Here is a 137,488-nt window from a genome sequence, read left to right as displayed (position 1 = left end):
CCGTTTTCCCCACCAGGTGAAAGCAGAGACCCAACATTTTTTCTTTATTTTTGAATTTAAGTCAAGGTAGCTGCATTTCTTTGGTTGGTGATATGCTCCCATTTGGGTCTCGTGAATCTCATTTGAATAATTACTCTAAACCAAAGTAATTAAACTGATCTCGACATGTAGGAAAAGGTAGCAATCAAGAGTCATGTAATCAAGATTCATGCTATTTGCGACTATAATTAATTATAATTATTTTTTTCCGTGGTGTAAGTGGGGTCAGCATTTAATAATCAGCATACACCCTACTGTAATTATTTTTTTTCTTCAACTAGAGTGTTATGAAGAGTAATTGTTCCCATTTTGACTAAGCAGGTGTTGTAAAGGTGAAGTTTAAAAAAGCGAGAGATTTCAACATTTCCAAAATTCAAATATAAAGACTTGACATTTTTTAAATTTCTGAGAGGTTTTAAAAAGGCAGAAGATAACGCCGAACATGTCAGGTAAAACTTCTTTGAAAACAACAATTGATCCTGCTTCTTGATTACCTCCTGTACGCAGGAGTCCAGGCTCACCTGGGAGAAAAAAAAGACAAAGGTAAGTGAAAATGAGCAGGCCTTTAAATTTGTCACCTCAAGTCCACACTCGCAGGGGATCTATATACCTTTTCCAAAGTGTAAGAGGCCTCGCGGGTTGTGAACTTTGATGCACAGTACAGTATGTTGTCTAATCATGCCACCCCACATAAAAGAGAGCTTCAAGTAAATGAATTCATTATCATTGTAGCTGCTTGACAGTTCATATTCTCAGATTTCTTTGGCCCTCCATGAACAGACTTATTTGTCATTGTCGAGTCAAAATAAGACATTTACCAACACTGTTTTCATTTTGGAAAACAGTGATTAACTTATTTTGCCTACTAGGCAAATTATGGACCAAAAAAGTCACTTTATAATGAAAAAAAAAAACGTCATTGCGATTTTGGCAGTCATTCTTAAATAAGGGATGCAAACGAAAACATTTTCTTAAACATCCAATTCCTCACTTAATCTACTTGGCAGATGAATCGATTCTTAAAATCGTTCATTGCAGTCCTCGATCATTAATCAAATATTTTAAATCAATAGGTGTCATCATTCAGAAATGGATAAATGCAATCACCAATCATACAGAATCTAGTGTGTATGGTATGGCTCACGTGTATTTTATGTTTGATGCTGCTATCTTTGCTGTCAATAATCACTTGTTTGTGCATTTGCCATTCACATCTCCTGAGAAATCTCCTTCTTTCAGTGATCTCAGAGAAATGTATACAACAATTTTAGTTGATGTTTTTGTGTTTTCTTGCTCTAAGTAAAGAGACGAATGCACCTACATGCACACCCACACACGCACACACGCACACACAATTATTAATGCACATCTGAACGCTGGGCTCTAATCATGTGTGTGTGCTTTTCATCAGGTGCAAGTACGCAGTGCTGACGAACATACGACCACTTTTCTAACGTGTATCACTGTGGCAACCTGCTGGGAGCTATACATGTAACATAGCGGGTCATATTGATGTTGCCCATTGTGACGAGTGAGATCTTAACTTGGCTGTAGAAAATACCATGACTTAAAAAATATATTTTTTTAACAAACAATCATACTCAATGAAAAAAGAAAATCCATATAAAAAGATGATAATAATACAATGTACACCAGTACTGAGGAACCTCTGTTTAAGAGAGCCCCTGTTTATGAACAAATTCGTTGTGCTTTCTCTTGCACAGCAAAAAATATTTAGATCGTATTATTGTTGCTTTTGTTTTGGGTGGGAGGTGGGGAGTAAAATAGTTTCCAAATATTTGACACACTTACTGTGATCCTTTACAATTCAGGTGAAGTATACATGAATATGAAAAATTATGTTGGAGTTAATCAGGGGGCATCGTAAATGTTAAAATTCAGAAGCGGAGTGGGGGGCACTGCCACCCCTTGAATTTGCTTGGACCACCCAGGTGCCATGACGTGTCACGGCAACGACACAGCACACATCGATTAGATTGCGGTCCTCTGGCACATACAGCAGAAATATATGTTAGCACCCTCCACTTTTGATAGCTCATAGAACAGTTTACAAAAGATTCTTTCCACAATGTATCAACTTGCTGTCAAGAATAATGAACAATTAACATGAATAATATAATTAGCTGAAAGTTACAATATATTTTCTCTCACATAATTTTCAAAGGAATTATTAACATTGACTTTTCAAATTTGAATGATCATATCTTCCAAATGATTACTAAAAAAGTGTTGCAAATGTTAGTTTGATACATAAAAAAAATCAAAAGAACTGGGCCAAAGCACCAATGAAATTAATAACATTTAAATCAATAATGGCTTCAGTATTTGCACATGCAATATTTGCACACACGTCCACATGAAGTGCGAAGCCCCATGAGTGACACTTTTAACCAACATTGCGTGAGAATAAAAAAAATAGTTGAAAATTTAAACTCCATTCAACGATTGAGAATGTTGTTAATAATTACTGTCACAGTGTTGTGATGCTTCATTCGTCAGATTGCAATCGCCAAGAAGGTTAGCTGTACTTAACTCTGGGAATGTGACCATTTTCTTTCAATCATTCGCACTCTTTTGAAAAGATTAGGGGTGCTTGAATTTGGCACAGATTTAAAGTCATCCCGCGGAGATAAAAAGTCGGCGCGGTGAGAATTCAAGTCATCACGCCGCGCTAAAAAGTCACTGCACCAACATTTTAAAGGAGTCGTGCACTTGCATCATTACTTTGCAGTCATTGCTATTTCCGTTCTTCAGAAACCACCATCGATGAGTGAGACACTGAATTATTGCTTCAGTAAATTGCAGTTTTGTTACTTAAGCTTATTCTGGATGCACATATGAGAATGGATATGTGCTGCTGTATCATTAAATAAGTACAGTACACACATGTTACCGGTCCAGCGGGGTGGGCCACAGCAACAATTACATTTTTACCTGTTTAGGCAGGAGTGACGGATAAAGGAGGACAACGTGAGCTGCATCCTTCCCAGATTTCGTCTGAGCGTTTATTAAACGCAACACACACACAAAACTTTACTTATAAACATTTCTGTCTTTTCATTGACATCAGTCAGTCCTTCTTTCGGTAAATTCGTATCAATCAATGACCATTTCCCTTTTACAAACTTCTTCTTTCACAATATCCAGTAATTTGTACATTTACATATTAACTACTAACATTACTCAATGCTACTCAAGCAGATGAATTGGCCGCGCTAATCAAAGCGTGTGAAATTTTTGAAAGCAAAGATGTTACAATATGGACAGACAGCGAGTATGGCATGTGTTTTATCAACTTTGGGCTAACCGCGGCTTCCAAACCACAACAAGAAAAGAAATGACCAAATTGCAGCAGGAAACCGATTAGGCAAACAAAGCAGCCAAAGAAACAGTCATAGGTGTGCCCACAGTTGCCGAAGCACAAGACAGCCGCGTTGACACACTACATGATGAACAAGACACACAGACCATCTTGATATCAAGGAAAACATCAGCTCCTAAACTGGAGCAGCAAAAATGGCTAAATAAAGGAGCATAACAAGATGTTGAAGAAAAAAGTAGATTGGCGGTTAGAAAACCATGGTTACTAAAATTTTGATTTGAATGAGCAGCAAAGTTGACACATGAGCTTTGCCATGTTTCAACAGGGTGGAATATGCATGATCAGTTGCATATGGGTTCACTTTTTATACTCAAAAATGTTTTGTTTTTTGTAAATGTTGTGATATCTGTTTTTGCAATAATGCGCAAGTTTATTTGTGACCACATAGAGGCAAATTTCCAGAACCACCCGAAGCATTTCATATGATATATATGGATGACATTGAATCAAATAAGGCATTAGGAAAGCAATATTGTTTCGTCATATTAGATGCATTCTTAAAGTGGGTTGATTTATTCCCAACAGCGCATTGTGATGCAAAAACAGTTGTCAAAGCATTGTGTGATCGAATCATACTGACATTTGGCAGTCTGAGAGTAATTAGAAGTGACAATTGATTGCATTTTGTGAAAAAGCTGTTACTAAAGTTGGAGAACTGTTGAATATCAGAAGGGCTTGTTGAAAGAACAAATGGGACAGTCAAGGCCATACGCATAAAAACAATGCAAGTGATAAAGAGACAGCGACCAGATTGCATTCTTATTGTGGCCACAGAAATGAGATTTGTTCCGCTGAAGGAAAAACTTTATCACCATTTGAAATAGTATATGGAGGACCATACGGACTAGCAGACTTAACCCATGACCAGCCACCTAGTGGATGTTCTTTTCCAGTTCACCTGAAAAGACTGTTTGGCACAAGGGAGATGCATAAGCACAATGACTGGCCAGTGTGTTCTATCCCACAGAAAACCCGGGTCCAGATCGGAGACCAGGTGTTCCTCAAGGTGCTGGCGACCTCGTTGGGACAGTGAACGCTGGGATGGCCCGTTCCAGATGATCGCAGCGACACCAACTGCGGTGAAAGTTGAAGGACGCGACGGGTGGATCCACCAGTCGCGGTGCAAGATCCTTCGACCCCCTGTTGACGGGCCTAGCGACGCCAGTCCCTTGAAGTGAGGATCAGCACCCCCGAGTGCACGGACGGTGCACCAACGAAAGGCCACAGTGGAAGAAAGGGTTTTTGTGGTAAACACACCCCTCTCAGGAGAATGGCCTGTCCGCCAGCACTCCTCCGAGCAGCATGCTGCTTGATGCTGGGCGGCGCCCTTGTGTCCGGACGACCAACAACGCCTACCTCAGACAGACAGCGTTTGCCCACCAGCGTCATGGGCAACCTCCAGCTCCAGACGGACATCACAGGAACAGCGATAAACGCTACGTTTGTTTCAGTGTTGAGAACTCCACCCATTGGTCCAAATGCAACACTGACAAACCACCAGTCCCAATCACCAGACAAACTTCCGTCTATTTTTGATGCGATTGGCATGCCTTGGAGCATTCCTGACAAAGACAAATTGATTGACAAAGCAAATGCAGCGGGTTCGCATTTGCCATATTTGGTGCTCTATTTCCAGTGACTGTGTACAAACACACCGATTTTTTTCAATGATGTCAATCATAAAGTATACTCGTCGACTGATATCGCGGACGCACCTTCTACACACACAGCTTCACAACTACATGCTACTTCACTTATGACTATTCAAAACAGACAGGCACTCGACATGACTGGCAGAAAAGGGTGGCGTGTGCAAGCTTTTGCCATCAGGTGAATGTTGCGCATTTATTCCTTTACACACTTTGTCTAATGGCTCGTTGTCTGAGACACTGACACTGCTCAGGGAGTGCAGACTGAGGACTCTAAGTACAGTATAGAGGGAGTTGAAGCTCAACCCCTTCCTGCATTGGTTGCAGGACTTCTTTGGCAATTGGAAGGGCGTGGCTGTAGCCATTGCTTCTGTCATCATCTGCATTCTCTTGCTGTCATGTCTCTGCATAACCTGCGGTGTGCCCTGTGTAAGATCTGTGCCACCAAAATCATGGATGCTGTTGGGGTTAGCAGCGCAAGTGACCGTGACCATGACTGACTATCAACCTGTTGACTCTGACCCCGACTCTGACGACGATTCAACAACTGTCAGAACCATTCAAGATGCACCCACGGAAAAGATTTTAGACATAGGATGTTGATATGGTTTGTGATGTGTATATACATGTATTGGACCAAAAGGAAATTTAGCTTTTGCTTTTTCTTTTTTCCTTGTAACAAGCTCTTGCTTGGGAAGGGTTTCTACCTTTTTCCCACTGGGTTTTTGGGAAGTTTTCTTCCCACTCAAGCAATAGCTTTCGACATCGTTTGATGTGTTTTAATAATGATAATCAGGGGGGATATGTGAAGGGAATCATATATTAGGTTGTTATCATTATGCGCTTAGTTCATTGTTACCCATTTATGCAATCCTAGTTCATCGTGACCCTGTCCTTAGATAGAGCTGTTGACGCACGAAAGTGTGAGCCGGGACCTTGGCCCAGCTGCCGGTGGCGCCCGGCTGGCTCTTTTGTTGTGTCTTGTAATCTGCTATGCTTTTGCTCAATAAAAGCCAGGGGGGGACGGCTGGACAGGGAAAACTAGCGTTGGAAGACCCACGAGTTACATTTGCCCAAGCTTTTTTCCCTATGCCCGGCATAGAAAAGTCAATCTTGGCTGGTCTGAGTTACTCTTTTTGCTGTTTAAGCAGCTAGGCTTGTCCTAGTCTTCTTTTCTGAGATTTCTCTGACACCTGACCACCCGAGCAGTACACCTTGATCTCATTCGAAGTATGGACGCTGACGCTTTCTTGATGGCGTTGAGGTGATTCATTGCCAGAAGAGGAACCCCTTTTGAGCTGTGGTCAGACCATGGGACCAATTTCAAAGGAGGAGCGAGAGAGCTGCAGGAAGCCTTTAATAGTATGGGACTAACCCTACAGAGCCAACTTGCCAAACAGAAAATCAAATTCAACTACAACCCTCCGGCAGCTCCACGCTTTGGTGGAGTGTGGGAGCGAGAAGTCAGAGCAGTTAAATCTGCCCTACGCACCTGTATAGGGACCGAGCCTATCCATGAGGATGTCCTCTCTATAGTTCTATTGGAGGTGGAGGCCATTCTTAACTCAAAACCCTTAGGCTATGTTTCCGCGGATGCGGCCGATTTCGACCCGTTACTCCTAATAGCCTTTTACTGGGACGGCCTGATGGATCACTCCCCCAAATTGTGTACCCAGAGACTGAGTGCCTGAGCCGCAGGCGCTGGCGCCACTCACAGGTCCTTGCCGACCAGTTTTGGTCGAGATTCATCAGAGAGTACCTCCCCGGACTGCAAACAAGGCAGAAGTGGAACACATCCCCTCCTGAACTCCTAGAGAAAGCAGTCGTCATGATCGCCGACCCAACAGTTGCCCCGTGCTATGTGGCCAATCGGTCATGTGAAGAAGATTCATCGTAGTGACGATGGATATATAAGATCAGCTGAGGTGGACATCAAGGGACAGATGTATACCTGTCCTGTCGCTCGGTTGCTGCTGTTACCAGACCTCCCATCGGAAGACTACCACAAAGGCTGACATGCCTTTTATTTGAAGCAAATGTGCCTGGCACATTGGCGGGGCGGCTGTATAAAAGGCCCCAAATATTTGTGTCTGCTAGATTCTCAAGTGTGGTTTATTGTTGCATAGTTACGTGGACCGTTTGATTGCAGTACCTTCCGGGTCACATGACTGCATGCTTTTGTATGCGGAAGTCTGTGATGTCCTGTTCACCATGCGGTCGTGCGCTCGTACAGTCGTCCAAGTTGCGCATTTAAGTTTAAGTACAGAGTTCATGACAAAAAAATTCTGCATCTGCCGATAAATCCTCACTTCTGTATGTTTATCTCCATTATCATCATTTCACCATTCCACCTGTTCGAGTAAAGATCCTTTGAACGAACTTTTCTTCCTGTATCCTTACCGATACACCGCCCTGTACCCGGTAGACACCTTAAAAGAGCCAGCAACCCAAATCCTCCCCAACAGTACCTGTCGGCTATGAAATGGTCGGCGAGGAGACGTGTAGACGGCGCTGGACAAGGACTCGGAGGAGCTGCGCGAGTTGCCGTGAAGGAGCGTCTTGTAGATGCTGGAGGAGAGGAATCGCGGGTAGGAGTCCCTGTGCATGAGTGTGTAGATCTGCAGCTGGGCGTCCTCAAAAGTGTGAGGTGTGGGCTCCTGCATTTTTTTGTTGATCACCTCCCGTACGAGAGAGTCCAAGCTCACCTGGGAGAAAAAAACAACGAGGTAGGTGAGGATGAACACGCCCTCAAATTGGACACCTCAAGTCCACACTCGCACGGAATCAATATATCTTTTCCAAAGTGTGAGAGGCCTCGCGGGTAGGGAGCTTTGATGTACAGTATGTTGTACAATCATGCCACCCCACATAAAAGAGAGCTTCAAAGACATGAATTCATTATAGAGACCTGAAATGATTCAAATCCTTCAAATTTCAGCCGCTTGACAGTTTCTATTTTCACAACTGTTTAGTCCTTCATGAACGGACTCGTTATCACAGTGTTTAATCCAAATGAGACATTTACAAATATCTTTTTTTTGTGGAGTACAATGATCAACATTTTTTGCTTATTTTTCACATTATGGATCAAACAAGTCACTAAAACCTTGATAAGCATGTTACTGCGTTTTCCGCATTGTTTGGGGTAATTTTATTCTTATTTTGAATAAAGAGATGGAAATGAAAAAATCTTTTTTTAAAACATCAAATTAATCGATTCATCACCAAACTTCTTTGACTAACTAATTATTGAAGACATTATTGCCCTCATTCCTTTGTTTGAATCAGGGGTAGCCAAGTCCGGTCCTCGAGAGCCCCAATGCAGCCTGTTTTCAATGTTTCCCTTCGACCAACACACCCGCCTCAAATCAGGGTCGTTATCAGAATTCGTACGTGAAGCAGGCCGATGAGGTCATTATATGAAGGGTCTTTTGGTTGCAGGGAAAGATCGAAAACAGGCTGACTTGGCCACCCCATTTCTCAACGATGATTTATATATCGGGCACCACTTGTGTCTCATATGAATTAAACTCATGAACCCAACTTGCAATGTCTTGGAAGGCTAAGCAGTTCATGGACGAATGAATGGTGGGAATACAGTAATAAAAATCACCGTTTTCCCCACCAGGTGAAAGCAGAGTCCTAACATTTTTTCTTTATTTTTGAATTTAAGTCAAGGTAGCTGCATTTCTTTGGTTGGCGATATGCCCCCGTTTGGGTCTTGTGAATCTCATTTAAATAATTACTTTAAACCAAAGTAATTAAACTGATCTCGACATGTAGGAAAAGGTAGCAATCAAGAGTCATGTAATCAAGATTCATGCTATTTGCGACTATTGTTGAATGTGAATGACAGATGTGTCCACAGTTTTATTTATGTTTGTATTACTGACTAAGAGTTGTGCCATAGGAGGGCGCTGTATTTATTTGGGTTACTTCTGGGCTACCGTATCTGGAACTTCCTTCCTGTGCGCTCGTAGTGTGTTTTTTTTTTTTTGAGCTGCAGTTGTACGGAGCCTGACGTGTGGCCAGCAGCGGTATTGAATAAACTATGCCCTGAAGGCTAAAGATTATATATCTCTCTCAATCGTCATCTTTTCCTCCCGAATACAACGTGCTGCTTGATAGCTAAAAACGCAACAGGTTATGGGCCCAGGAGTTGTTCGGGAGAAAAGTTTGCCGACTTCCACCGTGTAGAGAAAACACGAGAAGTGTGCCGACGGGCTAGCGTAGCAGGAGCAGGCTAGCATCATGGATCACCGAGGGACAAGCAGGTTGCCTCGACTGGCATTTGACGGAGATGAGAGAAAATATGAGCTGTGGGAGACCAAGATGTTGGGACACTTCCACCTACTAGGGCTGAAGGACACGGTCCTGAGAGAACCGGCTGGAGATGAACAAAGAGCAGCCGACGAGAAGAAAAATGCAGACGCATATGCCGAGATGATACTACTCTTGGATGATAAGAGTCTCTCACTGATTATGAGGGATGCACCCAACGACGGAAGAAAGGCTCTAAAAATATTGAGAGAGTATTATGCCGGGAAGGGAAAACCCCGCATAATCAACCTATACACCACGCTAACGTCGCTTCAAAAGGCCGACAACGAGAGTGTTATGGACTATATTATTAGAGCTGAAACCGCCATAACAGCACTGCGGAATGCAGGTGAGACATTGGGAGATGGTCTGCTTGTGGCTATGATACTGAAAGGACTGCCTGAGAATTATAAGCCATTCGCCATACATGTAGCGCACACAGATGATAATATAACGTTTGCAGATTTCAAAACTAAGCTAAGAAGTTTTGAGGAAACTGAAAATATACGCGCTGAGTCAAGTGACAGTGTAATGAAGACTCAGGGTAGAAGTGTGAGGCGGCCCACCAAAACAAATGGACGTGACCGGCAGAAAGACGACACAGACATGGTGTGCTTCAAGTGCGGCATAAAGGGCCATCGAGCTAAAGATTGTCGACAGAAGACATGGTGTAGTCGCTGCCGTAGTGACACACACAAAGACGCCACATGCAGGCGCAAGGACAAGGACAGTAAAGAGCGACAGGATGGAGCATGTAAAGCCTCGGGAGGAGATGGTGACGAGGACTTCGCGTTCAAGACGAGGGACGTCGACATCAGCACCCAACAGCAGCCAGAAGGCGGCATCCAGGAGAGAGGACTGATGGTGGACACCGGAGCCACGTCCCACATCATCACCGACGTGACCAGGTTTAAAAACTTTGACAACACATTCAGACCGGAAAAGCACAGCGTTGAGTTGGCAGACGGCACCCGTTGCAGCGGGGTCGCACAGAAGAGAGGGCTTGCTGAGGTTTGCCTGATAGACAATAAAGGACAGCGACAAAAGGCGACGCTGAGAGACGCTTTATTCATACCATCATACCCACAAGATATCTTTTCAGTGAAGGCAGGCACTGCGAGAGGAGCCACGGTCGTTTTCAAGGAAGGCAGGGATGCACTGATAACAAAGAACGGTACCAGGTTTGATATACATGTGTATAACAAGTTGTATTATTTGCATACTGGGGGTGAGTCTACTGTTGACAACTGTAATGCATGTCATGACATTCAAACATGGCACGAGATATTAGGCCACTGCAACTACGATGATGTTCTAAAGCTGCAAAATGTGGTTGATGGCATGAAAATCAAAGGTAAGGCATGTAGGCCTGAACAAGAGTGCGAAGTATGTATACAGGGAAAGTTTGTACAAACGAGAAACAGAGATCCTGATACTAGAGCAAAGGCACCCTTACAGTTAGTCCACACAGACCTTGCAGGTCCTGTGACCACAGAGTCAATTGATGGTTACAGATATGTGCAGTCATTCACTGATGACTACTCAGGTGCAGTGTTTGTATATTTTCTGAAAAGGAAAAGTGACACCGTGTTAGCTACTGAGAAGTTTCTAGCAGACGTATCCCCTTGGGGGAAGGTGTTATGTCTCAGGAGCGATAACGGATGTGAGTATACATGCAATGATTTTCAAACACTGATGACAAAGAATAAAATCAGGCATGAGACGTCAGCTCCGTACTCACCTCACCAGAACGGGACTGCAGAGCGGGGTTGGCGCACTTTATTTGAGATGGGTCGGTGCATGTTAGTGGAGAGTAAGCTACCAAAACCACTATGGCACTATGCAATACAAACAGCAGCGGTTGTACGCAACAGGTGTTTTAACCGGCGTACAGGGCAGACTCCTTACCAGCTGCTGACAGGCAAAAAGGCTAACCTATCTAAAATGCAAAGATTTGGCTCGGTATGTTACACATATAAACAAGACAAGGGAAAACTGGATTCCAGGTGTGACCAGGGACGTTTTGTAGGATACGACAAAAACAGCCCGGCGTACTTCGTTTATCACCCAGACATAAACAGAGTGCTTAAACATAGGCTGGTGAAGTTTGTAAGCAGAACAGTGGTAGAGAAACAGACACAAACATGCGAGACAAATCCAAATGACGAATATGACAGGGTGAGACAGCCTAGAGGTAAGGAAACCACACAGGAGGTTAAGAAAAGCGCAGAGGAGGCTCACGAGCCAAGTGTAAAAAATATGGATGCACCTAGCGGTAATCTAGCACAACAGAGTGTAACAGTTGTTGAACCTGAGAACAAAAGGTATCCGACCAGAGAGAGGAGGAAACCAAGTCACTTAAATGACTATGTATCTGAAGACAGTGATAATGATGTGGTTCACACTACAGTAGATTACTGTTACAGGGCTGTATGTGGTGTTCCACAAACCTTTAGGGAAGCTATGAGATCGGCTAACTCTAAAGAATGGAGGAAAGCAATGGATGAGGAGGTCCAGTCGTTAAACGACAACAACACATTTACTGTGACAACCCTACCAGTAGGCAAGAAAACAGTGGGGGGTAAATGGGTTTACTCCATCAAGAGTGATGTAAATGGAGAAGACAAATACAAAGCAAGATTTGTGGCTAAGGGATACAACCAGGTGATGGGAATAGATTATGGGGAAACGTTTTCACCCACAGCAAACATTACGAGTGTCAGGGTGCTGTTACAAAAAGCGGTCCAGGAGAATCTACTAACACACCAGATGGATGTAAAAACAGCTTATTTGCACGCGCCCATAGACTATGAAATCTACATGAATCCACCAGAGGGTTATGAAGAGAAAGATGATGGTCTAGTCTATAAGCTTGAAAAGTCACTTTATGGCCTTAAACAATCTGGGCGTAACTGGAACAGAGTGTTACATGACTGTCTAATTGAGGACGGGTTCACACAAAATCCAGCCGACCACTGTGTTTATAAAAAAGAGTCAAAAGACGAAAAGGTGATCATAATCATATGGGTCGATGACTTGATCATTGCAGCCAACAATGAGATGGTTCTAAGAGAAGTGAAAGAGGTGCTCGCAGGAAAGTTTAAGATGAAAGATCTGGGTTGCCTTAAACATTTTCTGGGTATCGATTTCTGTCAGTCAAATGGATGTGTAAAAATGTCACAAGAAAGGTACATTAACAAGGTGTTACAGCGTTTTAACATGCAAAACTGTAGAACTAGAGAAACACCCTGTGATCAGAAGCTTGAATATTCTGTGGATGCTGTAAAGATGGATGATTTCAGACTGTACCGGGAGGCTGTAGGCAGCCTGATATACCTATCCACTTGTACCAGACCAGACTTGAGCTTTGTAGTGAGCAGACTATCACAGTATTTTGCTGAGCCTACAGAGGAGCAGTGGGTTACTGTTAAACATGTTCTAAGGTATCTCAAAGGCACTGCTGATAAAGGTCTATGTTTCAGAAGAAACGACAATGAGAAACTAGGCATACAAGCCTATAGTGATGCTGACTGGGCATCTGATACCAGCGACAGGCGCAGTACCACGGGATACTGTATATATCTCAATAAAACCAGCTCACCAGTGTCATGGAAATCTAAGAAACAACCTACGGTTGCCCTTTCAACATGTGAGGCAGAATACATGGCACTGGCTTCTACCATACAAGAGTGTTTATACCTAGAGCAGTTGCTAGAGGGTATTGACAGTTACAAGTATACACAGCCAATTGTACACGAGGACAACCAAGGAACAATCGCTCTTGCTAAAAACCCTGTAAACAGACAGAGGGCTAAACATGTGGATATAAAATACCATTTTATCAGGTCCACTGTAAGTGAGGGGAGAGTAACGTTGGTTTACTGTCCTACGGATGATATGATGGCTGACATTATGACCAAACCTGTAATCAAGATGAAACTGCAGAAGTTTGAATCTGTTATTTTTGGAGTTTGAAATGAGACACAGAGCCCACGTTGATTTTGTTTTTGTTTATTGGTAGCAGAAAGTTCATTTGTTTTGTTTCATATTGAATTCAAGAACCTGTGAACAAGTGGGGGTGTTGAATGTGAATGACAGATGTGTCCACAGTTTTATTTATGTTTGTATTACTGACTAAGAGTTGTGCCATAGGAGGGCGCTGTATTTATTTGGGTTACTTCTGGGCTACCGTATCTGGAACTTCCTTCCTGTGCGCTCGTAGTGTGTTTTTTTTTTTTTGAGCTGCAGTTGTACGGAGCCTGACGTGTGGCCAGCAGCGGTATTGAATAAACTATGCCCTGAAGGCTAAAGATTATATATCTCTCTCAATCGTCATCTTTTCCTCCCGAATACAACGTGCTGCTTGATAGCTAAAAACGCAACAACTATAATTAATTATAATTATTTTTTTCCGTGGTGTAAGTGGGGTCAGCATTTAATAATCAGCATACACCCTACTGTAATTATTTTTTTTTTCAACTAGGGTGTTATTAAGAGTAATTGTTCCCATTTTGACTAAGCAGGCGTTGTAAAGGTGAAGTTTAAAAAAGCACCCCCTTAACCCCATCTAAAATGGGGCCGGATCGGCAAATATGTTAATCCACTTGTGCTGAACCATGAACGTGTGGAGCTCAACTAGACCACAGTGAAAGCAATCGTGTCTTTGCTAATTTTAGTATATTCTGCAGGATGTCAACAAAATGGCTGATGAACCACAAAGTCTTTCGCACTGTGGAGTTTGTACAACCCTAGACAAATCTGACAGTAATTTACATTTATTTATTCTTTTGTCTTTCAGTTCTTCTGAGGGATGCTGCTGTATTTTGCCCTGGGGACCCCCCCCCAAACATAGAAAGATTTATAATGTATAAGAGTATTGCTAGATTGTTTGACGAAAAATCAACTACAAATTGGTCTGTTATTTTTTTTGCTTTTCTTTTTTTTAGTGAGGAAGCACGATGTACATAAAAATTCTACCCGTTGTTGAGCTGTAAGGGCTTCATGGACTCTCAATGTGTTTTTTTTTTTTTTATGTGCACAAATGTAACTGATGTAGTGCCCAATAAAGTTGCTCATTAATTGCTGCAAATTATGTGTGTAGTGGTTCATCAATCGGTCCTCAATTCATTCATATCTTGCATATTTGGTATTTGTTTCAAATATAATCATAAATGTACCATGTTTCATCTGCCTCTTAGCGCTACACATTTTTTTCATAAAAAAACAAAACAAAAACCATATTGCGGAAACACGCGTTGTGAAGGTTTCCCTCCATGTCAGAGATGAGTTGACTGTCCTCCCCGTGAGCTTATTGACCGATTGTCTCACCAGTCTTGTCCGCACTGTTGAGTAATTCCAGCAGCAATGTCCAAGTGAACCTTAAGCTAACATCTGCCTCTGAGTCAAGTGAGAGCCTCTACCCCTCTGTTAGGTCGGAAAATACTCCCAAGATATTTTCTTAAATGCTGCATACAGGTGAACAGACAACCCCAATTCTCTTCCCTTTTATTTATGATTGGAATAGGAAGCCCCCCCCCCCCCCCCTTTTTTTTTAACGCCAAACATATCAGATAAAACTTCTTGAAAACAAGAGTTGATCCTGCTTCTTGATTAGGCGTCCAGGCTCACCTGGGCGAAAAAAAGACAGAGGTAAGTGAGAATGGGCATGCCTTTAAATTGGTCACCCCAAGTCCACACTTGCATGGGATCTACACTACATACCTTTTCCAAAGTGTAAGAGGCAGTATGTTGTCTAATCATGCCACCCCACATAAAAGAGAGCTTCAAGTAAATGAATTCATTATCATTGTAGCTGCTTGACAGTTCATATTCTCAGATTTCTTTGGCCCTCCATGAACAGACTTATTTGTCATTGTCGAGTCAAAATAAGACATTTACCAACACTGTTTTCATTTTGGAAAACAGTGATTAACTTATTTTGCCTACTAGGCAAATTATGGACCAAAAAAGTCACTTTATAATGAAAAAAAAAAACGTCATTGCGATTTTGGCAGTCATTCTTAAATAAGGGATGCAAACGAAAACATTTTCTTAAACATCCAATTCCTCACTTAATCTACTTGGCAGATGAATCGATTCTTAAAATCGTTCATTGCAGTCCTCGATCATTAATCAAATATTTTAAATCAATAGGTGTCATCATTCAGAAATGGATAAATGCAATCACCAATCATACAGAATCTAGTGTGTATGGTATGGCTCACGTGTATTTTATGTTTGATGCTGCTATCTTTGCTGTCAATAATCACTTGTTTGTGCATTTGCCATTCACATCTCCTGAGAAATCTCCTTCTTTCAGTGATCTCAGAGAAATGTATACAACAATTTTAGTTGATGTTTTTGTGTTTTCTTGCTCTAAGTAAAGAGACGAATGCACCTACATGCACACCCACACACGCACACACGCACACACAATTATTAATGCACATCTGAACGCTGGGCTCTAATCATGTGTGTGTGCTTTTCATCAGGTGCAAGTACGCAGTGCTGACGAACATACGACCACTTTTCTAACGTGTATCACTGTGGCAACCTGCTGGGAGCTATACATGTAACATAGCGGGTCATATTGATGTTGCCCATTGTGACGAGTGAGATCTTAACTTGGCTGTAGAAAATACCATGACTTAAAAAATATATTTTTTTAACAAACAATCATACTCAATGAAAAAAGAAAATCCATATAAAAAGATGATAATAATACAATGTACACCAGTACTGAGGAACCTCTGTTTAAGAGAGCCCCTGTTTATGAACAAATTCGTTGTGCTTTCTCTTGCACAGCAAAAAATATTTAGATCGTATTATTGTTGCTTTTGTTTTGGGTGGGAGGTGGGGAGTAAAATAGTTTCCAAATATTTGACACACTTACTGTGATCCTTTACAATTCAGGTGAAGTATACATGAATATGAAAAATTATGTTGGAGTTAATCAGGGGGCATCGTAAATGTTAAAATTCAGAAGCGGAGTGGGGGGCACTGCCACCCCTTGAATTTGCTTGGACCACCCAGGTGCCATGACGTGTCACGGCAACGACACAGCACACATCGATTAGATTGCGGTCCTCTGGCACATACAGCAGAAATATATGTTAGCACCCTCCACTTTTGATAGCTCATAGAACAGTTTACAAAAGATTCTTTCCACAATGTATCAACTTGCTGTCAAGAATAATGAACAATTAACATGAATAATATAATTAGCTGAAAGTTACAATATATTTTCTCTCACATAATTTTCAAAGGAATTATTAACATTGACTTTTCAAATTTGAATGATCATATCTTCCAAATGATTACTAAAAAAGTGTTGCAAATGTTAGTTTGATACATAAAAAAAATCAAAAGAACTGGGCCAAAGCACCAATGAAATTAATAACATTTAAATCAATAATGGCTTCAGTATTTGCACATGCAATATTTGCACACACGTCCACATGAAGTGCGAAGCCCCATGAGTGACACTTTTAACCAACATTGCGTGAGAATAAAAAAAATAGTTGAAAATTTAAACTCCATTCAACGATTGAGAATGTTGTTAATAATTACTGTCACAGTGTTGTGATGCTTCATTCGTCAGATTGCAATCGCCAAGAAGGTTAGCTGTACTTAACTCTGGGAATGTGACCATTTTCTTTCAATCATTCGCACTCTTTTGAAAAGATTAGGGGTGCTTGAATTTGGCACAGATTTAAAGTCATCCCGCGGAGATAAAAAGTCGGCGCGGTGAGAATTCAAGTCATCACGCCGCGCTAAAAAGTCACTGCACCAACATTTTAAAGGAGTCGTGCACTTGCATCATTACTTTGCAGTCATTGCTATTTCCGTTCTTCAGAAACCACCATCGATGAGTGAGACACTGAATTATTGCTTCAGTAAATTGCAGTTTTGTTATTTAAGCTTATTCTGGATGCACATATGAGAATGGATATGTGCTGCTGTATCATTAAATAAGTACAGTACACACATGTTACCGGTCCAGCGGGGTGGGCCACAGCAACAATTACATTTTTACCTGTTTAGGCAGGAGTGACGGATAAAGGAGGACAACGTGAGCGGCTTCCTTCCCAGATTTCGTCTGAGCGTTTATTAAGCGCAACACATACACAAAACTTTACTTATAAACATTTCTGTCTTCGTATCAATCAATGACCATTTCCCTTTTACAAACTTCTTCTTTCACAATATCCAGTAAAATATATATATATATATATATATATATATATATATATATATATATATATATACACACACACACACACACACACACACACATTGATATGGTCATTTAATAAATAACATTTAATGAAACATTGATTTAATTAATGAAACATTTAATGAATGGCACATTTAAGTAATTAAACCTTTATTCAACATTAATGCGACATGTATTGATTCAATTTTGGCACTTTCAATCCTCCATACTCCATAGGGGTAATGTCTGCATGAAACATCAACATTATTGTTACTGTAAATATAGAAACTGCGTATGGGAACGGAGACTTCAGTCTGAAATACTCAGCATTTTCTGTACATATTTTTTCTTCAACCACATGTGCTAAATAAACACTTACAAATATTTACATGAGGTGAATATCCATCCATCCGTTTTTTACCTCTGTATTCCGGGGTCGGGTCGCAGGGGCAGCAGCTTGAGCAGGGAAGCCCCCACTTCCCTCTCCCCCGCCATTTCGTCCAGCTCCTCCGGGAGGAGGCCTGGCGTTCCCAGGCCAGCCAAGAGACATAGTCTCTCCAGGGTGTCCTGGGTCGCTGTACACATTTCTTGTGCACTGAGGGGGTGAGAGCCATGAGCGATCGTGCACATGTGTAGTTACAAACTGGGTTTGAGGGGAAATTACTGTATACCCAGCTGTTGTTAATGATCAAATTGCCACGCTGTGTTACAATTATTGTTATTGATGCAGTTGTAATGCATTAAGTCACATTTCTGGCTTGGTATTTTTTGGTATATGCTGGACAGTGTTTGTTTCACAGTCCATTCAAGAGAAACAACTGAAAGCGTCACAAAACCAAGTCTAAGTACCCCCTCCCCCCAAAAAGGCAGCTTGCTGGATGTTCAAGGCTCTCCGTTTATATATGTACAATTAAAATCACAGTTTTTAACAAAATATGAAATAAATAACATAAATATTACCAAGTTAAATGTATTTAGTGACCACGTTTGTTCAAAATAAAGCCCCCCCACCTACCTCCATATTTCCCGCTATTGACTGATGCCACTAAATTTTCCACAAAGCACTCACTAACCAGCCATAACATTTTGACCAATGGTGCAATATGACCAAATCTGATCCATGTGAGGTCGTACAAATTGTCAGTTACAAAAATTATAATGTTCACAGAGCGCAATGTCTCAATGAGGAAATAGAAGTAATGCACAAAGCTGTAATGGTGATGTAATATTCCATTAATGCAGTGCTTCTGAATTATATTTTGCCAAGACCGCCCCAGGAAAGAGAAAACTTTTTGCGCCCCCACCCCCCCCCACTTCATAAATAAGATTATTATATCTATAAAATTTATATAAGCATACCTAAACCTGTATTTTTTTTAACAATGACAAATGAAAAAAGCAATGCAAATCAGCTTTCAACAACTTCTATATTTACAGCGTTTATACGAGTTACAGCTTAGTCTAAAACTGAAAAAAAAACAATCAAGTGCATCAATGTGCCTGAAATTAAACAAAAAAAAAAAGACAAAAAAAAAAAAAAACCAAAAAAACCAAGCCTTTTCCCTGGGGTCATCAGCACGCCCGCTGGCATCACCCACGGGGGCTCGCCCCACGGTTTGAGAAGCACTGCCCTCATGAAAACTACTAACACAAAAATGAACGTTACTTTAATGAGGGCCAGATATTTGATACAGATATTGTATAGGATCCCATATTATGCAAATGTGCAGAATGCTGTGGCTGGTTTTACACTTGGAAATGTTCCAAATTCTCCTTCCAGAATCGACCAACCGCAGTTGAGTCCAGAGGCCGCCGGCTGCCAATCAGGTGCCGGTGGCAAAAACAGTGGTGAGGTCAAAGGTGAGAAGTCACAGAAGCAGGGGTGAGCAGCAGCAACCAGGTAGGCCACCCTGGTGTGTACGTGTGCATTTGCGTCACTATTCTAAGAAAAATGTAACAAATTCAACACTATTTTGCCTTTGGGCTGCTGAGAAATGTTTTTGTGGTCACTTATGACATTTCAAGATTCTTCTCAACATGTTGTAACAGTGAAACATTGGTAGGCTTAAACATATCGTTACTGCAGAAATTCTAGTCCGACATCCAAGACGTGGCACAATTCCAGAATCTCATCGATTTTTTTTTTTTTTTTTTTAACACTTCAAAGGTCAAACAGGTACAACTGCACATATTTAAGTAATGCCAACTCAATGAACACCCTTTGATGAGCATCAGATGTTCGTTAGGCTTTTCCTTTGCTCGGACACAGAAGCGTTCTAAAGAAGTGTTAAGTGAAAAAATTACAAGAGGAAAAGAAATGTACACCGAAGGTGATGTCAAGTACCGGTCAGACTCCAGTGTCACAATGCATTCAGATAGAGTGGTTGTTTTTCCAAAGTTAAGGCAGATCTCGTTTTTACGTTGTTCTGTTAGTATTTACAAGTAGGCATGTGGAGGTTAACATTAAAAAGAGAAGCGACATACATTTATGATGCTTTTGTTATCTGTTGTACCCTTTTTGCATTTGAATAAAGTGGTGCCTTGAAATAGGAGTGACTTGACGTGCGAGTTCTCAGAATTCCAAGCTTGAATTCAGGCTGTCTTGTTTTGTCTTGCGAGCACAAATTTCAGATCCGAGTGCTGATACTAAACCAGCCATTTGACAAATAGTTACGAATTTGTCAAACATAGACCGCTCAGCGGCGCTTCCAGTACAAGCTAATGGTCCGACTAAACAATGACAATTATGTATTCAAAATGAAGTAACCTTTAAATGTCTTGCTAGCTCCAGGATAAGATCATTACAAACACCATTGATATGCTAGCGCCAAGCATTGGTAGCCGTGGTTTTTGTAAAAGTTGTGTAAAACTTAAGTAAAAGCCTTGCAAATCCTTTTCAACGTATATTCAAAAGAATACACTAGAAAAAGAAATCAACGTGCACTTGATTAGAATTGGGGTTGTAGGAAGCATCAGATCTTAACACAAACTGCAAACATGCAGACAGATTATGTAAAAATACTCTCTGTCCTCCACAAAGAATGACAATTTTGAGTCGTACATATTTGAGTGATTTATAGTACTGTAGTAGAAGTACTATTTTTCATTTGTCTGCATGACGTTACTATACCACCTCTCAGTGGCCAAAGGGGGCACTTCAGAAGGAGCAGCACAACGCATTGCATTGTAACACTAAGACACGACGCACAAACTGTTGAAGTCTTTACGCTCGGCTTAATTGTTTTTGTTTAATGGATCCTGTTATTTAGGCTTTGAGGGGGCTGGAACACTTTCATTTAGTTAATTGGAAGAAGACAATTTGAGAAATGATCGTTTTGAATTCGGAGCAGAGTCATAGAATGATTTAAGATCATATCTCAAGGCACCGCTCTATTAAAAAGTGGTTAGCATGTTGTTACACGTGTGTGATGGTTGGGCGTATCACAATGTCAACTAAAGCAGTCTGTATTCTTCACACTTTATGAACGTTTTACAGATAATGGTTGTCATAAGTGGTTCCAGTGTACTTTTAAATAAATAAATATATTCAAGTCCACTCTTGTAAAGAATGGTGATATACAGAACGTGTATTAGAAAAAAATCATTTTGCACATGAGCTGTTAAGAAAGTTTTGAATTTGAATGAAACATGTTCCGTTCCAAACTTGCCATAGAATAAAACAATTCTGAAGTATGGTGGTGTAAGTACTGAGTGTGTGCTGTGTGTGTAGAGTCCAGTTTTTATTGCAGCGCAAGTATGTTGCATCATGTGTTGGATCAGTTCAGTCCTCTTTTTGCATTCGGGAAAAAAATACCACCAAGGAATACAAATTCAAACGAATGAACGCAGTTCAAGAGCCGTTGTTATTAAACTCTGGTTTGAGTTTGTAAATCAGCAGTCAGCATCCATCATGAGTCTATCACAGCAGCTGAGAAGAAATGGTTTGGTCCTGTGCTTTCCAGTTGGCCAAGAGGAAGATAGAAAAGTCCTGATAGATGGTAAACGAGGCATGGAGGTGGGTGGAGGCAAGTCAATATAAGTGGAGGCAAGTGGCTCTTAAAAGGTGATTGGCTGGTTGACTCGCTCTGGGATTTGAACATCATCGGTATTCAGGCCACCTAAAATATCAGTTAGGAGGGAGCCCAGGTGATTGATGAACAAGTTGGACAAAGACAAGGGGGTACTGAGAATGATAAAGAATTCATAAATAATGTTTTCTTGGTTTTAAATAAAACTCTATGGTGCTGCCCATTATACATTTACATATCATACTACTAACATTATTCAATGCTTTCCGGTGGTCTTTAAGCCCCTTTGTAGTACACCGTAAGGACATTCGTTTTTAGCCTCTGCCACCTAGCACCGGTGGGCCAACCTTTGTAATACAACTTAATTCCCCTGGTTGGCGACAGTGAGTCAGTGCAAGGAAGGAAAAGTCATGCAGGTTTTCACATTCAATTCAACAAAGTTAGCATCGCCTTCATTGCGACGAGCTATCCTCTATTGATTTAGAGGCAAATATAAAGCGCAAATTTATCTAGATTGTCTAAATACGTTCTCTTCAAAAATGTGTCAGACACCGTGTCATCACGACCGAGCAGTGGGCACTTCCAGTTAAAAATAAATAAATCATCAGCTTGGATGAGCAATAAAGCATAGGCTAAGCTATGTTAGATAAGATTTGCGTATTTAGAGGATGAAAAAAACGGAAGGTGGAAAAAAAAGGAGGTGGTACACAAGCGGCAGGCAGTTGGGACAAAAGTGGACTGGAGGTGACTTGGCCGCTGTCTAGTCTTGGCATAGATTGGGGTACCTGTCGGCTATGAAATGGTCGGCGAGGAGACGTGTAGACGGCGCTGGACTAGGACTCGGAGGAGCTGCGCGAGTTGCCGTGAAGGAGCGTCTTGTAGATGCTGGAGGAGAGGAATCGCGGGTAGGAGTCCCTGTGCATGAGTGTGTAGATCTGCAGCTGGGCGTCCTCAAAAGTGTGAGGTGTGGGCTCCTGTATTTTCTTGTTGATCACCTCCCGTACGCTAGAGTCCAAGCTCACCTAGAGAAGAAAAAACAACGAGGTAGGTGAGGATGAACACGCCCTCAAATTGGACACTTCAAGTCCACACTCGCACGGAATCAATATATCTTTTCCAAAGTGTGAGAGGCCTCGCGGGTAGGGAGCTTTGATGTACAGTATGTTGTACAATCATGCCACCCCACATAAAAGAGAGCTTCAAAGACATGAATTCATTATAGAGACCTGAAATGATTCAAATCCTTCAAATTTCAGCCGCTTGACAGTTTCTATTTTCACAACTGTTTAGTCCTTCATGAACGGACTCGTTATCACAGTGTTTAATCAAAATGAGACATTTAAAAATGTCTTTTTTTTGTGGAGTACAAGGATCAACATTTTTTGCTTATTTTTCACATTATGAACCAAACAAGTCACTAAAACCTTGATAAGCATGTTACTGCGTTTTCCGCATTGTTTGGGGTAATTTTATTCTTATTTTGAATAAAGAGATGGAAATGAAAAAATCTTTTTTTAAAACATCAAATTAATCGATGCATCACCAAACTTCTTTGACTAACTAATTATTGAAGACATTATTGCCCTCATTCCTTTGTTTAAATCAGGGGTAGCCAAGTCCGGTCCTCGAGAGCCCCAATGCAGCCCGTTTTCAATGTTTCCCTTCGACCAACACACCCGCCTCAAATCAGGGTCGTTATCAGAATTCGTACGTGAAGCAGGCCGATGAGGTCATTATATGAATCAGGTCTTTTGGTTGCAGGGAAAGATCGAAAACAGGCTGGATTGTGGCTCTCGAGGACAGGACTTGGCCACCCCCGATTTAAAGCAAATATTTAAAATTAACAGGTATCATCATTGAGAAATGAATAGTACCAGCTACAGCTCAGCTTAGAAACTTTAAATGAAATCAACAAACACAGCAAATAGAAGCATCTCCCTGCAACATCATAGCACACAGATGACAGAATAAAGTCGGTATGACACATCTATTCATGTTTGATGCTGATACTTTGCCATCAATAATCTCTTATCTGTACATGAATGCATCCATTTACCATTCACGTTGTCAGAGACATCTCCTTCCAGTGATCTCAGAGACATTCATGCTGCAATCTTCATTTTCACCCAGTCAATAAACCAGGGTAAGGTGTGCAGACAAAAAAACAAGAAGACATCTACACAGGCTACTGTGTGAATGTGTTTATAAAAAGATTCTAATGCCGGAGGGCCATGACAGTTTCTATTGCATTTACTGGTTCCTCTGCCCGTACACACACACGGGCAGTTGAAAAAAAAAACAACCAAACTAATCTTTGAGTGAAAATATAAAGAATATTCAGTCATACATGAAGGCTGCCAAAAAAATATTCCTTTGTTCGTCAATTAATCACCTACAGTAGTCACATTGAGTCGACTAAATCGGATCATATGTTTATCATATATAACAGTCATTAACGTATAGTACAGTATGTATTTTGGTTTGTACAATTGCTCATATACCAGATTATAATAAAGACAATTATGATGATTAATGATGGATAAAAAAAAATAATGCTTCACTTTTATGTAGCACTTTTCTGGACATTCAAAGGCGCTTACAATGGATACATTATTCATGCACTCACACATTCATACACCAGTGGTGGTAAACTATGTTGTGTAGCAACAGCTGCCCTTGGGCAGGCGGATGGAAGCGTGACTGCCATTTTGCACCTACGGCCTCTCCGACCAACCACTGGAGGCAAGGAGGGTAAAGTGTCTTGCCCAAGGACACAACAACACATGACTTGGACAGAGAGGGATTCAAACAGCCAATCCTTTCTACATGCAAATTTGATTAAACTTTGCAGCTTGTATCAGCATTTCTTCAAATCTTTATAAATGACGGAAAAACTTTCATTGAAGACGATACCATGGCCTTCGTTTATTTATTTATTTTTTTGGACTGTAAATGTTTAGTGCATTGGAACAAAATCGACAACTCTTCACTGTGTAGTCACAATAATTTAATGAAACGATCGATAAATGTATAAAGAAATACTTGGAAACATGTCTCACTCTTCTTTAGCACCAAACCCCTTCATAAATGCGGTAGCTGAATAAGGTGAGTAAAATTCGGAAACTACACCATGTTAAAAGAGAACAAAAATTGTAATTGCAATTGTATCAAGTTTAAATTTAATTTTTATTTGAATGTCATTTTTATTCAAAGTTTTGTTTTCCTTGACTTGGCAAAAACATTTGCGAAGATGAGAGTAACATTTTTTTAACATTATGGACAATATAAGTTTTGTGTGTTTGTTACGCTATGTTTTGAGGGCTTATGGAAAATATGTTTGTTTTCTTACAGTCACTACTCTGATTTCCCTGTTCATAAACACAGCACTGTGCTTTTCAGTGACTATTCTCGCTTCAATGTTAGTCACGGTTCAGCATGTGTCGCAGACACCCTGACCAAATGCCTTGCCACAATATTTCCATGGCTTACTGGTGGCAATGAATTTATCAATAAGGAGTGATTAGATTCCAAATTTAAGTGTTGGTGATATTGTTTGTCCATAATCAGTTAAGAATCCTGACCTGTCACCCAGCTCAATTTGGGTGAGCTGGATATAAGCTTTGCCACCCCAATTCAACCTCCTGTCACCTCTTTTCCAACTCACGGAAGACTTCTGGATAAGCTACTGTATAGAAAGAAGTTGGAGTGGTGTGAACCTACAAAACAACGAAAGGTCCAATCCTCGATATATTTGATCAATCAGACTTCAAGGATACAAATAGGTGCCGTACTCAAAATTCATCAACTTTCTTACCTCTTTTGGCGACAGTATAGAAATGTAGTCCTCATAGATGGAGCGTGCCTTCTCCTCAATGGTTTTCTTGTTCATTTCTTGTTTGAGGTCTTCACAGGCCAGCCAAAACAACATGTTCTCCTCACTGTACTCCGTACGCAAAAACTCCCGGAAAACATTGCGTCCTGCCGGGTTCTTCATCAACTTGTCAAAGGACTTAGACCAGAGCTGCATTTCCTCCACAGACGGTTTGGTGCTAGCGGGGAAGAGCCAGGAAAACCACCTAGTTATCTACTTTTTGAACAATGACCATTTAAAACTACATTTCATGGCTACTTGAGTTATATGTGTCTGATAAATGCTTTCTTGACATTTGTTTGATGACCGTAAACTACAGTGTGTGTACCTATCTCTCTCTCTCTCTCTCTAATATATATATATATATATATATATATATATATATATATATATATATATATATATATATATATATATATATATATATATATATATAGTGTGTGTACATACATACATACATACATATATATATATATATACACACACACATACATACATATATACATATACATATATATACAGTGTGTGTATGTATATATATATATATATATATATATATATATATATATATGTGTGTGTGTGTGTGTGTGTGTGTGTGTGTGTACACACACCAATATGAGTGTATTTGTATGTAAATAGATTTTCTTGGCACACCTTTAGTGTGAACTCACCAAGCTTCACAGTTTGGTATTGTTTCCATCTTGTTGTCCTGTGAGATCCTCTTCCTTCTACGCCTGTTCCTCACATCTTCATTCCTGATGGTAAGACTGACATGATAAGACGGCTTTCAGACAGGAAACACACACGCACAAACACACACACACACGCAATCATGTACATACACACACGCACGCACACTAATGACGAAACTTTTCAGACACACAATCACAAATACGGGCGTTACTACACTGACAACACCCACCGCACTTTTGTGAACAGCACGGTATGTGTGAGAGAAATTTAAGTAAAAGCAACACAAAACACAGGTGCATACTTTTTTATTCATAATTTTGAATAAGATAACTATTACACTGGCTAGGCAACTCCCTAATATGCTTTTTAGAAAGCCACTCTTTGGTTTTCCTAGCTGTGTGCTTTGCATCGTTATCATGTTGGAAGACATGGCCACATTTTATCTTCAATTCTCTGACCAAAGAAAGAGCTTTTATCCCAAACTATCACAATATATGGCTCCAATTATCTTGCAGTAGAGACGGACAGGCCTTTCTGTCCTCTTTGCAGAATAGGATCCCTGAAGCATGATGCTGATGATGTTATATACAGCGGAATGGCACTTGGGTTGCCCACAAGTCAACCAATAAAAACATGTCTGTTAAATACCCATGAAGTCGGCTCATCATTTATATTTGATCGGTTGATCCAAAAATTGTGCGGACATATTTTGTGTCCTACCATGAACAGCTGCAACAGCAGCACCAGCAGAAGCAGCAGGCGCTCGGCTGCTGGGAATCCTGAGTCGAGTTCAGGTCTTGCCCCGCTGGTTCGCTCAGCGGCGAGGTTTCGCTGCGACCCACCCCCATAGTCAGCTCCCCCTCCTGCTCGGCCGGGATTGGACCTGTATACTAGAGAAAAAAAAAAAAAAAAAGTTGTCATTTATTTGGACTTTTTAGGAAAATCCAGATTATCACGGTGAATGATGTTCATCTCTTTTACAGTAAAGACTTTATGTACTTATGTGTCATGTCCTTAATGCTTTTTTTTGTTCTACTGACTTATCTAAGACATATTAACAGTAAAAGTTAAGAAGAAATGATGAGGAAGAAAGAGACACACTGAAAAGAGGAAATGAAAGAGTGTGATGCATCATGTGATTGTGTTGTGATCACACTCGTGTGAAGACGTGCACTCAAATACAGGCATGCACACACACACACACACACACACACACACACACACGCACGCACGCACACACACGAAGGTTTTTCTGCTTTTTCTTGACTCGTATATGTGTGAGCGTGTGCGAGGGTTTGTGGTTAGCAGTCAGTTTTGGGCACTACGATGAGAAAGTGGACTTAAGATCCATTTCCTCTCCACGGTTTGTGGTGTGACCACATATGTGTGTGTGCGCGTAACAGGATTGGTTGTATGAGTTTATCCGTAAGTATGATTACTTTAGAAGGACTTGGTCATCAGACACGTTCAAGCACAGAGACATGCAGAAAAAAAAATGTCAGTCCAACTCTATCACTGTCTGTGTTCTATTTGTTTGAAGCATATTGGCACATCTAACTTCAACTCCATCACTGTCAATATTGATTCATTGAGTTTACGCCATGGGTGCCAATTTGTCCCAATTTTTGGGGCCTTTGATCTTGATATATCAGACATGGCATTCATGGAAAAACACCAGAAGGCTAAAAACATGCTATGGAATGTCAAAACTGTTAGGGTCAAAATTAATTTCTAAATATCTTTGCGAATGGGATGTCAGGTTTTACACCACGGTCCTGTACAACCATCGACACTCGCGAGTTAAGCATAATGACACATCTGAGTTACAGGTACAGTTTGTGATAGCTTTTATATTATAGCTTCACAATCACCTCTCATAATTGAACTTGACGTTATTCGCGTTTAGATGTGACAAATAATAGAACTTGCTGAGCGCCACAGCAGGGAACAGATTCAGCAATGGCGTCACCAACCTTTTTTAAACTGACGTTCTGATTAGTTTATAGTTTTAAATCTTAATACTAACACCTGTTTACTTTTTTTGCATTCATATGACAGTAAAGATGCAAAATGTGATTTGAAGTCCTATTTTAATATTTTCATGATGGCATTGAAAGGGTTTATTTCTATTTTAGTTATTTGCCGGGAAGTGAATTTATATCCCTGTGTGTTCAACACACATTTTTTCACGATATACTAATTATCTAATGCCACATATTCAGTTGTGTTTTCGGAAGTCACCTTTAACTGGTTGCTCATTTGTGCTCCGATTGACTGGCATCCAATCCACGCTTTATTTCTGGGCAAAGGTCCGCGAGGATAAACTCGAGCACACTTACGGCTCTATTGTGGATAAATGGTGGAGCAAATGAATAGAGGGGTAGATGCTCATTTGGCATTTGCGGTCAATGAAGTTATTGATAAGTTCTAAAATTCTTTCAATGTTTTTTTTCTTCTCTCTTCTCACATCTTAATATGCACCAAAATGCACATCCGTACACACATGGCCATACAGAAAAAAAACACATGCAAAAAAGATCTTAATTATTAATTTTAAATATTCATCTGATAATATTCAGATAGATAGGTGGTGTTTAATCTTAACATTTGACTGCCAACAAGCATCTTTGGACAAGTGTATGATAGTCTCTAGGAATGGAAGGAACGGAAGATGTCACATGACAAAACAAGACAAAACAGGAAGGAAACAGATGTAGGCCATATTTCATTACCATTATGTACGTCAGTGGATTTAAGTGACATCAACATGTTGCAAGAAAAAATTCTCAAAGTTGTTAATCTTAAGCAACAACTCCATTTATCACTAAATCATCAGCCACAGAATGTTGAAGGGGACTCATATTTCAGACCCAAATGTGAAACTGTCCAACATTTTAGTGACTGACAATCATTCAAAGCAAAAAAAACAACAACAAATAATAATGACTGAAATGCAAGTACTGTACCTAATTGAAGAAGGCCTTCACTCATGCTATTCTACATACCATAATTAAATATTTTGTATTCTTCACACTTTTTTGACGGGCTACTTCCACTTTCCAGGTACATCATCCCATGTCATTCAAAAGCATTCAACATACAGTAATTGATCATTTTTCAAATTATTCCCCAGTTTTAAATTTAGCCTCTCAGCCTTCAGGTACAATTTCTGTGGAAATTGCATTGTATAGTTCAGGGGTGTCCGAACCCTGTCTTCAATAGCTGCGATTATGCATGTTTTTAATATTTCTGTCCTCCACCACACCTGATTCAAATGATCAACTCATTAGCAAGCTCAGTGGAATCCTGACAGCGATCCTGATGATTTGAATCGGCTGTGTTGGAAGACGGAAATACCTTTTTAATGTTTTTCTTGTCTCACGCTAGAATCCTCCACAGGTAACCCCCAGTGGTTCAGACCCAAGGTTTAGCGGAAGAACCTATGCAAAACCCTGCCCAAACATGTTGAATGCTGCTCTACCTGCACCTCAAATCCATTTTCTCTCTTTAAAAGTTTTGTTTACACAACACACGCACGCACGCACACACACATACACACACACAGTAACACAGTTCGAAGTTGTATGACAGCCTAGTAGTTGCCGATGTCAGCTAAACAAACACAACGCACACCAACCGCTGACAATACAGTCTGTTTTCATTTACAGTATATGGGTGTTCTTGGGAACTCTCTTGAAATGTATGCTTCAGCAGCCATAATGTCTTGTATAAACATCCCTTTTAATTCTGCAGGCCACCACCTGTGGCATCTAGCCTAGCCCAACCTAGCCTTTGCGTGCAGAGCACCAGTTAGCCCCCAAAATGTTGCTGCTTTGTTTTGATTACTGAAAATACGCAAAATAAAGAACAAAGCAAAACCAAAATCGGACATCTTTGCAAAGTTTGGACAAATGTGTTGAGAGAAATGTTTAGAATTGAATATCACACTTTGGCTAGCACTTAAAGATTAAGGGGAAAAATAGACAGCTAAGGCTTTCAACAATCTCTGTAGTGCACCTGTGTCAGCATACAGTAAGTGATCCTTCCTTCAAATCAGGAATTAAGACCGACCAAAGGCAGAATTTAAAGCTCCACAAATGTACAAATAATGAACAGGAGAGCTCACCAAATAGAAGACGAGTCAATGTGGACAATAGAACCAAAAAAGGATCTTCGCCGTTGTTGCCAAACTACAAAGACTTCCAACAGTCAACATGTCTTCATTGAACGAAGGAGGAAGGGAGGAAGTCAAAAGTGTTGAGAGATGGCAGACAGGAAACAGATTTTGGGGGTGGGAGGTGTACAAATGATGGCGTTGATTGTGACACTTCTTGCTTGGGCTGTGAAACTTGATGAATCAGACAAGACATCTGCAACCCGACGATCTGCTTCCAGTCTCGACTTGTTCTCGCTATTTTGAAACATCTCATAGATATTTGAGACAAAGTCACACCGCAGGTGTTGTGATGTGGGGTACAAAAGACGAAGGCGAGAGCACTTTAACAGGAAGGCCACAGATACAAGTTCTGGCAAGTATTCACAATGGATTGAATACTGGTAGACTACAACCCCACAATTTGAAGGGGAATGGAAGCGACCAATTTATGCTCCCACTACATGTTAACAAATTAATACATCAAAATATATACCACAGGTTATGATGCCAAAACACTTTCACATAATTTCATACTTACCTTACAATATTTCCCTCGCAAATGGAAGGAATGCAGATTTGAGTTAAAAAAAAATGCACCAAAATTGAAAATGTACATGCACATCAAGCAAAGGCTCTCCATAACTTCCAATAGCAACCCTGACTACACGTAACTCTTCCCTGTCATATAAATATGTTAACAGATTTTTTTCATGCTTCCTCAACTCTGCAGACGTTTTAAAAGAATCTTAAAAGAGTTTTAAAAAAGCATCCCTTTAGCACACAGATTAAGAGAGTTCTACAGACAATGAGTGAATAGGTGATTAAGAACAGCAAACCGTGAATTGGCCTGGGGTTTTGAGAACTTTTTTTTTACTGTGACCATAAAATATATTAATTTTATCTTATAGTTTTTTTCATTGGTTTGGCTAATTTCTTGAAACGAAAATGACTCTCTTATAACGACAAGACCCTTTGCCCAAACAGTTTCAAAGTTTGCAACTTCAGCTCATCAGCAAAAGCTCATATCTCTCTGTAAACGTTCACACATGCTTCAAACTCTATCATGTACTGAGTACCACCAGTTTGGCCTCATTTGCATTCAATCGATGCTTTTTCCATTTATTACCTGGATCGTTTCGCAGCATATAAAACAGAGGGGGGAAAGTATACATGTCGCTGTCAAAATGTCGTGTGCGCGTTTGACAATTTGTATGAATACGACTCTAAATTGTGTTGGGTTTACGAATTGAAAACTTGTGCAAGTAATTTGAATCGTTAAACACACGTCTTTTGGAAAGCGATTTTACTCCATAGTACAGGGCTTCCCTGCCTTAACAAATAAAACGCAACATAGACCAAAGTGCTTTTGTTGTGTTTTCGTGCAGACAGACGTTGCCAGGGAAATAGTCAAGATTCAAACAACCTAACCTTCAACAACAATGAAATGAGCCAAAGCCACCCAGTAAGATAGCTTGTGTTACCTTGTGACAAGCTGGTCTTTCTGTCATCAGCAGCTATCAGTAAGAGAACAACAGTGTGATGGTCTTTCTAGGTGGCCTTGGCTCAGTAGGTAAAGCGGGTTGCTCCGTGATCGAATGCTTGGTTGTCCCAAATTTGGTTGTCTGGCTTTTGCTGCTACTGTTGTCTTGTTTGTTGCGGTGACACTAATAACACTGCGGCACTGTACTGACAATCTTTAGAGTGCTAATGATTGCTAACGTTAGCCTAAAATAATTTTGCTGGCCGACAAAAATCATATGTTTTGACTATAATAAATAATGACTAGTTATATCCAGGGGCGGCACGGTGGAAGACTGGTTAGCACCAGACAATATTAGTACTGTCTACCGTCGCGAGTACAGATACCTTGAATTAAGGCCAGGTGTCAGCCCGATTCGTTACTTGGTATCAGTACTCACCATATGTGTAAAATACAAGGGAAACTGTTACCATTAAAAAAAAAAAAAACAAAAAAAAGCAAATCAACCCAATGGAAAAAGAGAGAACATATTTACCAACATGTCCGTCATGTCGAGAGGGTGGCCGTTGGGACAGCGTGCGAGTTGTCAGCGATGTTAGCAGGCCGGGCACAGGCATGTCATCCCCTCTTAGGTCTCGAACCTCTTCTTTATAAATCCACATGCACACACACCAGAAAAAAAAAAAGTGTCTAAAGACATACAGTATAATGGTGAAAACTGTCATAGAAGTGTAAAATTGAATAGAAAATAGAAGTTTATTAGCTGACGAATATGGCACCTAGAGCGCATCCTTAAAGTATTCACAGTGCTTCACACATGTCCCATGTTTGTACAAGATATGTTGTAGTGTCTTTTTTTGTTGGCACGTGCGGGGTTTTTTTTTCTTTTTTTTTTTTTTTTTTAATCAGACTTCAGCCATGCCTTTCATTTGGGGCATGGCTTTTTTTTCTCTCTCTCTCCTTCCTTTTTCTTCCGTAACATGGTTTCCAGCTGTTAGCGGAGTGCCCTCTCGTGGCGAATACCGTCGGGCCTTGTTGTCATGTCTTCCCCTGTCAGTAAATTGTGACGATTGTCTTTTGGACGGTTCAAGCTCATTAAGTTAAAATTTCATTGCCTTGTACTTGCAGGTTTAATGTATGGCTTTGCTGCATAGCTGCTCCAATAAATGGCATTTCTATTTTAAATAAATTCACACAAAAAAAAAAAACATGTTATTTACATTTGACTCTAAAATGACTATATTTGATTCCAGCTCATACAGAGTTAATTTCATACTTGGATTTACTTTTAATAAATTTGAATTTTAAATATTCCTCATACTGGGACAAAATACTGTTTAGTCTTTTTAGTCAAAATGTACTCTAGAAATGTACAGTGCTGCAACTTTCCAAATGGTAGCCTCAGTTGTTGCTGCTGCAAAAAATAAACAATAAATAAATTAAAAAAATACAAACGCACAGAAAGACTGAGTAGGACAGACACACGGAATACAAAAGTGAAGTGGAAAAAGGCAGAGACATATGTTGCAAGAAAGGAAGGAAAGGACAATGACAACTTGAGAAGAAAAAAAAGGGAAGCAGTGAGTGATGGGCACAATGAAGAAAGATTCAGGAAGTGTGTACCGAAATGAAGCAGGAAAACACCAACACAACAAGTCTGAGTGGTGATCCCAGTTTTAGTTAATAGGTGGTGACGGATCTGAATCATATATCAGATTAATTGGATTAACCAATAGTTCGCAGTTTAGGTGCATTTTTTTGATAGGCTGTAAATCTTGCTGACTGATCAATGTCTGTAGAATAAAACACTAGAGCTACAAAGTGATTGTCTCTACTTGTCAGTATGTGTAGTAACTGTTTTAATAGGTGTCATTGTAATACAGAACGATGCTTTGCTGCTTTAGATAATTGAAAATGTAAACAGAAGCATTTACTTTGTGTTACCAGCATGAACTTGAAAACACATACTGTATTCTTCAAGCCCAACTCTTTTATGAAATAATGCAGGCCAGACAAAATTCCAATACAGCCCATGAACGTTGAATATAAAGCTGAGAATTCCGGATATTTACGGTATTTAGGGTATGATATTTACAATCATTTAGATACAGCATTTACCATATTTTTGGACTACAAGCCGTGACTTTTTCCTTGTGATTTGAGCGCTGCAGCTTATGGTCCAGTGCGGCTTATCGGTTTTGTTTTGGGTTTTTTTTTTTGCTAGCCACCGGCATGTGTATCTGTTCGAGGTTTCAATTTATGGAACAACTATGAAACAGAACTGAAAAGAGTGCTCAATAGAGTGCTTACAGATCGCTGTGGTTTATAGTCCGGAAAATACGGTAGATACTTGTAGAGACTCTGGAGAGCAAGAAATTTGTTTGAAGTTGAATGTTGCAGAGTGAATATGGTTATATCAATCAAACAATTGATTTAAAATGGAAAACCGCCATGTTGCATGGTCTCAATACACTTCACAACATAATACAGTAAAGTTAAAACACTTAATATAAGAATCAAATTTAGAGAAATAAAACAGGTAAGTGGCTAAAAAACATAAGAAAAAAATCATGATAAAACAGTTACAGGCTATTCTGGGTTAAAATACTGACTAAAAGATATGTTTTAGGATGAGATTTTAAAAATTGCAATGGAGGAAAGTTCCCTAATATTCGATGGAATACCATTCCATAAAAAGGGCATGATGGCAGAATGCCCCATGACCAATTGACTTTTTATTTGCTGAAGAGATAGTGAGAAGACGAAAGTTTGAAGACCAAATGGAATGTGGCGGAATATAGAGAGTAGCTCGAACAAATATGCTGGTGCAAGACCATTTAATGCCTTAAAAGTTAGAAGAAGAACCTTAAAATTGGCGCTGGCCTGAATAAGCAGCCAGTAAAGGGATGCCAATGGGGGCTATGTGGCAATATCTCCCATATTTTTTTCATATTTTTGTTTATTTTATTTATTTATTTTAGTAACGGTTAAGGTAAAGGCTTCTTATGGTTTCATAAGGAGTAGAGATATTCCCTCAATTTTTTATGTAACTTTTTAAGACATGCTAATGACCCCGGGCGCTGCACGAACTTTTTGGTAGAATTTTAAATCACTGTTTTCAATGTTGCATATTAATAAAAAAATGATAGGATAAGTGAGTGGATCAAAACCAGGAATTTTCTATTTAACCGCGTATCGTAACCACCAACAGTTTGGCGATATGGTATGGTAAAAACGTTAGCAAAACAGAAGAAATCTCATTTTTTTATTTTTTAAATATTTATTTTTTATTTTATTTATATTAATGGTCAAAAATCGGAATGTGCAACAAAGTTGAGTAACATTAACAATGCTTTTCCATCACGGGCACAAACGGTTCATGAACTGTTTCATGATCAAACGTCACGATCAGAGTCCACACTCATCTGGTTCAACCCTTCTGTGTCATCCGTTTGTCATTAAACAATGCCTCATGACAACTGTATTTACACATGTGACTTAATCGCCAACGTGGTACAATGTCAACTTTATGGTTGCCTCCATTACCGTAATAGTTGTTTTGGTTATTTTTATGCTTTTAAAAAGAGAAATGCAAATCTATACATCATAACTCAGCTCATGTGGCTGACGGATACAGCCTTCCTTGAATATCATCAATCTTTTTTTTTTTTTTTATATAATCTTTAAGTTACCGTATAGTATGCACCCACTTTTTTGTTTTTCATAATTGGGTTTAAATGTGCGTCGCATACATGGGGAGATACGGTATGTGCACATTTAACAATTAAGATATGATCACTTCAATTCAATTGCAGCCAATGTGGTATTAGACTTTTTGTTTCTTTTCCTAGTTTGATCATAAGGATCAAACTCCAGTCCTCAAGGGCCGGTATCCAGCAGGTTTTGGATGCTTCTCTCGCAAACACACCTAAGAGATTTGGATCATTTTCAAGATCCTGCAGATCTTGCTGATGAGCTAATCATTTTAATCAGGTGTGTTGGTGAAGAAACATGTAAAAAATGCAGGATATGAGCCTTGGAGGCCTGGAGTTTGACAGCTATGCTGTAAAGCAAACTGCCAGATGGCCTGTTTTGCTGATTTGTTGTTGATGTTTTGGCAACACACCTTTTTTTACATTTCCAGCTCAAAATTGGTTTGGATCCACGTAATTGAAGCAGTCCAATGGCAAATGTTTCTTACTAAGAACAAGACCGTCACAAAGGCCATGTTGCATTTGTTTTTACATACAAAAAGAAGGCCACAGCTGTCGGCTTCAGTGTCAGTTTATACATAAACATGCCATCAACCACACTCAAGGTTACTATAAAGTCACAAACTTCAGTTAAAAGTGCCATTTATTAAATACTCTTGTTTTTGTTTGCGAGTCACACACCAGAGTAGTGATGCCCCAAAAATATTTTTAAAGCACTTTCCCTTTTATACTCATGTGCTTTTTGCTCTGGTGTTTGTGATTCATAAATTAACTTGACATAATTGGAAAATAAGTGGCTGTTTTGTTTTCTGGTCTGTTCAAGGTTTTTACCCACCCACAAGAAGCAGTTTTACTAATAGAGAAGCAAATGTAAATTTTATGAGACGTTAGTTTCTCAGATGACATTAACTTGTATTGAATCCTAAGTACCGTATTTCTCCGTGTACAAGTCGACCTCATGCCACAGACGACCCCCCGCTTTTTTACTTCAGTTTGGGTGAATTTCACAAAAATGCGTGTAAAGGTCTATCCCTGGCTTATATTGTGGCTGTCCAATTAAAGCACATGGTGTGTGTTGATAAAATGACAAAATGATGGTACTTTTAGATGCATTTCTTCATCGTATATTGAATAACATGCAGGGGAGGGGAGGGGGTGGGGCGGAAACGAGACAAGTGCGAGGCAATGTACGCGCGCGTAGACGCAAATGCCGAAACAAATTTCGCAACAATAAAACGAGTTGAAGTTTCAATGCTTTATTTTTTTTGACAGCTGAATATCAATTTGTCAAAAAGCCCTAAAAGTCATCATCACTATCTGACACCTCAAATAGCTCCTCCTATTTATTTAAATCCCGGACGTCTCTCCCACGGTTAGTCATCTTGCGACCGGTTCAGTTTATTTAAAATGGAGGTCTCCAGAAATGCTTTGCTGAAGCCTTCTTTACCCAAGTGATGACCGTCAATCGGTTGCTCCTTGCTGGAGAAAACACAGACGGAGAAACACAGTAGTTTATTATTTTCACTTTTTCTCTGCTACTTGGGTGAACAAAGGTAATGACTGTAAGTAGTAAGTATATTTAGGCATGTTGGGCATCGTCGCTTATTTTTAATGGTGGCTGTTTTCACCACCTAGTTTTCCGTGCCACAGATTCAAATCCGTCTTCAACCAATGGATGGCCTTAAAAGTATTTACACTATGTTTTGTGACCGGGCTACTTTTTTGGAACCGCAATGCAACAGGGTTAGGGTTAAGAAAAAGTTGATAGGTTAGAGTGGGCCTGGGCAATATATTGATTTTTTTTTTTCCAAATTCATTCTAATTTATTATTACAGACCATTAAAAAAAGTTGTCGATATTTTCCTCCCCTTTTTGTTGCTGTGTGCTTTGCCCTCATGCGCTTCCGTAGCTTCTGCATTCTTCTCGGTCCCTTCACACGCACGCCAATAATGGATTCATTGGCTCAGCGTAATTTGAATGGTTGTTAATTTGTATAACGATTTATTTGCGCTTATATACAGACTGACAGTTTGTTTTAGATTCATTCCCCTATATTTCCACACAGTATGGTAACAAAAGTGAACAATACGATCATGATTTTGTTTTCTAATTCAAGAGATTCTTAGTTTTATGAAGAAAATCTAGTTTTAGAAATCTTTCTGTTAACAATATACAGGTAGTTTTTTAGCTATTACAACACCAAGTAACTTTATGTTGTTTACTCTTTTTATTTCAATGGAGTCAACTGGATTTTGAATTTGCGTTTGGTTTGTCTGGTGCCAAATATCATACTTTACTTTTCATTTAAATTCAAATATAGTTTGTGTCAAACCCATTATTTGCATATTTAAATATTTTTTCTACAGTATTCAGACGCTGCTCAAGTCCAATGTAATGTAAGGTTGTGTCATCAACAAGTAGAACTTGATTAAAAACAAAACAAAAAAAATACAGATACAGCAGAAATCATTGATATGCAATATAAATAACTAGCAACCGAGCAGACCCTTGACCCTTTGACAGGTTGGTGGCTGTAAATGTGTTTTGTTAAAAGATTTAATGCAACTAGCGTTGCGAACCACTGGAAGCTGTCTCTGGCTATGTAGAAATCCTTTTTTTCTTTCGTTCCTTTTTTTTTTAACAAGAACAACTTCAGTTGAAGTTTGCATCGTATGTCAAATGATCTAAGGTATCGCTAAAAGTTCTAAACGGCACTATGTTGCACAAACACTAGCACTAACATCTGCAAAAAAAAAAAAAAATAAAAAATCAAGGCATCTAATTATTCGTTTTATTATGCATTTTCTAGTTATACCGTACTTGTTGCGAATCGTGACCCCAAAACCGATGTACCAACGGTGACCCGTTACACACTTACCACAGAGTAATGATTTTGTGTATTGGGTCGTCTTATCTCTCTCTTATCTCTGTGCATATCTTGGAAACCAACAGGTTGTTATTTTTTTCCGTTGTTTGTTTATTTTCCTCTTTTATTTTTATTTTTTTTACCTCTATCACCACTGAAACCACATACACTATTATGAGCTCCTGTTGTTTTCTCACTCTTTGCTCTGTGTTTTCATTCTTCTGACTGACCCGCTTAACCACATCCATTGACATTCCAAATAAATCCAAACAGTTCAACAAGACGAGTATGCCAGACTGGTCTGGCATACGACGTAACTGTTCACAATAAGACGTTCAGCCCACCTGTACTGCACCAGCAAGTTGCCGAGCAAACAAGCACAGCTAAAAACAACCTATTACCCGACAAAAATGGTAATTTGTTTTGGAATTTTAGAAAATGGGTTCCAAGTTGTTAATTTTGTAAGAAAAAAAAAAACGACATTCAAAAACATATTAGTGAGGTAGGAGAAAATAGGTGTCTGAATGTCACAAGTTTTTAATTAGTTCATTAATTTAATTTGAGTCCATTGCGGTGGTGGATTTTTATTTATCTACTTTTTTTTTTTTTTAACTGGCTGACATAGTTCAAAGCACATCTTATCTTATGTGCACAAATTATACCACAGCAACATGGCTATGAACAGAGAGAAACAAGGTTACAAGAGCAAATTGTGTTTCACGTAGTTACCAAGCCCTCAGGTTACTAATTTTCAAAAGAAAAAAAAATTGCAACTTTAATTCCCATTAACAATAGATGACAATTTTACTTTTTGTTGTTACAGGAAAGGAACCCAGTAGAGGGTAGTCCCAGTGGGCATTTATGTTTCTCTCAGCCGCAAACATTTTTCGAAGGGTGCTTTGCCTCACTTTGACATCCCCACTTGAGAAAAGAGCATTAGAGCACTGCTGACCATATGATTACTTTTAGTTAACCATGTAGTATAAGGGGTCATCTTATTGCGTGAAATTGTTGGACAGTCACAATTTCAACTTGTTAAAGATCTTGTTTAAAGGGACAGTGTGTAAGATTTAAACCATTTTTCATTAAAAAGGAATACATTAAATGATTGTGCATTTCAAAAACTTGCAAATGAATGTGTTCTTATTGACCAACAGTATGTTTTAAATATAATCATAGGTCTAGTTATCATTAAAATTATATTACGCGGAGGGGGCCAGCTGTCCGTTGTGAAAAACGGTCTGAATCTCACACACTGTCTCTTTAAGTGTCTTGAAGTGTTTTTTTTTTTGGAGAATTTGTTTGCAAAAAAATATATTTATTCGGATTATTTTTTTAGCGTATTTTCCAGGTTAAAAGAATTATGTGAACAAGTACTTCAAAATGCGTGGAGCCGGTGGCGATAAAGCAACTCCATATACCATTGTCATTCGCTTTTTCTAAAAAAAAACATCATACTCAGTTGGATTTGTTTTTTGTTAGAAGATTGATATACAGTATAGTAAAGGGCTTTATGTTAATTTACAGTGCAGCAACAGTCTTGCATAAAATCTTGCACTTCTTGATTTTCATGCCAGTGCAAGCCTTGTTTAGCATGTTAGGAAATTTGGCAGACAGCTCTGCCGGGCCATGCTGGGCATTCCAGCAGAGCAAAGGCATGTACTTTTACACGCCCTCGGCGTGACTGACAATTTGGCGGCTGAAGGTTGTCTACACTTCACGCCTGCTGCCACCAGGTTTAAGATTTGTCACCGAGCTAAACGCCTAGTGGTACAGAAACAAGACTCTTCCTGGCCAGGGCCTTCCATCACTGACAGCAGGGAACATCTGTTGCTAACCCTGCCAAGCTAAAAGGCAAAGAAAAAAAAGAAAACCCACCAATCAGGCAGGGATAAGGCTTTGTGTCACCGGCAGCGAGCGACTTTGAGCTGCTATAATGTTCATTGACTTCTTCTCTGCAGGGTTTGGAGCTTCTGGTGACCGCCAGCAACGCTGCTAATGCTCACCCTGACAGTTTTTTTTTCCTTTTGTCGATAATTTTGTCACTCTCTTATAGCAAGCGACCGTGCAGAGGGTTATTGCTTTGATATTTTCAAAAGTTCAAGTGGGTATAAATTAGTGGTGTAATCCAGATTGCTGATGGAAAAGGGGCATTTCAAGATTAGATTTTTCCAAGAAAGATGAATGAAACTGAAAACAGAGAGAGAGAGAGAGAGAGAGAGAGAGAGAGCGAAAGAAGACTGGATTGATTTAATGAGGGGAAAAAAACAATCTGGCACAGTGGTCCTTTTCATGGTGTTAGGGTTGTGGTGTAAAAAAGTTTAACAACAGCTACACCAGTACCCACTATACACGTCTCCCAGACTCAGTTGCCACCATGACCAGCAACGACGTCACGGGCTCCAAATAAAGTTTAGTGCAATACATGTACAGTATTGAGAAATCCTGTTCGCTAGTTTTATTGGAACATGTCCAGAAGCGTGACCTAAACCGCCACTTAACACGAGTCACGGGCTTCTCTTATGCGTGCCCTCAGTCCGGGCAACATCAACATAATCAATCAATGACAACACCTGGAGGAGGACAAAATAAAGTCCGCAAAGGATTGCTTGGGCCGCCATTGCACCCGCCTTACTCGAAAGAAATCAAGGAAGCAAATGTGGGCGCGGAATCACTTGAACGCGACCTATTCGTCAACGCGCTGCACACCGCAGCCTGCCTGATTAGACTAAACCGCCGCCTACCCCCGGCCGGCCGGCAGCCCGTCACGGACCCTACCGCTCGCTCCCAGGCTGCCCTCCCCGCACCGTTCGCTTGCCCCTCAGCCGATCACATACTTACAATCTTGGCATTAAGGAGGTCCGGAGGGCGGCATCCGCGGCGCGTTCGGAGGCACATCCGCCTTTTCTTCTATTCCGCAGCACGACTGGAGTTGTACCTTTTGCCTAATATCTTTCTGTCTGTGTCTCAGTGTCGGAACAGGAGGAAGGTGTCCTCCTTTTCCTCGCTACCGGTTCCCTTGCTCGGGTTTTTCCCAGTCAGAGAATGAAGACAGCGTGTGCATATATGCGTGCGCGTGCACGCGAGAGCGAGTGAGAGCGAGAGAGCCCGCGAGAGAGAAACCAAGTGAGAGAGAGAAAAAAAACTGAAAAAAAGGCGCATGCGCAAACGGCCGGTCTCAGAAGTGCCCCTTAAATGCGCTTAAAACAGGGGTGTCCAAACTTTTTGCAAAGTGGGCCAGATTTGGTGTGGTAAAAATGTAGGAGGGCCAACCTTGGCAGATATTCTTTACATATAGCAGCAATTCATTTAAATACATTTCAGCGAGCCGTTCTGTGTTTAACATTTGCTTTTTTATTTCCATTTCATCTATCTTAAGCATGTGTTTTGTTTAATTTGAAACGTGCATATCAAAATTGAATTGACATTCAATCTTGAAATTTAATATTCACTTAAACACTAATTAACTTTTTTTGTAACAGTTGAACAGAAGTATTTGTACTCTTGGGTGCAAGTTACATTTGAAACAAACAAACAAAAACAAATCTCACCAGGGGAGTTTAATATCGATAGAATTTTTAAACACGATAACAGAGAAATGAACAAGTAATAGTCATATCAACAAGTGCAGGGCTCATTTAAAATATGACATTACTAATTATAAATGTTGATTGGATTGTAAATGGTTATTATTCTGGAGTGAAAAGTTTAAAAAAAAAAAGGTTTTCAGACTGATCGTAAATGAAAAATGACTCGTCCGCATGAGTGTGATGGGTGAAACTGAGATCTGGAGTGCAGGACAAAGGCCAGGTGTGGCTGTATGGCAGTAGTATGAATGCGCAATGTCTTTTAAGTGAGAGTCCGGCAGCTGTGTCCTCACACGGCTCTTGTTTAAGATAATAACCGAGAATGTCTTCTCACACAAATACGTTGTCCCGAACAATCTTAGCATTTACTTACCAAATGCTCGAATCTCTCGGAAACTTGTCCTTATCCAGCTGTCAGTAAAAGTTGGCGATATAAAGCTGCTGGTGCTGACCGCAGCTCACTGCGTCACACTGCAGCTTAACTTTAGTCCTTTTGTTGATTGTCGCAATTTTAGAAAATTCGGGGCTCATACAGTCAATTACTCATATACTAATTTGCTGTTCCTAATTGAGCCTATGGATAGCAGCATTTAACACGCAGGTAACAGAGCTGCTGCCCAATGTATTCTTTCTCTATGCGGGCCAGACGTTATTGATTTTATGACGGAGGCTGCGGGCCGGATGGAAATTGACCACGGGCCGCATTTGGCCCCCGGGCCAGACTTTGGACATGGCTGGCTTAAACGTTTCACGCAAGGTATTTCATTCATCAATACGTCTATGTTAGACTTAGAGCAAGAATGAACGTTATGAACTTCATCCACAAAGCTATATTGTGGGATCACTGGTAAAGTAACAACCTTTGGTTATTATTATTATAATTATTATCATTATTATCATTATTATTATTTTCCATTTTCTGTAGCTGCTTATCCTCACTAGATTGCTGTTTCCTATCCCAACCGTCTTTTCACTATCTATCTATCTATCTATCTATCTATCTATCTATCTATCTATCTATCTATCTATCTATCTATCTATCTATCTATCTATCTATCTATCTATCTATCTATCTATCTATCTATCTATCTATCTATCTATCATGTCGTATTATATTTTACAAATATTATATTATTCACGTTTTGGAAATTAGTTTTACGAGACTCATGACATGCGATATTCCAATGAGTGACATTCAAGTTGACCGTTTAATAACTGCCATATCAATTCACGACTTGTGTAGTACGAAGGGCGATATATTACTGAACTCCGTGTGTGTTTCTACCCATCATAATAACCTTACGAATAAAAAATTCACCACAGAGATACTATGGCGTTATATTTGTGCCACAATTACGAGCGCGCGAAAAAAAAAATGTGAGCGGAGAAAATCAAACTGAGCGAGCGAAAACAGATTTTGAGAGCAAGAGAGAAAAAAACCATTAGCCACAAGCGCGTATTGATAAGAGTTTGAGCGCGCGCCGATGGAGTTTGAACACAGAAAAAGAAATTGCTCGCTTTTTGCTCGCTCGGAATAGCCCTCTCTCGCTCAACATCTCGCTCCCGCTCACGATACTCCTCCCTCATTCGCTCAACATCGCGTTTGCTCAACATTGAGCTCTCGCTCGCTCGAGTCGTCCTCTGCGCTCGCTCAGTTCTGCTCACGCGTTACGTTTGTGCCACAAAACCAGCCAATCAGAGCTTGTAAAAGCACTTTGATTGACAGCTTGGTTACCAATGAAATTGCTTGTACGCTATCCGTTGACGCACTCTCGTGTGCCCTGTGTTCACCTGAAAAGGGCAAACGAGAGTGCGTCAACAGGGACTTGGGCTGGAGATTTACTTTTAATATTATTATTATTACTGTATTGTATCATTTGACAGGAATAACTTGTTAGTTTTTGTACTTTAATAATATAAGCCCACCCCTCCCGCCCACGTCGATGTGACGCACTCTCGTTTGCTCGTTCCGGGTGAACACAACAAGCAATCTCATTGGATACCAAGCTGTCAATCAATGTGCTTTTACAAGTTCTGATTGGCTGGTTTTGTGGCACAAACGTAATGCGTGAGCAGAACTGAGCAAGCGAGAGCTCGATGTTGAGCAAACGCGATGTTGCGCGAGGGAGGGAGGAGTATCGCAAACGAGAGCGAGATGTTGAGCGCGAGAATGCTATTGCGAACAAGCAAAAACGAATTTTGAGCGAGAAACTTCTTTTCAAGAACTTTTTTCTGCGCTCAAAATCTGTTTTCGCTCGCTCAGTTTTATTTTCAACGCTCAAACTTTTTTTCTGTGCGCGCGTAATTGTGGCACAAATATAACGCCATAAGATCCCCCCCCCCCCCCCCCCCCCCCACACACACACACACACACACACACGCACGCACACGCACATCATTAGCACTTTAGTCAAGTGCGTTTCCGTTTCCATTAGAACTAATGGAGAGATATTGATAGGCCCTGAATAGGGAGCTCTAAGTCTAACCAATATATTTAGGAATGGATGGCAAATAACGACAACATTTAAATGTTGGTCTTTTTTGACACAGCAGCACAAGAAAATGCAAAAAATGACACGGGAAGTATCATAAACCAGGTAGGCTGATTTAAATGTAGGCAAACTAAGCCTTTACGGAAATGAATCACATCTTTGCGTGCGTGTTGCGTGTGAGTTTGTGTGCGTGTGTGCGTGCGAGTGAGGGATTGTGAGTGAGAGAGAGAGAGAGAGAGAGAGAGAGAGAGAGAGAGAGAGAGACGAGAGAGAGAGCGAGAGAGAGAGTGAGAGAGAGCGAGAGAGCGAGTGAGCGAGAGAGAGAGAGAGAGAGAGAGAGAGAGCGAGAGCGTGAGGGGGCGCCAAGGAAAGACGGAAGTGGGGGTGCGGCATAATTAGAAACAAAAAGCTTCATTTCGTTTTCGTTCACATGACTTCCCCAAGCACAAATGCTTCTTTTTGCATCTCACTTTAGCGCCTCTAGCATAAAACCAAACTCAGTCAGCGCTTGTTGCTGTGCTATGCAAGGGTTTTTTCTCACGTAATGTTGCAAATCCACCGATCGCCGCTTGGTGACGCAAAAGGTACATCAGGTTCTTTAGATAGCAGTAGTCTGCGTTGAGTGTGATATTTCCCCTGCGCTGTACCATGTTCATCAGGTTGTTAACGTCACTTACTTCGCAATGAAATACAAAGCAACATATTAAAATAAATATACAAGGGTAAAAATAAGGTAGCCTTTTAATAGAACATTATGTCAGTAAAACAATCTTATTTCCACGTGACAACCCATGCAGTGACATTGAACTCTTGCTTGAAATGTCTGTCTCCATGTTTCCATGAAGCATTCGTCCCCTCTCTAATCGGGGGACACTATTTGAGAAGCTCTGGTGTACACTAACATCTGTTGCGCTTTTCTTCATGACGGCGCCTTGAGAATTGTGAGAAAAAATGACACAGAAGCCAATATAAAATGTAAAAAATAAGCTTAGCCCAGTGAAGATGTAACATCAACAAGTGATTAGCTTGTATCCCTTTTTACGAGCTTGAACATGAATGAAAAAAACCCCACCACATTCAAACTGCAATAATTATTAACACCCCCATGTACGTTCCATCTGATTGCGCTAATACTAGTACCAAAATTAGTACCGGTACTCTAAATCAAAACAAAATCCTGCCACCCCCCCAAAAAAACACAGATCTTTTGAAATGAAGACCTACTCATTCAAATATGTAATGTTCAATATTTTAATGACATTTTTTCATTCTTATCATTTTTAATTTCTCGTTCGTGATCATAAAACTGCTTCCAGGAGAGCAGCCACAGTATCGGCCTCCAACATGAGTGCTGATACCTTCAAATAAGGCCAGCTATTGGCCTGATACTTGTTTTTTGTACTCTCCTTTCTCTACTTTTGTTACAGTGAAAGTGAAATGGAAGTGTGGTACTGGAAGTGTACGACAACTCACCTACAGACATGTTTTTCAGAGATTGGGAGACCAACAACAAACAATACAAAGTTGGTTTTCGATAGTTGAAAAAAAAAACCACCAACCTCGAAACAAATCTCAAGTGTAGTGGTAATTCAAACCCACCCATCTCTCACCCTTCTGTTTTTTTCAATGAATTAGGGCTACCCCCTGTGAAATATCTTTTCAGTTAAGTACCCGCCCTCACCAGCAAAAAGCATTAAAATAGATGAAAACAAGGCCAATCCAATGCTGTGTCATCTGTGTCTGATTGTTTAAACAATGGAATTACATTTGTACTTGTATCTCTTGGATATTTTATTCAGCAATCGCAAAAGATAGCTCATGTATCATCAACTGTTTTTTTTCTGGCTCATTTGTGACAATGGAGTGACTACGTGCATCCGTATGAAACGTACCAAAAAAGGCGTACAATATTTGACAAAGGACTCACTATAACACATTTTAACACGCGTTTTATTCATGTTCCAATTGATGAGCTTTTAATTTGAAAAGAAAATTGTCGTGTTTCCAAGGAAACAATACCGTTCATTTGAAATTGATACCTCCAGAAACCCTGTTAAAATCTCACAATATCCCAGAAGTGCTTTCATGTAACCTCAGGGGTACATGTACCCTTATTTGAGAACTGCTGTTTCATACCAGTTATCCCCAGTAGGTTCACAGGTGTGTTGTAACCTATGTACTCAAGTGATGGATGAGCACTTCAAAAAAACAGACAGAACTGACAAAATCATTCTGTCTTGTTAGGAGTGCAGCCTCTTCCTCTGTGGGCATGCACAGTTTATGTGTGCGCAGGATGTGTTTTGCAAAACGGATCCAGAAAGGATTAACTTACAGCTGAGGGGGGAAAAATGGCCAGAAGACCAATGGAGAAGCAAATCTGCTCTAAATAAAGACAAGTCATCAAATACCACCCCAGGGTGAGCAATATATTTCGTGGTCAACAATGTGGAGGTGATGTGCTTCTTTGAGGTGATGCAAAATGGTCTTGAAGCAAAATGGCCAATGCACAAAAAAAATAAAAAGACAGGCCCAAAATGTTAAGGAGTGTCTCATGCATTCTATTACACAGATTAGGTAAAAGAAGGTAAATAAGGACACCACAAAATAGGAGCAAAAAATGTCCTTCAAAAGAAACCTCATTCACAGAAACATATCTTTTTGAGTTTAGCCAAATTTGTTCTAGGAAACAAAAACTAATGAGATATATGATGATATCTGATTCAAGGAGATACAGATAAAAGTGACAGTGTTTTACTATTTTGTTTTACTTCAACAAACACACATCATAGCAGAGTCTGTCACAAGTGACAAATTAACGCCCCATGCACCTGCGTGTCCTATTGATCAATTTGTCAATGTAATGGCAGACATTTCTGAATGAGCGGAAATTGTTTTAATTAAGGCTAAACATTTTGTTGTGCTGTCATGATGTTGTGTTGAAATGAACTAGAATAGTTACTCCACTGGTCATAAAGACTCGTAGAGCGGTTGATGCACACCATGAAATAGGAAATGGGAGTTGTATGTGACTATAAATTCTGTGCTCACAAAGATAATCTTGTTCACTGAAAGAGGTGCTACTTGCACGAATGTTGACCTAAGCACTGTGTTTTAAAACAAAAACGAAACCGTAGAAATACTAGAAATGGAAATAATCTGTTAAACAGTCAATTAAAAGTACAAGCAATGGATTGAGCAATGTTTTAATATTATGAACCGTCATCTAATGTGAAACTAAATTTACCCTTGAACACTGTCACAATCAAATTTACAATGTATTGACTGCAAAAAACTAACCAATCAATTTTTAACCTGACATAGCAAAGTTATGGCTTCGCCTAAAATGATCCAAAATACACCAAAAGGATAACAACAGCTTTTGTACTGGTGCCACAAAGTTAACTTGCCTTCGACCACGTCAAAGTTGCCCTTAAAATGATTTTACATTTACCAGTTAGCCGTAAATGTACTTTCTTTCTTTCTTTTCATGGGGTTGCGTCCCCAAATGTATGAATGGGTCATTTCAGAACTGGTGAAAATTAGGGCTTCAAAATTCTTGAAAACGAAACCTTCACTTTAATGATTTTCTGCCACATATTTATAAAAAAACAAAAAACAAAAAAAACAATCAAAAACTCGATTATTGCAGCTTACAAGTCAATGGCACAATTTTTATGACACAATTTAATACTTGATGCGACCCTTGCAAGCAACACGGTTGCAAAACGTCTACTTTTCTCTCAGGAGCTACTGCCAACCAAGGCGACAAACTCACGTATGTAAAAGAGTAAAGAAAAAAAAATCAGTCTGGTAACGTGCATGATAGGGTCGCATGGGGTAAAGTCAGACTTTTAATCAAAGATAACTCTCATAAAATATGAAAAGTAAGATAGCGATGTGAAGTCCAGCGTATTATGTGACTCACTGCTTTCTTTTTCTGCCATGCTAAAACCTTCACGATAACACACAATGCTTGAATAATGTTTGTTAATGTTTCCTTGAACTGCTGTTGCTACAGTAATGAAATGAAAGAGACAGCAATGAAATGAAAAATACCACAAAAATGACATTTACATTTTATTTGGGTCATCAGGGGTATGGGGCAAGTGAAAATGGCCTTTTAGGGGGTACTCAAGGTTTATATGCTATTTTAAAAACTATATTTAACCATTCTTTACTCTGGTTTTCTTTTGGTGGGGTCTCAGGAAAACTACATTTACTCCAGAGCTCCATGTTTCACTAAAGTGTGTGCGGATTATTTAGAATTTAATAGATTCACATAAAATGTCCTCCAATTCTGGAATGATCTCGTATAGCAATGAGATTTATAGATTCATATTTGCTCTTTGCAAAGAATGAGACGTGGTGTCTGGCAACCTCGGTGAAAATGACCTTGCTGCAGCATGACGCAGGCTGAATTTAAACATGGCCATGACATTAGCTCGCCCGTGCAAGCCTTATCCTCATCAAGGATGTGACACCAAATTGTTGGAAATACATCAGCTTTCTCTGATTGACTCTGTAGGGTCTGGTCAATAAGATGGGTAATTACATTCTGATTGTGCAAACTGGTTCGTTATCTTTGGGTAATAATAAACAGAGCAGAGTTTCTGACAAAAGGATGAGCAGCTCAACATGTAACCATTGATAGATGGAGGGGAACGATGAAGAGACGGAAGTGATCGCTGTGCCCTAACATACAAAGCAGGTTCCATGAAGTCATGCCTTCATGTGTTCAACGTGAAAGAATTAGTTGATCAAAAATCACTGAGATGAATGACAGAACAGAATGGAGCAGAGCCAGTTTTCTTCTGTGGTTATTTGTGTATTTCTTTATCATTCCCGTATTCTCCTACTGACACCGACACAGATAGAAGTGACAAAAACATTGAATCTTTAGCTTAGGTGTTTTAACAAATTCCAGGCTTCAGATGGCCTACAACAGTGAATCTTTGCCTTTCATAAATGAGTGCATGTCATTTCTTGTCATTATACGCCGCGCGGGACAGGCAAGCTTTTTCCTGTTCAGTGCATGCAAAACATATATATATATATATATATATATATATATATATATATATATATATATATATATATATATATATATATATATATATATATATATATACATACATATATATATATATACATACATATATATATTTATATATATATATATATATATATATATATATATATATATATATATATATATATATATATATATATACATACATATATATATATATACATACATATATATATTTATATATATATATATATATATATATATATATATACATATATATATATATATACATATATATATATACATATATATATATATATATATACATATATATATATATATATATATATATATATATATATATATATATATATATATATATATATACACATACCAATATATATATATATATATATATATATATATATATATATATATATATATATATATATATATATATATATATATATATATATACACATACCAAGTGATTCCATATTTATGCTGTTGAGCTTGATAAGTAAGCAAAAGTGACCTGGATTCTTTGCGAAATTGAGCATGTGGCGGTCCTTGCCTAAAAAGTGCAACAATAGAGGTCTTAATTGTGTCTGAAGGCTCCGCAGGGGAAGTTCTATAATTGCGTTTTTTGGCCAAGTTGAGAGTTCCCTGCGGAGGTCCACATGTTGAATTCAATGTGTACTCACATTTGGCTGCCTGGGTTTCTCCCTTCCACATTTGAAGAAAACATGCATGTCAATCTGGTTCACAATGAAGCACAAATACTTGTGAACGTAACACATTTGTGGTTTTAATCAGGGTTTGTAAAAGGTTGCAGAGATAAATGTTTTTACTCCTCTCCAAGAAACTTCCATTCAAACTTTACGACTGCTTAACGTTACTTTACGTTGACTTTCCAATTGCTCGTCATGTGTTTTTGACCTCTCATTTTCCAATCGGCCAATACAGGGGGCTTTCAATTCACCGTCTGACACAGACTGTTACGTTCAGGGGAGCATAAAATGTCTGGCCAACAGGGTGGTGCTGTTGACAATAGCAGCCGAACAGAAGATGAATTCTCCGGAGGGCAAAAAAGGATCAGCACTTCTGGTGTATGCTCATCAATGAATACGTCACTCCATCCTGAAAGAACGCACGAGTGTGACTCTTGTTCCCGCACAGCTGGCCTCCTCTTCAGCTGCAGCTTTCCACTTGGCTACCTCAAAATCGACAACGAGACGAGTGCTAATGATGGCCTGTCACTCTGAGTTGCTGAAAAGATGCTTCTTCTATCAGGAGAGCAAACACACTCATCCAGTCTCTACTTTCTTCACGTAAAAATCAGGGGGAGCAAATCTTTGTGCCCAATGGTCACATTTGATTTCTAAAACGGACAGTGCATTTTAAGCAAATTAATGACAAGCATACATGTATAATTGTTTTGCTGATTTATATTCCGGGGATATTCAGTTTTATTATAAACAGCCCTGCATTTAAAAGAAATGAGGTGCTGCTTTGGCAGTGAAAAAAAGTCACTTGTGGTCATGAACACAATGGCAACCTAACAGTTTTAAAACTGCTACGCTGCAGTTGCTTGCATTGATTTGCAAAAATACCAAAGCTGAGTCTAGCCTGCCCCCACGCAGACTTAAACAATGACTAATACCGTATTTGCACTAGGTATGGAAACAGGAGGCCGGCGTGTTCCGTTTAACAGCCAATAAGGTGAAGAGTAAACAGTGTTTCCCAAACTAATTTGGAGGATGCCAGGTAGGATACATTGTGGTCACCATGCATTTCCTGTCCTAACCAACACCAGGGTTCAAACATACCTAATGAATAGATGAAATGCATTTGTTCCCTAATCACAAAGTATTGGTTGGATAATCCTGCTGCTTGGCGGTATGTGAGCTGATTATTTTTGTGCCATTACTTTGTCGCAAATAAGAGGTTGCCTTCTTTTTTAATGCCATTCAAAATTTGGATTTATTCTGTGAAATAAAATCGAAACAACAAAGTTTCACCGCAATCTCTCCCTCCGCATGTGTTTTATGCAAACTCGAAGGAAGAGCAAGAGACAAAACACTGCCGTCATAGCAGCATATGATTTTAAAACTACAGCCAATGCCATGGAAAATTCTGGATGTGATGTGATGGGCATGCGTTGCCCAAAATGGGGGTAGACCAGCAGGTTTATTTCAGCCATACGGTGCCCCCTCAGCCAGCAGTAGTAGACACCTGAAAAGTAAACATTTTCGCAATTACCAATTTTAAAGTAAACACAAATCCATCCATCTCGTTCAACCTATCCAAGATGACTTTTGGTAAGCAGTTCTGTTTGGTAGACATATAGACAAGCAAGCATTCACAAGCACATTCAGACGCATGGACAATTTATAATCTTTGTTTAACCTAACAAACATGTTTTTGGGCACGTTCAGTCCCTGCAACACCAATGTCAAAATTTGGTCCGCATCGCCAGCTATAAGTCAAATTTTTTCCAGTGAGGGTTGGCAGAGTCCAACATTTTTTAACTGTTGTAAGGGAGTGGGGGGGAATATGAATGGGACCAGGGAAGGTTTGGGAGTCATTTTCAGGACGGGATAGGATTTTTATGATTTATGTAATTTTCTACTACGGTCCGGGACGGCACGGGAAGGGAGTGGATCACCTGTAATGCAAACTCCACATATGTAGGACATTCAAACAATGAATCTCAGACCTATGTGTAAAAAAAATAATAACAAAGTGTTAGTTCGCCCAAATATATTCCATACCCGAATCCTGTATTTCAGCAGGTGTGAAGACCAGATGATGTCCAGCATCAATATGAATCCTTTGATATGTGAGGCCTGCATCCCGATCAACTAAATTCTGTGACCGATATATGGGCTTGGATCCTATGTCCCACGCCACCGCCATGTATGGCCGGGCATCCGGACAGCCAAGTGTCAGGATTTGGCCAGCTGGGTGGTTTATGTAAGAAACCTGCATCTCCTGTGTCTTCCCGGACTCAGAACTGCAACACAGAGGGTGAACAAACTGCAATAATAATAGACTATATGAAGAAATTCCTGTAACAATGCGTGATATTTGGTGGTTTTATTCAACAGTTGTGAAATGGATACTGTATGCACAACAAGTACTGGGTCTCTCAGTCTATATACATATACATGTATGCATACATATACATGTATGCATATGCATGCTTACATATACACGTATGCACACATATATACATATAAAAAATACTACTGATACTTAATGATAATAATAAATCAACTCCAAATTAGAAACTCGTTGATGTCAATGATACATTAAAAAAAGCGCTTTAAAAATAACTAGCTGCAATGACATTTCACTAAAAATACCCTCCAAATGACAGGGTTTCTGTTCAAACTAACTCACAGCCCGGCAAAAATAAACAAATAAAACCCTGCTTTGTTGACTCAGGTATGCTTACCTGGAACCCGCAAAAGTCATTTTTGCCCCTTTGGAAGTGGAAGGTGCAACCGTTGGACAAGTCACATGACATTCTCTGACCTCCAGTCTGGCTCCAGTTCTGCCTTGCTTCAGGTGGCTCAATTGCGGCGGTACCGCTCCTGAGCCACATGACGCCACACTCTTGGTGAAGTCTGTGTAGCGCACGTGCAGTAAACGGGAACGGATGTAACACAGCCCCACACGTACTTGTTCACCCTTAACGCCGCAGCGATCGCACTGTGACCATGGACGGAAAGTGGTGAAGACTTGGAAGAGCAGATGATCGGATCTTTGTCCTCTTATGTCTTTTGTTGTGTTGGTCTTACTTTCATTACTCAGCCTGGAACCAATAAAAAAAAAGAAGCAGACTCTCAAAGGGTGTATTTTTTGCATCAACAAACAAGTTGTTTTGATACCCTGACAATGACAACATCTCCAGCATGACCCCTAACCTTGATGTGAAGGTGAACTCCTGCACCTCTTGAATGTCAAGATCGTAGGCATAGAAGTAGTCTCCCTGGGCCGACCCACAGATGTAAACACCTGAATCGTCCACAGTCGTTCGAAAGATCAGCAGGCTGAAGAGATGAATTGAGAAGCGACTCCGCAGGTCGTCACTGTGGGAAATTCGTTTGGAGTCGACCAGCTTGTTCCCGTTGTCATCAGTCAAGGCTTTGGTCTCCTCTGAGTCGGACTGGTGCTTCCTGAAGAACCAAACTACTGACTGGATCTGAAACGCAAGCAATGCTCCAATCATATGGCAGTAAAGAATGGCAAGACACCACATACTGCACATTATTGTACACCTTGATCAATTAATTACAGTATGCTGAGTTTTATTCTAAAACATCTGATTTCAATTCCATCAGCTATGAAAGTACAACACACATTTGAACAGTTGATAGCACTCAAGCTTGACATTCCTTTTGTACTAAAAGTGTTCACTTACTCACCAAACGATTGTTAATAAATTGTGAATGAACTCACCTCTTCAGGTTTGCAGTGGCAGGGCAGCTCAACCGTCGCTCCCGCCTGGTAGGCGGTGTTGAAGAACATCAGGAACGCTGGGCAGGCTTTTTTTGCAAACACATCCTGCTTGACCTTGGGAGCCTCGTAGCTCCACGCCTCAGTGAGGAGGAGGAGGAGTAGGATGAAAACGGGAGACATGCACAGCCTCTCTTGGAGAGGGTATGGCTTCTTTGTAAGGAACCAAGACCTTTAAGTATGAGTGGTGCCTCTAACTGAACAGTCTAGGCAGAACGACTCATCCTCTGGACTATTTGTTGTTGATACCATAGTCATAATAGGAATTTAAGAATAGTTGAAACCATTTTTGTGTTTGTCACAGGTGCCCTCTTATTTTACTGTGCCCATTTCTACATTCCACAACGAGGGAGTCAAAAATTTCTGATCTATTAGAAAAATTCGCTTGAACGCAATTTGATGACAGCCCTTTTCGGAGATGCATTTCAAGGCTATATGTTGCCCAGCTGTTTTTAGAGGTTGCACATGATATTGTCAATTAACACTACCTAACTGCACGAGCTCTCGCATTGATTTGAAGACACAGTAAATCAAGTTAGTGGGTAGCATGTAATTGAGGTAGTCATCAAGTACATTTAGAGCTGTTATTATTCACATAGACACGCATTATCTTTACAAGCTACTAGCTAACGTTTTGAGATCGTAATGTCAAAGTGGCATGTTAAAGACTTTAGGGCAGTCCCAGACGAAGCATATTAATAATCCAAGCGTGTGAGTAGCAATTCGTCTGAGAGGGTGTAGGCTTCATTCTTCATAAGAACTGCCGCAAAGGAATCGCTTGCTCTCCTCTTCCGTTTCTTGGACATCACTCAACGTTATCGCTCAGCCCTTCGGTGCCCATTTGCCTTAAAAACGGTAATAACTGTGTCAAAGTGTTGAGGGTTAAAGTTCCATATTACTCATCCAAGTAAGGCATTCCTAGTTCTTTCATTGACGCGACGGACTGACAGAATAATGGATTCAAAAGTAACACTGACATGTTCTCTGATTCGTTCAACGAGCCCTCTTGAGTTTGTTGTGGATGTCATACTTTGTTGCTATCGTGACGCTATCGTGCGAAGAAATGACGTCACAGATTTCACTTCCTTCGTATCATCCGTCAACGTTAATTTGAAATGTAAAAGAATTTTATGCGACAGTAAAAAATAAAATAAAATAAAAAAATCCCTCAACATTATTCCACCTGGCGTGTGTATTGTGAATTAACTTCTGTACATTATTTATATTTGTGTTCTAGATGTATGCTACACTAAGCTGTTAAAATAAAATTAGAAAAAACAACCGACATTTCCTACTGTTGATACGGTATATGATAACAAGAGTCCCAAAAGTGTTTCATAATTATTACTATCCATTCCATCCATCCATTTTCTCGAGAGGCTCATCCTCACAAGGTTTGCAGGCTTGCTGGTGCCTATCTCAGCTGGCTTCGGGCAGTAGGTGGGGGACTGCCAGCCAATTGCAGAGCACACAGAGACAAACAGCCAGTCACACACCCAACCACACCAAGGGACACTTTAGTATGTTCGATACACCTGCCATGCATGTTTTTGGAAGATGGGAGAACGCCGGAGTGCCTGGAGAGAACACACGCAGGCCTGGGGAGAACATGCAAACCCCGCACAGGAAGGCCGGAGCCAGGTGGATTTGAACTGGGTCCTTTGAACTGTGAGGCGGACGTGCTATTCACTGTGCCACATATTATTATTATTATTATTATTATTATTATTATTATTATTATTAGTAGTAGTAGTAGTAGTAGTAGTAGTAGTATTATTATTAGTATTATTTTGAATCAGCCTTTATTTCTTCTTCTGAATCAAGACGACTTTAGACTTTATAAATTCTGGCTTTGATTGAAATATGGATGTATAGGTGTTTCTTTGGAAAAGTAGATTTCTCTGACAGCATGTCAGCAATGTTTTTTATTTAGCTTGTTTATTTTCTTGTTTGTTTTAAGATAACAAAAAACTGTCACTTTTTTAATTGATCAGTGTATATCAGTGTACTTTGGAGCCCTTTACTTTCAGCTCTAATGTTTAAAGGGGAAGTCAAAGCAATTTTTTTTCTTGACAATATGGGGTCTATGTGTTCCGACTGGTCTAAGTAAGACATTCATGTTAATTTCATTTGTGCAGGGCCAGCCCAAAGTCCATGGGGCGCTAAGAAATAAAAATATTCTGGGGCCTCCTCATCACCGCCAAAAATACTAATTATTGATGAGTTAAACGTATTTTTTCACAATCCAAAACCACTTGTAGTTTTACAGTATGTTATATGTAAGGATTGCTGTTGTTTACATTGCAATCCACAGTGATTCTAATATGAAAAAATACACCTTGTAGTTTATTCATGTCTTTTATTTCTGTTTTAGTTGAGGAGCAGAGATTTGCTCCGAATTGTCCAAGTTAACAGCAAAGTTGTATTTACTAGTTGCAAAGTTTTACTTGTTTTACTTAGTGGTGAAATGTATGTTTGGGAACACACAGCCAGACAGTCAATGTCATTCAACTTTTGTTATGAATACTGGGTTCCAATTAATGCTAGGAAAAAAAAAGAATGAATGAATGAATGAATGAATGAATGAATGAATGAATGAATGAATGAATGAATGAACTGCTTGCAAAGAAAAAAAAAAGCTTTTTTTTTTCGTCTCAAACTTTGCCATAAGAAGGCCCGCATGAACTGGCCTGCTTGGGCTCAAATGCAGACAGGTGCAACTTCACTTGTGATTCACAAAGTTTGCAGAATGACCTGATATGCATAATATTTTACTATATATGTTGTAAACTTTCACCCACATTCATATACACATAGAAGTACACTGGGTTACCCGGATGTACTTTTACCCCCTTTTAAGGCCGGGACCTTCATGTATTTAGGGACCTCTGAATCAAATAAAAAGAGAGGTTTCGGAGAGGCTGTTTTCGAGCGCAGTAGAATTGCACTTGTGAGGTCCTTCTCCTTATAAACAAACATTGTATATGACTACCATTAAAGTATCATGTTGCACAAACGTTTCACTTTTTCATTTTGTAAAAATTACACAATAGTGTCTTACTTTTTTATGGCGCTTTGCCTAAATGTCAAATGTAAATGCGAAATGGTTTTATTCAGCAGATGTTACCACACTGAACTGTGTCTAATGACTTGAATCACTGACCCATTTGAAGACAACTGTCTCAAATTGATGCCGTGTGTCAGGAAGCAGTGCCATGACTCAATACAGAGTTGATGAACTGCTTCCCGATACGGACCCATTTAAACACAATTGCTTGATACCGATTCAGTGGATCAAATGCTTAAATTCCTCCAGTACTACCTCAGAGGCAGGGAGTAAGTGAAGAAAGACATATTTCAATGAAACAAAAAAAGGTAACTAATACACGAAAAAAACAGGACAACAGGAACTATCGACAAGCAGGTGAGTAGACGTGACAATGATATGAGAAGAACTAAAAAAGAAACAGGAAACTAAATACACTAAACTGACGAGATAACAAGAACCAGCTGGGCAAGACACAATTGAAACAGGGAGCTGATTAGCAAAAAGGGGAGCATGTTAACAAGGACTGGTGGACACAATCAAACAAAGAGGACACTGACATATGGGCAACAGAATCATGAATTAAAAACCATGAGCAAAACCCCACCAATAAACCCAGAACAGAAAAGAACAAAAAAAAACTTCGACATCAACCAAAAACACAACACCAGTCAGAACATAACATATACTGTATATAAACTATGAAGTGCAATAATTTGATCAGAAGTTATGTATGACTATTGTTATCCACATTTTCAAGAATGAGGAAACATTAGAAACTTGCTGAAGCGTGCTTGAAACAAAAAAAAACTTGGGAGGGTGGGGTTTACCATGTGTATAAAAGGAAAATGTGCATGGAAACTGGTTTTGCAAATGAAGAATGTCAGGACCAGATATCAAATTGCACGTTTTGACTATCACTGAAGCATATGTTTTCTTTGTCACAAAAGTTATGGCTGAAGATAAAATTAAGTCCGCTTGAGTGTACAAAGAAATGGAAATATTTGTGGAATTGATTAAAAAAAAAAAAAAAAAAAAGTTAAAATTATCACGGGAATGCGCTTTTGCTCCCAAACAGTGGGAGAAGGATGTGGAGCAGTCCTTATCTTTAGACCTTTACACGAATGCTTGGTTTGTGGTGAATGTTGGCACAATTATGACCAGAGTTCTTTTAAACCCCGACAGCTGTGTTCATAATAACTTTTTCGACAGTTAGCGGAGTGTGTTGTGGCAGATATGCCCTGTGATGCAGCCGTGCAGTCTTTTCTCTAAGTCTTCGCAGTATAATGAAAGAGAAAGTAGCATGTTTGTTTGTTTTTTATCCACCTGAGAAAACAGCCATTTTGCCACATTCTGTGGCCTGAAAATGACATCACAGTTGCTCAGGTAACAGCCAAGCACTGCTCATTTTGCCTCTTGCTCCAAGTCCACTGGGATAGGCTTCATGTCACAGTCCCTGTGAGGATAATCGATGAAGAAAATTAATGGATGGACACCAATCACATTGTTTGTTTAAACCAACCAAAAACAAACAAACAAACAAACAAAAACACTATTTTGCATTGCATTATGGAATGAAATTCTACAATGAGTAAAACATGATTACTGTTGGATTTCTAAGTTTTGTATTGACTGGTAGGCCAGCATCTTGTAGAAATCCTCGCCAATATCCCTCATCAGAATAAACAAGAGGGCTGTTGTGAAAAAAAAACAAAAACATTGAACAGCCTCAGTAATGAGTGTCTAAGGGCAACGTATTTCATAAAATCATACCGCGTCTTCCCACGTGGGCATGTTGCTCTGCTTACATGTCTAGCACACAAATGGCTATCTAATTGGGTTTCGAGGTAACTGTGGTGACCTTCAGTGGCAGCATTGATTTAAAGAAGCACAACCAACTGCAGAGCATAGGCACTCTTTTTATTTTTTTTACCCTTTTGTGTTCACAGGAGTAGATGTCAAGCAGGTCCTGCAACTTGGCTTTTTTTTTTTTTCAACAGGATTAAGGAAAGGGTATTTCATTCATGTTATGTGTGCATGCAGAGACTCAAACAATTAAATCCAGTCATCAAACAGGTTAGGCTCTGGACAAAAGTGACTAAGGACACACTGCAGAACTGCTTTGCTACAACAGACCGGGATGCGTTCAAAGTCGCAGCCACTCAAGAGGGCTCTTTTGTCAGTGTACAAGACTTTGCAGGTTATCTCAGCACCTGTGTGAAGAACACTGTGCCCTCCATACAAGACAGTTAAGTTTACTAACCAGAAGCCGTGGATCAACAGTCAGGTATGCTGTATGCTACCTGATCGCTTCACTGCGTTTAAATCTGGCAGCGAGACAAAGAGTACAAAGCTGCAAAGTATGGACTGAAAAAGGCTAACACAAGCGCTAAGAAGCAGTACAAAGACAAAATAGACGGCTTCAATTGCACTGCTGACCGAGGGTGCATATGGCAGTCCTTACAGCATATCAAGGACTACAGGACCAAGACCAGTACCATCGGTGCCACAAACAGCCCGTTTGATGAACTCAACACCTTTTACATACAGTTTGATACTTCAAGCCCCTCAGAGAGGAGGCCGCCAAGCACTTTGGCCACAACATCCCCCTCCCCCACACCAGTCATCTCATCAGCCCATGCAAGTCAACAAAGCTTCAAAAAGAATCAACCCATGCAGAGCCGCGGGACCAGATAATATCCCTGGAAGCGCCCTCAGGGCTCGTACCAATGAACTGACAGACCTTCTCACCTCCATTTTGTCAGCCAGAGAGAACTGCCCCTTCCTCCTTCAAGAACACTACCATGGTTCCAACCCAAAGAAGAGCCCCGGTACCTGCCCGAATGACTACCGGCCAGCAGCACTCATTCCAATCATTATGAAGTGTTTCGAGAGAGTGGTGCTGGTTGGTATGCCTACCGACCCAACCGGTTCACCACAGATGCTATCGCCTCTGCCCTGCACATCTACCTTACGCACCTGGAGAATAAAGACTCAGACATCAGGATACTCTTAATTGACTGCAGCTCTGCGTTCAATACGGTCATCCCACACAGACTCACAGAAAAACTGCTCTCCACTGCAGTGCATCCCACCCTCTGCGACTTGCTGCAGAACTTTCTTACTGGCAGGCCTCAGTCTGTCAGGATAGGGACTTCAGCCAGAATCATCAACAACACCCCAGGGGTCGTCCACAGTCGCATGCTCTACACCCTGTACACCCACGAATGTGTGGCCTTCCACAAGGACAACGTCATCTTGAAGTTCACGGGTGACACTGCTCTGATAGGACATATCGCTGGTGGTGATGAAGCAGCTTATAGAATAGAGGTGGCCAGACTGGTGGCATGGTGTGAGGACAACAGCTACATGCTCAACATAGACAAGACCAAAGAGATGATAGTGGACATGAGGAAGGAGAGAAGGACTCATCAGCTTACTGCTCACCGAAGGTCAGGAAGTGGAGAGGGTGAGTATTTAAGTAACTGGGCATCCATATCAGGGAGGACCTCACCTGTACACTAAACATCACACAGCCGGTAAAGAAGGCTCAGCGGTGCCTGTACTTTCTGCGGAGGCGGAGAAGGTTTGATATGTCATCAAGGGTCCACAGCAACTTCTTCAGCTTCAATGTTGAATCCATTCCAACCACCTGGATCACTGCAGGCGTGTGCTGAGATTGGTCAAGGGGGCGTCCAAGATCGCCAGAACTCCACTGCCCTCCCTGCAGAGCATCTAGCAGCTCAGAGTCCACGGGAGAGCTTTCTCCATCAACTGGGACCCCACCCATGCTCAACACGGACTGTTCACTCTCCTCCCGTCAGGCTGGAGGTACAGAACTATATAATGCAGAAATCCCATCAGACTCTTCAACAGCCACTTGTAGCACAATACAGCTAATATTATCCCTCTTATTCATCTCATATAGCTGTGACCTTATTTCTGATTTTTTGTTTTGTTTTTTGCTCTATGTATGCTGATCCTTCCTTAGCACACGACTTGTAAATAGTTGTAGTTAAACCTACAGTGCTCACACACATGCACTTTATTTTAGTCACTATGCAAAACTGCACATTATTGTAGCTATCTGTACATAACCTACCCACTTCTGGTTCATACATGTGCTCCCCTACTTATGTGTTGTACCTTGTTTTCATCTTAACGTGGTGCTTATTATTTATTTTATTACATCCGCGTGGACAGCAAAGTAAAAATATCATTGTTCGGAGAAACTTGTTTCTGCACTATGCGCATGACAATAAACACTTTGAATCTGAATTGTTGATACTGTAATTAAGATACATTAATACATTATAACACTGCATTGCCATTACATATAAAAGGGTTTATTGTAGGTAAGAAAGTCCAAAATTTTGCTAATAATGTGCATCGCTCAAGACTGTACCTTACAGTGATTTGTTCGAGAGAATGAAGGGCTAATGTTTGTGATTTTTGCTTTCGTAGCACATAATAGTCTCATCATAAAAAAAATGTTCTAATATCCACAGCTGATGTTCTTCTTTTGGTAATGGAGGTCACACAAGTTCACTGTGCAGCTGTAGAGATTTGTTGAGTGGGGGCATTGAGATTGTTCAAAGACCCTGTTGCTATTAGTGTTGTTGATGTCCTTCCCAGGTGGAACAAATGGAAAACAGCAAGAACAGTCAGTACGGTCTTTTTTTTTTTTAATTCATGTCAGTTAAGCATGGCTTCTCATCCACAGAATGTTTTGTCATACAGTACGTATACTGTAAGTACAAAAATAAACATTGTGGCATGAATGCATGTCTGAAAGATGTCAATTTTTGTTTTTCTAATCTATTTTTCTTTACAATGAGCAAACATCTATTCACGGGGAACTCTTATGCTGCTCTTTCTCTGTTTATTCGTTGTAAATCATGCACTCAATCACATTTGCGGAATGACATGTTTAACATTTCTTACTCAAAAGATGGCGATAATAATTATCGGGCTGATGAAAGCACAGTTTATTGTGACAGGTAAAGAGACTCGTTGCAATTAGAGGCGCTACTATTCTTCCAGGAAGTATTTGTTCAAGACATTGGGGTGGAATGTTCTCTGTGCAATTTACAACTTACAGCGAATTAATTTCTAATATTTCTAATAATAATTCAGAGGGATTTTTCCCCATTGTTCTTATAGTATGTAGGAGACCACTTTTGACTGTTCCTCACTTACCCCTCCCCCTCCAGTAGTTGTGCCGGGCTGTCATACACAAAGTGATTTTTGAAATCATAACGGGCACAATTAATTTAATTGGTTTATACAAAATTATACATTAATGTTGAATACAAAAAAAACATTGAAGGTCTGTGATATACGACCAGTATTTGACATGAGAAAAAACATTCAATGCTCAGTGTGATCCAGTGTGAGTGTTTTCGGCATAGTGGTGTTCACATTTCTCTGGCATGCTACATTAAGCTATTGTCAACAGGGAAAAATAAGATGACATTTAACCTGAATGGAAACACCGCCAAATGGAATGTCTTGTGTTCATAACATTATACGCTTCACACCTAAGGACAATTTATGTCCAATTCACCTGCCAAACATGTTTTTGGAGTGTGCGAGGAAGCAGGAGTGCCCAGAGAGAATCCGCGTTGGCTCGGGGCGCACATGCAAACTCCACACAGGAAGGCTGGAGCGAGCTGAAATTGAACTTGGGACTCTGAATTGTGAGGCGGACGTGCTAATGACTTGAGTTAGTATTGTGGAATCCATGAGTTGTTCTTCTTCACAATTGGAGCTCCGGGGTTGGCGCTGGTTCTGAGCAGTGTCATACAGAAATGGTATTACAATATATTTTACAATATATCAGTTGCGCAGTAAAATTTTACTTTTTTTTCCCAAACCACTCTGATTGAGGCCCACAGGCTGCCAGTTTCCCATACTCGGACTAAACACAGCGAGTGCAAGATGAATCAAGTGAATCCTATCTTGTTTTTGATTGTTGCAAGTAGTGTTACACCTGACTCGTCCCACAACTGTCCCGTGTCCCTAGTTTGTTCCAAATTTGTTTGATAGGCTTGCGTTCCAACGTTTAATGTATCCAAGCTGGCATTTATGCAAATTGTTTGTGCATCAGGTGGGTAATAATAGAGGAACTGAAAATGGACTTTTACAGAATTGTTCCCACAAGCATACAATTGACCAATTATTGTCCATTATTCCATCATTCCATTCTCATTCCACAGTGCTAAAAGGCCAACAACTGGTCTGCTTGTTTCTTTCCATTTTTGGTCCCAGTTCCAAATCAGCTCCTGAATGTAGTAAGCTTCTATTTCCGGCTCACAACAAGTGAATACCCGTGAGGTACAGTATGATAGGGATGATAATGACGACGATGATGCATATTCATACTGGCTTGAATGTGGATGACTGAGTGACCCTCGTCTACTAGCGTCTTCTCATTTTGACTGCCCGGAAATGACTCAGGATACAGTAATCATATTTGTGTAATTGGTGGCGCCGACTCAGCGTTTCGTGATTGTTTCTCAACTGGTGACAGTTGACATCACGAAGAAACCATTCTTTGTTTTCACGTCATTAAATTACATATTGTGTTGAACAGATTCAGACTCCCATGCATTGACAATCCAATAAGACGTATCAGAGACATTCATTGTCCAAGTTGATTCATTGTGAAAGCTTGAAAATTGTCAGTTTATCATCATACAAAATAAAAACCAATATAGATTTAAAGGCACGAAACGACTGTTAACATAAAGAATTGGCGAGATTCGGATTAAATGTGCAATTATGACTATATTGTCGTCATGAAGGTGAAAAATGGTGCCACCAATATATGAGGTGATGGCAAGCAAGAAATGACATGCTGTGCATTATTACTATCCATTTATCCATTGGTTCTCTTGGTCTTTTGTAGTGAGAGTTAAAAAAAAAATGGTGACCTCCTGGGTGTTTATGAGATGCTGAGGTGGGCACCATGCTTCCTTGCTTCTCTGTCTGCATTACTAAATTTCTTATGGCTTTGCACCTTGCTCTGTTTTTTTAACAGCAACTCACACTGGACTTAATGAGTTCCGTCTCTTGAGTCTAAAAAAAAAACAAGTACTGAGATATTGGGCATCATTTAATAGGGCACCTCTTATAGTGGGTACAAAAATGGTGACTTCACAGAAGTTCATTGTGTTGACCTTCTGAGGTGTAACCTTTTGAGAATCTCATTTTCCTTGAAAGTTGACACCTGGAGCTTTCAGAAAAAGGCCAGCCATTTTTATTGTTTAACTTTAGAATTGAAAGCCTCAGTTATTTAGCCTTCCCAAATTTCCATGGTATTCCAAGTTTTAGCCCTGTGTCAGCAGTTTCATTCACACTGATGCCAAGTCTTGGTATACTTCACTAATGGTACTTCATATATATATATATATATATATATATATATATATATATATATATATATATATATATATATATATATATATATATATATATATATATATATATATATATATACTTTTTATATGTATCATTTTTAATTCTTTTAATCCTAAAGCAAAACCCTAGTTTAGTTTGAAATCATGATCCTAATTTAAACTCTAACCTTAGTTTCAACCCATAATGTGAAACAACCGTAATAAATAGTGACTTTACTTTAAAATCCCAGTTGATTGAAATTTATTTGATACCCTAATGTTAGTTTCTTTGAAATCCTAACCCTAATCTGAAACCCTACTTTGAAATGCTGATCCTAGTTTGTAGTTCTAGTTTCAAACCATAATAATTCCTTTGAAACCCTAACCCCATTGAAACCTTAATTTGTAACTCTAACCCTGTTTTGAAACACTTCATTGTAAACCTCACCCTGCTTTAATCCTGATTTTAAAACATTCAGGGGCTAAAATCTAGTCCGAAATTCTGGTTCTGTTTTGGAGCTAACTACGTAGTCCATGTTTTAGCACCCCTAATTTGGGAGATTGGGGTGAGGGGTTCAAATTATTTTGGGGGATAAATTCACAAACCTGAATTTTTTAACATGCTGCTTGGAAGCCAAACCCTAATTTACCCTAATCTACTCTGAAACCCTAACACTAGTTTGAAACCCTAATCCTAGTTTAAGCACCTATTTGAAAGCCTAACCCTTTTTAAAACACCACTTTGAAATTGTAATCTTGGTTACTATTTGTGTATGTATTGTGTATGTATTGATGTTTACTTTTTCCCTTCAGTTTATAAAAACACTCTCACAAAGACTCACATTCATCAACATCAATCTCTTTATTAATGCCATGTGCAATATATATATATATGTATATATATATATATATATATATATATATATATATATATATATATATATATATATATATATATATATATATATATATACACACAGTTTAAATGTAAGCTTCAGCAAAAAAATTCTGGCACATGACCACATTTGAAGCACAAGTCACTTTGTACCTATTAAAAATGTGGTCTCACCAAGTAATAGCTTTTAATGCATAAGGTCTAAGAACTATTTTGATGTCATTGCTTCTACTAGCTGACATACAAAGATATAAGGTCTTCTGCACAAAAAAAAAAACAGAAAAGCAACACAACATTTTCATCTCAGTTATCAAATACAGTAGTAACATCCACAATATACTTTGTTTTTCTTCTTACACTTGGATTTTCAACAGTTATTGGCTCGACATTCATGTGGTCTGCAAAATGTAAACGGATGAGAGGAATCAGGTGCACTTCAATGCCGCTTCCTGCTTGGAGAGGTGCACTTATTTTTTTTTTCGAACTACACACTGAGAACACGAGGAATGAGAGATCAGAGGTAAATGATAGTCAGAGCTGTGTTTATACATTCATACACAGCAGGTACAATATATATCTACAAGGATTTAACAGGCAGTAAATGGCAGCATGTGTGTCAATGTCCTCTTTAGCTTTTTATTTGCGCAGAAATAACAACAACAAACAACAAAAAGAACAAAGGTTACGGAACAATGACCTTGAAGGACAAATAACACTTTCAATGAGTGCGGTGATGCCTTTGAATTGAGTTAAAATGGCACACCACTACTGTAATGTTTGTGTTATGCGATAAACTTCAAGTGTATAATCAGGTGTATGTCTGGAGTTGGTTTTATAGTCATCCACTTTACACAGTGCTGCCATGGTTACCTGTAGTTTCGTACAAAAGGTTGATGCAGCTAAGCAATGCACCGGCTTTAACTCGATGTTTGTGTCTTTTTTATTTCTCATATTAATATTTTTTTCCTCTCTTTTTTGATGAAAGCTAAGCACACTATTGTATCCACTGTCGTGACTGTTGCCATGGAGACACCGATGGATGTTGTTAATCCATGCAGGCCTGTGGGATTCCTCCATTGGCTTGCGTGTCGCAATTGGACAAAGACAAAAACTCCTCCCATTAGTGGCCATAAATTCAATACGCACAGCTCAGTCATGATGCAGGAATTCACAAAAACATGTTGTTTTTTCTTTTAACAACCAACCATTAAAGTTCGACTCCAGGAAATGGTTGTTAGTAAAAATGACATGTTATTTTTCTCTGCTGTCCTATTGATTCTTTAGCCTAAAGGAAAATTCAATCTAGCAGCATTAAAACAACATTTTCAGTCTTCCAATAATTAAGGCAAGTGTACATTCCTCTCCAAACTAAGTCCAAAAAAACTCAATGCACCAAACACAACAATGGGAACTAATAGGATTTGGAGGTGAAGTTAACCTTGAAACAGACTTTTGCTGCCTTTACAAATTCAAAATCTTATTACACGTTTGCATTTGGATTTTGCAATTTGTCATGTAAATTGCACAAATACTACTAAGAGTGAAAAAAAATTGAAACCTGCTTCAATTGGATTGTGTCCAATTGTGTCTATTTTGATGTTGAACAGATGTGACCAGTCTATCCCATGAGCTGGATTTAAACTACAAATGAGACACAATTTGCATTTTTTTTTTTTTTTTTTTTTTTGATCCCGAGGTTTGGATGACAGCATGACAGGATCTGGATGAAATGTAATTCATGTCAGCACTATTTAAAAAAAAAAAAAGAAATCCTCAGACTGTAATCAGAACTTGAACGAATATATACAAAGCTGATACATTTTGACAAGGCGAGTGCTGTGTGAACTATAACTGGCTCAATGAGGATTACAGCAGAGGATTACAACGGTTTCTGCGAAAACACAAAAACAGATCTACAAAACAAATCTAATGCTTAAGCAACTGAGGTTTGCCCATCAATCAGCAGAATAATTAATAATGGTAGGGCTTGGTGTGACTATCATTTGCATAACCTAATATTTTGATTTCTGAATGATTTGATTTGATTAAATGGATATTTATATCCATGCTGTAGCTCTCCATGGTTGACATTTGTGAGGCTATGTCAGTGCGATGGGCATCTGAGCATGTGAGTTGTTTCATGAATATGACTTAAATGTATGTGCGGATAAATACTGTAGCTTAAAAAAAAATTGAAGAAGGCATTAAATTAGAATTGGTCCAGTGGACATGTGGTATAAATCCAGACCATGATTCAATATAACCGGTCCAGAACATTTTCTTACATGACATCTATCAATTAATGTCAAGCATATGGGCGAGGGAGGGCATTAGGTGGCTAAAAGCTATCATAGTGATTAATAGCGGTGATTATACATTAATACTGCACATGCTTCTGTTGAAGGTGCAGCTGACCTCTTTTTCTAAAGAACAAGATACGTAATATTTAAAATAAAAGGCAGAATGGAGGATTGATGTAAATATCGGTAAATGGTGGTAAATGACGTGCAGCATCATGACGACACCTTGTGGTTTCTATTTCGAGGTTAATATTTGCTTTATGACATTAACAGTGAGAGTGAGCCCTATATGATTTGGGGTGGTGTCTAAACTCGGTGAGCCCCTTTTCCTACGTTGCTCTCCAATAAGACCCCCGGCCTAACCCTCAAAACGTCATCCTTGACCCAGCAAATTGCAACAAGTGCCCTCCGTGCAGCATTCACAAAGCAATTGCCAAGGAGCTGGCCTTGTATCAGTCATACTGCTTGCGCCAAAAAAAAGCAACCAGCAATTGGAATCCCCATGTTTGAACGGGATGATGCTGCATTCCAGAAAACATTGACGAATGATCTTGAAGTATTTGAGAAAAGGTTCCATGTAAAGCAAATACAAACAAAGGACAACAATGGCGAGCGCGTTATTGAGTAACAAATATTTGTACTGTATGTATTCACTGTATACGAACCAACTAACTGCATGCATAAAAAATACCATAACATATCTGATCACCAAAGCAAACTCCATGCAGAACAGGTTGCTTTTAAGGACAATATCAAGTAAAAGCAATTGATTCAAACAAAGAAAGCCTATATATCTTTTTACATTTGCAGCATTTGTTATGGAAAAGCACTGCATCACAATCAATTCCCGTACTTTAGCCTTCCATCTTCATTCCATTGCACTTTTCATAATGGGAGGTATCAAACCTTGGAATCCCCGGTTTCTGGAATGCAGCATTTTAATGACTAATTCAGTGAACACTTAAGTCACATTCACACCACCCGAATCTTGTCATGTATATTGAGTACACACGTACAGTAGCATACAGTATGTTCACAACTCATCTAAAATCTCCATTTAAGGCTTGATCACATGAATCGGGCGGACCCATTAGTGATTAGAGAAAGGGAATCTATACATCCCAATAGCCTGAAAAATTGAGCAGGAAAGACACAACATACCAACACATTTATCCTTCCTTTCACAAGCCCAAAGTGATTCTGTCTTTCAATACGACTCTCAACATATAATCTTCTTAAAAGCACCAAATTAGCGGTTTGAACGTCTTCTCCGTACAGGTCCGTCTTTGTGTCGATGACGAGACACGTAATCAGTGGGTCTTATTAGCAAGAGAATCGTTTTTAAAAATAAACCCTAAATAGGGTTTGTCTACGGACATGCGGTAATCTTGCTAAATTTGTGGAACATTCCAAGAAGCAGGACGCAGCCACTTTCAAATGATGCACCAGCTACGATTTAAATGTCCGCCATACCATCGATTCTATTTTTGTTCTCATCATGCTGTCTCTTTCAGCCATACGGTCTTCCCATCTCAACCTGTTCTCAGATTCTTTTCCCTTCCGCACCCTGGTCTCCATCAGACTCCCCCCCACCCCAGGCCACTCGTATAGTTGTGGGGCGAGGGGGCTCGTGCCGCTAGAGGGCTGTAATCTGAGTCAGTTCTGTGTTGGAGTTCCCTGTCCCGGGTGTCTCTCCCCTCTGCGGGGGATCTACACCCATCAGGGGCAGCTCCACGCCTAGTCACGCTGGATTGGGGGTCCCTCCGCCGGGCCCGCCGCCATCCGCCTTGCAGCTGTAGGCGGCCGCTACCTCCCGGGCGATGCTCCTCATCCGGCCTGACTGCTGGGTGTCAAGACGGAACGGCGAAGGTTGGCAGAACTCCCGGAAGCAGCGCTTGAAGTTCTCATCCAGGAAGGCGTAGAGAACCGGGTTGAGGCTACTGTTCACATAGCCCAGAGCAATACAGAAGTGCATGAGGACCAAGGTAGACAAGCTGCTCAGGTTGAAGCCCAACGACTGGGCCAGGACCATTATCTGGATGGGGGTCCAGCACACCACAAACACCGCCACCACCACCAGAACCATCCTGGTGATACGCCGCAGGTTGCGGTCCTTCTCCTTTGAGCCTGACAGGATGCGAACGCTACGTAGGCGCTTGACCATCTGGCTGTAGCAGATGCTGATGATGGCTACGGGGATGAGGAAGGAGAAGAGGAACACGCACGTGCCAAAGACGGGGTCCCAGTGACTTCGTGGTTCGGGGAGGACAACGATGCACTCCACGTCTCAATTCACCGAAGAATGACAAAAAACATGGAAATATTCAGTAAGGTTTAGAACAGAAAATAATACCATTATTGTCAATAAATATTTACTGACAATACATAGAATAAACATTTTACAATAAAAGTCACGGCTTGACAGACTGCAATTGTTATTTTTAGTGTGTTCTCGTTTGGTTGCTACTGAGCGCAGTAAAAGCTGTTTGAAAAATAATTGTGCGTGGGTTTATTTTATAGTTTTTGGATGTAGTTAAAAAGAGCTATGCACCACTGTACTGTGTGTGCCTGTCTGTGCCTAAAATATTCAATATGAAAAAAAATCTCAAACTGATGAAAGATCAACAGCCTGTTAGAGATTTTAGTGACAGAAATACTCACTTCTTTACATTTGTTGTGATAGCAGTTGCTTTGCTGTATGTCACCTGTGTCAAAATGGTCATGTATTTATTAGCACTATTGAAACTATTGTCAATATCATGTATTTCTCACCTTTGTCAAAAAGAATCTTGTATTTGCTGCTGTGATCAGGTTGTTCATCGACATATCAGTTGCCATTCGTTGCTATGCTCCCATGCCTTAGCAATACTTTGTTTCACTTGTTGTGTATGTGACAGATGAGGTTTAGACAAATTTAGACAAATGTTAATGAAACCGTCTTCTATAGTGGTAGGGTAGGCAGTTATGAATGAGAACCGACAGCCACCATTTGAGTCATGTAGAGCACGATAATGTCATCCAGTGGACATGACTGCTAATTGCATTCTTGTCCCTTGTGTTAAACATGATGGTAAATTATTGCCTCAGGGTTAACCCCCTTAGCTGGCTTCATTTTCAGGCTACGCATTACTGTGTTGTTTTTCAAGCGCAGTGTAATCGTAGGACCACTGTCATGGTTTTAACATTAAGTGTAAGTACTAAAACAGAAAAAAGAAGGAAGGTTGGGCAGAAATACACCAACGGGCTGACGGACCGACGATTACAATGTCGTATGGTTTGAAAAAGATGACGGAAAAGGGGCGGGGCTCTGACAAATGTCGGACCAGCAAAAATGTAGGTTGACCACCTCTCTTGAAAACATTGTCTGGTGTTACATGTAAATATTATTCAGTGCCATTTTCTTGATTAAAACAACTTTATATCAATTGAGAATATTGATTTGATACACAAGTATATTAAATTTACAGTTTGATCACAGAATGAAAACTGTATCACTGTACTGTAATTAGAATGTGTAGTTCTGCTTGAATGACCTTACTGTTTCATATTAGTCACCAAATGCTTTATGGCCTCAATGCCTTTGAATGGAGTCAGACATGAAGACAGTTTCAAGCTACTTTATGAGAGGGCAAACATGTCACGTGTTAGCCTTGACTGGCTTGATCATGAGTTCAATATCGTCTCATAAACGCAATCAAAACCTTCTTTGTCATGCACAAAATGTAGTTTAGCGTAGCATACATTAAGCGCACGTGAAAAATGCTAATAACAAAGACGATTATGCAGCAATGGTAATATTAGAAGGCGGAAAGAAAGGAGAGGAATATATGCATGTGTAATGGGACTTGATAGCAGAGGGACAAAAAGACGACGCGTGCGTCAAGAGACCATGACAGAAGACGAGCCGCCCGCTTTATTGCTTTTAATTAGGGGCTGCAGTCTGAGACTAATGTGTCTGAGGCTACAGACTGATAAGGAGAAAGAGGAGAGTGACATGCGAACAGAGCAGACCTTAACCAAGGCATTTGTCACCTGTGAAATCACTAATTGCGTAACAAACCATCTATCCTATAAGATCTCAAATGCTAAAAGGAGGTCAACTAAAGCGAGACTTCTTTGTGATCAAAGTGTTTTGATCTATCATCTTTGATTTCCATGTAATATTATTATTTATGATGACTGACAACATATTGATACAGTGGTGTCAATCAATTGCAACAACAAGCAAATGCTCAAGAGGAAAAATTCGTTTTTAAATGAATTACTGCACCACTTAACGGTAGTTCAACATGTAATACAGTGGGAAATTCAAATATAGAACAATCAGCAAGCACGTTCGGCGAGTCTCGTTAATGAGTTGATACTCTATTTTCTATAGCTTTTTGTTTTTTGCTGATTTTTTCGACAGAATAAAAATGTAATTTTTAAGTATACCGCGATCCATTCATCCATCCGTTTTCTGGAGCCGCTTATCCTCACTAGGGTCACTGGCTTGCTGGTGCCTATCCCAGCTGTCATCAGGCAGTAGGCTGAACTGGTTTCTAGCCAATTGCAAGGCGCACTGGGACACACAACCATTTTCACAGCCAATCACACCTAAGGACAACTTAGTGTGTGGGCCCCGATGGAATCCGCGCAGCAAACATGCAGACCAAACACCAACTGAAGCAGATTTACCTTTTATTGATCGGGATCAGGAACCGCTAGTTTGTGTATTCTTTTCAAAGCTTTTCGTCGTAAAGAACATGCCGAAAAGCATGTTCTCAAAATGCTCGCTTTTGTGTTTTGTGGCATGAAAATTAAAAAGAATACACGGACTGAGCAACAACTGCAACGGGGTTCTTCTCAGTGGCTGCATTTTTTTTCCAGGCTTCCTTTCATAAAGTACTCGGTAAAAGTAAGAAAATGCGACTCTGCTTTGTCAGTGGTTTGCAAATCTCTGATAAAGTACATCAATTTATTAGTATCAAGCTAACAGTTGGATACAAATAAAGAAAAAGTTAATTTGGCTTCATTCTCATCCAGCGTGTCGCAACAAATGACAATGCTTTTTTCGTTCATCATCCTGCTTACTTGTGATTCAGCTTTTTAGTTAACATTTCTTGTTGTACTGGAGTGGTAGTGCAGTTTTTTCCTCTTTTTTTCCCCTGGTTCACGTCATCAGTCCGATTTGAAGATTGATTTGACCCTCATTATCCCAACATTGAAGCGTTAGGGGATGTTGTTCCTTGCCATTGCCGCCATTGCCGTTCTCTTCTTGACGCATGTGGGGGTGGAGGACTCGCAACTTGATTGCTCTCCCTTTGAACTGCTGGTGATGTCATCCAATTTGCAAATTGTGCTTGGTACTCAAAGGAGGTAATTCAGAGAAGAGATTTTTACCCACAGGCAAAAATCTACATGGGAGGTTCAGGCACAAACGCGAGGTTATGCGTAGTGAAGCGTTGTCGTCGCAGAAGAGTTTTATTGAAAAGACTTTGCATTCACAAGGTTTAGATTGTAGTCAAAAGAACAAATATTCAAATCTACACAGTTTATACACAATTTAGACTCATCCTCACAAGCTATAATTATTGCGGGTATGAATGGTTAATCACACATACACCTTTTTGATATTTCTCCATAGAACCCCTGCTACCATGAACTCAGAGTTCTGTGACTTCTGATCTGAAAAAGGCTAAACTGGTGTGACAATACATGCTGCCTCGTGTTTTTTGAAAAACTCACAAAAGACGTTTTTGACACCATGTAATGTAATTTGTGGAAAGACTTTTTCTACTAGTCAAATGTGACCCACTAAGATAGATAGATAGATAGATACTTTATTCATCCCCATAGGGAAATTCACGTCCGTTTGAAGTCTCATGCCTAGTATTCCTCTTGTTTTTGGATGCAAGAAACCTAACAACTCTGTGGAGGTTTTTCTGAACTACTCTGGGAATTTTATGCCCATATTTAAGGCTTTTTGCGCCTGCTGCTCACTGATGCACACACATATGTCTTCTCTTCCCACATGTCTGCTCATTTTCAGTTTACTTCCTTCATTTTGGACTCAGGAGGTGGTGTTCCACATCACTAGTGTTTTTTTTTTTTTGGGGGGGGGGGCTGCCTGTACACTTCATAAAGTGTACAAGTTTAGTGATGGCGGCAGTTAAGCTGTGAAAGAGATTGCATATATTAAGGGCACGATTGGGGGCACATTACTGCTTTTTTTTTTTTTTTTTTAACTTATTTAAGTCTTTATTTTGAAGTCAACCGTGTTAGCTTCAAGCCTGCTTGCAGAAAGTTCAACCCAGGATGTTAAAATACCAGCAGAAGAAAAGGTCATTCACATGATAGATTTTAGTGGCAATCATTCTTTCGGAATGTCTCACCTTCCCAAATGTTAATTGTCCCTTTCCAATCTATCTCTTCCGCCAATCGAAGTGTTAGTGTGAATTGCCATTGTTCCAGTGATACATTTTGAGCCTGAAATGGCATTCATTAACTCAAGGCTCAAAGTCACAGGGTTTTATTTGAGGCAGAGTGATGAGGCGGCAAGCAGACACATGCACAAATGGTAAATATTTTAGATAGAAAGAAAAACAAATATTTAACTATAATTATTGGAATATTACTGTATATCATATGCATGTGTATGCAGGAATAAAGATCCGCGTTTGCTTTGGGTGTTTGCATGCTAACCTCATTATTGTACTTTTTCAGATGAGGTACATAGGTAAAGCAAACAAGGTGACACTGCCAGCACTTTTTTTTTTTTTTTTAATGAATTGGTACAAGCTTCTATTAGAGACACTATTGAGAGCTCATCACCACCTTCCTGCCAAAGTGTCCTCGAGCATGGCTCTTTCATCCCAATTACTGCATATCGCCTCCTGTCAAATCTTTAGATAAGATGCCCTGCCATCTTACCAGGAAACACTCCTGATTTAAAGTGTTTTTCATTTTTGTTTTAATTTTCTTATTTTGCTTTGTTGCAATGCTACTCTTTAAATCTGGGTGTGTGACGATTAGTTGAATAATCACTGTTAAATTTTATATTGTAGAAATCCTCAGACTAACTATCTTCAAACTGTTTTTGTTTGTCTGTCGGAAAATCGTGTCCTTTTCCCCACTCAAGGCAAGCCCATCGCACCTGATAATTCATGTCCAGCCTGGACTTAGCATCAAAGCGCAAAAGCTACCATACAAACATACAATTAAAATGAACTGATAGCCAGATGCGCCTTAAAGGGACACTGTGTAAGATTTAGACTGTTTTTCATTCAAAAGGAAGACATGGAATGATTACAAATTGCTATTAAATGTGTTCTTAACGACCAACAGTATGTTTTAAATATAATTGTAGGTCTAGTTATCATTAAATCATATTACATGGGGGGGTGGCACTTCTCGGAGAGTGCCATGATTGTTATAGCTACGGAAAATGGTAAATGCAGCACCCCCTGGTGTCTGTAATGAAAAACAGTCTAAATCTTACAATGCGTCCCTTTAAGTAAGAAAATGTGTTAAAATAAATCCTTCGCTGATATTGCACCAATAATAGGGTGCACCTGATGGTCTAAAAAATATGCTGATGATTATAATTCATGCTGAATCCACACCCAAACTTGAATTGTCTCTTCAATGTGTTTATGCCACAACCATTTTCAGTTATGTGGTTCTCTGCATAATCCTACGGACTAAATCAATGGAAATTAATTTTCCCAGCAACAAATTTAAACGCTTAAAGGCAATCGATTTGATAACCAACTAGGGTGTATGATGTCCATGAAAAACACCTTTTCAAAATGCAATCGAATGAAATTTTTGTAACATACATTCACAAATGAAACTAAAATACAATATGCTCTATGACAGAGAGCAGTATGATTTTTTAAGTTACCCGAGCAGTAGTTGCTGTGGTAACAGCCACTGCACGGTGATGCAACAGGATCCTGACTGTGCTCATTATTTGCTTGACTTGCTATAAGTAAAATTTGTATCTTGTATGGGAAAACTGCAATGAAATGGTTTGCTACTTCCTAACTCAGAAGGCATGCAAAAGGTTTTTTTTCTTTTTCTTTTTCGTTTTGCACACGTTTCCCTAAGTGCATCAATTTGCAGCACAGGAACCTGACTTGTATGAGTGAAAATTGCTATATAATCACTGGTTTAAATTAACTCAGAGAGAAATCAATCAATGCATAGGAGCAAACACTGAGATAGATAGATAGATAGATAGATAGATAGATAGATAGATAGATAGATAGATAGATAGATAGATAGATAGATAGATAGATAGATAGATAGATAGATAGATAGATAGATAGATAGATAGATAGATAGATAGATAGATAGATAGATAGATAGATAGATAGATAGATAGATAGATAGATAGATAGATAGATAGAGTTAATTATGCGGAGTGATGTTGAATGACTCATTCAAAAAGACCAGAGAGCCTGGCAGGTGGCGTGATGACAAAATTAGAGGCGACCCACCATTTTGTCAGCAGGCCAGCTGGCAAAACATGACCTCCTCTGGAGAAACTATTGGGCCTCATGCAGTGCAGCATAGTGCCACCAACCCCACCATGTGTACACACAGCACATTCATGCTCAATCTAAGTTGAATGCACATAGAAAACCTTTTTAAATACACTTTAATGCATCACTGAGGCCTCTGTGGGTGGACACTGTTTGGCAATATGGCTTGTGGTTTTTCAACCACAGGTTTAATTCCCTTTACTGAAAAAAAAACAATCCTGGATTAAGCTGGGAGAAGCTACCTGCATTGCTAATAACATAAACTAAGTATGCAACCCAAGTGAGAATGAGCAGAACCGAAGATGGTCAGGTGGATCGATTGTAATTTGACGTGTACAGCTTAAAGCCTCTGTCCAGCTAACTTGGATGAATTTGCTATTTTATGTCACACCACAGCATTATACTGGACTGCCAGAAATGTTAAAAAAATAGCTTGATCTCTGTGCTACTACTATAACTACTACTCTACTACTATTAATTCGAAAATAATATTATTTGAACAGAGGAGCATGCACACTGAGGCTTTTTTTGTATGTTTTTTATTTTTTTTTATCTTCAGGCCTGTCAGGATCTCAATTTATGAATGCTTCTCTTCATACCGTTAACAGTTAAATTGATGAGCCCCCCTTAACGCAGTTGTGTACCATAAGAGCAGAGTTGTGCAAGTAGATGAGTTAAAGCATAAAACCTAACTGGAATCTGTAAATACGTTTGTACAGTATTAAAAATAATGTTGTGCTAGTCCAGCTTTATTACTCTGAAATGATTCAGTTTCACGTCTTACTATTCAAGTAGTGACAGGAAGAACAAATAATTGCACTTTCTCTCGATGGGAGTTAATTCAATTGACTGGTGTAGCCCGTCTGTTATTTACACTTTTTTGTGATCATTTTGTTTGTGTAATTTGAAATTTAGCCAATGTGAAATGTGCCCAGGCTTAGTAAAATCTGTGTCTCACTATCCCATGTGGAGACGTCAAGAATGTTTACATTTGTGTACTTTTTTTTTTGCTCCAAACAATTATTTTAAGTCCTACCGTCTAACGGAAGTCGCCTTTAACAATTGTTTCTCCCGAAATAGGACAGTGTTTAGTAATTCATCAGCTTTATAGAGGATGTGAAAACGCTTTCGCTTTCATGTAGAATGTTTGAAACCCAAGTCACAGCTGAGAAGAATATCCATGAAGTGACAAAAGGAAAACAAATATTTGCAGAAAGGAAGCAAACATTTCCCTCTGATGATCATTTGAGCATCTCACAGTTGTAGTGGAAGAGGAGCGGCAGTAAAGTTTAACTGGAGTGGAGTGATTGTGCGGTGGGCTAATAGACATCTCATTAAATGAAATGGAGTTCACCAGACCATCAAGCGGGGTGCGGCACTAAAACCGTTGCGGGTGACATGATTAAACTGTACAAGTGCTTTTAGAGGCAATCAAAGAACAGATAAACTGACTCGAGATTAAAGTGTCACATGCGGAAACTTATTACATGAGTGTTTAGGAGGCAAAATGATGAGTCATCAATAGTGTTCATTTGAGTGTTTTCATAGGACTGCATGCTTGTTTACTACAACTCTTCTCTGCTTCGTGGGCTGCATTTTCATTGCAGGTGTAGAGCCTACATCTGTTTTTTAATGATACATAGCCAATAATGCTGCACTTCAATTTTTGGGAGACCTGCAACAACTTGCATGCACATGACAGCAGATGATTGTGTTCACACTTAACCAAACACCAAATTTACACAAAATTACACAAACAAAATGATCACAAAAAAGTGTAAATAACATGGGAGCAAATCCTTTCCATCCCCACTGAATGCCTGTGCCCGTGACCAGGAGGGACGGATGTGAATCCATGTACATCACTTTGAGTTATACTTATCAGGTTTAAGACCATGAACTTTTCTGTGAAAGCAGTACTTGTCAAGAAGGTATGTACAGAATCAACTGTCACAATGTTAAAACTTACTAGAAGTAGGGAAGAGTTTTTTCCTTCCCCACCTGCATTGCATTATTAAACTAAGACTAAAACACAATTGCTTATGTTGAGCATTTATGCATTCAATTCTATGTGAAATAATCAATGGACATTCTCTACGTGTATCTAACTCCACTTTTACCCAAGCCTCTGTAAAAAACAAAGGCACTCTCTCATACACATCTTGCTTCACAATAACACCTGGCACACATGGAAACTAAGTAAATATATGCCATCCGATGCTTAACTGCACCCTGACTCCCAATTTATATATAAAATATAAAAGTCAGTGGTTCTCAGCTTTTTTTCAATGATGTAGCCCCTGTAAAATATCTTTTCAGTTAAGTACCCCTTAACCAATGCAAAACATTTTTTTAAAGAAGACTTAAAACATGCCGAGTGTCTGATTTATTCAAATTTAGACCCTTTAAAACATTCATTTGTATTGGTCCACAAAAAAAACAAATGAACCTAATGTGTCCTCTTTTGGATCATAGGGGAATCTGTTATCAAAAAGAAATTACTCAAAAAAAAAGAAATTACTCAAAAAACAAAATATTTATTACATTTTTCCCACAAGAAAATAATCAATATAAACTGTCAGTCATGTTCTAAAAAAGTGTATATATATATATATATATATATATATATATATATATATATATATATATATATATATATATATATATATATATATATATATATGTACAGAAAAATATTAAACTTAAAGCGTCCTGTTTTGGGGTTACAGTTCTCAAAAAGAAATAATTACAAATAAATATTTGATCACAAAAAATACAATACATAAAGCCTCCCTTTTGGGGATTACAGTAGAGATCTCTTAACAAAAATAAACCATCAACTGAATTTTTATTGAATATTTGTCCGCCAAAAATAATCAACATTGTCAGTCCTGTTCCCAAAAAAACAATTATTAAGAATAAATATTTGTCCACAGAATATTCAACAAATATTCAACTTAGAGTATCCTCGATTGGCAACATAGTAGAGAGAAATAAATCATTGTCTTACTAAAGGTACTAACTAACTATAGGTAACAAGAGGTGGCACATGACAAGTTCGAGGTCGAACCATTCTAGTATGGGGGAGAATTTGAGTTTTTATAATGATAAATTTAATCATCTACTGAACATAGTTTTATGAACTTCTATTTTCCTGAAACAATTAACTAATTCAATAAATATTTTTTGGGGATTTTTGCATGTTTGTTTGTTTGTTTTATCTAAAATCTCCAGTACCCCCTGAAGTTCCTTCAAGTACCCCCAGGAGTACTACTACCCCCATTTGAGAACCATTGTTATAAGAGATACAAATGCTCCATGATGGAAGATGCTTTTTAAAAGCCGCAAAGGGAGAATTCATAACATCAACTGTGATGTGTCACTTTGCTGGCAAATAATTTGATTGATCATAAATCGCATGTGTTAAACCCATTAGTGGGACGCTGTGCCATAAAAGCTGTAAAATGCGAGAGCAGGCACATTTAGAAATAAGTTCATGCATACCGCAGCTCCACAGGGAAAGATAGCTTTGAGTCTTTGTGTTCCCGTGAACCCTCTTCAGAAATGGATAATGAAAAATAAATGCTGGGTGGCAGTGTTTTGCCACTGTGTATTGTTTTTGCATATTAATCAGAGATGAATATCATACTAGCTCACTCGTACAGTGCATATGGAAACGACAGAATACATGTACTGTAAATACAACAAGCTAGTTACTTACTGTTATGTTCCTGCTCCTCTTCAACATTTCCCATCACCATGGCCGGAACTCCAAAGGCTGAGGCCAACACCCACACACAGATATTCACCACCTGAAGAAAAATGACAAGTAATTAGTTTATAGGCAGCTAGGCCAGGGGCTTAATTATAATTGCCCCATAAGCCGATGCGAGCCACCCTGGCGAGGTTGTCTGAACGAGGCTGATGGTGTTGTGCCCCTAGAGAGAGCGCTGACAGGACCAGGAAGTCAGAAAGTCACACTCGGGTAATGACTAAAAATTTCACAACACCATAAATGTATCGGAGGTTTTTGTAATATTCTCGTGTTGAATGATCGGTCCCTCCTCCAAATAAAACTAATATGAAAAAAGAAAAACAAAGCCTTTGTTTATTGCGTTATGCTTACCAGCACCAGTGACCCAGAAGAGGACAAATGGTGGAAAGCAAGGTTATTTTTCATTCATGAAAATTAATAATGAAAAGAAAAATTGTAAATGCTGTAAAAAAGCTTTTAAGGAAATAGAACAACAATTCCATCCACCCACCCATTTTATATAACTGCTTATCCTCACTAAAATCTATGATCATAAAAGTAATTAAAACAAACATTTTATACATATGAACTTTCAGAATTCATTTCAAATGTATTTCATTTTTGTATTGCTGTTAGTCCATAACTACGGAAAGGGAAGAGCAGTTGTTCATCAATTGTAGTTTACTTTGCTACACAACATTTTTTTTTTTTATATCACCCTTGACAAACTCTCAGTGTAGATAATACAAAGACAAACGTCCTAAGGAATTTTTGATTAATTTTAAATTAAATTATAAATATAAAGCTCAAATCATAACACAAAAGTTCATAACTATGATGCAAAATCCAAACAACATAAAACTAGTTCAAAATAAAAACCAAACTAAAACTAATAATTTTCGACACAAAAAGACACTCCCTAAAAACTGATTAAAACAAACAGTTTTAAAAAGGTTGCACAGCAGCAGACTGGATGGAAGAATTCAAATAATAAAAGTTGAAAGAAAACCTACAATATCTCTATTGAAGAGTCCCCAAATATTTTAACCCTGCTTCCATCTCACATAAACATCACCCTTCATATTCTGATGTATTGGTATGCTAAGAACACGTTTTACCTTGGCCTTGTGCGGTGTCCTCATGTCCAGCGCTTTGACAGGATGGCAGACAGCCACATACCTGTCCATGCTCATCACTGTCAGCGTGAAGGTGCTGGTGAACATGTTGTAGTAGTCGATGGATACTACTGCCTTGCACAAGGCGTTTCCAAACGGCCAGAAGCCCAGGAACACGTCAGTGCCCTAAAAACATTCCCAAATTCAAACAGTGAGATTGTGGAGCACCCATCAGCACTCGAGCGCTTCCATGGAGAGTTCATGATTGCGTCAAGTGGAGCGTGAAACCGCTTCACCTTTCTCTTGCGTCGTAATTGATCCTTATGCAAATAAGAAATCATTTGCACATTAATTAAACATCCAAATAATCATTTAGCCTTGGTGACTTCAGAAAAGTCACTGAATGTTTGTCATTGTTAGCGCGGCTGCATATACAACTAGATGGATGAATTGGTGAATCAAGGAAGGGGACAAAACTGTTTGTTTTGGTTTTTTTTGTAAAATGATGGAAATATGTTGGATTACTATTGTAATAATATGTAAATCAATTGTTTGAATGCTAAATGACATGTAGCGCTTGTGCTAGTTGTTGGGCGCATTTCATTTTTTAACAAGATAAAATCAAGAAAAGAATAAAGCCAGTAATTTATTCTGTACAGATGAGCAGTGCTTTAATGGGAAATAAATATGTGACAGTACTCCCCCTATTAGACTGTTGCCAGGAAAATGTGGCAGTGGGTAACAGCAGATCATTAATGTAAATTGATTAAGAAACACCTTCATAATAGATACCAATACACACACATACACACTCTTTTTGTGGACAATGTTTAGCATGTGTGTGTGTGTTATATTTCCCTCTATTGCTGTTTTTGTCCCCCAAAATTTTGAATCGTTCAAACGTAGGAAATGATCAAGCGCTCACCTGGAATGGTAAAGTGGCGAGGAATAAAGAGTCAGCCAAAGCCAGATTGAAAATATAGATGTTGGTGGCCGTCTTCATCTTAGTGTATCTATAGACATGCAAGCGCGCGCACACACACACACACACACACACACACACACACACACACACACACACACACACACACACACACACACACACACACACACACGCACAAACACTTTCAGTTAGTCCGCATGACATATAGACAAAGAAGGCGGCGGTGCTGTATTAAAATTCACAAAGGCATGCTGTCTGCTGTTTGTAGTGGTGTGAGTTGGAGGGGTGGGGTTTAATCAGAACTTGCAGCTTTGGAATTCGTTTAAAGCGTCACTGTGCCAGCCGCTCTTGGTATCACTGGACTGGCTTGGACTTTTTATTCATGCATTATTCATGTGAGTGACAGAACAAGCTGCACTCAAGTTCAAACAGTGACCACAAGAACAGTTTTGTTATATCCTCAAACTGAACACTGGCACGAACACACTAGCCGGTGTGAGTTCGTTATATTGTACCTCTTTCCAGGGAGAAATTAAACCCAATACATTTGTCTTTCAACAGTGTCAAGGAGGATTTTACGCCGATGTAGAAGTCCTCCAATTTCCTTAACTGTTTCGCCACAGAAGTTTCATGTTAAAAGATGTCATGATTGTAATTTTCTGTGAATGCACGAGTGAGACCAGTGAACTGATGCAAGCCACAAATTGGCATAGTACAGTGCTGGTAGACCAGATGAGCCAGAAGGTAAGATGTGTTCAGAAAATTAACCCTGCAATTTGCAACTCTGTTGCATCAAATATGACCGCAATTTCAAATGCAATCCACAAAACAGAAAAAAAAAAAAAGACAAAGAAAATCAACAAGTACAGTTAAGCGAGAACAGGAGGGGGTTTGAAGGGAACAAATCTCATTCCATGCATTTCCTCATGAAGACCCCTTCTAAAAGCAAATTTAGGAGTTATTGAATTGTTTATCTAGTTCTGTGATTGAGTGTGTAATCACTGACTAATGAACCAACCAACAGATTAGATTGTGACTCAATTCCCTGTTTGTATTTGGCACAGGACATCAGCAATCACCAACGGCAAATTTTAGCTGAGGAGAGCTTGTGAGGACTGCCTCTGATATACAGTACTGTAGACACCCCGGCACCCATATTTCTCGCCAAACTGTGACCCAGGATTAGAGAACGTAATCTTTGTGCGGCCAGACGATTCTCAATAAAATGTTGATATCACTATTTCACATGTTTGTGACTCGAAAATGGTTAGAGACAAAAGCATACTTAGGTTTTAATGTTGCTTAGTGAAAATTTGCTACTGACCATAAATTAAAAGGGTTAGGACAGAAAATGCGCTAAACAACCTTCAAAACTATACAACCACACATACTTAAATCCCTTTCATAGAGTGGTATTAACTCTTTCAGCACCAGTCATTTTCCACCCTCCTATGGCCTATGCCCTAATTCTTGATGTGCAAATAGATAAGTAAATATATACCTGGGATTGAATCTTTAGACTTGACAGATACCTAAGGATACATCTTTGGGAGTGAGTGAGTTAAGAACACGAGGAATAACATTAGGACACACGACAACAATCAAATAAAAGATCAAAATTGCACAGTCGGTGAAAGCGTTTCACTTAAATCTTAGCTTTGAGCTCTTCTTTTTAGAGACTCTGTAATAATAATATGTAATAATATGATGGCTCAAAGTATAATATGCGCAAACCTGCCTGTAAGCAAAACACAAATATGTCCCAAAGTAAAAGGCCTGGAATAAATTCTTAATTCCCCTCCTATGGCGGTGACCTAACATGAATTTGGAAAAATGAACAACAACTCTGAACCTGCTTTTGGTCTAATAAACTAACTACAACTAACGGGCGTGACGGCATGTTCTCAAACCATTGTGCAAACTAGCTCATGTTGGTATTGTCAGTTGTCCTACCAGTCTGTGACCTAAACCACCATTTGAGAATCACCGGTTTAACATATTTAATGCAAATAACAAAAAAAGGCGTATTCAACCAAATAAATAAAAATCAAACTTTTTCCATTCACCTTTAGTGTTGAACTCTGTGCTGTGCAGTACAACTATACAAGTGCAACAGGCAGATAACTTTTGCTTTCATTCCCTGAAGTTTGCTTGCTTTGCAAATGATGTTGCACTCCTAAGTTCACGACACCATGACTTGTCCAACTAGTATGTAAAGTTTCTGCAATCACAAGTTCCTCAGTCACACCTTTCCGTGAAGAACTTCTAGCGGACTCCATCTTTTCCTCTTCTCTCCATTAAAGATGGAGGGAGGAACCAGGATGAAAGGAGCATGCAATCTGATGACTCTTTCATCCGGCGTGCTGTTCTATTTCAAATATTAATCATCTCTTTGAATTATTCACATTCGGCAGCCAGCGCTGCCTTCTCTAGTCACTGCATGAGCAGAAAATATACTGTTCAGAAGATTTATTAACTTTTCTGGCTTTTTATTGAAAACTTATTGAAAACACCCCATGAGCATATCTAAAAATAATTGGTTTGTTTTGATTTTCACAGAACATTCTCATACCTTATAAATGCAAAGATACATTCTTTAGCCACTTCCCGCTTACTAATAATTACAGACACCATCTTTCTACAGTGACGACAAAGCTTTACTCGTCCAGCCCTTTCATATTATCTCCCCTTGACGACGACCACAAAGTCAATTCGGTGAACCCCCGCTGCCTGCGCAGTTATCGCAATCCTCCTTGATGTCATCACATCAACCCTTTCCATCAAGATTCTCAATAAGCCATTCTCTGTACAGATGGAGGGCTTATCGGCCATACTGAAGCCATGTTGCTGGGAGTCTAACAAAGGATTCATCTTATTTTTGAGAAGGATTAGACACATAGTAGAAGCACACAGCAGTTTAACACATGCCAGCTAAGATCACCATCATAATCTTTGTTTGTGTTTATTTTTTGTCAGGGGGCCTTTGTACCTCGTGCCGAGTTGACTATTGTAATGATTTTCAGTATATTTGCTTATTTGGAGGACTTTATCCACAATGTTTACAAAGACGTTACTTTTGAAGGTTAAAACAAAGCTGCCAAACAATTGTCAGTTTTGAAAATGTCACAGAACACAAACATAAAGGCATCCGATCAGATGGAAACTGCACTATACAGCAAAAAAAAAAAAAATGGAGGTGACATCTGTTGGACGAGATATGAAGCAGCTCCTCTTAAAGTGTGACACCGTTCATTTGACCTTGATGAAATTTATTGTGAAGATGCAATGGTCTGATATGGCGGTTTGATGATGGGTATAAAAACTTTGCACTTTGTTGAAGGCAGGATGACCCACAGGCAACTCCAAGCAGTAGATTTATCTCTGAATTTAAACAAGAACAAGATTTGAAGCTGGAGCACCGAGGAACCAGGAGTAGACTTAGGACGTAAACACAGATAGCAAATGAGCCAAAACCAACTGACAGGAATGAAGTTGCCCTTGGCGAGCCGTGACACGTACATAAAACCTGGTGGGTTACGAGGACCTATCCGAAGCTTTTCCAGGCAAAGTTGAAAAGTTGTGAAAAAAGTGTGGCTGACAACCATGTCAATGTATCCCTTGACCGAATATTAATTCTGACTGTTCTGAATTGTAGTACTAATTGTAATAGAAAGCATGGCCGTGTGTACGTAAGAGTGCCCAACCAAGCACCGGTGCCATCAGTGGAAAAGTTAGAGAAGAACCCTAATCTAACGATCATACTTATTAAGGAAATAATCTTGCGCATACTCATTTGCACGTGACTTTGCACATTTTGTAAATCCTCCCTTGTTTGCGTTAGTCAAACATGTCATTGCGCTGCTGAAAAAAATCCGAGATGAAACACAGCACTTGACAATTCGGTAGCCTTAAGTCGAACGGCAAGCGGCAGGTCTAATTTGTGGGGCAGGTGATTTAAGTATGTTTCATTGGATGAGAGGGAAGTTGGCAATGTCGCCTGCCACAACAACGCAATAGCCACATTATTAGCTGCACCTTTTCATAAAAATACCCAAAGAAACTCCACCCATGCACACAAATAGACTGCCTTGGGCACGGAAATAGTACCTTTTCATCGTGGAACATGTCTAGCTGTGTCAAAGTGACGTTGCTAGACGGTATTGTCAGCTATTTAATTTGTTGTTTCAAAAAACATTTGAGCTACTGTTTTTACGCAAACATCTGTTTGAAAAGGAACAGTATTACAAAAAAAGACGTTCATAACCCCCTGAAAAAAGCCACCACTTCAGTGCAGTGGGAACCGAATGACGAGATGGAATCTAATTTGTCGCACCTTGTTTTCTGAACCAGGCTTTTTTTTTCTTCTCATCATTATGAAGCATGCAAATGAGCTACGCATGGCTGATAAGTTTCCAAATGCAACTGAACGGTTTTGTGCTGAGAGTCTACAGCCATCATTAGCCGACGCTCACGGTTGCCAGAAGATGAAGAGGACCAAGAGGATGAAAGAGTAAAATTCAGATAATAGGGGAAAGAAGAAAGACAAGAAGAAAGGCTTACTTGCAGTATTCAAGTTCTGCTTTCTATTCTCCTAGTGCTTCAAGGACCGCCTAAAAACTGAATACAATTTCATAATGTCTGGCAGACAAAATGCAACAAGTAAAACAGCTACATTTTAATTGCGATATAATCTCTGATGTTGCAATGATATACTGATGACTGAATCTGCTACAAGGAACGCTAGCAGCTACCAGGAATGGTTTTCATCAATGGTATTTAGCACACTTGTAAACCAGGCTACTTCATCCATCCATTTTCTAGGCCGGTCATCCTCGCAAGCCTCTCAGGCTTGCTGGTGCCTATCCCTTGGAGCAGTAGGCAAGGGACACTCTCAACTGGTTGCCAGCCATTTGCAGGGCACACAGAGACGAACAACCATTCACGCACCCAATCACACAAAAGGACAATTTAGTACTGTATGTCCAATGCACCTGCTATGCATGTTTTTGGAGTGTGGGAGGAAATCGGATTGCCTGGAGAGAACATGCAAACTCCACACAGGAAGGCCGGAGTGAGGTGGATTTGAACTCGGGTCCCTAAACCGTGAGACAGCCGTGCTAACCACTGCGTCACCGAGACTACTCGAGAACAAGAAATAGAACTTTGGCAACCTCCAACCTGCAGAACCTCAAAAGTCCAGGCAGAGTCTAACCACTAGATCCACCTTACTGTCTTGAAACACACGTTGCCGCCTTAAAGCATCACCTATACAATTTTAATGTTTTCTTTGGTCTTGACAGGATCTCCAAAAGGATGAAGAGGTCTGATGAAGTTCCAACGTATTTTTTAGATACGACATGTGTGGGTTGTTATGGAAACAGGCAGGAGTCCTTGAAGGCTGCTCCTAGTGGTTTCAGCTTGAGTTTGGGCCCTAGGCCAGCTCACTGCTCATTTCACTTTGATTATGTTCATCCCTGAGGTGCAATACCTTTTGTGAAGGGTACAAAAAAAAAGATTCATCTATGAGTACCTGATTGTAGCCCTTAATGTTGTTGTTGTGAGCTGGAAAGCATAAGATTCCAACGTGCTTTTTCCATCATGCTTTTTCTTATTTGCCAGCTGAGAGACACAAACTCCTTGCAGCAGTCACAAGAAAAAAAGCACTATAATGTCACCGTGATATGCATTACACATGGCAGAAGCATGCTCTTAGGTTTCTTCTTCAATTTTATCGCTCTTGCTGAGAAAATGCAATAAAATACCATGGTTAGCAGGACTGCAACCAAGATTATTTGAAACGCGTGTTTTTGTTCAAACATTTTTCCAAGTTATTAAAATCAACAGCCTGTGGAATCAACTAACAGTCACTTTTAGAGTGATGCTTGATAACTAGCTTGATTTTACACATCTGTATTATATATAAATAGATTTTTTTGTATTGAATCTTATATTGAAGGTATATTTTGCCATCCATTATCCAAGGTACTTATCCTCACGAGAGTCACAGGTATGCTGTAGAAGGTATGCTGCCCAGTTGCCAACCATTTGGATGCACAAACACACCAAAAGGCAATTCAGAATATCCAATTTTCCTAACATGCATGTTTCGGAAAGTGGGACAAAACCCCTGTTGGCACAGGGAGAACTTGCAAATTCCACACAGGAAGGCCAAGGACCAAAGTAATTGTGAGGCGCACATGCTAACCAGTTTGTGCCCAAAGTATACTATTAATATACGTTGATAGAATAGAGCTTTCGTGTTTTTGCATTTTTAGACTGGACTGTTCACTGCCGTTAGCTTCAGCTAATTTCAGGACATTTTGGTGGTTTTATTTTTCTCAAGCAAACACCATTCACTGTAAGTAATCACGAATGAGCTTTACACTGTCCACAGCACCATCACTGGTCAAATTTACAGCAATGATCTGAGAAATGACCGGTCAGCTATCAATGTCCTTGTGTGAAAAGGGAGCAAGAATCTTTTGAAACCTATTCACGGACTTGTACTACGCACATTTTGGTGACGTATAGGTTTTCCGTACCTAGAGCCAATAACCTCAGGAATCATTAAATACAGGCTACAACTAATTACCCAGGACACTGTGACAATTACACAATGCCGGTATTGTCACGGGCGTTTGCGGTTGGTATGTCGGCAGGCGTGGTAGCGGAGGTGGAGGACCTAAAAGCAGGGAGGCTTCGATGCAGGGGCTTCATGTAATCCATATTTATTGGAATGGGCAACAGGAACAAAAGTGATGAAAACGAGATGGCAAAAACTCTAACTAAGGGCGCAGGCAGGCTGGCAAAACAGAAAACAAACACTACGGCAGGCTGGCAGGAAAACACGGGGCTGACGGACGACGAGAGAGACACGACTATACGATAATATGACAATGCAACAACATGACAATGATCTGACACGGGCTGTAACGAAAACTAGGTTTAAATACATTCACACGATAATCAGATAAACACAAGGCAGCTGGGCAGGGACAATAGGCAAAGGGGGCGGATTGGAGGACACGAGGGCCAAGTAACGCGGACAGGTGGACTAAATCAAAACTAACGCAGGGAGACACGAGAGGAGCAGAAGCGGGAACCATACTGTATATGTAAACAGAAAGGGACAGAACCCCTCAAAATGAACCCACAACCCAAAATCCAACAAACCATGACAGGTATAAAGCGAATCCAAGGCAAGATGACTCCTTTAAGTCCCTTTGTATAAATGAATAAGAATAATGATTAAAAAAAAGCTGAAGAGATTCTAATTTCCCAATGAACACATCAATTTGCCCAAAAATGTCGAAAAACAAAGATAAAGCAAAATATACTCATAGAATGATTCCCTAAAGTCTCACAATATTTGATGACAACTCGCATGACATTCACTCTACATTTTTACTTTTGATTTCTCCTGTCCAATGAATATACATTTTCACAGTTTACTATTCAAGAACTGTTTTCTTTCTTTTTTTTTTTTTTTTTAAACTCGACTAACAGCCGTGTCCACTCGCAAACTGTCCTATCTGCACTTTTAGCAACACCACAAGATGGTGCCAAAATGAGTTACTCTATCTAAGGTTTGGGAAGGTTGAACCTGATCGTAGTATTTGTGCCTGTGCTTAGTCGCGGAGAGAGTTTACTGGAGACACATTCTTTTCCTTGTTCTGTTTCACTTTAATCCACGATCCACATAAGGTCATTGATAAGAACATCTGATGAATTCAAGAGCAGAATCATCAATTTATATCATACCTAATTGCATGTTGCAAAGCAGGACCCATCTGACAATGGAAACAAAGTCACCTTAATGAACACAAGTTTTGATTTGGGTTGACAAGAATGAATGACATTTTGGAACAATTTGAAAAACCCTTTCAATACTGTAATGCCTCCTTATGGTGTGTGATTGCCCCACATACAAATGTGAATTTCTTGGATTTATCATTGCATGACATCATCTCTGTTGGCATTCCAACCCTTGTCTGGGTGCTTCTATGAGAATGAATCACCCTTTCACTTTTTTCCTGCCGCCCACTGTTGCCGCCTTCCCGATCACAGCCGAGTCATGGTGACACGCCTCCAAGTGTCTTTGGTCACCATCTTCAACATCTCGTACGGCTAAAACAAGATACATTCTAAGGATGTGAGCAAAACAGTTTTCATTTGGGAATTTAAGGTAAAAAAAAAAAAAAGGTTTGGATCATTTTGTGACATTGCACATCTGCCATTGAACATCACAGCTTTTGATACACATGCAATCTAATTAGAAAAACTGTAAGAATAATGAAGACCGCACTTCTAGCAATAGACAGATTTCACAAATTTGAAAGTGCTATTTTTAAGCATACTACCAGATTGTTTCATTGCAGTTTCCAGTCTCACGGTAGTCATGACAACCTCTCACCTTGAGCTTGATTTACTATGATACCAAACAGCAGGCGCTTAATTGTTTTGCTCACTCTACCAAATTGAACAGGTATAAAAATGTTGACCACTGTATTTGAAAGATGTTTATGCACGTTTGCGTAGTGTTGCTGGGTTTCATAATGTTACAATTGAAACACTACTCGCAGGTGCAAAATGAAGTTTGACGTGAAGACGTTGGAACTATTAACTGGAAGACAAAAACAAAATGTTTCCATTCTTATTCTGCCCACTTTTCTCCTCAAATTCTTGCTTGTTTGAAAACAGCTAGCCTCTCGCGGCATTGCAACGGCTAAGCTCAGCCCGTTCATCAGGATAATGCCCTGTACAGCACAAAAATATAGTACATTTTTGTGGAATAACGTCTAACGTGTAAATTAACCCAAAATGTTTTTTCTTTATAAAATTTTATTCATGTTATTTTCATTATTTATTTTGTTTTTCATACAAATTAAAAAAGTCACAAGATTAAAAGCAAAACAAAATAATATATACCATACCCCTCAAAATCTCTCTTGCGCGCACACACACACACAAAGCACAGTGACAGAGTGGTTAGCACGTCCGCCTGCATGTTCTCCCCTGTGTCTGAGTGGGTTTTCTCCAGTTACTGTATTTTGGTTTCCTCCCACATTCCTAAAACATTCTTGATACCCAAAAGTGTCCTCAGGTGAGTTGGTGAGTGCAAATGGTAATTTGTTTTTCTATGCAATGCGATTGACTGGCAAACAGTTTACGGTGTACCATGTCTGCTGCCCGAAGACAGCTGGGATATGCTCCAGCACACCTGCGACCTTTGCGAAGACAAGCGGTCAAGATAATGGATAGACCAAAAAAAAAACAATACGTTACTCATTTGGCCCTCTGAATGACAGTGGAGCATAGAAAAAATGTTATATGATGGAGATGATCCATTTCCCAGTAGCAAAGCGGCTGCAGGAAACATGATCAAATTGCTTGTAGGCAGGTTTGGATGCATGAGACCAATGTATTGTTTTTAACAGGCCACTTTCCACTCACCATCGCTATAGCAACAGTGATCTTAGCATTTCAGGATGTGTTTAATTTAAACCACCGGTGTACAGCAGATGTTTCTGTGTTATACAACTTTGGACACTGACGGCAACAGTTTGTTCAATAAAGAGTTCTTCTTACCTTATAATGACATACATGACCAGGAAGTTCCCTACAAGGCCGATTACGCAAACGATCATGTAGACCACCACAATGGTGACCCTCACGCCGGTCGGGAGCAGGTCGTCGGTCTCATTGTAGGCGCTGCTGAAGTTGTTCTGGAAGAGCGAGTCATTGTAGAGCTGCAGGTGACTCAGCTCGGCCAACAGAAGCTCATCAGGGAAGTCCATGTTGAGCCAAGGTCACAGGATGAGCAGATATGTTAATCAAGCTGACCTAAAACTGACACAAAGATACATCATTGTAGGTTTTCATTTGAGGTTGATTAAAACAAACAAACAAACAAACAAACAAAGAGCCAGATGAAATCCCATGTAATCCACAAGTTCATTAACTATACAATAATAACCATATATGTACTTAGTTAATTCACTCATGCATTGTAGTTTGTTAGTTACTGTAGTTTTACTGTTGGGAGATAAAAAAGATGATCCACAAACCTTCCTACTTTTTATAGCTAGTGAGCGAGGTCCAATTAGTTGCTAGGATCAAGAGTCGAATGTCAGAAACGCTTACCACCCCTGTGCTAACGTCATATTAAATATTAACTGATTCATTTTCGTCAGTTGGTTGTGAGGGAACAGACGCAATTTTTAGTTATGAAGTGATTCCTTTCCGGCATCAGCTGCTGCAACAACACCTCAATTTGCCGCCGCAAAAACGACTTCAGCGCGCTGCTTTTCTTCCATCATGAATATTCATGGAACAGTAACTGCGGCTGCAGCATCCCCACAGTTACTGCTCTATATGTGTTAAATTCCCCCACCCTTCTAGCATCTCGCCATACTGATATGCAGCCAGCATCCAGACACCGCCACACAGAAAATCAAAGTGCATTACTGCAACGCGTCGTGTTCATTTTATGATGACGGGTGCTCATTTCAGTTCTTGCATAAGAGGTGTCACATTTCAAATGAATACGTTTGCCGTCCCACAAATTTACTCGCATTTCCTCTGATAAATGTACTCGCATTTCAATCTTTTCTGTGGAATTTTTAATGAGAAGTTGATCTTATCTTCAACACAATACTAATCAGTCTTAAGTCTATAAAGAGATCTGAGAATATTTCCTGATTCTCTGTGCGTCACTGATTATTGATGGATGTTTCTTCATTCAATAGTCTATATTTGTGACTCCCCTGTGCTGGCCACACCCATTCACTATCAAATAATGACATATCCCCTGTCATGCTTGACTGAAAGCAAGGCAAACATTTGTCTGTGAACCTCACCTGGTTACCAACCCACACGTTTGACACTGTTTGAACTAAATGAGCTCATTTTGGTCTCATCAGACCACATTTGTGTTGGCAATATCATAGCCTTTTTTTGAGGAGCATTTTTTTTCAGATCTTCAGAATGTTCTTTACCATCTTCTCCGAATCAATCAAATCTCAGTATAACTGTACACTCCTACTCTTCCTCATTGCACCATTATTTCTCCTGATCTATTTTCCTTCCAGATTACACACCAAATACTCTCCCACCTGTCTCTCTGATCACATTAGCTGTAGCTGTCCAGTCAATTGTAAGTAACTCTGGGCCATTCAGAGCCTATCTCAATTCTTTCCCAAAGGTCAGATTTGCTTTTTTTTAGCTTTCTCCATGTTGTCCTCTTCTCTGTCTTTGCCATCTTCAGGTTCTTCACCATCACCCGATGTTCATGCCGCTTCTGGAAGAATGTATTCACTGCAGCCATTTTCACCCTTTTTGCAAAGTCAACCACTATCTGACCTTCTGCATTCCTCAAATCTGCCCATCATATCTTCATCGCTATCCACACCATAGTAGAATATCTTGAACCCTGGTTTCCTGGACACACAGTATATCTGCCTTCCTTCTCTGCATCATGTCAACCAAGTCTCTACATTTTCTTGTCATAGTTCCCAGATTCAAGGTCCCGACTTTCAACGCTAAGCTCTTCGTGTTCCTCTTCTGTCTCTTCCTGAGGTCACAACTTACTATTTTCCACATACAGTAGCCGACTCTCCACCGACACCTTGAAGGGGAACAGCACAAGGGGCGGTCGTTGTTAACCCAGGCCTCGACCGAGCCGGCATGGAAGTCATAGTTTTATTCGCACATTTGATTTGGTAGAGGTTTTACGTGGAATGACCTTCCTGACACCACCTTCTGTCATTTTCCCGGCATGGGACCAGCACAAAAAGGCACTTGCTTGTAACCCCTTGCGGCTACATTCTCAGAATGTTCTTTACCATGAGGTAACATAATAAACGCCCCGGGACCACTATGAAAGTGACAACAATGATACAAAATATAACACTGCTCCTTTTACACCTCAGCCCTTCTATAAGTAACAAGTAACATGATGCACAGGAAGAGAAAACGAGCCAAACAAGAGTAAACTATAGAAAAGAAATGTCTGCTTGTCCTGTATATTTAAAACAGACCAAGACAAACAGCGAGCTAATCAGAAGGGGAAATCAAAAAGCCTCTTTTATTAACTCAGACAGGAAGTATTTAGACACTTTTGGCATTTTCAGGAGTTCCTTTTAGTCAAAATGCTTCCGGACTGGCAAGGACTGTGTAAACCATATTGTGTCGCCACATGGAAGGTTTTCAAGTAGCCCTGATCATGTTCTAAATCCTCAGTGTTTGCGTTACTGTGGCCACACAGTTGGGTAATATCGGTTTTGAGTGTGTTACTTGTCTTTCTCATGTTTACTTCACTAATCCAGAATACGCCCATGTCACAAGATTCAAACAGTCAAGTGTTTTTACAATTTGGAATTCAACCAAACGCAGGAGTTAGCACATCTGCCTTGGTGGAGAGGTTCCATGTTTATATCTTGGTTCTGGAACTCCTGAGTGGAGTTTACGTGTTTCTCATATTTTCTACTACATTTGAAAAAAGTGCATGTAATGTTAATTGAAGACTCTCTTAGTTGGCCCAATGTGTGATGTGAGTGTGAGTTGATAGTTGCTTGTCAACAACAGGGATGGACATTTTTATATATACACCGGTATATTTTTTTGGGATGGGCCATACTGCCAAATGTGGTGAGACTTAGAAAAAAACAAAACAAATTACTACACAGACCAATATCTGGACACAAATACTTGTAGTTTGACACAAAAGCTTTTATCTTGAAGTTGTTTCCAGGAAGCACATCATGGCCACGGGTTGCGACTTGATACAAACAACACAACCTTGACCAACGTCCTAAAAAACGACTTCATTACACTGACATTTTATGGTACGGTGCCTGTTGCAAGGGTTCAGCGCAGCCACTACCGTAAATTAGCTGCTAGCTAGCAGGACTCAAATGCTTTACATCTGCTGGTGAGAGCAGTCAAATTACCGTTCGAAGGCAGTTTAAGACAAAAATGATCACTCTGCACTCTTTGATGTTGACAACTTGACAGTTGCCGTGCGTACTGACCACTGGTTCTGACGTTTCTTCATCTTGAACAAAATGCAATGGCGGAGCGTCATCTGATATCGCAGTGTATTTAACTTATTATATTGTTTTTCAAAGCAAAATAAAAAAGATCTTAATTTCTTACCCAGTCTCAATAAATGCTACTCTCCAGGAGAAGTAAAAAAGATTGGTCCAGTTACTTTCAAACTATCTGTGACAATATTTTAGTTTTGCTGTTGATGAAAACAAGGATTAAATATTGGCAGATAAGACAAAAACAGTTTGTAAACACTGCAAAGAAAAAGAAGGCCAGACAGTGCAGCTAACAGGAGCTGTATGAATTTTGTTAAACCATTCAGTATTATTATTATTATTATTATTATTATTATTATTATTATTATTATTATTATTATTATTAGTAGTAGTAGTATTATTGTTATTGTTATTGTTATTATTATTATTGTTATTATTATTTTATCATAATAATGACCACACAATTTCAAAAAGGGAATTTTAAGCCATCAGCCCAAAAATGTCATGAAAGCACTTGCGCTTCCCTAAATGAATGTGCGCCCATGAAGGACTGGCTGCATCTGTCTGATAAATACAGCTCCTGCACAGTGCGTCAATAAATCTGTCTGAGTGTTTTGTTTTCCAGGTTCAGTCTCTGCGTATGTGTGTCTGTGTGTGTGTCGGAGCTTTGATGAATATGCATTCAACTCACAGTCCAAAGTGTGTGTCCATGTATGGCTTCCTTCTTTTCTATGACGACTAATAGGAAAACATGGCCCCTCTCCTGGCGGCAATTAGGTGCACTTGTTGCATTATCAACATTACAAAGGCTCAATCGAGTCTTATTAAAATAAAAAAAATGCATTTTTTATTTTTTAAAGTATGCTTGTGTGACAAGGTGCAAACAGATTGCTCTGACAAAAACATACAAATAGTTTTTCTTGTTTTGTTTTTTTTATACGGAAGCTGCTCTTTATTCTTGAGTGCCTATTCACCTGTTACATTTCAACATTACGAAAACTCAATCTGACAGGCTTGGTGGACGAGTGGTTAGCACATCCGCCTTACAGTTCAGAGTCCCAAGTTCAAATCTGGCTGGCACTGGCCTTCCTGTGTGAAGTTTGCATGTTCTCCTCCTGTTCTTCCCCCACTCCAAAACATGCATGGCAGGTGTATAGGACATTCTAAATTGTCTTTAGCTGTGATTGGGTGCGTGAATGGTTGTTTGTCTCAGTGTGCCCTGCAATTGGCTGGCATCCTGTCCAGAGTATCCTGGGCCTACTGCCCATAGACAGCTCGGATAGGCATCATCAAGCCAGCAACCCAAGTGAAGATAAGCGACGATGGATGGATGGATGGATGGATGGATGGATGGATGGATGGATGGAAAGACTCAATCTAGTCTTAATACATGCTTAAATGCATTTCCGATTGGTCATGACTAATGTACATTTTAGTGACAGTGTGCAAAAAGGATGAGCTAAATAAAACATATTCTAGTGAAAATGAAAGCTGTAGAGCTGTTTAGTCTTCAGTAGTTTAGGTTCCACAAGTAGTGACTTACTAGCCGGGTGGGATGACATAGATGATAAAGAACACACACGCATACACATGCGCCCACTCACTGTCTACGTCAGAGTAGCTTGCTGGAGCTCACAGTAAACTGTTTTTTTTTATAGTGGCTCGGAAAAAGAAGTGAAGAAGGTGAACACAGGAACATATTTTTTCATGCAGAAATTTATAATCTTCGGTCCGTCAGCCAACCGTCGGTCTGTCAGTCACTCCCGCCAAACCACCATCACCATCACCACCATCAAAAATAAAACAAATCCCACTTCAGAAAAAATACCATGAAACAGTACTCTCCACAACTTGCCCTTAAGCAAAAGGCTAAACTTTTAGGTCTTCACTTCAATCATCTAAATTAGGTCGGTGACTTTAAAAGTCAAAATAAACTAATCCCCTCGCCACTGAACTGCAATGAGCGATCATGTCCACGAGGGAGCATACATACAAAACAGTATGTAAGTTCAATGTGTGCCGTCGGGACGAGACTGCGATTGGCAAGCCCATCAAACAAACCTAAGCAAGGTTTTTGCTGAGCATATTTTAATAGATATTGTCTTTTTTTTTTTTTTTTTTTTTGGGGGGGGGGGGGTGGATGTAAAAACTTTCTATCCTGCATATTCTGGCGAAGAGCCAGAGTCAGATTCTCACTTCGATGTGCCACTGGTTACCAGAATGCTTTTCTCAACTATATGTAAGTGATTTAGACATCAAAATCATATTTAAAAAGCAAAATAAGACAAACTCTCTTAATACTTAATTCTAAGCATTATTTTTTACTTTAGGTCTGTATAATGAATGTGCGGAGTAAGGTCGTATACAGTATGCACTTCAGTTCATGAAACCATGACTCTGCAGCATAAACATTGACATCCCCAGCCATGCTGGCTACATTCGTTGAAAAGAAAGTGATGCTCACATTAAAGACGCTGACTTGTTTATTATAAGTGCTACAGGCTAATATTCTAACAACCACCCACATACAAGTATATAGCTGTTTTAACATTTTTTTTTTTTTTAATTTGGAAGAATTACCTGAGTGAGGTGATAAACCATTACCAACAGTGACAGGAGATACAGCTGGTGACGATTGCAATGACACATTCAAACGACGAATCAAATCTCCAGTTCTGTCGGTCTTAGTCCATCGTTTTAAAATAATTTTGTCCGTCGGCAAAATGACGGTCCGTCACTGTGGGTCAGTACCCACAAACTGCCTACCTCTGGCAAAAAGTATGCAGTTCAGCTCATCGTTGGAGGCTTTAACAGTGTTGATAATGAGAAGCGAACACAGCAACAGTACTGCTCATTTGAAACAATCCATTGAAAATGACTACTTTTGGGGTCATTTGCAGCCCACCCATCATGGCTTGGTGGCCCGCGGCATATACGTACAAAAAGTAATGTTTGACATTTTAATGCTATAGAGGTGGGCCGTGTTGGATGCAAGCTGTCTAGAAAAAGGGGTGATGTGAGTACTGGGGGCTGCTACTGCAACCATTAATAATTAACATTTCTAGATATACAAAGACACAAACACATTTGCAGGTGACAATATTGGAGAATAAAGATAACTGTCAAAGAAACACACATTTTCTTCTACTTTCTGCTTATCAGGGAAATAAAACCAAAAATGTCTTTACAGTATATATGGTCAATGCACCTCCACTGGTCCAAACAAAGTGAAAGTGACATCACTGTTAGTCAGGGCTTAGGTAAAAACCAATCGCAACTCACCTGTTGTCAGGGTATGCTTATGTGATGTTTGCATTCTGAGCCATGATTAGTTATTTCCTGAACCTTGAGCAACTATGATGTCATTTTCAATCAACAGCATGTGGCAAAATGGCCAACCCCTGAAATGCATAGAAAGGGGCAAATTTTGCAGCTTTATTCATTGTCCACAATCCTAACATTATTATAAATTAATGTTTAGAATACAGGGGCTGCATAGAACATATTATTGTAAAGAAATTTTGGAGTTGACCTCTCCTTCAATGTCAATTTTTATTTGTGGACGTATTAACATTAATGTTCTCAAATATGAACATTCTACTACAGATTGATTATTTGGTCCTGGGTGCGGAGATGGGATTCAACTACTGCTCAGTGGATGGGCGGATTTATTCAGGCGGGATACAGGGCCACGAGATACACCAAAGGGTTAAAAAAAAAAATAATAATCCTCAACTATTTGCATTATATTTTGACGTACTAGATTTTCAAAATACATGAACTTAATTATGTAAACAATGCGATGTATATCTGCTTGACTGTGACTGATTTCACCTTGTTTAATAAGTCAAAGTAAAAAATAAAATCAAACTGACCCTCGCATCTTTCTATTTTTGTGTATGCAGTCCTCATTGGGAAGTTCGGATACCGCTGGCCTACAGCTTTTTCGACATATTTTCGCTATTCACTAGTGAAACCAATGATGATGAAATAAAACAATTAAATAAAATACATCATTAACGTATTTAGCGTCACTGTTGTGAGACCAACTTCATGGTTGACCTCAGCAGAACACAAAATCAACAAAAAGACGCACACAGCACATCGGTGCTTTTCTCCACGTTTTCCATCAAGTTATTTCGTGAGCAAGTAGCCCATCACGCCAGAATCGTCTTTGGTTGCCATGCAGATGTGGCACAAACTATGTCGGCATCAACAACTCGAGTCAATAAATCACAATGCATCACGCACACGAGTGGAAGAACTCCCCTCACCAGACCGACGAACCGAGCGACAGACAGACAGACAGACAGACAGACGGTCAGGTGTTTATAAGTACGCGTGCTGCAGCCCTCTGTCGCGTGCAACTTGTCACTTATGCGTGCCGCGGTACAAACCGCATTTTTGCACACTGAACGCATCATCTATACGGCACGGCATGTTGACACAAGCCGACTGCAGATGTCGTATCTCCACGCTTACTCGCGTTCTGCTGCAGCGGGCTAGGTCTGGATCTCGTAAAGACCAGTCTAGTCTATGTCCCGTTGGTGGTCATGGTCCTACCTTTTATTTGCGGACAACGCAGTAGTTGTGCAGCGTTCTAATGCCTTCTTCTAGTTCTGTTTCACTCCGCAGCCTCCTGCGCCGGAGAAAAGACGACGAAGAAGTGGAAGGACTAGTTGGTCCAAAAGCAGCCGGTCCGGTGCGGATGAAGAAGAGGGAGGGGGGGAGGGACGAACGGCTTTACCTCTCATGCGGAGCAATCCGGTGTGGGTGGGTGGGTGGGTGGATGGGGGGAGGGTTGGTACGCCGAGGAGGAGGGGTGATGACTGACTGATCAATATGACTTAAACGTCTCCATCTCCACCGCTCACAGGCACACACAAATGTGCATGTTGAAAACAATAGAGAGCATTCTACTACAATTTGTTAAATTCAAAAGAACCAGCCTGAGTCAAATTATAGCCGTGATTTTGTACAAACCTGACTTCAAATTTCTCCTCTCCTTGATTCCTTTCTTCCATTCTGTCTTGCCTCCTTGTCCTTTGCTTCCATTTCTTCGACATTACTTTCTTTTTCAATTCCCAACCTGGGACTCAAACCTAGAACTGCGATGCAGATGTACGAACAGCTCTCCCGTTGTCCCCGTACTGTTACGTCCCGTAACTCGGAACCACAGGATAATCCAATGACTGGCCCCCACACAGACCGGAAGCTCAATGTTCCAAAAAGGTTGAACAAAAAAAAACACACACACCACGTGGAACCAAAGACACAAAAATTACATGTACAACCAAAACCCTACCTATGGTAAAGAGGCATAGTGACGCAATATATGCATTTTTATATATGACATTGAATCTTTTATTAATTTTCTCAGGACATATATAGTGTAATATAGAATGGTTGCTTCTTCACTCTTGACTTGTGATCATTTGGGCATTGTGATTAAGCAGAGATGTCCCTTCCAGAGGAAAAAACAAGTTGATATGTTCTAATGAATGATACGTATGACCTATGCATACTACCTAGTCTAAACATGAGATTGTGATTCATAATATATTTGCAAAATATATGAAATAAAATATACAGATTCAGCTAATAAAGGATGAAATAAAGAACACAGCACCAATTACCCACTCTGGTACTCTGATTGCTGATGTTAGATTGGTGAAAAGCTTGATAACCCTGTTCCAGTTTGATTTAGTGTCCCTGGAGTGTCTTACACACCTGGTTAATGCAGCAAAGCCAACACCCTGCATACTGGACCTCTTCCAGGCAACCTCATTAAAAAATTGCTTCTGATTTTAGAATCATCTGTCTTGATGATCAATTTGTTCATCAATTTGTTGCTCTCTTCTGGCATAGCACCAGAAGCTTTTAAGACCGCTGTCATTCAACCACTACTTAAGCGACCCTCCCCTCGAGCCTGAGAATCTCTCGAATTATAGATCAGAGTCACATTTTTCATTTATTGCGAAAATCCTCGAGAAAGTTGAAGCACAACTGCTTAGCGATTACATGGCTGATAACAGTAGATTTGATCTCCTTCAGTCAGGATTTAGGGCCAACTGCTCAACTGAGACGGCCCTTGAATAAGTGACAAATGATCTTCTCTTAGCCATGGATTCCAACATCTCGTCAATATAATTATTACTTGACCTTAGTGCTGCTTTTGACACTATTGATCATCATATACTTATAGAACAGCTTCAATCATGTGTTGATATCTTGGGGTCAGCACTTTCTTGGTTCAGATCTTATCTTCATGGCAATGCAAGCTCTGAATCTTTTACCATTTCATGTGGTGTCCCACCGAAGTCAGTACTTGGTCCTTTACCGTTTAAGATCTACATGCTCCCTCTTGGTGATAATGCACATAAACGCAAAATGAGTTTTCATTGCTTTGCTGATGATACCCAACTATATGTGTCTTTAGAAATAACAAATCCGCTTAAATGCTGTAATGGAGGTCTGCCTTTCTGAGATTAAACGATGGATGTCTTCCAATTTTATGCTTCTCAATCCTAGTAAAACAGAGATGTTAAATTATTAGCCCTGATCACCATTAACAATTGTTTAAGAATACCACTTTGGATCTGGATAGTTGTACTATTGCCCAAAGTGTCTCAGCTAACAACTTCGGCGTGATATTCGACTCAACTCTTTTTTCAAACACATTTTAAGAACCCAACGAGAACAGCGTTCTTTCACCTTCACAACATTGCCAAAATTCACCCTATTCTGTCTCGATGTTGAAACGTTAACACATTTGTGCCAAGATACCAGGAAAATAAAGTCGATCTACGGGTCATCCAAGCCGCCATTGCTCAAGCAGAAAATGGTGCTTAAATGAGCTTTCAGTGGTGTATCAGGCTTCAGTGATAAGGCGAATGTATGCACTTCTGTAGTGATGCACAAATGAAGCTTTTTCTTTTTTTTTTGCACTTACTTGGAAAATTGTGTCATTTTGAGAAGGTTCTAAAAGAGCTAAAAAGAGCTATTAACCTTGTTAACCTTGTTTCTGTTGGCAGAAAACAAACACTGCAGTTGATTTGGAAAAATCCTTGGTCTTGGTACATGGATTAATAATTACACATTTATTAAAACAAAGACTTTTATATATTATGTGTTTTCACTTATTTATTGTTGTGGTTACATGGCAGTTAATCTCTCAAAAAAAACATTGTGACGGACCAATTTATAATTAGCATGAATGATTTTCAAACAATATATGGATTTGCAAACTATTAGCTGATGGTGATAGTAAACCTGAGGAGGGAACCAAAGTTGTTACAAAAGGTTGAAACGTCATAGGATAATTCTATAGGTTACAAGCTAATGCCCTGTGACTCCAAATCCATATACTGTTTGAAAATCATTCATATAAATTATAAATTGGTCTGTAATGGCGACACGGATGACCCGCAGATCGACTTACTTTGCCTGGTAGCTCAGTGTGACATCATCTTAATTTGGAGGTCCATGAATGCAAAGGATCATATCCACAAATCCAAAGAAGAGATTCATGCAGAGACGCAAAATCATGTCTCTCACAGTCACAGTCGTTTAAATGATAGCTGTATTCAAAATACCTTGCAGTTGTAAGCTTTCATAGCTTACATCGTTATCTCGATGCAATTTAGAGTCGTTCATGTGAAAACAATTCAAACTCAAAACAATTTGAGTCATATTCATATGAATCGTTAAATGAGCAACACTCCATAGCCGTCGGGCCCAAAGTATTTTTACCTGCAAATGTGTAACCAACTTTAAAATTCAGGAATCCAAGTACATTCATTTTTACATTTACAGCAGAGATAACATTGTCTCCTCGTGAAAAATGAAAAACAAATTAACTGTGTGTTTTTGGAAACATGGAGGTCATCTAAGAGCTTGATCATGCTTAGGTAATAAGTCAAATGGCCGTAATAAGCTACAAATTGGTGTTCCTTTCCTACTAAAGCTTTCCAAGCAGCTGCTGCAGTTGAGCAATTCACAATTCAGAATCCAGCTGCATCCTTGGACGCGCCGCTGCTTTTTTCCCCCACCGATTGAAGCTGAGCTTCGCAATCAGGCTGCTATTTGCCCGTCTCACCAGGCGCCAGCTTGAGGCGGGTTCAATTTTGAGGCTATGCACTTGTATTACAGCCAAATTTGACCCTTTGCATTTTTTCTGGAGGGGCTAGATTTTCAAAAAACCCAAGGTCTAGGATTAAGCGCATTGTAATTTAAAGTGACATCTTCTACTTCGATCCACACAGTCAATAAATACAAGGCCATAGGCACATTGAAAGAGTCCAAATAGTGTGGCAGTGACAGTTATGTTCTCCTAATTTGGTCTCTGTATTTTCTGCTGCTTTTTTTTCTGCATTATGAGTGTCGTAAAATGTTTAATCAAGTCTTGTTTTGTCAATGGCAACAATTATAGGGAAACAAATTCAGTACAAATTCAAATAAATCTGAAACCATCACACAATGTAAATATTAGGAACAAAAGACAGAAGAAGTTGATTGGGTGACACAAGAAGGTCAGGTACACAGACAGGCGGAAACAAATCACGCTAAGGAAAGGGAGGGAGGGAAACCAATTGGGTAAAAGACACAAGCACTAAAAAGAAACCCACAACTTGAAAATAGCAAAATCCCCAAAACAAAAAACCCAACCCGAAGCCACAACAGAAACATGACAACGGTTAGTTTTCTAAGCATTAAATTATTAGCTTTTGTTCTTGGCTTTTTATGTTTTTTATACATAAGTCTTTGAACATTCCAAAAGAAGGAGTTGCCTTGATGAAAAACTGTCAAAGGGCGTAAGAAGAGAAGAAGATAATACATAATGAATGTTTGTATGGCATATCAGTTTGAAAATGTCATTATTATAGAAGATAATCGCTGGTGTTGAGCCAAAACCTCACGAGTCACATTTCGGTCAATTTATTAAAAAAAAAAAAAAAAAAAAAAGTACATGATTGGTCAATCTATATGTATGGATGTTATTTTAACATCTCATTAAACAATCTGAAGTGTTGAAAATTGCTTGGTAGAAGTCATGGTTCAATGCTAGCAAATCAACCAACTTGCTAATTTTGGGGTCTCCCGAAAAAAGTGATTTTTGTAGCCACGAGGCTTAAGGTCGATATCAGTGATATTCTTGTCCAGTCCAGTATACAAAAGATGCTTATATCAAATCTAAGTCAATGTTAATTGCACAAAAAGCAATGTCAATAAAAAGCTGCATCACTTTTTAGGGAATTGAATTGTTCTGGTTCCAGCTCATTAGGTTAATGGAGGACCACTGTGTTAGCATGGAGAACTCTTAATTGGTCCACCGCAGCTGCGAGAAGCCTCCCCAGCCTTGCCAAGTCAGGGCATCATACTGCAGTGACTTCTGTCGGCTTGTGTGTATGAATTATTCATGAGAGGAATATGCACCATAAAGCTGAGCCAAAGAGACACACTGCAGTCAATTGTCTTTTTACCTCAAGTCCATTGATCCAAAACAAGAATCATACATGTCCTCTGGGGCAGCAGGAGCACTTGTTTGACTAACATACTGTATCTTTGTATTAGGGGGTGTCAACAGCATTAGAAGTACTTTACGGCAGTGGTCCCCAACCACCAGTCTGCGGAACAGTACCGGGCCTTGGCCAAACAGAGACCGGGCCACACAATGAGACCAACCGAAACAATTCATCTGGTACATTAAACTCCTCAACAACCCCAATTCGCTGATTACATTACGGGGGTAGGATTTGAAAGACCAGATATTTTTTTGATGGAAAAATCGAGAGATTTGGTGACCAGCTGTGGGCTCACTCAATCAGACTTGGCGGATATGTGTGTGACTGCAGTCAATCAGAGTTTGGCTTCTCCTTTTAACAGGTTGAGTGAACCCTGGTGTTTCCTGTCTCATTATAGAGGCATTCCTAAGTAGAGCTACTGCCCTACTTTTATCTATTCTCAATATCTATACTGAATATCAATTTGGACATGAAAATATATTAATAGAACAACAAATATGAAACGACCCTGGGACGCTTCAGTTTCCAGTCTTGGATTTTCTCCAGAAAGAAGTAAAAATAAACTCTTTGTCCAACTTCCCATCCAAATCTCGTTACTGCGATTCAACAATTCCGATGAGGATGTAACTGATTTGATTCTGCTCTGTTCTTAGCAACGCACCAACAACACATCCTAAATGAGCATGAAGACTCTAAAATGAGACACCACCAACTGTTTGGCAAGCACATTCAGAGACGGTGTTGTAGTGTGAAGTGACAAAGTGCTTTTTCAGTCATCATAATCACTGAAAATTACACATCTTTTAAAAAGAAATCAGTCGCTTCAATCCATTTCAATACAAAGATGCAAATGAGCATGAAGAGCTAAGCTGTTGAAATCCTTTCATTCAAACAATTCAATCACAGCTCAATTTTAAATCACATTATAACCCATTTCTGCTTGCCAATTACCCTGAGTTCCCAAACTGTGTGATTTGATGTGCATTTATTTACCAGTGCAATAACACGTTTAGCTATGTGCTTGCCCACCCCAAGATCAGAAACATTAGTTTTCACATTTCTACTTCAATATACTCGCTATGTTGCTTTTAATGACTTCTTGGGGCACCTGAGTGGCTATACGGTATTGTACATCTCAGTTCGAAGGTAAAGGGAACTCCTCAATGCGCTACGGTGCTTTTACAAAACTTTTGGGATCACCCGAGCGGATACATCTCAATGCCAACAGAAAAAGTGCATGAAGAAATCAAGAAAAATTGGGAAATATTGAAAAGACTGACTGATCGTGACCGCCGTTTGTTTTGGTGAGTGCAAGCCTTATCTATTGTTTCATTTTTAATATGTTTGTGTTATTTTATTTCATTCATATTAAATCAATATTAAAGAAATACAATGATGTTCTTCTTATAATGAACTGTAATTTGTAATTTGGACTTCATAAAAATTTGTGGATATTTATTTTTAATTATTATATATGAATGTTTTGGTTTTGACAGCAACACGAATAATGGCACGTTTTAATGGCTGATGGGGGTTAATTGCCATTCAAAACCTCTGGAAAATAGCCCCTGTAGCCCAGTAATGCATACGTGTGTACACGGGGGCTATCTATTCCAGAGTCATGGCCACCGGGTACTAGCACCCCCTTTGCGAACCACCGCTCTAGGTGTTCATCAGAGTACGTGTCGACCAAGAAGGCATTGAGTGTGAGATACTTCATTAATTGATTAACCCTTTTTAATCTTCTGTTAAGTGCCCTACAGCAGCAACACTCCCCTTAGAAAGATATTGCGATAATCTTTCAAGTACACCTGAGCGACATCAGCTCATGCTCCATTCATACAATTATTTTTTTAAAGGGTTGTCTGGTCAGAGCTCGACGCCATTCCTAGTCACAACATCTCTGGCGTATACCGCAGCTATGGATTTTGAGGCGGTTATATATCCGTGTTCTTGTATCGCCCAACCAATCGTCTGTCTTTGTTATGCAACTCGTGTTGCAGTTTGACACACTCTTAAAAGTTAGACAAAAGCCACTTACTGTAGGGCTTTTAAAATGACCTGTTGGAGGAAGCGATTTCTTCCTCAAATTAGCAACAGGTCTCAGGCTTTGTTTGAGCTTCATATCCCTCATTGTTTGAGGGAATTGGTAAAGGGAATGGGTAATTACTGAGAGGGACACTCACCGATCTACCATCCTGTGCGCACTTTGCCACATCTGTCTCTCAGGTGTCTCAATTTAGTCTGTGGTAGTCTGCAACTTGGGTCATTAATATACAGTACACAGTTTGACCATCTTTCTGTGCTTTTACATATTTTCCAATAGTCCTTTTTAAAAGAGATAGGGTGAGAAGCTCCTCCACATTGGGAGGAGCAAGCTGAGGGGGCTCAGGCATCTGGTTTGGATGCCTCATTGATGATGTGTTTGGGGTACGTCCCTCAGGAGGAGACCCCAGGAACAACCCAGGACACGTTGGAGAGACTATATCTCTCAGCTGGCCAGAGGAGGAGGACAAAGTGGCTGGGAGAGGGTTGTCAGGGCTTTCCTGTTGGAGCTGCTGTCCCTGCAACTGGATTCCGGATAAAATGATGGATGGATGAATGGATGGATGGATTCCAAGTTTCAAATTTCGATTTTAAGATTCCAATGCAACAGACCCCAAAAGACAACTGGGACAATAAAACAGATGAGAATGAGGCTACCGGGCCAGCCAGTGTCCAGGGTCACCATGTCACTAATCCCCTGTGGGTATTTCAACAGCAAAGTACATACATTGTTTACTTGAGTACAAGTAAAGCGACCCTTGTAAAACGGACATGAGTAAAAGTAAAAGTGTTAATCCAAATATCTACTCATGTAAAATGAACTCTGAAATGCACTTTAAAATATACTTAAAACCAAAAAGTTCATTTTTTTCCGCCGTTAAGATAAATATTGTCAGTTATGTTCAAGAAGCGGCAGCACGTTAGTGCAGTGCTTAGCATGTCTGCCTTACAGTTCAGAGACCTGAGTTCAAATCCAGCTCACTCTAGCCTTCCTGTGTGGAGTTTGCAGGTTTTCCACGAGCCCGCATGGGTTCCATCCAGGCACTCGAGCTTCCTTCTACATTCCTAAACTATGCTTGACAGGTATATTAGACACTCTAAAATGTCCTTGGGAGTGATTGGGTGAGTGAATGGTTGTTGGTCTCTGTGTGCCCTGCAACAAGTCCAGAGTGTCCCCTGCCTTCTATAGTTGGGATAGGCACCAGCAAGCCAGCGACCGTAGTGAGGATAAGCGTCCACAGGTAGTAGATGGATGAATGTTCAAGAATACCTGCAAAATAAGATGGTACTGTACTTCGCTATAAAGTTAGCAGCATGCAGATGCATTTGTTATTTACACTCCACACTTCTGTGTTCTGGGTGAGACCAGGATTAGAACTCATAGGCCAATAACATGTAAAAATAAACAAATACATAAATAAAACAGTACAAAGAACAACAACATGTATTCAGGTAGGTTGTTGTTGTTGAGGATTAGTACTCATAGGCCAATAACGTGTAAAAATAAACACACAAATAAATAAAACAGTACAAAGAACAACAACATGTATTCATGGAAGGTTGTTGTTGTTGAGCTCATAACTTGCAGGGTATCAGCATGAAAACCTTGTGACAAAACGCTCGAGAAAAAAAGCTGCAATTACGGCAAACACATTGAGAAGGCCATTTTTCTAAGGAAATACACACACCATTTGCATAAACTCACAAACACAATTGCATATGCGCCCTCAATATCTTGAAGAGGGAATACACACAGACTAAACTCACACATGCCAACCTCGGCCATACAAAAGAAAGATGACCAAGAAAGAGATCGATACAGAGAGAAAAATCAAAATGGAAGAGAGATTTGACAAGATAAGGTCCACATAAGATGTGTTAGTGACTACTGAAGGGAGGTGAGGAGGTCATAATCCAGTATAGTGTCAAGGAGCAAGGATTAGAAAGTAAAAGGCATAAGTGTGAGGGAGCTTTGTAGCACCCTGTAGCGATGTAAAGATGCTCTTTTCACAAGCGAACATTGTTATAACATAGCCATTAAGATTTAGCACTTGAGTTCTGTCATTAAGAAGATCCCAGGTTCAATCCTCATCTTCTTTCGGTCATTGTCTCATCTAACTCACTCCAATTGTCCAAAAGAAAATATGTTAAGTTAATTTAAAAATTCCCAATTGTCCTCCTGTGTTTACACAAACCTTTACAGCACAGGTGTGGAACTCAAGTGCTCAGGGCCGGTATTTTGCATGTTTTGGAACCTTCTCTACACGTGTGATTGAAATGATTAGGATCATTTTCAAGCTCCTCAAGTGCTTGCTGATAAGCTAACCATTTGAATCAGGTGTGTTGTGGAGAGAAAATCGGAAAACATGCAGGATACCGGCCCCTCAGGACTGCAGTTCCACAAATATGCCTTATAGTGAGTGAATTCAAAACTAAATCTCAAAACTAAATCATTATATACAAAATTACATATGATACAAAATTATTCACGTCTAGTCATCTAATGTCTGAAGTGTCAATCAAATAGCGCATTGTCTATAAACATATTGAAGAGGCTCAACAAAGACAAGTTTCATCGTTTGTTTACTATTTCCATGTACCATGTACAGTACCATGACACTTTGAATTTCAGTTTATGCATTCCCACATCCAGCGTTGTATTTGGCAATCAATGCAGGGCAAGCCACTTCCGTGCAGTAGGTGAAATGAATAGTGCTCAAAAGAAATCCACAAAAAAGAGCTCTTGAATTCTCCTTGATAGTGTTTTTCTTTTGTGTTTTCAACCTGTGAGTTAATTAGATGTACGTGGGAGGAGAGGCAAGCTGATGAAACAGATCACAATCTTGGATTCTTGAGATGCAGATGTATTCCCCAAATGAACTTGTTCAACAATGATGAAAAAGGTTAAACCTTGGAAGCCGAACACAGTTCCCTCGAGAATGATTGTTTGATAGTTTTTTTGATGTTGTTGTTTTTTAGGGCTTTGACATGACTAAATAGCGAGATAAACAGCACAATTTAATTTTACTGGAAAAACACTTCAACCAAGGATGTTTAGCCCTCCCAACATTCCTATCAACAAGTGGTCCAATTGTGTAATGGTTCCCACTTTGGACTTAGAGTCCTGCAATTGGTGGTTGGACTTTGTTGTGGCGCCTGGTGTTACAGTGAGGAAGTTGTGCTACCCACAGTCATGACCATCATGGGTTTGGTCATGGGACATTTGCAATTGATGTAATTTTCAGCATATGTCAGTAACAAGACAAAATGGCCGCCTCATGACACTGAAAGAAATGTGTGTATTTCGCCCCTTAATTCGTGTTCCACAAATGCATTGTTAACCATAAACGTGTCCTTAGACCAGTGTGGGTGCATAGAATTTATAATTGTGAGGGGAAAAATGGCTTCCCCTTTAAATAAACATTACTTTTAGTCCGAAGATGCAGGTTTTTCACACCAAATATGTGTCTGGTGAAATTACTTCAAAAACTGGTACATTTTGTTCATCAAAATCAAAATCAAAAGCTAGAGTAAACATGTATCAGTTTTTTTTTTCCTTTATCCTTGTATACTGTGGCATACTGTAGCCTAATGTGGCTAACGTTTAGCGCAATCGTTTATCGTTTGCCATGCAGTCTTCTGCCAAAAAACAAGGACAAACCAAACCACAAGTTAGCAGTCCAATGCAGGCAAATGCATTTTGTTTTTAAAGTATGTGTGATACCTTACCATGAAGTGCCTCAAGAGTTACTGCCCAGAAGAGTGTCTTCTACAGTACAGTACAGTACAGTACTTCTACAGATGTAATCTACAGTATGTATTTTGCGAAATTATTACAATTACGATTTTTAACACACTCCATAACTATTACTGAGAGTTTATTTGTGTTTTTAATTATTGTTGCCCTCCCTCTGCCTATGATCATACTTACCTTTTATCTTCATTTGCATTTAGTCGAGCAGATGTGTTTCCATGGTGAGCCGAGTCTCTAATGTCACATTTTTGCTGCATGGAAATCGACCATGTTGAAAGACGATTCCGCTGCTTTCTCTCTAGGCGCTCACCAAAAAAGCAGGGCAAAGACAAAACCTATTCAGCGCCATTTCGTGTTGAACTAAAAATGAATATGTTTTAAAATCCCACTACAATTTTCAGCAATGTACAAATTATATGTTCTATCACAACAACATACCTACATGTTTTATTTTGTTTGTTTGTTTTGTTTAATCGAAGGTCTAGTCGTTGCTTATTGTCTTACGTAGGTCATTATAGGCTAACAGGAAGCTGACATGCTGCAGTCTCTCTTCGGATGTCCACAGAAGAACAACGTAGGCCTGCGGTATTGTCTCGCTGAGACACTAGATACAGTTTCGTGTGTGTGCTACAAATTTGTTGCCTTTTCTTTATTTCAAACTAGATGGGACTCAATTCTACACACTGCTCCTTTAAATAGAGCCAGGAATTTTCATTTTTGTGAACGTTTCCAGTTTGGAACCAAAAAGCTTTTTCACATCTTGTGGCGGATCTGGTCAGACTAGAAAAGGAAAGTTTGGTCAATAATTAATCTCATCGGCCTCATGGCAAGTAGCCACCTCCTCAAGTTCTGGCTCCAATGAGTTAGAGGAATCGCTTTACTCCGTTTTGCTTTTAACTTTGATTGGATTTTAGCTTACAGTTTACATGCGGGAGCCTTAAAGAATCAAACAAAAACAAGTCCATCAGTACGTAACAACAATAGCAGGCACGCTTGGATTTAGATATTTGATATTTGATGAATTATGACCTACATTGTAGTTGGTCTCGTGAAGGAGGACAGCAGGGAACGTTAGCATGAGATGTGTTTGGATGTTAGAGTATTTTAAAAAAAAGAGTGTTGCTTTGAGTCCCATTTTAGAGTTCTCCGTGAAGGCTTTTGTGACATCAAAACAAAACTGGAGACATATAAATGGAAGCTCACACAGGAGGTGATAAACTAGCTCCCACGTTAGATACCCCATAAATGTGCAATGACTTTTCATGCACGCTCACACACCCATTTGTGATGTCAGCTGACACCCCCAGATTGCAGACAAATGGCTATCGACTTCCTGATGTTGGTGCCTTGGATTATTTTGTCTTCTCAGCAAAGAACCTTTAGACATGCAAATGAAAACCACAGACCATGGAATATACACACATCATCAATGAGAATATTTTTCATACATTTATTTTACAAGATGTACAAGGTGACGAAAGTTCTCATTTCCCTCAATGGATCATGTGACTTGCGACACAACGCTTTTGCAAACGACATCTCTCAATTTTGTCCTACATGGATTTGTCAAGCACCCCACTGGTGTCAGGTTAGGTTCTTTTTTTCTTTCAAAGGAAGAAGAGCAACAACATCAAATAAGAGTGGTACTGCCGAAGCCCTCTGTGAGTGTTGTCAATTTAGTACTAACTGCCATTGTCTCATGGGGGTAGTGTGTTGCTATGGCAACAACCAGAGACAATGATCAGTATTAGCGAGATTGGCAGTCGGGGTAAAGCACTACACTTTGTCTCATTTGTCTTGGACTAATTGGAAAAGGTTTAAACCTCTATTAAAAGGAAAAAAAAAATACTCATTCATACTCCTATAATGGAAACTGATGAAAAATTATAAGAATGTACCTGAGTGAGCCTCAGCTGGTGAATCGGTCCAATTTTTCAAATTCTAATTATGGTAAGAACTAGTCCATCTGTGGGACTATTTACAATACTGTATTTTCCCAGAGTGGTCAGTGGCTTTTATTTACTCAACTGCAGGTAGAAAGAGGTGTCCATTTGTTAGAATAATTGTAAATCGAGTGATTATACATTTTCTACAAAATATAACTGCTCGCAATGAAGAAATGCTTTGCTGTGTGAATGATTGTGGTTAGGAATATAATTTTTAGTGTAACTATGAATTTGCTACAAAATATAACTGCTTTGGTATGTTGGTGGTATGCTGTGAGAGAAGAACTGTCTTGTTATTGTTTTGTCTCGAGCAGAAGGAAGGCCGCTCAAACCTGCCTGCTGGAACCCTCCTGCAGCTGTGATTAAGTGCACAGCTTCAACAAAGGTACACAAATGCACACACAAGCATTAAATGTCCTCCCCAATTTCCTCACAAAAAAGGATTACAACGACAGTCCAGCCCTGAACATGAGTAAAATGTTGCTCCTAACAGACTGAGAAACTAATCTTAAGTGACTCTTGGTGAGGTGAGCCAAAACTCAATGTCACCAGCCACGTGCATTTTTTTTTTTTTTTTTTATACCCAAAGGGAAAAGACTAGAGCACCGTGTCAAACTCAAGGCCCGGGGGCCAGATCCGGCCCCACTTCATATTTTGTGGCCTGGGACATAATGATTTCTCTTCAAATTTCTAGTTACAAACTTGCAAAATGTCTTCAACTTGTGCTTCAACACCTGTGCTTTCCAGCAAACCACAATTTGGTTTGCTGTCAACCTCAGTTGTCAAACTCAAGGCCGGGGGGGGGGGGGGGGGGGGGGGGGGGGGGGGCAAATCCGGCCTGCCACATCATTTTATGTGACCTGCAAAATACCAATTATGACTTGAAGATTAACTAAAACATTACATTTATCTTCAACTTTAAAACGGTTTTTGAGGACACAACAAGCATTTTTTCGTCCCAATCTCTCCTTCGAACAGTTTTTACCTTTAAAACTACGTGCGTGACAAACTTTAACATTGATTTGACTTCACTGTCATTTCGGCCCTCATACAGAAACTATAACTAAAATGTGGCCCACGATAAAAATGAGTTTGACACCCCTGGTCTAGTGTTTCAGAAGAATGAGGTACAAAAAAAAAGTACACAACAGATTAGAAAAAAGAAGCAAAATCAAATGAAACATATGGAATATTATTTTGTTTGTTTTCTTAGTTTGATAAAATTACATGAATGGTGTAGTATATTAAACACAGATTAGATGCAAGCCGGCTTCGAAATAGAGAACGATGGCAATGACAACAAAGCAAAATCAGCTTCTGGGTGGTTTTGAAAGTGCCTGGCTTTTTTTTTTTTCAGCTCTGGGCTGGAAGCATTTGTCAAACAAACCATCTGGTGTGTCATTCATTGTATATTATGACAAATTTCGCTAACATTTCTTGCACTTTTTGATATTTTCTTTTGTTGTGTTGTTTGCGTCAGTGTGAGTTTGCACGTCATCAAGGCTAAAAGCAAGGGACAAATTTAGATTGACTCAGACCAAGAACATCAATTTGTTGTTGTGACTGTTTGAATGTGACAGACATTTCAGTCATTTCCATCACAGCGCCAAGGAGTGTCGTCGTCCGCCGTCATTAGGCACATACACACACATACGAACACATACACAAGAACAGTGGAAATATATATATATATATTTTTCATCACAAAGTGGGAGAAAAAAAGAAAAATACAAAATGTTAAACCCTTGTGCAGTGTTTAATGTAGAACTTTTGGGTCATTATGTTCCACATTATTCTCTGTGTATTTTAGCAAAGGAATGGCACACTCCTGGTAGTGTGATAACTAAAAGTGGTCATGGTATGGTGAACTTTTACATGTTATCATCATCTAGGTAAAATTCCATCTCCCGAGTGTCTTCTTTTAATGCTTTTCCTTTGAAATCAAATGCTTTTGATGTAAAGATCAAAGGATTGGACATGATACTGCACAGGGGTTAAACACAATGCCGACCATGAATGATTAACAGAGTTGGATTTAGAGAGGCTATACCGAGCAGTTTGGTGAGACGGCGTGCGACACACCTATTCTGGGCAAACGATAGTAACTATGATGAAAAAACAACAAGCAATACTGTTAACTAGCCCTTCTCTGGTAGCAGCCAGGAAGAAATTGTGTACCAGTTCATGTCTATGGCTAGTTGACACTTTTTTTATGGGACTTTTCAGCATCGATAACGTGTGAAATGTTTGTTTTGTAAATCGTTTAAGAATAGATTATTAATGAATCAATCAACTATATAACATATTTGGAGCCATCATAAATGATATGTTAGCTTGTTGAGGCTGTTGCTGCTGCAGTGCTTATTATCAACAATTCATGAGATACTATTACTTTTAATGGACATAGAAGTAACCACTTGGGCAGCAGTAGGTCAGTTTTATTTTTTCTATCTGCTGCAGCACCCTAACACATTTTAATCAGGTATTGACATCATTATTAATAACCATTTCATAAATCCTTCATAAGGGTAGCCTTAATGGAACATGATACTTTAAACATTTATGAGATTGAGGAAAATCCACTGCAAGTAATTATTACTTTAATAATTAAGGCAGACTCAATCAAGGAAGCAGTGTTGTTTGTCTAAATCATTCCGTGTCCAGATTTTTAAATTAAGTCTTGTATTCTTAATTATGCTATCAGTGATAAACACATTTGCGGTTCAGCAAAATAAAATAGCGATTTTACAGCACAGCAGACACTTCACAAAATTAGGTTTTGTTATTGAGTGTTATTAAACAAATGTCTCTATTACAATCTGATATTAAACCACATATACATAAATGTAGATTCTGTTCCTCAAAATGAACAGTTTATCCAAAAATCCATTCACATGTTCATCTACGGTAATGTAGAAAAGTAAATCAATCGTGGTCTCATGAAGCCTGAAAAGCGTACTTTCGTGAAATATTTCATGTGTATCGCTGTATGGAATCATCCATTGCAACATTGATTTTTTTTGTTTTTTTATTGTTGATACAACATGATAAAATGTATAAAAACTGTGGCCTGTAAACTATAGTATTCAGGGTGTTGAAGAGTAGGCTTTTGTGGTAATGGAATTTATGTACATTATTATGATGGTGTATTATTTTATATATAATAATCATCATAATTAGTTAAAGTAATTCAGTTGCAATAAAAAAAATGTATGCAATTACAGTTACAGAAAACCCTAAACATGATATAGAATAATAACCAGACACAAGGTGCTGAACAAGAGACAAAGTTGTTGAAAATGTATCAAACATGTATCGCTTGTACGATCATCTTCTGTTCTTTTTACCCGGACTCCTTACATCTTTCTTGCTTTGTGTTCCCTTTTGGTACGATTGCGTTTCCGCTCTAGCATCATTAGTTGATTACTCATCCATCAATGTGAATTACTGGGCAGCACACATGCATTTTTACTGCTTGTCATTCACCCAGAGTGTGTGCGCGTGTGTGTGCGTGTTTACTTTCAATTGCCCTCATTCGATATTCAGGTCGACATACTGCACAGAAAACAGCAAGACACCGGAGCACAATTTACTGCATGCTTGGTCATGTGACCCAGCACCTCTCACTGAAATTAGCAGTAAAATACAAAGGCTGCATAAAGACACACGCGACGACACACCTACACACTAACATACACACATACACGCATACACACATACATACGTACATACATAGTGTACATTCATTCATTCATTGTGTAATTTGTGATTGTTTGTTTGTTTCCTTTCCAGCACAGTGCAGCCACAACTCAGTTGGCACAGCAATTTAGTCCAACGAGTACAAAGTCGTTGGCTTGAAATCTGTTTGAACTACCTAAAGTGTTCCACTTCCCTCATTTTTGAGCAATACATGCATACATCGCGTGGGCAGCTGGGATCAGCACCAACGAGCCAACGACTCGAGTGAGGATGAGCAACTAAAAAAAAGGAACGGATGGAATAACACTTGTGTGGTGTGTAATTTTCCTTAGCGCTAAAGATAAGATCCGATTTCTCTATGCGTATCTCAAACGCCCTATCATCACACCTCCACAAGACTCCTTGCTGCTCCCGAGGGTGACCTAATTAGCAAATGCCACCATTCAAATTCATATTTGTTTTCTAAACATGGCCCACAGAGATGAAGGTAAAAATATTCAGGGAGTCTAATTGAGCGCGACATGAGAGGTGAGCGTTTAAAATTTGTCAAGCGTAACAGTCTGTTGTGATGGTAAATAAAATAAGCCTGTCTTAAACAACATGTGACCACCATGCGAATGTTTAAAAAGTATATAACACCCTCAGTTCTGTCCCAGCTTGTGAGCTTCACATGACCAAACTCAGAAAACATGTAAGCTTTCATTGGAAAAACTACCAATGAAATATCATTTTTGGTCAACAACAAATGGCAAAATGGCTGCCCCCCCGAAATACCAAATAGACAAGAACGGGTGGCTGTTGCTGCTTTATTAATATTCCATATACCCAATTTGAAAGAGAATCCCATTTTTGACTAGTGGGGAGGTATAGAACGTTTTATCGTAAATGAAGTTTTTGACTTTACCCCCCTTTAAAAACTAAATTATCTTTGAGATTGATCTAGTCTCATACCATAGGTTGTTCAATGTGTAGTAAAACATGTACATTAACAGCTTTGAGAAGACTAAAATAGTCATTGTTTTTCATGACGACACATACATGGCTGTAGGCCAAAGATTTAATTGTTCCATGTAAACATCGTGTATCTCGATATGAGTTAGTCCTGTGATTGACAGGTGATCGGTCATCCATCCCATCCTAACCCAAAGTCTGCTGGAGTAGGTTCCTCCCCTGTGCCCTTGGGCAGTATTGCAGACTATGGATGTCCATTCGCAAACAAGGACTATTGATTAGACACTTGACTTTCTTGTTTACATTTTCAAACATGAAAACACACACGCAGCCATTTTTTCAATACAGCATATCAACTCAATGTAATTCAAAGGAAGTTGGGAGTGAAAGTTTTCCAGGAAGTGGTTGACACTCGTGTGCATCTGTCAACAGAGCCTGTCGGCATGCACTGGTTAGCTGGCTCATCCTCCCTTGTCAAAACATTGCCCTGGAGGGCAAGACCGCGCTCACCGTCGCCCCGTTTTGGCGAACAATTGGACAACCGAGCATGTGCGTGTCACTTCTTGTCACCTAAGTGGTGACAGAAAGGAAGGTCTTCCGATACGCACGACATTTACTTATTCTTGCATGCACAGTTCCCCCTACAGACACAGACGCACGGCCGCACATGCACACGTGTGCGCACACGCACTCGCACATACACAAACACACTGAACACACGTTATATCCACAGTCTCTTACAGGAAAGGTCAAACCAATTTGTGAATGTAAATGGTGAAATGCATTCATAATTACGTTTTGGGATGGGACTGTACTTTCTTGTCGTGTGGATAGTGAGACAGGAACATTTTTATGGATAATGCCACTGCTTTGCTTCGCAGTGTTATGCGGAGTATAAACAATTGTCTCTGCACATAACAGTTTGTTGTTTTGTTTTTTAGTCCTGTCATTTGATTTACGCAGGATAAACATTGACAAAAATGGGCACAAACAGATGTGGGTGCTTACTTAATAACTGGCTGCATACAGGGTTGCAATTACCAAAGGGGCAACATTCTAAAATGCAAAATACTGGAGGGAATGAACAAAAAAATGGAATGCTTCAGCACATGCCAATGTTTATCAAACATGAGAAGAACAGCAGTGGTTAGTTTTACATCTTTAGATATTACGTTTGTAAGACGGATTTGTTAATAATTGCTGTTATCGTGGGCAGCAGGAATTGTGAATGTGCAGACAGAATATTTTCTAACCAATTGTCCATCAATCACAGCTGGATAAAAAATCATATTGTCCCAAGATTTCTGGTGACGTTAAAGAGAGAAGTAAGAAGATGATTTATGTGGAGGCGATGCTGGAGATAATCAAGAAATGCGAAGCTAGTCTGGCTAAGGCTACCCTTACTAGGGAATATGGGCATAGCGATAGCTACTCAAAAGTAAATAAATCCTTTCTATATTTTTTATTTATGATGTTTTCTGATTGTTTACATGTATATTATATATACGTAGCACTTACTATACTATTTTGGTACCGATTTTTAATATGTATGTACAATTTTGATGTTTTTACCTGGGGTTCTAAACGTATTAGCTATTTAACATAGGTTTGGATTGCCCACCATACGGTGAAGTCGCCTTACGACCCCAACCGCGGGACGAATTAATTTTGTCAAACGGGGGCCCACTGTATATAATAACCAGGATTGCTAATTGACTCTCGTGCTGAAGGGAGACGGCAGCCATCTTGCATTGCCTCAGTTGCAGATAACTGTTGTTATTTATTTTTATTTTTTTTTACTGAAAAAAAATGTTCTATCTTTTACAGGAAAATCGTTGAATGGAGAAAGGAAAGTCATGCAGAAAGCAAACTCTACTCACCGACTGGCTGCATTGACTGTTTAAAGTATATTAGCTCACTATCATACGAAGTAACGCAGCATTAGCAGTGCAAATACAATTTAAGGATTTCAAAACATCAGTTTTGATTCATTTTAAGTTGATGTACTCACATCTTTTAAATCAAAGTCCAGTTTAAATTGGATTTCATTACACTCTGCCCAACACTGCTTTGACCTTTGCTACTCAGAATAAAGCGTGGCCTTAAAAATGATTTTTTTTTTTGTTTCAAACCAAACACAGTGAGGAAACTGACCTTTGAGTTATGTCATTACATTTTACGGTTCACTTATGTTGCTAACACTGATTATTGTACTTGGATTGCCTGAAGAAATGTTCTTTCACACAAATCCAACATCAACTAGCTTTACAGAGAGGATGCTTTGTTCACTTTCCTTGCCACCCTTCATCTCAATACTCTCAAAATAAAGACTTTTCAAGAGGTCTGCAATATTGATGAATGAATAGGAATTACATGAACTGTGCACTGTTTTCAAGGCTTTGACAAATAATGTGTGTCCATTCTTAAAGGCACGACTTTCAGTTCTCAGGATTTTTGACGGCTGAGAAGCACTATTTTATAGTGTGCCCCCTATGCACCCAGCCATCTCAAACGCCATCTCATACAACTCCTTCAATTTATTTCCCACAGCTCTCATCATATAACCTCTTCATTTGCATTTGTTCATTTCCTTTCCTTCGTTTTCTGCTTGGGAGATTTCTTCCTAGCCCGCATTCTTTCATGATGCGTCTCCTAAATTGATACAGCTGTTACTCTCCACTAAACTCCTCCTGTCACACCTCTTGATGCATCTGTCTTCTTCCCCTCATCTTGGCATCCTCTTTTTGCCCTCTTTCTGCTCCGTTCACCCCGTCATCCTGTCTCATCTCCATCCTCCGGTTCTCCTCCTCATTTTTGTCACGGACGTACTCTTCTATTGCCTCCACATCTCTCCAAGTGATCTTAAAAAAAATAAATCTACCACACTCAATAACACTCCATAGTTGTGGACCTAATGTGTCGGGTGTACTACTGCATAACGGCTCTTATCCAACCAGACTTCAAATCAGTCCTTATTTAGCGAGTGTTTCAATTGACTTGGAACGCTGTAATTCATTGAGTCGATGTCTACATTGTGTGCCGCAAATGTCAAGTAAGTATGAGCACATTTTAGAGACCTTGAACTAAATTTCCTCGGAGGAAAATTTGGCAAAACTGCATCCCCCTGAGAAATTGAGGGACACTGGGTAAATTACATTGGAGCAACGCTTCAAAACTTTTATTTTCGACCACACATGTCAAACTCAAGGCCAGCAGGCTGATCCAGCCCGCAGCATCATTTATTTTTGGTTCATAGTCACGACGACTTTCCGAGCTAAACCTTAATGATGTGGCCCATGACAAAAATAAGTTTGACACCTCTGCTCTAGAGTCCACTCGAACACCAACCGTATGTATGCTAGGTCAGGTTCATTCAAGATAGTTTCTATTTATATTTAACAAAGGTGTGAATGTGAGTCTTTGGCTGAATTCATCTAGGCTATAGTTTCCAGCTCACCCGCACCCTTAATAAGGCCATGCTGCACAAAAATGGAAGAATTGATCATTGGACATGCACGTTCCCTGTGTTTTCCACTTGAACCTGTACAAATATGAAAACATCATCTATGTCAGCGTTATCAATCAGTACACATGTAATATTCCTAGAGTTCAAAGTTAAGATGTAAACCTTCTCATACTATATATATTGGTTTTGTGCTGACACAAATATGTGTGTGTGAAACCCATTTTGAAAGGTGAGTCAAACAAGCAATTACATTGCGTCAGCTGCAGTGCTGTACGAACCACCAACAACCCTCACAGTGAAGCACGCTCATGCTGCACAAAGTGGGTGTACTAGGACCACTCATCATGACATCCATCTTTCCACATTGATTGATGCTTACAACATGCACAGTGATACACAGCGATACAAAAACATCTGTGAATCCGGTCAATGTTGAGAGCCACTCTATTCCTTGTTGTGAACTGAGAGGGGCACTGATATTATCCAAAAGAATCCGGAATCAAACACAAAAGCCACATGAACGGCACATCAAAAGCAACACTTTGTTGTTATGCGTGCTTCAAAAGCATCTGAAGATTGATGTATACCTTTTGTAATAAAGAAAATCCCGTGCCTGTCAGCCTCATCTTGAAACGAAACCAAACCTCTTGTAACCAAAAGAAATTGACTACTGGAGGTTGAAAACCGGAAGTCGTACACAATATTGTTTCCCCATGAGAGTCGTCGGGAATAAGGTGGAGAGCAAATCTTATGAAAGTGTCTTAAGAACTCTTTTTCGACATGTCTGCCTTTTTTTTTTTTTTTAACAAATGGTCCATAGTTGTCACCCAAGCTGTCCATATAGTTTATACTCCCAGAGAGAGTCTCATATTTTGCAATATACCACAGGGGTCCGTGAGCTGAAAGTGCTGGGATTTGGCAGCCGTTTTGCACTTAAACTATAGCAGAAAACAAAATATATGGTGTTATCTCTGAGATAGTGTAAGTGCGTGCACTCTGCATTGCCAGAATAGCCAACAGAAGAGTTCTGAAGAATGTTCTGTTAGGACTAATCCTTTTCGTCCTCTGCAAGTTTCCAGTCTTTTCAACAATATATTATGATTTACTGTATCAAAGGCCACACTGAGATCCTTTGAGACGAAGAGTGACCCTTTATTCAAGGAAGCATACATTGTTCTCGTCTGGCTTGACGGCAGTTACCTTAAAAACTGCCAGACGTAAGTGGACGGTTGATCATATTCTGTAACTCATTGTTTATGGAACACTTAAAATATAGCGTTATAGAGTTATAGAGTTTTCCTTGGAAAACACATTAAAGTGTTTTTCAGTCAGAAATTCAAAGTACATTGGTCAAGGAGAGGATTATAGTAACTTTTACAAGTTTATCAAGGGAAATGCACAACCTTCACTTTACCACATGACCTATACCGCTACTGTTATGTCTAAATAGTATATGGCTGGTGAATAAACATTGCGGGGTCTCTTTTTGAAGACACCAGTAAAATGGTGTGAATATAGTAGTGCTCAACATGTACGTGATGAATAAATATAGGTACATATTTATAATACATACTTTCAAAGTATTCTGATGAGTCAAAAGTCACATCTTTAGTTAAAAAAAAATGGATATTGAAGGAGTGGGTGTAGGAGTAGGGTGAAGGAGTGCCTGCAACATTGAGCAATAAAACACCAGTGGACTCAATTTTGGTTCTGTCAGAACATATTAGCCTCTGACTGGCTGCACTCTGACCCACAATACAACACCGTGAACCCTTCTGTGTCCTTGGAGAAGCTGCCAAGTGCAGAGTGGAATGACAACAGAGTGAGTGATAGGTACATAGGTCTGGCTGTTTCCTATGCAAAATGCTAGTCCTTTTTTCAAGGTGTGAGCACCTCTTCCAATTTGAACAACTTTGAGATGAGTGTGAAATCCCTAGAGTATTTTGTCATGGGCATTTATTATTTTATTTATTCATGAAAACACACAAATAGTTTGTGCCGGGGTTATGACATAATGTCTCCTTTATAATGTTAGTCATTATGGCACAATCCAGCTGGTCATCATCCTCCATCAACCAAGGAGTAGCCTACAAACTGGGAAATAGTTTCACAAGCAACAAACACAAAGATGATTTTTGTTCATCTACTACTTGTATATAAATAAGCAGAGGTGGGCATTTGTCAGTAATCGGTGAGCCCCCCCCCATGTCATTGTCAGTCCACCATTTTTTTTTGTCATGCTGAACGTTTGTACTTACACTTAAAGTTAACTTAAATGTGCTTTGTAATTGTTATTCCAGTTTATGTAATGTACATTTTAGTGAAATATGTTGAAAATTTGAATACAAAACAGAGGTAATGTAATGCTAATGAATTAGTCGTTCAATTATTTGTTGCTTATTTTGCACGGACTGTTTTTATTTATTTATTCATTTATTATTATTTGTTTTTAATGAAGCGTCTTTTAGTCCTTGAGAGAACACTAAGTTCTCTTACGACACTCAATTTTCTTCATTCACATTGGTGCATAGATTTCCAGTCCTTGTAAATGGTAAATTGACTTTCACTTATATAGCACTTTTCTACCTTGGGTACTCAAAGTCTCATCTCTAGTCACATTGCAACTGTTTCCCTTGGGTGTCTTGAGTGAAACAGTGAGTATTGAAAGAATGGTCTTCTTTGTGTGTGTGTGGATGTGTGTGTCTGTGTGAGTCTCGTCAGACGGTGAATTTACAAATATTCTTTCCCATTTTTTTCCTCAGATCTCAAGAATACTGATGTTTGCTATTGTCATATTTACTGATTGCAAGTATTTTTTTTTCTTACAATTGCATCAAAATTCAAAGGTGTACTGTGTTGGAGTGTGCTTCATTTGTGGTGAACTTTACGAGGGTTCGACCATATGAGGCAGTGACAACTGGAAACCAACCTGCTTATTAAAATTATTGCTGCTGTTATTGACAATTCAACAGTTGATAGCTTTGCAACAGCATTGCTGAAGCAACACGTGTTTTAGTGGCAGAAACTGCAACTGCATGGAGTTACTACTGTATACCAAATAATGCCAAAAAGAGGGTCTTTCGACATTATTATCAACCATGGCCGTTACTGGCGTGTATGCTGATGTTCATTGCTATAATTGGAAGAATGAAAAAGGAAATCATCCATCACCTCGTATTCAATGAATTTTTGACAATGTTTAGGATTCTGTTGAACTGAGGATCCTAATTGCCTTTCCATCACTGTTCTTGTTGTGATGCCCAGTTTTGAATTACTTCCTAAAGGCTGAGTATTTCTCATCCAGCTTGCTTCCATTCTTTTTTATTTACCATACTTGAAGACTCTGGTGGCTCCTATTCATCAGGCTAAAGCTCTTCACAGCGTTTTCATATATTCCTTTTTTTTGCATAGTTCATCTTCTGATTCCAAGTACCACTGAGGATTTCTAATCGGCGTCGAATTTCACCTCGATCTCTTTGCATAATTCATACTGCCCATTTTTTTTGTCACATGGTCTCAATGTTTTCCCACGAGTAAAAGGGTACAAGGCATGTGCAAAAAGGCACTTTGCTCATCAAGAGAAAAGGGTCATTACCCAAGCAACCAGAGCAACCATATGTCTGTTGCATTTCACAGATCTAAGATTTATAATTCTCAACAAATCCTTTTCAAGCTTTTAGAACTTATACTTGCATGTCATTTCTTTACACTTAAGAAGCATGCGTGTAACCGAAAGCTTGTGAAGCTCTCTGGACTCTTCGTCACCAACGAAGACCTGTTTTGCCAATGGACTGACGAGTGACAGGAACGAGAAAAAAGGTGGAATAAAAATGTCGGAACGGCTGTGTTTCTTCCGTCGTTTTAATCACGAGTGTAGATATTCCGACAGATGTCCGTCGGTCCAGCTCGCCCCTTTTACGAGCTAACTGTTTTGCCAGGTGCCGTGGTGTTGCTTGCTTCCGTTGACTATAACGTGAACTCGCTAAGTGGTGGGCCATCTATGACAGAAAGGGGGCGGGGGCACCGACGACTGTCGGCCCAGCAAAAAAAAATGAAAGATGCCCCCCTGCCAGTTTTCATATCCTATACATACAGGTAAATGCTACTGATATTGAACATCTACCCACTGATCAAATCATCAAATTGTGCCACATGTTCTTTGGCATGTCACTGTGGTATCAAGACTTCCTTATCAAACCTGCAATGTATTGATAGGTCTGAGAGCTCTTTTGGTTTAAGATTTGGGTGCGCGGCATAGCTAGCAGCAGTCTTTTGTGAATTGTCTGTTCACAACTACGTATGGCATAGATTTGTCCTTTGTTGCTTGCTGATCCGACAAAACAGTAAAATGGTAGTTTTGGCATGTCCTATTAAAAAGCAAACGGAAATGAATATGGTATAACTAGGGGCTTTGAGGAGGCAATTGGTGCCTTCGTGCTATCCCGCTATGCAGCCGCCAGCTGGCACACCTGCTCCCCCTCAAGTTTATTGAGTTAGATACAAGTGAGGCACGCTCTCTTCCTGGGTCACGGTCGGAACCACTTTAGTCAGCTGGGATGTGAGTTCTAATGAGTAGGCATTTGTCATCATGGAAACCTCAAATATAAGCCTGTAGTTTATTGGAGGTGAATACAATGAATATTTGTTTAGCTGTGAGAAAATCCAGCTTTTTGCACATCCTCTAATTAAGATTATTCAATTATTCTTTTCACTGGACACAAAACATCTTGTAGGACTCAAAAATGGGCAGTGGACAGTCAGCAGCTCTCAGTAATGTGTTGCAATTTTCTCTCAATATTGTTTATAACGTCTTTTTTGTTCCTGAATGATCTTGCTAATAAAAAAAAAAAGATTTTACTTAAGAACTACTGTAAATGGACTGCCATGGCAAGTAGAGCTTGTTGCTGCCGAAGGGCTGCCTGCATTGAGTCTACCAAAATTTAGGACACAGTCAATGTGAAGCCAGGGTGCTTGCAAACGGATGGCAAATAAATCCGGTTAACCCTATTTGCTTTACAGGTCTGGTTTTTGTTTGTTTATTTGTTTGTTTTCAATGAAAAAAAAAGGTTGCCAAATTCTCCAGATCCGCATTTATGTGTACCAACCATAACCCGGAGATTTATATCATCATTCTATTCTATATCTCTCTCAAGACGCCAACGCTTGTGACTTTAACAGACGGAGGTTTTATTCTGATTGGAGAGAATCTGGCGACACTACTGCCACCTAGCGGCTTGGCATGCTTGAAAATTCGTAAAACCACCCTGGCTCAGCATGAAGAGATATGCGCGCAAGGTTCTGGACCGATAGGGCAGCAGAGAGCTCAGTTTGCTCAAAAACAGAACAAAACATTATAGAAAGTAACAAATAAAACTTGAAACTAACAGACCATGGGACTACGGCAAGGAGGCAGTAAAACTCATAGATCAACATACAGAGACAATGACCCGACAACTAACTGAAAACAAACTATATAGACTCAACGCTTATAAAATAACATGCAACAGCAGGACAGTAATAACAAGGGAAGCTGATTGGTTGACACACAGTGGGCAGGTAGACACAAACAGGTGGAAGCAAAACACACTAATGGGGACAGACGAGACAAGGAAAAAGGCACGTGAACCAAAAACCCACAACTTGAAAGTTACAACAAAACAGAAAAACCCGAACACCAACCCACAACACCCAACAATAGAAACAAAACACACAGGCCGTGTGGTGTACACTCGAAGTGGGGGAGAATATGTGGGTTTAAGTAGCCCTGATTATGCTTAGACAAGTGTCATTAAATGTTTGAAAACTATGACCAATCACCACCAAAATTTACATGCACATTCCCTGTGTTTCCCACTTGAACCTGTACAAATATGAAAACATCATCTTTGTCAGAGTTATCAATAAAAAAGACCGGTGAAAAGGCAAAGAACAATCTTTTGCAAAGGGGGGAGAAGGCACCAAAGTCTTCCGGTGTTCTCTGGCCGTCCTCTTCGTTTTATCTACAAAGATGACAAAGTTTCACAGAAATACCATATACGGAATTGTTAATACGCATCATACCAACCCAGACATGTTCAAACGGTGTTGATATATGACTACAGTATTTTCATCCCACATGTAACATAAAGCATAAAATTGATCTTTGTGATAATGGCGCTCACCCACAAATGGTGTATTTGTGACACACGTCAATGAGTGTTGTAATCTTTAGCAGAAGATTCCCGCAGGGAATCTGCAGCGAACCAAGCCAGGCGAAAAATTCTCCCTTTGTCCAGGAGCTCAAAACATCGCTCTCTCTATTACTGTATGTCACGACTTCTGGGCTCCACCTTTCGATCGGCAATATGGTCCATACCCTTATTGTAATTTGTTTTGGCTTTTGTAAATGTTTTTCCTGGACTGTAAATGTGTTTCGGCTTTTAGTCATGCTTTTTCGGAAATGTAAATTTGTTTCAGTTTTTCGGCATTTGTTTTCTGATATGTAAGAGTTTTTGAGAGTTCGTGAATTCATTTTGCATTTCAACCGAAGTCTATTGGCGTCTGCTGAACACGCTTTTTTCAGTGCACCATTCAATCGATTCAAATACCAACAACGCATTTTACATCAATATTAAAGTTTCACCATGTGTCCATCTACATGATAATAAACACTTTGACTTGACAGCAATCATAGAGACAACAATACTGAGCTGGTCAAAACATGGCGCATGCTGTTGGGGATATTTGGATCTGTTGCTGTGATTGAACAAAGCAAAAGTCTAGTTATTTTCGAACAAGTTACCACATCAACCAATCAGCTGGAAGTATTGTAATGAAAGGTCTGCCTTTCCCCTTCAGGTCACATCGAAGCAGTCCCAGATTAATATTAACGTAGAGTACTCCTTAGAGGGATTCACATTATCAATCTGGCTCTGGCTAGGTTATTAATTTCCATTCCTTCATTCTAAACTGACAATACGGTAACATAGAAAAACTAATATAGATTTATTGATTTAGTCCATGTAAAATAAAAGGAAAACATGTTGATTTTTTTTTTCCAAGCTATTAAAGCAATTTTTTTTCAACACAAAAACAACAAGTGTGATTTTTTTGAAAGACTTCAGAATTAGAAGAATATCATTAGTGGTGAGAGACTGAAACGCCAGAGATTTGGGCATTTTTAAACGAAAGGAAACAAATTACTGTAACCAATACTGTATCCAGTCTGAAGCTGGGCAATTGATTTTTAGTCACGCAATCCCCCTTCGCTCAATGACATAAACAGGCTGAGATGTGAAATTATTCTGACCAAAAAATAAGAGGTTATGCAATTTATTACATTACTACAGCAGTTTTCATGAGGGAACATTTTAAGGGACCAATTTTTAAGTACCAATGTTCATCAAGTTTCCTTTCAAATGAGTGAATAAAGTACTTATACGTTTAGTATTTATGTTTACTGGTGTTTATTGATTTTATGTATTTATTTAATTTTAAAACAGCCTTCGTGCTTGGAGACTAAGTATGAAATACCATTCCAGTTGACCATATGTTGAATAGACAAGTGTTTGCTTCATATTTACATTTTTCCATGTGGCCTCGATGGAGCCAGGAAGAAATGCGTTACACATACTCGTTCTAATCTCACAAGTCACTTATGGTGAAGAGTAGGGTGGCTGGAACACAGACGAGACCGGCAGACGCCATTTTGGCTGGTGATCAACAAAGCGTGGGTCAAACTCATTTACCTGATAACGGTTTAATCTCTTCATCACTCAGAGAGCCGCTCAGCAGCTGCAGGGAGGACACGCAAATGTCAGACAGATCCTCTTCAAATATTGCTCAAGGACCTCCATTATGATCTGAATCAAGTTTTCTTTATTTCTTCTTGGATTTTGTCACATCCAAATTTGGAGATGCCCAAAAATCTATTTTCTTTGTTTTGGCACCCATAAAATACCAAACTCTTAACACCCCCCCCCCCCCCCCCCCCCCCAAAAAAAAAAAAAAGAATGAATTTTTTTCTCTGCACATTTTATTTTTCTTTCTCTGAAATCATTGCCAAGGAATCAGATTGGCACTATCTCAAAATCTGGTGAGCCTGGCTTTAACCGTGATGCAAAACATGTGATTTGGACACCTCTGTCTAGTTTTATTGCTATATACGACCCCCTCCCCCCTTTAACCGCTTGTCCTCGGCATCTCGGGCTTGCTGGTACGTTTGCCAAATAACTGTCTTTGGGCAGCAGGCGGGTTGCAGGCGGGTTGCACCCTTAACTTGTCCTCAGCTAATGTAGTCTGCATTCTATTTATTGTTCACGTTATTAATATCCACCAATCGGAGCAGTGATCCCAATTTCGTAGTTAACCTATGTGCAATGACAATATATGTATTCTTTTCTATACTACCCCAATTTTGTTCTAATTGGAAATTTTATTATATTATTAATTCAGTTCAACATGTAATTGTAGATTACCCATATTGCATTTAAGATTGGAACCGGCAACATTATTGTTGACGTGAAACAAATTTGGACTCAGACATTTCACCCATGAATACACCCAGCAATCATATGCTCATACCGCCCCTTAGTGGCCTAAACCTGCAAACCTTTTCTTTCTTTCTTTCTTTCTTTCTTTCTTTCTTTCTTTCTTTCTTTCTTTCTTTCTTTCTTTCTTTCTTTCTTTCTTTCTTTCTTTCTTTCTTTCTTTCTTTCTTTCTTTCTTTCTTTCTTTCTTTCTTTCTTTCTTTCTGTTATATAATAAAGTAAAGCGCTTACACACACTTAAAACACTCACACGCGCACAGTGTCCACTGCTGGTTGACACCACCTGTCTTGTCTGTCCTCCCCCTCTCTTTTTCTACCATTTATCCACCCACCTTTTCTCTTTTTGACCACACAGATGCGGTCGTTTCCCATTTACAAGTTCATGTAAACTGGCAATTTTACAACAATTTCGTGCAGTTAGTCCCATCTTTGGTATTGCCAAATGTCAACTGTCCTGTGAGAGATCATCAGGTTTGCCACTAATAACTTTAAATATATTTTTTTACAAAATGTTGTTTCATTAGCCTGGAAATGTGTATTGATTTACTACTAATAAATTAGTTATAAGTAGATGGCAGAAGACACAATTACCATGTGTATCTGCCTGTTGCTATTCACAAAAAGTGAATGATGGCTTTGTTAAATTAGACGGACCCAGATTTCGAACCGAGGAAAACAGTGAATACATTGAGACATCATCACTTTGGCTTTTATCTGGCTTTTGACACAATCATAAATCAAATATATTTACCATTTGTGTTTGATTGTCTGCACTTTTATCTGCGTTCCTTTGTTTCCTTCAAAATGCATTTCAGGTTGATCGACAAACCGTATTATCCATTGGGTTACACTGGTCCTGTGATTCCTGGCGTCCAGTCCAAGTTGGACCTCCACTTTGCACTGAAATTCATGGATGGTTTACTTTATGCATTATTTATGTTAAGGAATTTCACTTCATGACCAACTAGAGAAGAGCTTTACTGATATATTTAGAAGTTGAATTCCATTTATTTGATTGTTTGCAGTGTGCAGATTACAAACACGTGATACAATTACAAACTCCATAAAACAAGGAACAAGCACTTTTTCATCAAGCACTTTTTTTTTTTTTTATGTGAGAGGCAATCATTTGAGAGGAAACAGCAGCCAGCCAATGAGATTGAAACTGTGGCCTTTTACTGGCGGGTCACTAATTCATTCTCCCACTGTTTGACTCAGTGCTGATGGGCATGACCTTAGGAATGACCCAAGCATTCATTTGGGCCATGGCCTCACCTTCATCTTTCACCAAATGACAAACAATGACAGGCATGCAAGTGAATAAATGCCTAGACCACTAGGCTACTGTCCGTCACAATATAAATATACAGCGGGCCTAAATTCAAATGGTCCGTTTTGATTGCTTAACAGGTGATACATAAACTTAACATCGAAGCAGTCACGTGCCATTACGCAGAACTGAACCCAAATCACATTAAGTGTGTTCATACAATAAATGAAAGGTCACATTTACAAATGAAATCAATTCATTGCACGTTGAAAGAATGAATGCTTTGCAAAGAAGAAACTGGCTGAATAATGAAGTCAAGTTAAAATCACAAGGATCAACAGTTACCTTGAAGAATTCAAACCCTCTGGCATTGACTCACAAAGTTAAACGGTAGAATACATCCTTCGAAACACTTCACAGACTGTGAGAAATTCATTGCATTCATCTTACAATAGTAAACCTACATGAAAGAATCCTTTAGAAAAGCCTAGTTTTTTCTTCCTCTTTTCTGCCTTATTAGCAACAACAAAGGCAAATGACAAAAGATTCCATTTTTATCAATAAGACCAACAATTGCTGTACATACAGTATTGCCTACATTTAATGATTAGGATATGCCAAGTATTATAATAATTAGCAAATGAAATATGCTCATATATTTTATCTACACCATTGGTGCCTAAAGTGCTTTGCAAAGCCTCACATTCATTTTTTCACGCAGAAGACGCTGCCACATACGACCTCAAAAGGAGAAACCTTTAACATCAAAACAGGATCAGCTCAATCAGAAATTCTTCACAAGTGGAGCAAAGTGAGATGTACATTTTGAAAATGTGGAGGAAAAGTGTTTGGTGTAAATTAAATAAAATGTGCTGTTGTCCAAAAGGTTTGGTTAAATGTCAAATTTGAATTAAACGTGATTTGTATCCGATGTGAAAACATAAGGCTCACTATAATTACATTTGTGTAGGGGAAATGTGTTTTAAATTGGGAGCAAAGGAGCACTATTCGCACCTTGTAAGGGGACAATATGATCATTAAAGAGCATAATTATTCACATTAATTAAAGCATAAAATACAAATTGCTCAGAATAACTGCTCAGAATTCTACAAATGTAGAATTTTAAAAATAATGCTTTTACACCAATTAGATGCACAAAATTGCTGTAAAGGCAAATTGTTAAGGTAATGTTGAACTCAATACAGCATATTAGTGGGATCAAATAAACACGGTATACTGCATATAAAATAACAAAAGCCAATTAATGTTTCTTTGAATGTATATTGTGTTTTGTTCAAATTCTATATATATATATATATATATATATATATATATATATATATATATATATATATATATATATATATATATATATATATATATATATAGAGAGAGAGAGAGAGAGAGAGAGAGAGAGAGAGAGAGATAGATAGATAGATAGATAGATAGATAGATAGATAGATAGATAGATAGATAGATAGACAGACAGACATTTTAGCTTGAGTCAGATACAAGCAAAACCCAAGTTGTTTTGTGACAATAAAAAGACATGACTGTTGTAATGAGAGTCTAAAGCTGCCAGGGGGCAATCAAAGCTTACACACGTACAACATTTGGGCTAACCCATGGTCAGGTAGTAAGTAGCCCTCCAGTCTCCCCACGTTTGCTTTTGTAGGCCAACAATCACGGACGATGGGAAAGTGTAATGATTTCCAGCAAGTTTCTTTATAAACAGGCCTCTATCTGTAGATTTGCAACGCGTTACTTTAGGCGTTCGAACCATGCTGATTAAGCACTAACAAATGTTTGAATTAACTGTCCATGGATTCGCATGAAAATGGTGTGAAACAACATGTACTTTAAAAACTTTTCACAAAGTAAATCGTATTTCTGATGTTCTCTCATGTGATTGCATAGGTTTTTAGAGAATAGTATGTCTACCTTTCACATGCCACTGCCCATAGTAGTGAATGTGTGCGCGAGTGTGAATTGGCAGTCAATGCTGAATTCCCCTGTGATTGGCGAGGGCCCATTTTAAGGTCTACCCCACCTCTGCCTCTAAATCAGCTGCATCTCCCCTGACCCTGGTGATGATGTTTTAAGCCGTCTCACAAAACACATTTATCAGTACTCAAACAGTGGTTCCAAAAGTTTTGTTGCAGTGCCTGTTTTTGAGACCCATTTATTTTCACCCACCCTCAAAAGCGTGCACACACACGAGCACACGGTTTTTCAATAGATAAGCTTACACTTAGCTTGCAAAGAATATTCCCTGGCAATCAACAGAAACAACACATATATTGAAACTCTAATAATCACTGCAGCGGTCACCGATCTCGAGAGAGCCGGTGGACCCGAGAAGAGTGCTTAGTAGGCGGCATCAGAAGAGGGGCATGAGGGGAGCCCTCGATGCTAAGCAATTAGCCCGCGTTAGCTGACCGCCGCTACCCAGTCTCTTACTAGCCATTATGCAGTCTCTGGAAAACAAGCTCGACGAGCTGAGAGCCAGGATCACAACAGAGGGAAATGAGAGAACGCTGTGCTCCAATTTTCACCAAAACTTGTCTTTCAGAGAATTTTCTGCAGTTCATCTACACATGCACTCCATTCATCGCGGAGATAGAACAGCAGCTGCCAGTAAGGCTCCAGGGGGAGGTGTTAGTATGTTTGTAAACAACATGTGGTGTGTTGACATACGAAAGGCCCACAAGTACTGTTCACCTGACTTGGAGGCTTTAATCCTTAAATGCTGTCCCTGCTACCTACCAAGGGAGTTTACGTCTCTGTTTTTGGCCACATTTTACATTCCTGTGAGAGCCAACTTCACAACTGCACTCAGCAAGTTGCATGACATCATCAGCGCGCGTCGTAAGGACTGTACTCCCCAAATACCACCAGCATGGCTTCTTGACCATAAACCGTTGCTCAACAGTCAGCTACGCTGTATGCTCACTCCACTGTGTTTAAATCTGGCAGCGAAACATCGTACGAAGCTGCAAAGTACAGACTGAGAAAGGCCAGCAGCTAAGAAGCTAAGAAGAAAGTTTGGTGGCGTTGTGTGAGGACAGCAACCTCACCCCCAACACAGGAAGGACTCATCGGTCACTGCTCATCCATCCAAGGTCGGGAAGTGAAGAGGGTTACCACCCAGGTGCCCACATCAGGGAGGACCTCACCTGGACACCAAACACCACACGGCTAGGGAAGAAGGCTCAGGAGAGCCTGCACTTTATCTGGAGCCTGAGGAGGTTTACTATGTCACCAAGGGTCCTCAGCAGCTTCTACAGCTACATTGTTGAGTCCATCCTAACCAGCTCCCTACTGTGTGGTACGGCAACTCCACGGCTATGGACCGCAGACACCTGCAGAGAGTGGTCAAGACAGCATCCAAGATCAGCAGAACTCCACTGTCCTCCCTGAAAAGCATCTACCAGTCCGCAGGAGAGCTGTATCCGTTACCCGGGACCCCGCCCACACCCAACATGGACTTTTCACCCTGCTCCCGCCACGCCGGGGGTACCGAAGCGTAAAATGCAGAACTAGTAGACTCAGGAACTCTTTCTTTCCATCTGCCATCAGACTCCTCAACAGCCACTAATAGCACATTACAGCTGATGATATCACTCTCATACATCTCATTCAGCTGTGACTATGCCTCGACTGTGCTCCTTATTTCTCCATTTTTGCACTATTTATACTGCTCCTATAGCACATCACTTGCTGTAACTAACCAACCATGCACACATGCACATTACTGTAAGTATCCTGCTCATTATTGTAGGTATTTGTACATAATCTACCCACTTACAGTTCATACCTACACTCTGTTACTTGTTTGTCGTTTATACCTTGCTGTTTCTCTTAACTTACCTATTTCACGACATGTGTGTGGATGGCAAAGTGAGAATTTTATTGTATGGGGGAAACTTGTTTCTAAACTGTGCATGTGACAATAAACACTTTGATTTGGCATGATTTGGCCGAAAGCCCCCCATTTTGAAAATGTTTGTGTTACAACACCGTGTGTATCATATTTACATGCAACAACAAAATGAAAATATGGTCCACATATTCCCTATTCAAATATTTAGTTGATGCCAAGGCTTGACTGCTGATGGTGCCTCTGGTCTTTGGATAAAGCAACTCAAAATATAATGGGCATCATTTTGTGAGCGAACGCACTTAAAGCAAACGTTGAATTGTATAAACTGTTTTTACCGGTGTAACTTGAACAAATGTACACGTGGACTCATGCGTCTAGACTGTGTGTTCAAGCAGGCCTACATTCCAGCATCTTCTTGAAAGCCTTCCTAAAACTGTCATCTAGGAAGGCATAAAGAAATGGGTTGAGGCAGGAGTTGGCGTAGCTGAGGCTGGTGATGAAGTAGGAGATCCCAATGAGCAAGGGTGTGGTCCTGAGGTCGGTGGTCAGGGCCACAATCGTGCTGAGGTGGAACGGCGTCCAGCAGAACAAGCAGACGGCCAAGACGATGAAGACCATGATGGTGACCTTCTTCTTGGCTTTGTCCAACGCTTTGGCGTTACTGTTGAGGCGCATGTTCCTCAGCTTGTAGAGCATCATGGTGTACAAGATGCAAATAGTTGAGACCGGGATTGCGAAGCCCAGGATAAGGGTGTAGATCCGACTGGCTTTGAACCATGAGCTCTCGGGTGCGGGGAAGCTGAGCACGCAGCTTTTCCTGCCATCGCTGGGGTCCATGAAGACACCGGCGAAAATGCTGAACGGCATCACGATGAGGATTACAAGCACCCATACGCATAAGGAGATGATCTTGGCCGCCCGATAGGTGCGGTACGGCATGCGCTTGGACCTCACTGTGGCCAGGACCACCAGGTAGCGGTCCACGCTCATCACAGTCAGGAAGTAGATGCTGGAAAAGATGTTATAATGGTCGATGCTGAGGATGATTTTGCACAGAACCTCCCCGAAGGGCCAGTAGTGAAGCAGGTGCTCGGCAATGCTGATCGGCAGCACCAACGTGAACAAGTCGTCGGCGATGGCCAGATTGAGGATGAACATATTGGTGACCGTCTTCATCTTGGGAGCTTTGAGGATCACGTAAATGACGGCAGTGTTGCCAGTCAGGCCCACTGCACAGATGACTGAGTAGATGACGGGCAAGATGACATAGAGATCAGCATAGAAGTAGAACTCGGATGGAGGTGTGCAGTTCAGGTTGGTGCGGTTGCCTGAGGAGAGAGTGTAGAAGTCAACCGAGTCGTCGCAGAGCGGTGGCGCGAAAACGCCGGGGTCAGACACGTTCTCCATGTTTAGGACAGGAGCCTAAGAGTCCTTACTGATACATAACGAAGGATGTGTGAGAGGTATTCCGGAGGTATGTCTTCACGGAAATTTGATGTTCAAAATGAATTTCAAACAGGTCTGAGTGAGGTGAGGTCAGATCTGTGTGAAAGTCTTGATTAAACAGCTACAATGAGCAACTGATATTGGAATTCTCAGAGTTCAACTAAAGACAGGTGCCATCGTTTTTCCTCAGCATGCACTTCACTGGCGATCCATTATGATGATCCACTTGTTTTCTTTTAACACCTTTGCCTGTATGTCTTCCGTCCCTTGGATATGTTTCTCCAAAGCCTGTACAGTGTTCCTCTGATATGTGCCCCCCACTCCTTCCTCCTTCATGCACCCTGGGAACAGAGCAGTTTTAAAAGAAATGTGTTCAAAATATTGCATAGGAAAGAAACAAGAATTGAAAGCAAGAAACCATTCTAATTTACCTTCAGCAATAAAGTCCAGCAGAAGAGAGGTACAATGGGTTGAACAGCAGCCCAAAAAGAAGAAGATGAAGATGAAAACAAAAAAAACTCAGTCCAACATATTTTAGATAAACTCACTTATGAACACGTGTTAACGTAAAGCAGAGAATTCAGCCTGCATTCTGCCTCTTCATTCTTTCCTCGACTCCTCGGACTCTCCCTGCACCAGCATCTGTTTAAGCCCCCCCCCCCCCCCTCTCTCTCTCCCTCTCTCTCTCTCTCTCTCTCTCTCTCTCTCTCTCTCTCTCTCTCTCGCTCTCTCTCTCTCTTGCTCTCTCTCTCTCTCCCCCCTCACACACACACGCACACACACACACATCAATAACTGTTGGAAGGAGTGACCAAATTGATTCTGACACTCACATGGTAGGCAAAAGCAAGTTTGCCTGCACTGTCTTCTCTGTTGCCGCGTCCTTCTTGGATATGCCCGGAACATCTCTCCGGGAGGCGTCCTGACCAGATGACCCATATCAGGCTCTTCCGGAACAAGTAGCTCAAGTAGACACCACCCATAATGCAACAGGGGAAGGGTGGGAACATCCAGTGCCAGTCAAAAGTTTGAAAACACCTCCGCATTAAAAAAAAAAAAAAAAAAAACACGTCTTTAACAGATTATCAGGAAATTCAGGGCATTCTAGGTCATAAAGCATGATGTACATCAAAAGGATGACTAAGTTCATATCAAGTTGTACAAAGATTGTTTCTGCTCAAAAGATGTCCCATCTTAAGGTAAGAAATGATTCCTCATTGCTGTCACTACATAGCATCCAAGTGAGAGTTGAAGAAAAAGTCTGATGAAGCCAGGTAGAATTCTAAAATTGAGGTTTGTCATTGAGGTTAGTCAAGGTCAGTCACCGCAGGTGTCTTGCAACATGTTCAAGAAACTCGTTTTGACAGAATCAAAATTTTAACTTCAACTGACAGTATGTGAGTAAATTAAAAAAAGTAAATAAATAAAATGAATAATCCATAATAGCAGTAATAATAAATACATCAAATATGAGGTTAGAACCCAATACAAATATTTTAAATGATAATTAGTTCCTTCAAATAACAAGCCCCATAAACCATTATCCGTGTAAAGCTTCTGACTTTGAATCATGACACGATTGCCTTCTTTGTAAGTCAATGTCCATTTGGGATAAAAACTAAAGAAAAAAACAAGCATCTTTATTTTTCAGTGCAGTGGTTAGTTTAGGCAATAACAGTTTTATTTAGTAATTATCAGTCACATTGTGCAGTTGCAGAAATATCATAGGGGTGATTCAGTCGTGAAGTACCCAGAAACGTGTCGCTAAAAGTCATACATTCAACTGAGGCTTCAGTTTTTAGCAGCACCGTTGTCATGGAAACATTCTGCAGCATCCAGAGAGTTTGTCGCCTCTCCCCAGTGTAAATCATCGTTCTAACACATG

The 137,488-nt window shown here is 39.7% G+C and overlaps 4 protein-coding genes across 8 annotated transcripts; all 4 read right to left on the bottom strand.

The window, feature by feature from the left end:
* Nucleotides 1–21,092: 21,092 nt before the first annotated feature.
* On the bottom strand, nucleotides 21,093–41,503 carry rgs19 (regulator of G protein signaling 19). 3 transcript variants are annotated; one of them, XM_088409200.1, is made up of 6 exons: nucleotides 41,275–41,503; nucleotides 32,390–32,500; nucleotides 26,939–27,108; nucleotides 26,197–26,292; nucleotides 25,469–25,703; nucleotides 21,093–22,676 (listed from the first exon to the last, which is right to left on the bottom strand). In XM_088409200.1, exons 2-6 carry the CDS (start codon nucleotides 32,402–32,404, stop codon nucleotides 22,488–22,490), a joined length of 705 nt encoding a protein of 234 aa, XP_088265326.1. In that variant the 5' UTR covers nucleotides 32,405–32,500; nucleotides 41,275–41,503; the 3' UTR covers nucleotides 21,093–22,487. The 3 variants fall into 3 exon arrangements, with proteins under 3 accessions (XP_088265326.1, XP_088265328.1, XP_088265327.1); XM_088409202.1 differs by having other exon boundaries at nucleotides 26,197–26,280; XM_088409201.1 differs by having other exon boundaries at nucleotides 32,390–32,497.
* Nucleotides 41,504–50,038: 8,535 nt separating this feature from the next.
* fam187a (family with sequence similarity 187 member A) lies at nucleotides 50,039–59,986 on the bottom strand. Of its 2 annotated transcripts, none has more exons than XM_088408786.1 (6): nucleotides 59,863–59,986; nucleotides 54,009–58,567; nucleotides 53,474–53,751; nucleotides 53,002–53,361; nucleotides 52,316–52,557; nucleotides 50,039–51,776 (listed from the first exon to the last, which is right to left on the bottom strand). In XM_088408786.1, exons 2-6 carry the CDS (start codon nucleotides 54,186–54,188, stop codon nucleotides 51,559–51,561), a joined length of 1,278 nt encoding a protein of 425 aa, XP_088264912.1. In that variant the 5' UTR covers nucleotides 54,189–58,567; nucleotides 59,863–59,986; the 3' UTR covers nucleotides 50,039–51,558. The 2 variants fall into 2 exon arrangements, 1 of the variants encoding a protein (XP_088264912.1); XR_015864894.1 differs by lacking the exon at nucleotides 50,039–51,776 and having other exon boundaries at nucleotides 52,410–52,557; nucleotides 53,002–53,140; nucleotides 53,229–53,361.
* A 5,483-nt stretch (nucleotides 59,987–65,469) lies between these two features.
* Nucleotides 65,470–99,891, bottom strand: LOC148427607 (delta-type opioid receptor-like). 2 transcript variants are annotated; one of them, XM_088407524.1, is made up of 7 exons: nucleotides 99,837–99,891; nucleotides 99,653–99,728; nucleotides 91,635–91,895; nucleotides 82,029–82,116; nucleotides 81,107–81,289; nucleotides 79,956–80,046; nucleotides 65,470–69,992 (listed from the first exon to the last, which is right to left on the bottom strand). In XM_088407524.1, the coding sequence occupies exons 3-7, from the start codon at nucleotides 91,841–91,843 to the stop codon at nucleotides 69,448–69,450; spliced, it is 1,116 nt and encodes a 371-aa protein (XP_088263650.1). In that variant the 5' UTR covers nucleotides 91,844–91,895; nucleotides 99,653–99,728; nucleotides 99,837–99,891; the 3' UTR covers nucleotides 65,470–69,447. The 2 variants fall into 2 exon arrangements, with proteins under 2 accessions (XP_088263650.1, XP_088263649.1); XM_088407523.1 differs by lacking the exon at nucleotides 99,837–99,891 and having other exon boundaries at nucleotides 99,653–99,779.
* A 31,739-nt stretch (nucleotides 99,892–131,630) lies between these two features.
* Nucleotides 131,631–135,580, bottom strand: LOC148427606 (neuropeptides B/W receptor type 2-like). The gene has a single exon (XM_088408041.1). It carries the CDS (start codon nucleotides 135,562–135,564, stop codon nucleotides 134,545–134,547), a length of 1,020 nt encoding a protein of 339 aa, XP_088264167.1. The 5' UTR covers nucleotides 135,565–135,580; the 3' UTR covers nucleotides 131,631–134,544.
* Between the last annotated feature and the right edge of the window lie 1,908 nt (nucleotides 135,581–137,488).

The sequence above is a fragment of the Hippichthys cyanospilos genome, chromosome 2 (assembly GCF_059441005.1).
Source record: "Hippichthys cyanospilos isolate Australia breed blue-spotted pipefish chromosome 2, RoL_Hcya_1.0, whole genome shotgun sequence".
NCBI classification, from domain to species: domain Eukaryota; kingdom Metazoa; phylum Chordata; class Actinopteri; order Syngnathiformes; family Syngnathidae; genus Hippichthys; species Hippichthys cyanospilos.
Note: the sequence above shows the minus strand (reverse complement) of the source record. Positions and strands in the feature narration are given on the sequence as shown.

What these genes read in the sequence shown, in the direction of transcription:
- LOC148427606 (XM_088408041.1), bottom strand. Translation starts at nt 135,564, where the DNA reads ATGGAGAACGTGTCTGACCCCGGCGTTTTCGCGCCACCGCTCTGCGAC.
- rgs19 (XM_088409200.1), bottom strand. An exon ending in TGCTGTTGCAGCTGTTCATG is followed by an intron (nt 26,293 to 26,938) that starts GTAGGACACAAA and finishes TTATCATGTCAG; the next exon opens with TCTTACCATCAGGAATGAAG. An exon ending in ATACCAAACTGTGAAGCTTG is followed by an intron (nt 25,704 to 26,196) that starts GTGAGTTCACAC and finishes CTTCCCCGCTAG; the next exon opens with CACCAAACCGTCTGTGGAGG.
- LOC148427607 (XM_088407524.1), bottom strand. Translation starts at nt 91,843, where the DNA reads ATGGACTTCCCTGATGAGCTTCTGTTGGCCGAGCTGAGTCACCTGCAG. An exon ending in TCGCCACTTTACCATTCCAG is followed by an intron (nt 81,290 to 82,028) that starts GTGAGCGCTTGA and finishes GAATGTTTTTAG; the next exon opens with GGCACTGACGTGTTCCTGGG. An exon ending in GGACACCGCACAAGGCCAAG is followed by an intron (nt 80,047 to 81,106) that starts GTAAAACGTGTT and finishes ATTTTTCTTCAG; the next exon opens with GTGGTGAATATCTGTGTGTG.
- fam187a (XM_088408786.1), bottom strand. Translation starts at nt 54,188, where the DNA reads ATGTCTCCCGTTTTCATCCTACTCCTCCTCCTCCTCACTGAGGCGTGG. An exon ending in GCCACTGCAAACCTGAAGAG is followed by an intron (nt 53,752 to 54,008) that starts GTGAGTTCATTC and finishes CTTGCGTTTCAG; the next exon opens with ATCCAGTCAGTAGTTTGGTT. An exon ending in TGCTGAAATACAGGATTCGG is followed by an intron (nt 51,777 to 52,315) that starts GTATGGAATATA and finishes TTTACTTTTCAG; the next exon opens with GTGTCTACTACTGCTGGCTG.